The 144,179-nt window shown below is 40.0% G+C and overlaps 2 protein-coding genes, 2 long non-coding RNA genes and 1 other non-coding gene across 9 annotated transcripts; 4 read left to right on the top strand and 1 right to left on the bottom strand.

Moving 5' to 3' along the window:
* Positions 1-4,321: 4,321 nt before the first annotated feature.
* Positions 4,322-4,427, top strand: LOC122003211. The gene has a single exon (XR_006117867.1). It is a non-coding gene; the product is annotated as a small nucleolar RNA R71 (small nucleolar RNA).
* A 42,240-nt stretch (positions 4,428-46,667) lies between these two features.
* LOC122001391 lies at positions 46,668-60,297 on the top strand. 3 transcript variants are annotated; one of them, XR_006117347.1, is made up of 8 exons: positions 46,668-46,766; positions 46,957-47,036; positions 47,168-48,224; positions 57,428-57,561; positions 57,719-58,209; positions 59,099-59,238; positions 59,853-59,937; positions 60,010-60,297. It is a non-coding gene; the product is annotated as an uncharacterized LOC122001391 (long non-coding RNA). The 3 variants fall into 3 exon arrangements; XR_006117345.1 differs by having other exon boundaries at positions 59,099-59,937; XR_006117346.1 differs by lacking the exon at positions 57,428-57,561 and having other exon boundaries at positions 59,099-59,937.
* Positions 60,298-73,105: 12,808 nt separating this feature from the next.
* LOC122001390 lies at positions 73,106-117,915 on the top strand. Of its 2 annotated transcripts, none has more exons than XR_006117343.1 (3): positions 73,106-73,210; positions 73,289-73,384; positions 117,335-117,915. It is a non-coding gene; the product is annotated as an uncharacterized LOC122001390 (long non-coding RNA). The 2 variants fall into 2 exon arrangements; XR_006117344.1 differs by lacking the exon at positions 117,335-117,915 and adding an exon at positions 101,530-101,589.
* Positions 117,916-117,958: 43 nt separating this feature from the next.
* On the top strand, positions 117,959-121,258 carry LOC122001389. 2 transcript variants are annotated; one of them, XM_042556102.1, is made up of 2 exons: positions 117,959-119,582; positions 119,751-121,258. In XM_042556102.1, the coding sequence occupies exons 1-2, from the start codon at positions 118,724-118,726 to the stop codon at positions 120,002-120,004; spliced, it is 1,113 nt and encodes a 370-aa protein (XP_042412036.1). In that variant the 5' UTR covers positions 117,959-118,723; the 3' UTR covers positions 120,005-121,258. The 2 variants fall into 2 exon arrangements, with proteins under 2 accessions (XP_042412036.1, XP_042412037.1); XM_042556103.1 differs by having other exon boundaries at positions 117,959-119,602.
* A 19,112-nt stretch (positions 121,259-140,370) lies between these two features.
* LOC122000100 (WUSCHEL-related homeobox 3B-like) lies at positions 140,371-141,272 on the bottom strand. Its single transcript, XM_042554641.1, has 2 exons — positions 140,916-141,272; positions 140,371-140,798 (listed from the first exon to the last, which is right to left on the bottom strand). Exons 1-2 carry the CDS (start codon positions 141,210-141,212, stop codon positions 140,547-140,549), a joined length of 549 nt encoding a protein of 182 aa, XP_042410575.1. The 5' UTR covers positions 141,213-141,272; the 3' UTR covers positions 140,371-140,546.
* Between the last annotated feature and the right edge of the window lie 2,907 nt (positions 141,273-144,179).

Below are 144,179 nucleotides of genomic sequence, written 5' to 3'. Positions count from 1 at the left end.
TATCACAAAGTAAGTTATCTAGGCAAGCCTAAGATTGGTGAGGAAGGAGAGTGAGAGAGAGAGAGAAGAGGAAAGTGAGAAGAGAGAGAATCGATCTTGGAGGGAATGAGCTTCGGGAGATGGATTCTAGGATTTCGGTTTCATTGTAATACTAGGAGATACTGCATAGATTGCTTAGTTTCCATCCTCTATGTCAATGTTCTTGTAGGAAGTTAGATTGGCCAGTATCCCTAAGTATCACATAGAGACGTTCCTTGTGAAATCCTGTAACGGTTAACCCCCCTGTCACGAGGGCGCCTCGGTAGATCACTGGGATACATATCTAGTAAAGAACAGTAAGGATAAGGGTAGAGGTTCAGTATGGTTACCTACTTCCTTATGGAGGAATTGCCTCTCCTTTCAAGAGAATGTCCTAGACGTCCGTGAATGGATTATCCTTGTCACTAGGGCCCCTTGGGTATACGATCTAGAGCATTCTCTTTACGAGAGTAGCAGTTCCTAAGGGATTGTCTCTCCTTTTGAGGGAATGTTTTAGACATCCGAAAAGGGTTACCCCTGTCACTAGGATACCTTGGTCAATACGCTCTAAGGTATCCCCTTTGCGGGATCAACAATCCTCCACATCAATCAATCAAAGAATAGAAATATAAACATCTCACATAAGCATGAACAAGACACTGACAAGTCATCGAATAAAAACAAAGTGAATCTACATAGTTCTACATCTCCATCACATTACAAATACTCCATAATCCTAGAAGAGGACGTCTACTCCATTGTGGGGAAGAACAATCCCAGAACATAAAGAAAAGCATACTTACAACCCTAGAAGGAAAGGAAGAAGAGATGCTTGATGATTCCGATGTCTTGGGGATGCTTCCTTGCTCCGGAGATGGACGGATCGTGAAGAGACGGCAGTGGATGAAGCTTGACGACTTTCCCCGAGGGGAGGGACGAAGTCCTGAACCCAATATGTCCCAAAAATAGGTTTCTTGACCCTTTTATAAGATAGGGTATGGGCGTCACACGGCCCGTGGCACGGCCGGACATTCCTTTGTCTCGGCCTGGGGTGGCACGACCGTTCAATGATGCACAGCCGTGTGCTGCTTTGCCTCTGCCATGGCCGTACGACCGTGCAAGGGTGCACGACCATGCACTGCTCCGCCTCTGCCATGGACGCACGACCGTGCAAGGGTGCACGGCCGTGCACTGCTCCCTTTTGTCTGGTCACACGACCATGTGTTGCACAACCGTGTTCTTTGGCTTGTTTTTGAGTGTAGATAATCATCGTTTTTGCTCCGAAAATCATCCCTGTTAACACAAAATCAAACAAAGAGCAGATATCCAAACAAAATAATATATATAATGAATATAAGACGAAAGAGGCAATCATGCAATGAATATATATGAATAAAGTACGTGGATGTGCGCTAAAACATGCGTAAATGATCATAATATTTGCGCACATCACACTCCCAGACTTAAACCTTTGCTTGTCCTCAAGCAAAACCTGCAATCTAGATTCACGTGGTTAGATAGTGCATCATAATCTTTAGCAAGTCAATCTAATTCTGTCAAATGATTTCATTGGTGAGCAAGATACAAAAGTAGTTTAAGTATGACCTAAGTAGTAGTCCTCCGTGCTCGGTGCGAAGGTGACCTAAATTTATCAAGTTTCAATCCCTAAGTCTAGTTAAGTCGTCATAAAATTGTGTTCCTTATGCATCCGACGATAGACACTTACCTGCCACACGCAAGGTTCGTTCCCCTAAAAAATGCTATGCATCGTCTACACAAGGTCTCAAAGGAATACTCAGTATCAAGAGAAACATAGCATTCATTTCCCCAGTAACCTAACTCGGTCTCGAAGGGATGAATTGCTAGTTTCCACTCACGACAATAATTTTTTTATCCCTTATTTTTATATTTTTTTCTTTGAATGTTTGCAAAGTATTAAACTTGAACATACCTTCATTTTTTTTTCATTTTTTTTATGGGATTAATTTTTTTCCAAATGAGCTTACATGATCTGAGTTTATCCAGTAACCAAAATGTAGTTGAGAGGTCACCATAGAAACACAAGTACTAGTCCAATCCTATGAATCATGACTATTTTAGAGTTATCAACCATCAAAAATAGGCATAGTCTATAGAGATCCTAAAACAAGGTCAATACTTAAACTCTTATAGTAAAACATTGCTTACTTCATGCTATCATAGATAGAAAAAGATATATCACTAAATATAAGTAACACATGAACCACATAAAATCTAGAATAACTAGTACTTTGCATTAAGGAACAAACAATCATAATATGATGTAGGATGCAACTAGTAAAAATTTTATTTGAAATGTGCAAAAACTAAGAAGTATGACAAACATTAAACTAAACCCAAACATCCCCCCAGACTTAAACTTTTCATCATCCCGATGAAAACTAGAAATGTAATGTGAAGGAAATTTATGAAGTTTAGAGAAGTTACCAAGTGATGAGCTTCAAATGGTTGACATGCATGTGCTTAAAGATACTCTTCTATCCGATGCTCACATTCTTCCACAACTTTGAATTTTACAAAAATAAGATAGGCAAGAAAAATTAAGCAGAGGGTATGATTTATTATCAATGAAGTAAAAACAAACTAAAAAGAAAACAAGGAAAATGAACTTGGATTGCCTCCTAAGAAGCGCTTGTTTAAGGTCATTAGCTCGACCACCTCATTAGATTCATCAAAATCTCGCTCTTGGAGGGGTAAGATATTTTACAACCCTCTTACCAAGGGCTCTTATTATGGAAGGAGCTTTCATCAAAAATGAAGAATAACTCTCTCCATCTTCATCTTCTTGGAAATTCTTTCAGGAGGTCGAAGACGGTTCAGGTCGAGTTTCCAATTATAGGCCCCATGAAAATCTGCACATGCAAAGAAAATACAAATCTCCCGCAAACGTATTAGATAAGATAGAGTCATAACCATATTAAGATAAGCAGAATAAGAAATAAAAACTGAATCACATCCAACAAAGTCAATGGTAGGTACCTCTATAAAATTTTTCAAAAGATCACAAGAAATACTAACCTTACTTTGCTGAGCAGTACCTGAAATTTCTAAACATCTGGATGTGACTTCCTCTGAATCAAATGATGGTTCTGACTCTGGCTCTGGCTCTGGCTCTGGTGTTGGTACTTCCAAAGGTGGTGATTCTTGGGGCTTCGCTTCCATTGCAAAAGTCCCTACACATTTATCATCAACCAATTCCATTCGTACAAATTCCATATCATCAATTGGTCGTGTGATCGAAGGAGGTGATTCTTGAGATGCTGCTTCCAAAACACAGCTCCCTACACATTCTTCAATATTATCATCATCAACAAAAGCATCAAAAAATAAACCAACATCAATATCCTCAGTGGGAGAATCATCTATAGGAGGATCACTAACTTCATTTGCAGTTTCAAGTTGATCTACCACATCACATTCATCATCCGAAAACTCAATTTCATCATAACACCCTCTAAACCCAGAAGGTAGATCTGAAAACTTATTGTCTGCTACATTATTATCACAATCATCATTTGAAGAGTCCTCATCTTCATATACGTCCAGAAATCTACACTCAACTATATTGGTGTCACAGAATCTGCCAAAGTCTTCGTTTTCATCAACCCTCACCAACCTTTGTGGAAAAGGAACCTTTAGTGTAGGTCTTGGGAAAGGTACTTTTTTTTTCCCATACTCCCTTTAAGCTTGTGGAGGAGGTCCATCTTGCTTATCTAGTGTTGGTGTCATCAACCGTTGAGGAAAAGGTACTTGTGGCCTTTGGGAACTTCTTGGAGTAATGTAACTGAGTTCTTGAGGTCTTCTATTGTTCTTCTCCTCAATCTTAAACAAATCTTTCTTTAGAAGTTCTTCATGATTCTTGCCACTTTTCAACTTAATCTCATTATCAGTTACACTAGATCTTGTCTGTGTAGGAGGAAGGTCTTCCTTGAACCATTTTGAAACTATGCTATTAATCTTTTCCCCCAAATGTTTGAACTCCTCATTCTGTGACTTCTGAATTTCGACGTTCTTGGGTGGTTGAACTGCATTTTGTTTGACAGGCTCTCTTGTATATATGACTTGTACTTCTTGAATTTCTGAGGGAGATTCCATCCAACTTTTGCTCGATCATCCTTGGAGGTTCAATGCCACTTGATCAATTAATGTATAAGCTTCTTCTATACTCTTGTCCATAAAAGACCCTCCAGCTGATGAATCTAACAAACACTTATCTGAAAAAGAAATCCCCCTATAGAATATGTGTAGAATCAGCCATTTCTCTAAACCATGATGAGGGAACTATCTTTATAGACTCTTGAATCTGTCCCATGCTTCAAATATTGATTCTCCATGTGCCTGAGCAAAATTTATGATGCAACTCCTCATATAGATTGTTCTGCTTGGAGGAAAAAATTGTTTCAGAAATTGCTGCTCCAATTGTTCCCAACTTGTGATGCTTTGAGGATGGAGAGAATATAACCAAGTCCTTGCTTTATCCTTGATGCTAAAAGGAAATACCATCAACCGAACTGCATCTGCTGATACTCCTTCACAATTCACCATATCACAAAGCTCTAGAAATGTCTCAAGGTGCAGATAAGGACTTTCTGATGCTTCTCCTCCAAATTTGTGACCTTGTATCATGGAAATTAACTCTGGGTTTAGTTGGAAATTTTCTGCTTCAATATGAGGCTGCACAATAGGAGATAAAAATCTTACAGAAATGGTTGCAGAGAAACCTATTAAGGGCCTGCTTGATATGTTATTACTTATGGATATCTAAAAAAAATATATGAGAAAAATGAAAGACAAGAAATAAAATGTTATATTAGAAATAAACAAAAAATAACAAAAAATAAATGCAGAATTTAAAAACAAGAAAGGAGATGCAGATTTTTATTTTTATTTTTATTTTTATTATTATGAAAGTAGAAAAACCAAAGCTATTCACAAGTCTAGATTAACTAAATTACTAATCTACTAATGTTAATGCGAACAGTCCCCGGCAACGGTGCAAAAAACTTGTTACGCAATCGCAAGTGTACGATTTCGTCGTTAGTAATAAAAATATCGAATCCATAGGGATTGTTGATTAAGCACTAGAGATTGTTGGTGCGGGAAGCATCCGACGATCGAACTCGTGATTTGATAATGACAAAGGATTCAAAGTTAAGGTGTTTTGTGATCTAACAAGTCTGCTTGAGTATTTCAGGAAAGTCCTAGCTGCGGTTAGGCAAAGGGAAAACCCTAGGGGGTGGTAACCCTAGGTCATAGGGGGCGGTAACCCTATGTGGAAAGTCTTGGCAGGTCGATGGCTTCAGGCAAAAGTCCTAGGGGGTGGTAACCCTAGGTGGAAAGTCCTGGTGTCGCGAACCAGGTGAAAAACTGGACTAGCAGGGAAGCGGATGTCCAGTAGAAAGTCCGGAAGTGTCGAGTGCTGAGCAAAAGTCCAGTCGATCTGAAGGATGTCCAGATCGCACTGGAAACAGGTAAAACTCCTGAGTGGAGTAGGCGAGGACGCGTTCCCCGTAGAGGGAACAGTAGGCGTCAGGTCGACCTAGGGTTTCCGGTCGGAAATCCGAAGTCAGACCTGGACAGTCCGGAGACTGTATAATCATATTTATACTGCTGTTTTATGCTAACTTTGTGCTGCAGGGTGTTTTTGTCATTAACATATCTTGCAGGGACCAAAGTGCACAATTACCCTCGGATGAACAGTGTTCGAGGTGCCTCCATGGAGCTTGGAGGCGCCTCGGGTGCAAAACTTGAGCTGGCTGTGAAGCAAGCTTCAAGGCGCCTTGGATAGGCTGAAGGCGCCTTGAACAAGTTAATGAAGGCGCCTTGGAGAGGTTGAAGGCGCCCAGGTCGGTTCTGATCCACGCGGGTGATGCGGCCAGCCTGGAGGCGCCTTGGAGGGGTTTAAGGCGCCTTGAACACCCCTTATAAGAGGGGTTCGAGCAGCAGCAAAAAACAACGAGAGAAAAAGCTTCCTCGTGCTGTGTTCTGCTCAAGTATTGCTTCCGAAGTGCTGCGACAACCACCCGACGACCCGGAGCTCCGAATCTTCATTTCTTAATTGTCGTCGGTATAATTAATTCTTGTCAATTATTGTACTTCAGCTTGTAATTATTCCAAAGGAGAGATGGCGAGTTCGCTCCACGCTTGGATTCAAGACATCCTCAACTCTCTTCATGCGATCGGGCAGAAAGTCGAGAATCGGGACGTCATAAGGTACGCCCTAAACTCATTTCCGAGGAGTACATTGTGGGCATCAATGGTAGATGCCTACAAAGTCTCCAAGGACTTGTCTTGTTTAAAATTGGATGAATTATTTAAAATTGGGTTTAAACTCCACGAGCAGACTAATGCACAGCCAACTGAGAAGGGGGTTGCTTTGGTTGCAGGTACCAGTCGAACACGGGAACCAAGATTACGGCAAAAAACTGAACCGGAATCAGAAGACGAACCTGACTCAGAAGATGAACTGACCAGCAAACTCGTGAACCTCGTTAAGAAGCTCTACAAGAAGAAGAAGGGCTTCAACAAGAAAGACCTGAAGAAGGCGGTACAATCCAAGGAGGCCCAACCGAGTTCTAAGGTAAAATTTGAAGTTACCTGCTACGGGTGCAACCAGAAAGGGCACATTAAGGCCAACTGCCCTAACCAAAAGGAAGCAAAAAAGCATAGAAGGAAGAAGGTCTTGAAGGCGACGTGGGACGAATCTTCTTCGGAGGACGACGACGACGAACTTGATCAGACGAGTTTACTCGCGTTGATGGCTCGGGACCAGATCGTCGAATCCGAGAGCGAGAGCGAGTCAGAGGCCGAGTCCGAGCGAAGCCACGGATCCACATCCGTTTCCGAAGGGCCAGACTCCGCTGTAAGTATTCCTAGACTTAATAATTTAGTCAATTATTTATTGCGTAAGTTAGCTAAGTCAAACCTTAAGATAAAATCACTTCTAAAGGAAGTAGCTGTCCTTAAAGAAGTGACTAACTCTAAATCCTTACCTGATCAAGTTCAAACTGAAAATTCTACTCATGGTCAAAAACTTGAGGAAGAAAATTCAAGTTTGAAAAATCAGGTCAAGGATTTAAAAAATACCTTAGAACGGTTTTCTTTAGGCTCCAAGAATCTTGACCTAATTCTTGGGACACAAAGAGCCGTTTACAATAGAACTGGGCTATGATATAAAACTAAAAAGAAATATAAATCTTATTTATCCTTAATAAATAAAACAAATAGAAAGGTAATCCAAGCATGGGTCCCCAAGTCCAAATTAGTCAATCAAGTTGGACTTGGCCAATACTGGGTCCCGAAGGATCAAATACACTACCTCGATAGACCATATCGAGGCTATGATCCAGGGGGAGTAAACACGAAAATAATTCACATTTTAAATCAAAATTTGAAATTAAATCAAAATTCAAAAAATTCAAAATTCAAATTACAAAATTCAAAATTCAAAATTCAAATTACAAATTCAAAATTCGAAATTAAATTCAAATTCAAAAATTTAAAATTCAAATTACTCACTTCAAAATAACTCGAAGTCAAATAAAATATAGATGGAGGATCCAGAATAGCTGGCACCCCCAACTGAACTACCCGACTGGGTAACTGAACTTAATCTACCCGAAATGGGTAAAACAAGAGTAGACTACTCGGCAGGGTAATTAAGGTTAGATTAAAACGGGCTAGATTTAACTTGACCCACAGTACTGGTAAAGTTTTTGGATGATAGTACGCTAGGGAAGCTTGGACATCGCATGTCTAGGAAGATATGGCTTCGACCTGGTGCATTTGGCCAAGTGGAACTGACCGAAGCTACCCTTAAATGGATCCTAACTAATTAGACCAAGGTTTAGTATTAAGTTCAATGGGTAGAACTATTTGGGAAACCTCGAAGGCATAGTTACTTTAATGAGTTCCTTGTGACTCACCATAACTCAGAAGTTTATCCAAAGAAAGCTTACTTGTTGAACCCAAAGCTAAACTTGAATCTAACACAAAGTTAAACTAGACCCTAAAATTCAACCATAATTCATCTCACAACAATTATAGGGTTCCCTGATTGAAAATTTAGATCGGGTGAGATGACTAAGAAATTAAAACTAAAATTGACTTAAAACTTAAATCAAGTTAGTTCAACTAAATTATTTTCAAAATTAATTAACTTAAAATTATTTTCAAAATTAATTAAATTAAAATTAGTTTTAAAAAAAACTTAATTTTAAAATTATGTTTTTTTAAAAAAACTTAATTTCAAAATTATTTTTAAAACTTAATTTCAAAATGATTTTAAAACTTAATTTCAAAATCATTCTAAAACTTAATTTCAAAATTATTTTAAAACTCAATTTCAAAATTCTTTTAAATTTTTTTTCAAAATTATTTTAAAAATCTTTAAATTTAATTTCAAAATATTTTTAAAGCCTAATTTCAAAATTATTTTTAAAAACTTAATTTCAAAATGCTTTTAAAACTTAATTTCAAAATTATTCTTAAACTTAATTTCAAAATTATTCTAAAACTTAATTTCAAAATAATTTTAAAACTTAATTTCAAAATTATTCTAAAACTTAATTTCAAAATGATTTTAAAACTTAATTTCAAAATGATTTTAAAACCTAATTTCAAAATTATTTTTAAAAACTTAATTTCAAAATAATTTTAAAACTTAATTTCAAAATTATTCTAAAACTTAATTTCAAAATGACTTTAAAACTCAATTTCAAAATTCTTTTAAATTATTTTCAAAATTATTTTAAAACTCAATTTCAAAATTTTTTTATTTTTTTTTTCAAAATTATTTTAAAAATCTTTAAACTTAATTTCAAAATTATTTTAAAACTTAATTTCAAAATCGTTTTAAACCTAATTTCAAAGTCATTTTAAAACTTAATTTCAAAATCTTTTTAAAATTATTTTCAAAATTAATTAACTTAAATTTTTTTTTCAAAATTAATTAACTTAAAATTATTTTCAAAATTAATTAACTTAAAATTATCTTCAAAATTAATTAACTCAAAATTATTTTCAAAATCAATTAACTTTAAAATTATTTTCAAAATTAATTAAATTAAAATTATTTTCATTTAATTAACTTAAAATTATTTTATCTTCTAAATTAATTAAATAAATTCTCAAAATTAATTAACTTCAAGATTTCTTTGTTCTTATCAATTAAAAACTTAAAAAAAATTTTTATTATTTAAAAAAAAAATAGGACACATGGCGCCTCATGGAGGCGCCTCCCACACGAGAAGGCGCCCCCAAACGCGGCGGGAAAATTCCCGCCGCATCATCTTAAGGCGCCTCGGATTGATCCGAGGCGCCTTCAAAAAACTATTGAAGGCGCCTTAAGATGCTTAAGGCGCCTTCAATCCCCGACTTTAGAAAACGAACAGATTCTTTCTGTTCGTTTTCTGCCGACGCCGAGCACGACTTCCGCATGCGATTTCTAGCAACCAAGGCGCCTTCAACCCGTTGATCTTCCCTCAACACCTAGCAATGCCTCCTAGGTATAATCTCAACCCTTCCCGATCAAGTTTTACAAAAAATTTCTGCTTATTTTTGCCAATTTTGGTAAAATCGTTGAAAATAGGAAGCGTCGTCACGTTGATCCTACTCCAGCTAGTCTTCCATCAGCAGATATCAGATTCCCTACTATACATCTTAGGGATACCTTTGCTAATTACACTTTTGAACCTATCAAACCTAGATATGTAAATAGGACATTTTTTACCCAGTTTTGTCAGCCATCTATCCAGATGATAGAGCACTATCAGCTGGACCAACTGGTTTACTACACTAATACAGTAAACCAGGAATTATGTGCACAGTTCTATCACAACCTTGAGAGGGTTGATGATAGTAGGTACTCCACCAGAGTTGCTGGCGTTGACATTGAGCTTACTCCCACTTTGTTATGCACCACCCTAGGACTTAGGGCTTCAGAGTCTACTTTCCTATGCTACCCCAGTAGGAACTTGCCATTTGGCGATCCCTACTCCCATATCACGTTAGATACTATCTATACGTATTTCTTCGGGGAAGAGAGACCTCTTGGCCTGACTGAGTTCAGGTCAGTCTCTCTTCGGGTTCAGGACTATGTGATGTATAGGGTCCTGACAGCATGTATTTTGCCGATCTCATCTCGGGATGTCCTGAAGATGAGGTCTTCACACTCATTTTTCTTGTATGCCTTGTGTCATCGATTAGATATCGATATAGCCGTGCATATGTTCCAGAACATTATTTGTGCATCTGGGACAGTCACTTCCAGGATAGTACACATGCCCTATTGTCGTATTTTGACACGCTTCTTTTCGACCATAGAGGGCATAGATGTGACCAGAGGGACAATCATCCCTCTAACCATATATGACGAGCTAGGATCCCGCAGTTGTAGACTAGCCAGTGCTGATTTCACCACTGATGGAGTTCTAGCCTGGATAGGATGACCACAGCCAGCGGCTTCCCCTATCGCTCCAGCGACCGAGGATATACCAGGCGAGGGAGAGGAGTGGGCTGACTTCTTAGCTGAGGATCTTTTCGCGGATCCTTCCCTGTCTGCCGGGCCATCCACCTCAGCTGGACCTTCGACCTCTGCACCACTCTCCGTCGGGGACAGACTTGCTCGACTCGAGGTCGAGTCCCTCCAGACACAACGAATAGTTCTCTCCATTCGATTCGAGATGGCTACCAGATTTACCTCACTCCGGGACAAGATACGACATCTAGGTCACCAGCACCCCAGCAGCCCTATGCACCACCTCCCGCTGATGACCCGCCAGCTGATGCTCCTCGAGTAGATGATCCTGCTCTTTGATATGACGCTTTTATGCATTGTACTATGGACTGTTGACTATGGACACCTTCACTTCACTATCTATTTATTTTGTTAGACTTTCTTGAAATGATATCTACTTATTTGCATGCTTGTTAGTCAACAACTTACTCAATTTCAAATAATCTGGGTTTACTTATCATTTTAAAAGTTCTAGGAAAAATAGTTTTCAAATTTCCCTTTTTCTTAGAAGTTTCAAAAATTGAACTTAACTTAGGCTTTCCCCCTAGAAATCATGTTCCCCTAGACTTAAGCCAGAGCATCTCATAAACACCTAGGTATACCTTGATTGTGTTTTGAAAGACATAGAATGGCGTGAGATGCATAGGGTACAGCCTGGACTCAAGAATGCTTATATCTGTGCATCAATATGAGTCTGGGCGTTAAACACGTAATATGCATCAATCAAGTCAAGTTTTCCAGCTCTAGTCAAATCTATCTGGACCAAATTGACTAACCAAGTGAAAGCTGTTGCCCTCTAGGCAATCAGCAAGTAGCTAAAGGTTAGAAAGTTGGTAAAGGATACACAGTTTTCAGATTAAGCATGTGTGATCTTTAGGGCTCTGATACCTCTAAAAGTAAAACTGAATAATTTGAAATCTATTGAACTTGACCCATGCTTGGACTTAAGAACCAACTGATTTTGAATAAATAACCTAAACCAAATTTTTAGCTGCTCCACTTCCTCCTCATCCTAAAATTTAATAAGTATTGTTTAAAATTAAGCTAAGATTTTAACCTAAGCTATAGTTTTCAAAATCCAATACTTGAGCTTAGTTAAGTTCCAATCTTTATTTTCAAAATTTTAAAACTTAGCCCACTTTGAAATCTAACTTTGTAAATTCTTGCTTTCCTAAGTAAAGCACAATTTTGCAAAATTTAACTCATTCCTTTCAAAAATTTATTCTAAGTAAAAAGTGATTTCAAAAATGTTTTCTCAAAAATCATTTGGCTCCAAATATTTCACTAACAAAATTTTCAAAATCTAAACAAGTACTTCTCTACATATAGTTTTACTAGCTTTTTCAACTTAGTTAAAGACTGTCAAAAGGTTCCATCTTCTAGTGGTTTTCTAATTTTAACTAAGTTTCCAAAGAGCTAACATCATCCTTTCACTTAGCTAAAGGTAAGAAATGAAAATTATAAAATGTTAAGTGTTTTCAAAATCTTGTTATCCCTCTTTAAAAATCAAGTGACTATTTTTGCTTATTTTTTATATATGGCAAAGGGGGAGAGTAGCAAATTCAAATACTCAAATAATTGTAAAATTCAAAATAATGAATATTAAAGGGGGAGTAACAGTTGAGGGGGAGCCTAAACTTGGTGCTATACTTTAAATTCATAGAGTTTACTTTAGCAAAATTGCTAAGCTTGCTTTAAATGTTTTCATCTATTCGTTATTTGATATCTGGTTACTTAACTTTGAATTTGAGTTGTCATAATCAAAAAGGGAGAGATTGTTGGTGCAGGAAGCATCCGACGATTGAACTCGTGTTTTGATAATGACAAAGGGTTTAAAGTTAAGGTGTTTTGTGATCTAACAAGTCTGCTTGAGTATTTCAAGAAAGTCCTAGCTGCGGTTAGGCAAAGGGAAAACCCTAGGGGGTGGTAACCCTAGGTCATAGGGGGCGGTAACCCTATGCGGAAAGTCTTGGCAGGTCGATGACTTCAGGCAAAAGTCCTAGGGGGTGGTAACTCTAAGTGGAAAGTCCTGGTGTCGTGAACCAGGTGAAAAACTAGACTAGCCGGGAAGCGGATGTCCAGCAGAAAGTCTGGAAGCGTCGAGTGCTGAGCAAAAGTCTAGTCGATCTGAAGGATGTCCAGATCGCACTGGCAACAGGTAAAACTCCTGAGTGGAGTAGGTGAGGACGCGTTCCCCGTAGAGGGAACAGTAGGCGTTGGGTCGACCAAGGGTTTCCGGTCGAAAATCCGAAGTCAGACCCGGACAGTCTGGAGACTGTCATAATCATATTTATACTGCTGTTTTATGCTAACTTTGTGCAGCAGGGTATTTTTGTCATTAACATATCTTGCAGGGACCAAAGTGCACAATTACCCTCGGATGAACAGTGTCCGAGGCGCCTCCATGGAGCTTGGAGGCGCCTCGGGTGCAAAACCTGAGCTGGCTGCGAAGCAAGCTTCAAGGCGCCTTGGATAGGCTGAAGGCGCCTTGAACAAGTTAATGAAGGTGCCTTGGAGAGGTTGAAGGCGCCTTGAACAGGATAGAATTCGACCAGGTCGGTTCTGATCCACGCGGGTGATGTGGTCAGCCTGGAGGTGCCTTGGAGGGGTTTAAGGTGCCTTGGACACCCCTTATAAGAGGGGTTCGAGCAGCAGCAAAAAACAACGAAAGAAAAAGCTTCCTCGTGCTGTGTTCTGCTCAAGTATTGCTTCCGAAGTGCTGCAACAACCACCCGACGACCCGGAGCTCCGAATCTTCATTTCTTAATTGTCGTCGGTATAATTAATTCTTGTCAATTATTGTACTTCAGCTTGTAATTATTCCGAACTTATAGTTGTTGCCCACGGAAAGCGATCAAGGATCGCGGGCCTTCGAGTATGAGTCGATCAAGGCTTAGAACGAAGTAAAACGACCGTGTTCTTGTGTGTTTGTTTCCTTTATTCCTCTGCTTTAATTACTCGACGAACGTTTTACGATTCCGATAATCGAACGAATTAGCCGCGAGCGCTATTCACCCCCCCTCTATTGCATCTCGATCCAACAGAGATATCGCAAAGTAAGTTATCTAGGCAAGCCTAAGATTGGTGAGGAAGGAGAGTAAGAGAGAGAGAAGAGGAAAGTGAGAAGAGAGAGAAGATAGAGAATCGATTTTGGAGGGAATGAGCTTCGGGAGATGGATTCTAGGATTTCGGTTTCATTGTAATACTAGGAGATACTGCATAGATTGCTTAGTTTCCATACTCTATGTCAATGTTCTTGTAGGAAGTTAGATTGGCCAGTATCCCTAAGTATCACGTAGAGACGTTCCCTGTGAAATCCTGTAACGATTAACCCCCTGTCACGAGGGCGCCTCGGTAGATCACTGGGATACATATCTAGTAAAGAACAGTAAGGATAAGGGTAGAGGTTCGGTATGGTTACCTACTTCCTTATGGAGGAATTGCCTCTCCTTTCAAGAGAATGTCCTAGACGTCCGTGAATGGATTATCCTTGTCACTAGGGCCCCTTGGGTATACGATCTAGAGCATTCTCTTTACGAGAGTAGCAGTTCCTAAGGGATTGTCTCTCCTTTTGAGGGAATGTTTTAGACGTCCGAAAAGGGTTACCCCTGTCACTAGGATACCTTGGTCAATACGCTCTAAGGTATCCCCTTTGCGGGATCAACAATCCTCCACATCAATCAATCAAAGAATAGAAATATAAACATCTCACATAAGCATGAACAAGACACTGACAAGTCATCGAATAGAAACAAAGTGAATCTACATAATTCTACATCTCCATCGCATTACAAATACTCCCTAATCCTAGAAGAGGACGTCTACTCCATTGTGGGGGAAGAATAACCCCAGAACATAAAGAAAAGCATACTTACAACCCTAGAAGGAAAGGAAGAAGAGATGCTTGATGATTTCGATGTCTTGGGGATGCTTCCTTGCTCCGGAGATGGACGGATCGTGAAGAGACGACGGTGGATGAAGCTCGACGACTTTCCCCGAGGGGAGGGATGAAGTCCCGAACCCAAGATGTCCCAAAAATAGGTTTCTTGACCCTTTTATAAGCTAGGGTATGGGCGCCACACGACCAGTGGCACGACCATGCAAGGTTGGCACGACCACGCCCATCCTCTCCTCTAGCGAAGCTGCACAGCCGTGCCGATTGGCACGACCGTGTGGTCTCTAGCTTCTGCTCCCTGAGGCACGGCCGTGCAAGGATGCACGGCCGGGCATTCCTTTGTCTCGGCCTAGGGTGCCACGGTCGTGCAATGATGCACGGCCGTGTGCTGCTTTGCCTCTGCCATGGCCGCACGACCGTGCACTGCTTCGACTCTGCCTTGGCCGCATGGCTGTGCAAGGGTGCACGACCGTGCACTGCTCCCTTTTGTCTGGTCACACGACCGTGTGTTGCACGACCGTGTTCTTTGGCTTGTTTCGGTGTGTAGATAATCGCCGTTTTTGCTCCGAAAATTGTCCTTGTCAACACAAAATCAAACAAAGAGCAGATATCCGAACAAAAGAATATATATATAATGAATATAAGACGAAAGAGGCAACATGCAATGAATATATATGAATAAAGTACGTGTATGTGTGCTAAAACATGCGTAAATGATCATAATATTTACGCACATCACATAGCCTCTTGCCTAGTAGTTCGATTCTGGTGTCCGATGAATTCCTTGAGATTGTTCATCATGTCATAGGAAGTTGGCAAGTCCTGATGTTGATGTTGCAACACATTTGACATTGAAGCCATAATATTACACTGCACAATCTCATCTGCCTTTACTCATTTCTTATGATACTCAATTTCCTCTTCACTAGAATCACTATTTGGCACATTAGGGCTGACCTCTAAAAGTACAAACTTATAGCCTTTAGCAGTTAGGACAATGTCCGGGTTTCTTTTCCAATCTATGTAGTTGGGACCAGTAAGTTTGTTCTCTTTCAGAATAATGGCCAGTGGGTTGAAAGTCATCCTAAGAATCACAAAATAAACTTTTGGTCAAGACTTTAAATTTAGAATAATATGGATTCCTCAAACAATATTATTTAAATTTACCAACACCTCAAAACACCGTGAATTTTGCATGCCATATTAGTATGGACGTATACAAATTCAAACATTTGTTAGAGGAGGTTTTACCCATTAATTTTATTATCTTGTCATCCTAACTTTATGACAAATAAAATTAATAGTTGGTTTTCCTTTGGTCACACAAATAATAGCAGTGACTTCGTTGGAGAGGATACTATTAAATGTGCCTAAGTGTGTACCATTACTTGATACTTAGTCCATTAAATAAGATTGTGCCCCTTTAATTGGAGAAGATCATACGCTCCTAAATAATTTCCTATAATCATCCATTTAGAAAGTTTGATATAGTGATCTGCAAACAAACTCATCTATTGTGGAGGAAGGCACTCAGAGCCACCACGCAAGTTTGTTTGCATCACTTACAAACCAGTAATGGAGACCGTGAAATTTATTTAAAATCCCTCTCCCACTTAGTTATTTGAGGTGAGGAATTTTAACCATGCAAGCGCACATCACACACATTACAGTAAATAAAAGTAATAAATATGGAAATTAATTTTCCAACTATTATGGTTTTTTCCATCACCGTCCTCCGTGTGCTGCCAGCCCTAGGGTTCATGTCGTCGGGTCCATCGAGCTTCCTTTTCTGCTGTGCCTCTGGTCCTCTAATAGTATCATGCCTCGCAAGGATACGATCCACGACAAAAATAAAATTTTACATATATTGATTCTATATTCCACAAGTGAATGTACATGAAGTCTAGATAGAACAAAAATGTAAAAGCTTAGGGCTAGTACAACTCCTGCTGTATTTAATAAATACAATCATGCACACGCATAAAATGACCTTGACATGTCCAAGGGTCCAATCACACACAATCACATTAGGGTCATAATAGTTGGATCTAGGATACCTGCAACCACAGAGTTAATCTATTTGCACATCCTACTATTATCCTACCTAAAATATGTATGACATGTGTATAATTAAACTGAAAAACCAAACACACAGAGACAAATCCTAGCTCTGATACCAATTGTTGGTTGCTACTCGGAACATCATACTGGTTCCCCTGTACAAAAATTTTGTACAAGTCCCGAACCTTTCCTAACAACCTATTGTGCTCTTTAGAAATTAAATTTGGAATCGCAAATAGAACTTAACATTATTGATTCCAAATTCAACTTATCTGTTCTTAGAGGTTTAGACTTGGATCGCAAATGATGCTTAACATTATTAATCCAAATCCACCCATGTTACAAATTTGATTAAATATTTATTTCAGAGATCGGCTCCCAGGTTAAACATGGCGAGGCACTAGACTTTTTTGGGTATGGGATCATCCACCACTTCCTAGACAAAGTCTTTCAACGAAATTCAATATTTAATCTCCTTATAGTAACCCTAGGTTTAACCATTAAGAACAATCGAATCACAAGATTGAAAAATAAAAGAAACACAAAATCGAATCATAAATTCGAAACCTAGAATCGTTAGCCTCTTGTGTTTAGTATTTCAAAATCCATACAAAAGATGAACTAGTTATGATGCAGAAACAAAACTAGTTATACCTTTTGTAGCTTATAGACCTCGCAATCTTCTGTCGTATTCTTCTTCTTATCTCGGACTTCGTGTGGGCGATGATCTACCGAGATGAGAATCCACCGAAACCTTCTTCTTCCTTCCAAGTTTCGGCCACCAACAATCTCCTAGAGATGAAGAACTTCGGCCACCAACCAAGCTCCTAGGGATGCTAGGTAACAAAGCCTCCTTTCTCTCCTTTTTCTCTAAGCAAAATCCAGCCACCAAAAATCTCTCCAAGACTAGATGTCACCGACCATCAAAGAAGAAGAGAAGAGGAAGAGCAATGGAAGAGGGCCGACCATACCAAGGAAGAGAGGAGAGGAATAATAGATGTGTTGTTCTAAGGTGAGTCACCTCTACTCTCTCTTTTATATTCCTTGGTCTTCACAAATAAGGAAAATTTTAAACATAATTAAAACTTCCTTATTTTCCTTACCAATGACTAAAAAAGAAAATTTAATTAAAACTTCCTTTTAAACTTTTAATGTCCGACCACCTCATTGATCTCAAATAAGGAAAGTTTTAAACACAAAATTAAAACTTCCTTATTTGTTTCCTGAAATTTTTAAAATAAAAATTTCTTTTTTAAATTCCCTTCATGGTTGGTTATAAAATGAAACTTTTATAAATTAAAATATCTCTTTTAAAACATGTGGATGATTACAATTAAGGAAAGTTTTCTCCAAAAATTAAAATCTTCCTTTTAACTACAAATAAGAAAAGATATCAAACCTTTCTCTTAATCCTTTGTAGAAATTATAAAAGGAAATATTTAATTTTTAAAACTCTCTTTTAAAATCATGGCTTCCACATAAGGAAAGATTTTAAAATAAACTCCCTTTTATTTTATTATGGCCGACCACCTACTTGGGCTCCAAGCTAGGCCCAACCACCACTTGAACCCATCTAGCCTTGGTTTGGCCGACCCTAGCTTGGGCTCCAAGCTCGGCTTGGCCGACCACCTTAAAGTGGGTAAGAAGTTGGGTTTAGGTGGATATAAGACTTTATTAATGAGAGGCTACGACAGGGACCGAGAGGAGGAATTGGTTTTGGTCTCCCGATGAACTTGACCTTCCCGTGTTTGCCCTGAACACCCAACTCGAGTTTATCAATAATAATTCATACCACTAAAGAGTTATTATTGAACTACCGCATGAATCCCATATTACTATATGAGCTCCTTCTTATCATGAGTGTGTTAATCTCCTTGTGTTTAAGATATCGAATGCCCACTAATTAAATGAGTTTCTGACAACTCACTTAATTAATATCTAATTCCAAGAGTAGTACCACTCAACCTTATTGTCATGTCGGACTAAGTCCACTTGTAGGGTTTACATGACAATCCTTATGAGCTCCTCTTGGGGACATCATCAACCTAGATTGCTAGGACACAGTTTCCTTCTATAATCAACAACACACACTATAAATAATATTATTTCCCAACTTATCGGGCCTCTTGATTTATCGAAGTAAATCTCATCCACTGATAAATTAAAGAAATAAATACTAAATATATGCGCTTATTATTATATCAGGATTAAGAGTACACACTTCCATAATAACAAAGGTCTTTTTCTTTTATGCAGTCAGTATAAAAAGAATCTACCTTAAATGGTTCTGCTCAATACACTCAGAGTTTACTAGTGTAGTTTTATAGTTAAGATAAACTAATATCAAATTACATTACGACTTATTCCAATGGTTTATTTCTATCCATCTTAGTTGTGAGTTATTATTTATAATTTATAAGGAACTGATAACATGACCTTCTGTGTGTGACACCACACACCTTGTTATCTACAATATAAATTAATTGAACAACTACACTTAGCATATAAATGTAGATATTTGACCAATGTGATTATTTATTTCAAAATAAATATTTACAAAAAGCTAGGCTTTTAGTATACACTCTAATACTAGTTATCTAGGTTGATGATGTCTCCTTGAGGAGCTCATAAAGATTGTCATGTAAACCCTGCAGGTGGACTTAGTCCGACATGACAATAAAGTTGAGTGGTACTACTCTTGGAGCTAGATGTTAATTGAGTGTCAGTAACTCATTTAATTAATGGGCATTCGATATCTTAAACACAGGGAGATTAATGCACTCATAATAAGAAGGAGCCCATAATGTAATATGAGATTGGTGCGGTAGTTCAATAATAACTCTTTAGTGGTATGAGTTATTATTGATGAACTTGAGTTGGATGTTCGGGTCGAACACAGGAAGCTCAAGCTCATCGGGAGGCCAAAACCAATTTCTCCTCTCGGTCCCTGTTGTAGCTTCTATAAAGCCTTATATGCACCAAGTCTACTTCTTACCCAAGTAATGGGCCGGACACATCCTTGCTTAGAACAAGGGGGCCAGTCAAGCATTAGCTTGGAGCCCAAGCTAGGGGTCGACCACTAGAATTAAAAGGGGATTTTATTTTTATTAAAATCTTTCCTTTTATAGCCATCCACACGGTTTTAAAAGAGAGTTTTAAATTTTAAAATCTTTCCTTTTATAGGTATCTACAAAGGATTAAAAGAGAGATTTTTATTTTGTTAAAATCTTTCCTTATTTATAGTGCTTAAAAGAGAGATTTTAATTTTGATAAAACTTTCCTTTTTTGTAACCATGATTTAAAAGAAAAGTTTTAATTTTAATCTTTCCTTTTTTTGTAGTCATCTAAAATGTTTAAAAGAGAGAGATTAATTTTAAAATTTTCCTTTTATAACCATCACAATAGGAAATTTAAAAGAGAGAGATTTTAATTATTATTAAAATTTTCTTTTTTTGCCATGACCAAGGATTATAAAAGAGAGGTAGATGGTGGCTTATGGGGTAACACACAACCTATGTCTCCTCTTCTATTCCTTGGTGGCCGACCCTTTTCTCCCTTTCTTCCTTGAGGTCGGCGGCACCACTCTTCATCCTTAGTGGCCGGTTGTTTGGTGGAGAAGAAGAAGAAGAAGGAGGCCTCTTCACCTTGTTTTCTTCCTTAGGGCCGGTGGCACATTAAGTGGCATCTTCTTGTGACTGGTTACTTGGAGAGGAAGAAGAAGAGAAGGAAGTTTCCTATTTTGGTTTCCCTTGGTGGCCGAATTTCTTGGAGGAGAAGAAGTTGTTTGGGTGGATTTTATCTTGGTAGATCATCGCCCACACAACGTCCAAAAGGAGGAGAGGAATACAACAGAAGATCAAGAGGTCTTTGTTTACAAAGTAATGTATAACTAGTTCTTAATTCCACAATGAAACTAGTTTTTCTTTGTATGGATCTTGAAATACCAACATAAGAGGCTAGCGATTTCGTGTTTCATTTTTTGTGTTTTGATTTAGTGTTTAGATCTTGTGCTTCTATTGAGATCTTTGTAGTTAAACCTAGGGTTACTGTAAGAAATCTAAATATCCAATTTTTTGAAAGGCTTTGTCTAGGAAGTAGTGGATGATCTCATACCTAAGAAGACCGAGTGCCTCGCTATGTTTAACCTGGAAGTCAATCCTTAAAATAAATATTTAATCAACTTATGTAACATGGGATGAACTTAGATTAATAATGTTAAGTATCATTTGCAATCTAAGTTTTAACTACTAAAGAACACATGAGTTGAAGTTGAAGTAAAAATATTAAGTTCTTTTTCCAATTCAAGTTTAACTCATGAGGAACACATAGGTTGTTAAGAAAGTTCTGTGCTTGTACAAATTTTTTACAGGGGAAGCAGAACGGAATTCCGAGTAGCATCCAACACATATAACGGAAGTGATATATGTGTGCTCCTTGATTAGTAGGACACAATAATACATGGTCATGCTCAAATGAGTCAATATGTGATTTTGAGTTTATTTGATTGAGTGTGTCTACTTAGAGACCAAGAAACACAAAGATTGAAAAGAGGATGACATGTTCTATGCCTCATTAATCAATCTAGATATCAAGGATAGAAGGATTGAGCCATACAAGATAATCGACATGGAAAGGTTAGGTCGAATCTCGACATTCTCATCACTTGGGTAGCAATGATGCATTGTTAGATGCCACTCATTGCTTATGTATCTAAAATATTTTTAGATACATTACCAACATTATGAGAGACTATTGGGTCACACACAAAGAACATGTTGATTTGGAGATGGATTATGAGATTAAGTTTAATCCGAATTATACACATTGAGCTAGACTCGAATGAATTCGGATTAGACTTATTGAGTAATGGATTAGACTCATTGGTTTATTGAGTTAATGACTTATTGGGTTAATGGTTAATCTAATATTCTAAATCCAACCCTTAAGATTAATGAATATTAATAGAGATTAATATATTATCATTAATCAAAAGGAAGATCAAGAGACAAAAAGTATTCATTGGATGAATATAAAAGCCATTTGTAAAAGTATCTTTTAGGTGAAGTAAGCTTTTTTGGTAAAGTAACCGTATGGTGAAGTAACCTATTTGGTAAAGTAACTCATTTGTGAAGTCACCTTATATTGATGAAGTGACCTTTTGGGTGATGTGATCTTCTTGGTTTTTACTCTTCTTCCTTTTTCCACTCTTGGCCGAAACTTTTACAAGAGGTTGCTAGCCCAACTTTTGGTTGTTTCTTTCTCCATTTCGTGAGTTCGTGAGACAGACGGAGAACATGTTCATATGGATACCGTAGAGGTGTGGACATGTTGATCGCGTTGAGATCTACATCCTAAAGAAACGTTGCTGTCGGGATTGCGAAGGGCACTCTCTTTTAACAAAACTTAGTATATGATTTCCTTTGCATGGTTCTTCTGAATATGAACTTATTTTTCCGCTGTGCTATTCTGCATGTTTAGCACTATAGTTCCTTACAGAATCCACATGGCATATCAGAAGAAGATGTTAGCCTTCGAGCATTTCCATTCTCATTGGCGGATTCAGCAAAATTTAGTTTTATTGGCCGAATCTTACGCCTGTCTAGAAGGGGGTTGAATAGTTGTGCCCCCAATTCGATAGCTTTCTACGTATTTGTTAGTGCACAAGCGGAAATACAATAATACGAACACAAATATGAATGCTAATGGCAAGAAAAGAAATAAAACCAAGCTACACGATCATTTAACATGGTTCGGAGATTAGGGCTACTACTCCACGGCTATCCGTAAGGTGGACGATTCCTATCCGTCAGTGGATTCACCCCTTGCAAACTCCGACTATCTCAAGTCGCTCCTTGTGGGTGGAGACACCTGACCAAAAAACTCACCAAGACCTCTTGGATTACGCAAGTACTTGAGAACTAGTACACTGCTAATTAGGCTTTAATCATGTCTAATTTCGTCACCTTGGCCGGCCATCCCAAGCTCCTTCTTATATAGCTTGGAAGAAAATAGCCCTACTATTTTACTGTTACCAGTTGACTGGTCCTTACACTAGTCAACTGGTGCCAACCCAACGACTCTCTACCAGTCGACTAGTCCATGGAGCAGTTGACTGATCCCAGCCGTTTCAGGCACAGAACTTCTCTATGCTCACCACCAGTCGACTGATCCCAGTACCAGTCGACTGGTACAACCCTAAGCCTAGGGTTCCCCTTCCCGAGTACATTTCTCTCGCACTCTAACCCTCACAACTCACTTAACTCTTCTTTGCAGCTTTGACCTCTTGCCTTCAAGCCTACTTCCTTTGGATCTCGTCCCTTGGATGCATTCAAGCCCGCGGCTCGCCCCCAATGCCATCCTTCACGTATACCTCGAAGTCGCTTCCCTCGGGCCTTGTCCTTGTACCTTATCCATGGTTCCTCGGATGCTCCATCCTTCATCAGACCCAAAGTCATCAAGCTGAGTCATATGTGTATCCTGGAAACCTGCACACTCACATATACATATCAAATTACGAGGGTAATCCTAACTTAAATCCTTTGCCCAAATACCAAAACACATGGTCGCACGAACCATTGGGATTGTTCCAATAATGCCCCCCTTTTTGAAGTTTAGCAATACATTTAAGTTAGGGAAAACATATAGCAAATAAACATGCTAAAAAGAAACAATCGACTTACATTGCCAAGGCTACACACTTGAACTTACACCACCGAATGGATTTACATTGCCAAGGCTACACACTTGGACTTACACCGTCGAATGGACTTATGTTGCCAAGGCTACACACTTGAACTTACACTGCTGATACAAAATGCAAACATGTATTAGAACCTATCACAAGGCTCTCCCTACACCTAAGCTCCCCAATGAGCTAGGATTTTCCCACAGGAATTTTTTAAGAACCTATTACAAGGCTCCCCCTACGCAAATGCACTAAAGGTTTTCCCAACTAAACCTTACTTCTCCCCCTTTGCCTAACATCCAAAAAGCTTTCCAATAATATCCCAATTATCGAAAACTTGATCATCAAACTGACCCTAAACTCATGTATTTATCCCCCATGGATCTCATACATATAAATGAGATGACATGGTCAAAATCAGCGCTGAAAATAGTTTCAGGCTGGTATCAGTCAACTGTCCCTAAGTACCAGTCAACTGATCCCTTCGACACAAACTTATAAAAGCCTTTTGTAGTCAAAAAATATTGCTACCAGTCGACTGCCCTCATTAAAATGAGCTTACAGAGATATTTTGTGCTAAAAAACACTGTTACCAATCGATTGGTATTTGCACCAGTCGACTGGTACCCTATTTCTATAAAAATCAGCCTTTTCTGATCAACTTCAGAAATGCACCAGAAATTTCATAAAACTTCAAAAATTTCTAAATTTTCTGGAGAGGTATGCTTTACTCATGTCTACTTGGGGAAAATACATTACAAAATGTATCTATCACCAATCCCAAGATTGACATAAAATTCAAAACTAGCTAAATGTTTCAATTGAATCTTGACCTAAAGTCCTAGTTTTAGCTTCCTCTTGATGTATTTGCCCATACTTACCCACAATGCATCCCTAGCATTAGTTTATATGACATCTATACATCCAAAACCAATTATCATGATACATGACTCCAATGTTATATTTCTTGCATGAAACACAAACTAATTGTGCCAAATCCCTAGGTTTGAGACTCAAGTTCGTCTCCAAATCACTTGGCACATTCCATGGCTCCTCTAGACTCCCAAGTAAAACTCACTTGAGATTTATTTACCATGAGTCTCAAATTGACTCTTTGAGCCCCCCCTAGAGCTCTTAATTTTAGTCACCTCCCTAGGTGACTTATCCACAATTGCTAGGTCACATCGATGCATCTCTGGTGATACTTGGCCTACAAACCTAACCTTTTAACCTTGGACACCTTGTCCTCGATTAACTTATTCTTACCTTTAAATGACTTTCCCTTGCCATTTATTGACTTCTCGTTGCTATAGTCATATGCAACCCTAGCATAAGACTTTTCCTTAGCCTTTGAGACATTAGATCGGAATCCCAAACCCGATCTATCATTGTTGGGTCTTTGGCTACCCAACACCATACTTAACCCTCTAGATCCAACATTGAATCTTGCTAGGATTTTCTCTAATTGATCAAGCTTTGCCTTCAAAGCTCGATTCTCTCTTTCTACGTTCCTAACCCTAGAGTTAATTTGTCCACATTGGACATTCCTAGACCTACCATTTCTAGACATGTGTCTCTCTTTCTTGGGATTAATGCCTTGATTCTCCTTAGATCTACTATTTCTAGAGTTATCATGAATGAGTCTCTTAGGGTTATGATCTACATTGACCCTATCTCTATCATGATACCTAAAGCCAAAATTTTGCATGGGTAAATAATGAAAGTTATTTCTAGCATGCATGGGAGCATAAGCATTTAAATTTGAATTACACTTCAAATTAGGGTATACCTCCCTTACCCTTAAAGCTCCCCCTTGACATGAGCTTCTCTTCTTCTCCCATTTCTTTAAATCCGCTAACTTCTTGATCTCCCTCTTCTTAGGATATTTGGTGTGGTAGTGGCCCTTCTCTCCACACGCGAAGCATATGGTGCACGATCTCCTTCCTTGGGTTTCTTCATTCCTACAACCCATGTTAGTATTTAAAATAACTTGAATGGGTTTAGGAATTATCTTTTTCTTACCCATTGGACACCTACTCTTGTAGTGTCCCTTTTCATTACACCCGAAGCAAATGATGTGGTCCTTTGACTTAACTTCGGTGGAGATACTCACTAAGTTGGTTTTCAAGACTTCTTCTTCTTCTTCGCTTGTCTTGGAATCTTCTTCAATTCTTGAGGATGTAGATGATACTTCCTCATCCTCCTTCTCCTCCTCAGATGTTGAGTATGACTCAACTTTCGATTGCTCCATCTCCTCTCCTCGAGCAATTAAACTCATTTCCTTGGACTCTTCTTCTTCTTGTGTAGGCATAAGTTCATTGCCTAGAACTTTCTTTACTTTACTCCACAAATCATGGGCATTCTCGTATTCACCTATATCACTTATCATGTTAGGTGGAAAAATATCAATTAAAATCGATATTACCTTATCATTTGCCTTTGATCGTGAGGTTTGTTCCTCCGCCCAATGACGTGGTGGGAGCTTCTTCCCTTTCTTGTCCTTCGGGACTTCAAATGGCTCTTCCACCACCATCATTGTGTCCCAATCTGTCTCGAAGAAGTTCTTCATCTTCACTATCCAAAAGGTGATGTCCCATAAGCTTCCTCATTCATACTTCGGTGGATTTATTAAGCCGGTCATCTTTGCTTCCTCGGTGGTTAGTCCGACGGAGAGTGTCCTCGCTCTGATACCACTTATTGGGGATCTTGTGGCCGGCTAGAAGGGGGGTTGAATAGTCGTGCCCCCGATTTGATAGCTTCCTACATATTTGTTAGTGCGCAAGCGGAAATACAATTATACAAACACAAATACGAATGCTAATGAAAAGAAAAGAAAGCAAACCAAGCTACACGATCGTTTAACGTGGTTCAAAGATTAGAGCTCCTATTCCACGGTTGTTCGTAAGGCGGACGATCCTTATCCGTCGGTGGATTAGTGATGAGCAGAATCTTTCACACCCGCAAATCAAATTAATAATTTATATCATGAACCCCTTAGCTACACAATGATGTTGTAATAACGAGCCCAGGATCGAATCTCTCGAGGAACTAACGGTAGGATGGTAATTTAGGATCATATGTTATTCTTATTTTTGAGGGTTTTAATATGAAAATGGGGGTTGTTGCTTTGAATCCAAATTTGACAAATGAAAAGCACAGCAAATAAGAAACTAATTTAATGCATAAATGAAATGTACCTAGGTGCCCACAATCAATCAACAACGCATTGTCACCTTACGCTATGATTAACCATCAACACAGTTTAACTAAGAATGAAATAACAAGACACAATTAAATCTAATCTTAAGCATAGAATAAAATAACAAGACATAAGATAAATCTGATCTAAAGCATCAATTTAAACCCTAACTTAAAACTTAACAACCTAACAATTAACCAAGCTTAAACAAGTCTTAAACTAATTTATATCAATGAGATTCTAACTACTTAACATGAATTAAACTTCAACAAGATAAAGAAATGCTAGATTACTTGCTAAAAACATAACAAACATCAAAGAAATCTGTTCTAACTTCTAAAACAGTAATAAAATGAAATAAAATGATAACCATTCCAATCTCACAATAAATCTAAACAAGCTTCACACTCTTGCCATCACACAAGAGGCCGGAGATGAGAATGCCCAACTCTGGTCATCAGTGGAGAATCTTAGCTGCGTCTCAGTTCTAAGATTGCTCAACAACACTAGTGGAATGCCTCCGGCAAGCTGGAAACAACCCAAAACCTAAGATATGGCCGAAAATCTGGAATGCTAGAAATCTGGATCTCGGAATCTGGATGGGAGCTGTGGATTGCGGATGATCATTGGATGAAGCTCAGAAACACCAGAGGAACACCACCAAATGTCGCTGATGGAAGGAGAATCAAAGATATGAGGGAACACCCAACAAATCTATGAAAACAGAGTATCATCGAGAGCAGAATTTCGCCGGAGGGAACACCTGCCGATGGCTCCAGATGATCCGAACTCAACTGCCTTGAAGCTCTACACCGAAGTCGTCGCTTGAAGAGATGATCGGAGATGGAAAATGGGGTCGAAATCTCAGGAGAAGCTCGTGCGACGCGAAGCATAGTGTGGAGGAGATTGACGAAGGAAGCTATTGTAGCTTCTCATTTTAAATCAGATCTCATATCTGATCGGACGGTTGGGATGCTTCGGAGCTCAATCAATGGTGAAAGGTCGCCTAAAATCTGATCCGAATGTATTGATCTTGATCAAGGGTCTGGATCTACTCTCCCTTAGGTCGGATGGACCAGATCTTCAATGGATGGTTCAGATCTGTCCAATCTTTAATGAACGGTCCATAATGCTTCGCAGCTTGATCTTCTCGTTTAAAGTCCAATTCGAGCACAAATTCAGTTCGAATAGATCCAAATCCAAGATCCCTTGATGCATACAAAATAAGAATCAAATATTAACATCAAATAATACAAAAATAAGATAATTTACAATTAAGTCCAAGAATAAAGACAATGCATGAAATGTGATGCAAATATAGGTATTATCTATGAACATAACATCAAACCATACATGTATAAATCAAAATAATACAATAAAATCATGGTTATCAAATCCCCCACACTTAGTCTTGAACATCCCGTGCAAGTAAAGAAAATCTAAAAATCATCTCCACAAAAAATTCCCTAGCAATACATAGAAGATAGTAAAAGAAATTTAACTAAGACCATCTAAAGATCACAAACAATCATGAATACAATTCAAACAATAATCAGTAGGTATGGTAGTTTCAATCCAATTGAAAAATTAAGTAAGTTGCAAACTCACAAGGTATTTACCTATTTTAACTCTCACACTCAAACGTGTATAAGTGGAGCTCACTCAATGCCACTCACAACATTTCACTACCATAAGCTTGCTTATTTTCTAATTCTTCACCACTATAAAATATAGCATACATGAATCAAAAGAATTTTATCATCAAGAATTGAAATGGAATCAAAAAGAATAATTAAAGTGGATGAAATAGGCAAAAGAAAAGAATTCAATAAGGAAAGTGAGAAGATGAGAGCATTGGAGGAATATACTTGATGAGTTGACCACTTTGATGTGTAAAGAGATGAATACCATTTGTCATTATCAATTCAAAATATCAAGCTAACCTCTCCTTCAATTTGATGGCAATCCAAGATTCTTGATACTCTATCTCCACTCTTGAAACTCTTTCGATTTGCCATTTTTTTTCTTTCACTGTTTTTCCACTCAATTCCAGCATTTGGAAACAATCAACTTATGAAGAAGAATTCCCTCTCCCACACTTAAAACATTGGTCGTGTAACACCCAAAAATTTTCAAATTTATTTTTAGAAATATTCTATGATTTTTATGGAATTTTAGAATATTTTTATGGAATTTTTAGAATAGCTGAAGTAGCAAAAACAAATAAAAATGTGAAATGGCCTAAGCGGAAATTGAACCCGAGACCTAGCGAACCCTACGCCTTATAGATGACTCTAGTAACCAAGGGGCCCCAGCAGGGGTGTGCTGAAAGGAATGGAGAATAATTATACTTAAGGTTTAGTAGGGGGATTTTACCATTTAATATAAATAGGGAATTTAAGAGAGGAGTTATTATTTCCAATCGGCAATTCTCTTTTCCCTCAAACCCTCACCGCCGAACCTCCTTCTCCTCCTCATCCTCTCGGTGCCCAAATCCAAGAACACCTAGGGTTTCATCCCTAGGAGCGTAGAAGCACATTCCGGCGACGACTCCGACATAAGGACGCTTCCCTCGGCGAGAGGAAAGCATAGACGTAAGAGGATCGTCGAGAAGACCTTCTTCTCCGGAAAACTAGTGATCAGATTCGTAAGAAAATTAGCACAGGATGTAAGTAACCCCTCACCTGCAGTATAAGTGGTTATTCGCATGCTCTTATGGTTCTAGTTCACTTTTATGGTCTTAGTTTAGCTACCTGCAGGATTAGAGCACACCAAGTGCTCGATAAAATGTCTAGTATAGTTAAATGTTACGATAGACATTTTAATAGCTCAGTTAAATGCCCTAGATACATTTTAAATAGCGTACATAGCCTTGCTTCAGAAATATGGGACTACGGTCCAATGGGTGGGCTCCCACAATCGCCTCTAGGTTCAGATAACCTAGCTCTAGGTTCAGATAACCTAAAAAAAAAACAAGATATGATAAATCAGTTATAAAATCAGTATTTTATTTTATCAATGGCACTGTACTGGACTTCAGTTGTCCTTGGGTTGGGCTCCCATAGTCGTCCCTAGGTTTTGATAACCTAGTAGCCCTACTAGATTCGGGACTTGCTACCTCGGGCCTAGTTAGGGATGTGCGCACAACAAGTACAGTTGTCGGGCCCATCAACAGCATGATAGTATTTTGATCTATATATGAAAAATAGTTTTCCAAACTTCACAAACCAGATATGTGATTACAGCTTAACTTCAGTTCAGTTTTCTTATTGTTATAACAAATAGCTTAGCTTATGTATCGGTTTAGTTTGCTTGTTGATACAATGAATAGCTTTATGTTCAGTATTTGATTTGCACGATTTGTATGCCCATATGCCATGTTTTAGCATTCTCAGCATGTATATTAGCATAGCATCTTTTAAAAGCGAGCATGATTTCTTCGAATGCATGTTTTTGTGAGGTAGATGGTTTCTTACTAAGCTCCCAAGCTTATAGTTGCATTTTCCTTATACTGCAGATAAAGGTAAAGGAAAGATGGAATAGGGGAGGCGGGAGGCAATGCGATGAAGGTGTGTGTGTGGACAAGGAACTTGGAATGAAGATTTTGGGAGGAAACTAGCAAATTAAGAACTTAGTACTTCTTATAGTTTTACTTTGCTGCACTTTTAGGATGTTGAGTCTCATGATTTATGAACCTAAGGGTTTTGCCATGTTTAGATTGCTAATTGTCTTGTTAATAGATAGTAAAATGTGAGTGATGCTATGTTTTAGTGATTCCTGGAAGTTCTGTATGAAGTCGGGTCTGATTTCTGCAGAAATCTGAAACCCAATCGATCAGCCGATCGATTGAGCAGTCCTCAATCGATCAGTCGATCGATTGGATGAAGTCCCCACGTACAGAACACTATAGAATCGATCAGCTGATCGATTGAGTAGCCCTCGATCTATCAGCCGATCGATTGGGAAGCGATCTGCCGCATACAGAGAGCTGATGAGTCGATCAGCTGATCGATCGGCCATGGATCGATCAGCCGATCATTCGGGAATTTAATTCTTGCAAACATAGAGCCTTTGAATCGATCATCGGACCGATTGGCCAGGCTGGATCGATCAACCGATCGATCCAGACCTGACTCCGTGCACAGTAGCGAGTTGAGTCGATCAGTGGATCGATCAACCAGCTCCAATCAATCAGCCGATCGATTGAAGTGTCTGATTTTAGCCAAAAGTGCCTAACTTCAGTTTACAACCAAATAGAAAGTTAAGATCCCTTTTTTAGCATATGTATAACTTCAGCAATGTATTCCGAACACAAAGTTTGAATTTTATAGCACACAGCATAGAGTTTTAATTAGTTCAGTTTATTTCCGCACAAGAATAGTTAGCATAATGTAACCCCTGGCCTCGCAGCCTAGCCAGTAGGAGGTGGGGCGTTACAGAGTGGTATCAGAGCAAGTTCCATACTTCCTTCATACACACATCAGCATTGAACCTGTAGCTTCCAAGTAAGAATATTCCTCACTTTAGTTATGTTTCTTGCTTTCATGTTTGTAGATAACTACAACATGTTTAGTTTATATATGATAGCATCTAACCTGATAGTAGTAATTATATAAACATGGTTGTATTAGTTATGAATGTCCTCTATCTCTCTAGAAAATGGTACGAGGACGCCCAGCTAGAAAGACACCAGCTACTGAGCCCCGACAAGAGGCAGACGACTCAGTGCCTCCTCCAGACCTTACAGCAGTAGTGGCTCAGTTATAGAAGCAACTAGCTGAACAACAACAGGAGATAGCCACCCTAAGGGCTAACCAGCAGAACACTCCCACTATCACCCCAGAACCTAACTTAGCGACCCCAGTGGTGATAGAGGTTCCACCAGTCCAACCTGCAGCACCAGTAGCTTCAGCAGCAGGGGCAAGAAGAGAAGCCTATCTGATCCAGTGGCAGAAAATCAAGCCAGAGAATTTCTCAAGCACTAGTGAACCATGGGATGCTCAAGCCTGGTTCAAAACACTGGAGAGTACGATGGAGCTTTTGGACTAGCTAGAGTTTGAAAAGGTGAAATGCACCTCATTCTGCCTGATAGGAGATGCACGTATGTGGTGGGAGAGAATTAAAGCGAAGCGCCCAGTGAATTAGATGACATGGGCCGACTTCGAGAAAGATTTCTTTGAAGAGTTCTTTCACATGCGGGTCACAAACCGCCACTACGACGAGTTCACTGAATTTCGTCAGGGCAACCTTATAGTTGAGGAAGCCGTGAAGAAATTCAACAGACTGGCTCGTTTATGCCCTGAACTAGTCAGCACTGAAAGAGAATGAGTCCGGTTGATGCTCAAAATGCTAAGGCCGGAGATAACAATGAATGTGACCAGCGGTGTTCATAGGCTGCAAACTACAAAAGAATTAGTAAGCAGTGCTCTGACCACCGAATATTACCAGAACAGCATCAAGCAGCAGAAGCAAGCCTTTTCAGAGTCTAAGGGCCAAGGAGGCTCAAGTACTCAGAAACACCAGGGCCATAGCTCCAACTGGAAAGGGAACTCCAGTCACAAACGTAAACCAGGGAGTTACCCAAAAGGAGGACCAGCCAGTAAACAACCTAGCTATCCTAAGTGCTCCACTTGTGGGAAATTCCACCCCGGAGTTTGTCGCAAGGGCACACGAGGATGCTTCGAATGTGGCCAAGAAGGGCATATGGCTAAGCAATACCTGAACAAGACCAGCAATCCTCCACCACAGCTGATTCAGTATGGAGATAAACCAGCACAGTTACACTGGATGCAGGCTGCTATAAATGGTCCACACATGCCCCCAGGGCGTAGCGCAGACGGTGGGCGCATGGTATCTCTGGCGTAATGGCCAGGGGTCGATTCTCAGGAACTGACGATCTGGGGTTTACCCCGCCATGCGCCTATGGCCTGTGTACCTGCATGAATCTCCCTCCATATCCGTGGGGCCGGCACTAGGGGGGTCGCTAAGGTAGCGGATCTACCTTTATAGATGGTCCACACATCAGCCAGGGCAGACTAGAAGCCCCCTCAGCCACGACGAACGCGAGGATCTATTCACTCACCAGAGAGGATGTAGAGAATGCCTCAACAGTTGTTACAGGTCAGATTATTTTACAGCAAAGTGCAACTATCTTATTCGATACTGGGGCAACCCATTCTTATATATCCAGGACATTCGCCGAAAAGTTAGCAATATCCCCAGAAGTACTCAGTGGTCAGTTTTTGACGACACTACCCTCAGGAGAAATTATGGCATCCACGCACTGGCTCCAAGCAGTGCCAGTCATTATAGCAGACAGAGAGCTTTTTGGTGATCTTATAGTGCTGGATATGACTGACTATGATGTCATTTTGGGAATGGACTTTCTGATCAAATACGGTCCCTCCATAGAGTGTCGTAAACAGAAAGTTGTATTCCAACCTGAAACAGGAGTGTAGTTTGGTTACATCGGAGAACCAAAGAGAAAAGCCAAGAAGTTCCTCTCAGCTATGAAAGCACAGAAACTACTGGATTCAGGGTGTACGGGATTCCTAGCCCATGTAGTTAGTACTAGTCAGAACAAGGACCAAAAGCTGGAAGAGGTCCGAGTTGTATGTGACTACCCAGCAGTCTTCCCTGAGGAGTTACCAGGTCTAGCACCCGACAGGGAGATTGAATTTGAGATAGAGCTCATCCTCGGTACGAACCCCATCTCCAAAGCACCCTACCGCATGGCTCCAACAGAATTAAAGGAACTTCTGGAGCAACTATAGGAGCTTCTCGATAAGGGCTTCATACGCTCTAGTCACTCACCATGGGGAGCGCCTGTATTGTTCGTGAAGAAGAAGGATAGGAGCATGCGCTTGTGTATAGACTACCGGGCACTAAACCAAGTCACTATTAAGAACAGGTATCCTCTTCCCAGGATAGATGACATGTTCGATTAGTTAAAGGGAGCAGCAGTGTTCTCTAAGATAGACCTCAGATCGGGATATCACCAGGTTAGAGTTAAAGAAGGTGATATACCCAAGACGGCTTTCAGGACCAGATACGTACATTATGAGTTCGTAGTCATGCCCTTTGGCGTGAAAAATGCTCTAGCTACTTTCATGGACCTCATGAACAGGGTATTCAGAGAATACTTAGATAAGTTTGTTATCGTGTTCATCGATGATATTCTTATCTATTCCAGAACTCAGGAAGAACACGTAGAACATCTGAAGATAGTACTACAGACCCTTCAGCAGAACCAGCTGTACGCCAAGTTCACGAAATGTGAATTCTGGCTCGATCAGGTGCCCTTTCTGGGTCACATCATCTCTAAGGATGGTATCATGGTAGACCCCAGTAAGATAGAAGCAGTGAGCAACTGGAAAATACCTAAGAACGCTAGTGAAATCAAAAGCTTTTTGGGACTGTAGAGGATTTCTTCAGGATAGTCTCCCCACTGACAGCTCTCACCAGGAAGAACAGAAAATTTCAGTGGACAGAGGACTGTCAGAACAGCTTCATGGAGCTCAAAAGAAGATTGACCAGTGCACCCATTTTGACTCTGCCAGAAAACACAAACGGCTTTGATATATACAACGATGCCTCTAAGTTGGGACTAGGAGCAGTGCTGATGCAAGAAGGTAAGATGATCGCCTATGCCTCCAAACAACTCAAGGACTATGAGAGGAACTACCCTACTCATGACCTTGAGCTTGCAGCAGTTGTGTTCGCCCTCAAAATTTGGAGACATTACTTGTATGGAGCGCAGTGTAGAGTGTATACAGACCATCAGAGTCTGAAGTACTTTTTCACTCAGAAGGATCTAAATATGCGACAGCGCAGATGGTTAGAGCTGGTCAAAGATTATGACATAGACATCCTCTACCATCCAGGAAAAGCTAATAAGGTGGCAGACGCACTTAGCAGGAAGTCCAATGCTACCTTATTATCCCTATCAGCCATGTCACTGCCCCTATAAAAGGAGATTACAGATTTCGGTCTCGAACTCATAGTAGGACAGCTCTCTACTATGACCTTAGCATCTACCCTGCTTGGTGACATCCAGACAGCTCAGGATCGGGACCCTGGAATTCAGAAAATCAAGCAAGGGTTAGCAGAATCAGAAAGTGGAGAGTTCAGAGTATCTGATAGTGGGGTATTGTATTTTGATGACAGAATATGCGTTTCGGATCAGGAGGAACTACGGAGGAAGATCCTAGACGAGGCTCACAGGACTCCTTATGTGATGCATCCTGGTTCCACCAAGATGTACCAATACCTAAAGAGACATTTTTGGTGGCCTGGAATGAAGAGAGACATCGCTAGATATTTCAGTACCCGTCTGACCTATCAGAGGGTCAAGGCAGAACACCAGAGAGCAAGAAGAGTTCTGCAGCCTATTCAGATTCCAGAATGAAAGTGGGAAGATATTTCCATGGATTTCATAGTGGGACTACCCAGAATCACAAATGGCTTTGATGCCATTTGGGTAATAGTCGACAGATTGACTAAATCAGCCCACTTCTTAGCTATCAGAATATCCTACTCTATGGAGCAGTTAGCTCAGCTATATCTCAAGGAGATTGTTAGACTACATGGAGTCCCACGGACCATCATTTCAAACAGAGATAGTAGATTCACATCACACTTCTGGGAGTGTGTACAGTCAGCATTGGGCACCAAGTTAAAATTTAGCATAGCTTTCCATCTTCAGACAGATGGTCAGACGGAGCGAGTAAATCAGGTACTCGAAGATATGCTCCGAGCATGTGCCCTAGATTTCAAGGGAAGTTGGTGCAAATATCTGAGTTTAGCAGAATTTGCATACAACAATAGCTATCAGGCCACTATCGGCATGGCACCTTACGAGGCTCTCTATGGGCGGAGGTGTAGATCTCCAATCTGCTGGTATGAGAGTGGTGAACAGAAAGAACTAGAACTTCAGACAGATCTAGTAGCAGATACCACAGCAGCTATACAGCAGATCCGCCTGAGGATAGAGACAGCTCAGAGCCGCCAGAAAAGCTATGTTGATACACGACATCGACCCTTAGAGTTTTCAGTTGGGGATACAATATTTCTCCGAGTGGCTCCCATGAAGGGAGTAATGCGTTTTGGGAAGAAGGGCAAATTAAGTCCCAGATATGTGGGACCATACCTTATCACTAGAAGAGTTGGCAAGGTAGCATATGAGCTAGAGCTACCTCAGGAAATGTCAGCTATCCATAACGTATTTCATGTCTCTATGCTGAAGAAGCATATCCCAGATGCCACCCAGGTGATTGAGCCCCAGTCGGTACAAGTCCGCGAAGACCTCAGCTATGACAGTCGACCTATTCAGATAATAGACCGAGCAGTTAAGAAGTTACGGAATAAGGAAGTACCATTAGTAAAAATTATTTGGCAAAATCACACAACAGAAGAGGCAACTTGGGAGACAGAAGCTAGTATGAGGCAGAAGTACCCAGAGTTATTCTAAGTTTGAGGACGAACTTTTTATAAGGTATGGGGGATTGTAACGCCCGAAAATTTTCAAATTTATTTTTAGAAATATTCTATGATTTTTCTAGAATTTTAGAATATTTTTATAGAATTTTTAGAATAGCCGAATTAGCAAAAACAAATAAAAATGTGAAATGGCCTAAGCGGGAATTGAACCCGAGACCTAGCGAACCCTACGCCTTATAGATGACTCTAGTAACCAAGGGGCCCCAGCAGGAGTGTGCTGAAAGGAATGGAGAACAATTATACTTAAGGTTTAGTAGGGGGGTTTTACCACTTAATATAAATAGGGAATTTAAGAGAGGAGTTATTATTTCTAATCGGCAATTCTCTTTTCCCTCAAACCCTCACCGCCGAACCTCCTTCTCCTCCTCATCCTCTCGGCGCCCAAATCCAAGAACACCTAGGGTTTCATCCCTAGGAGCGTAGAAGCACATTCCGGCGACGACTCCGACACAAGGACGCTTCCCTCGGCGAGAGGAAAGCATAGACATAAGAGGATCGTCGAGAAGACCTTCTTCTCCGGAAAACTAGCGATCAGATTCGTAAGAAAATTAGCGCAGGATGTAAGTAACCCCTCACCTGCAGTATAAGTGGTTATTCGTATGCTCTTATGGTTCTAGTTCACTTTTATGGCCTTAGTTTAGCTACCTGCAGGATTAGAGCACACCAAATGCTTGATAAAATGCCTAGTATAGTTAAATGTTATGATAGGCATTTTAATAGCTCAGTTAAATGCCCTAGATACACTTTAAATAGCGTACATAGCCTTGCTTCAGAAATATGGGACTACGGTCCAATGGGTGGGCTCCCACAGTCGCCTCTAGGTTCAGATAACCTAGCTCTAAATTCAGATAACCTAAAAAAAAAAATAAGATATGATAAATCAGTTATAAAATCAGTATTTTATTTTATCAGTGGCACTGTACTGGACTTCAGTTGTCCTTGGGTTGGGCTCCCATAGTCGTCCCTAGGTTTAGATAACCTAGTAGCCCTACTATATTCGGGACTTGCTACCTCGGGCCTAGTTAGGGATGCGCGCACAGCAAGTACAGTTGTTGGGCCTATCAGTAGCATGATTAGTATTTTGATCTATATATGAAAATAGTTTTTCAAACTTCACAAACCAGATATGTGATTACAGCTTAGCTTTAGTTCAGTTTTCTTATTGTTATAACAAATAGCTTAGCTTATGTATCGGTTTAATTTGCTTGTTGATACAATGAATAGCTTTATGTTCAGTATTTGATTTGCACGAATTGTATGCCCATATGCCATGTTTTAGCATTCTCAGCATGTATATCAGCATAGCATCTTTTAAAAGCGAGCATGATTTCTTCGAATACGTGTTTTTGTGAGGTAGATGATTTCTTACTAAGCTCCCAAGCTTATAGTTGCATTTTCCTTATACTGCAGATAAAGGTAAAGGAAAAATGGAATAAGGGAGGCTGGAGGCAATGCGATGAAGGTGTGTGTGTGGACAAGGAACTTGGAATGAAGATCTTGGTAGGAAACTAGCAAATTAAGAACTTACTACTTCTTATAGTTTTACTTTGCTGCACTTTCAGGATGTTGAGTCTCATGATTTGTGAACCTAAGGGTTTTGTCATGTTTAGACTGCTAATTGTCTTGTTAATAGATAGTAAAATGTGAGTGATGCTATGTTTTAGTTATTCCTGGAAGTTCTGTATGAAGTCGGGTCTGATTTCTGCAGAAATCAGAAACCCAATCGATCAGCCGATCGATTGAGCAGTCCTCAATCGATCAGCCAATCAATTGGATGAAGTCCCCGCGTACAGAACACTATGGAATCGATCAGCTGATCGATTGAGTAGCCCTCGATAGATCAGCCGATCGATTGGGAAGCGATCTGCCGCATACAGAGAGCTGATGAGTCGATCAGCTGATCGATCGGCCATGGATCGATCAGCCGATTGATTGGGAATTTAATTCCTGCAAACAGAGAGCCTTTGAATCGATCATCGGATCGATTGGCCAGGCTGGATCGATCAGCCGATCGATCCAGACCTGACTCCGCGCACAGTAGCAAGTTGAGTCAATCAGTGGATCGATCAACCAGCTCCAATCGATCAGCCGATCGATTGAAGTGTCTAATTTCAGCCAAAAGTGCCTAACTTCAGTTTACAACCAAATAGAAAGTTAAGATCCCTTCTTTAGCATATGTATAACTTCAGCAATGTATCCCGAACACAAAGTTCAAATTTTATAACACACAGCATAGAGTTTTAATTAGTTCAGTTTATTTCCGCACCAGAATAGTTAGCATAATGTAACCCCTGACCTCGCAGCCTAGCCAGTAGGAGGTGGGGCGTTACAGGTCGTCTCGGGCAATGAAACACAACATGCTATCCACTTACTTGATACACTACTAGCCACTATTTTCGTTTTTGCAGATTTTTCTTGTTCTTTCTTTCTTTCTCTGCATATTCGAATACATCATAAACATAGGCAATTTGGTTGAGTAGTTACTTCATGAATCTAAGGCTTCAAGTAACTAATAATATAAAAAACATTCCTTGGAGGTTGATTAAAAGTTTATGTAAACTTCCTTCGTCCTTATCTGATTTCCCACAAAACACTTGCTGGAAAATTAGAGAAATCAGCTTCAAGTCCAAAGAATGTAGCATGGTAGCCACTAGATTCTTTTAAGCTAGAAAATCAGTCAAGTCAAGTATAGAGGAAGTACAACAAATAGAAAATAGAGCCCAATAGATTCTTTTAAGCTTGATTTCTGATTAAAAATATGCAAACAGCTTGATACGTTTCAGTTCTTTCAAGTTGCTTAGCTTTAATGCATTTTCCCTCATTTCAGTTCTGAATAATGAAGGATTCGAAGTATTGTCAACTATGCTTAATTCAAAAAGAGAAATTATGATCCCATCACAGATATTAGACTCCATAGGATATCAAACTAGCCCTTTCATTAACAGCAAAAGTAAGGAACTAATTCCAGCTTATAAGTTTAGCAACAAAATTCAGCAAATCAAACTTACAAATCCAGAATTATAGGCATTCGGATTTCCTGCAGAGATACAATATATTCCTTACACCATCTATACTTCAGACATCATATTAATTCTGATTTGTACATCTCAATTGGTCCAACATTCAATTTGCTCTTCAGAATTCAGACATCTTCACTGAATCAATCATTTGACTCCAAAACCTGAGTTCTTGTTCTTACAATTTCAGGATTCCTATTCTGAATTTGCATATTGTAAATTTGCAAAAGTGTGAGAAAGTACTGCTATGAGTTCAGCATTTCTTAGTTATCTTCTACCATGGTTTTTTTAAATAACTGAAAGCAACTTCTATTCCTTCAGTAATGCCATAGAAATTGGCATAGCTTCATTCCAAATTATCTGAATTTGCACAACTTCAATTTTTTTTAGAATTGCACAGTTCTGCATCTCACAGAATACTGAATTTCAGATTGGTACACTTGATATCCTCATCTGATGTTACTGCTTTCTCACTTCAAGCTTCAACAATTTATTCTCATAGAACTTTACAATCATTTAATCAAATCATAGCTTGATTTCCATCTTGTTTCAGCTTATAACATCAATTAGAAAGCTTAATGCAATTTCAGAATTCCAGCAATTTGATACTATCAAATTCTGTCCAGCAGGTATGTGAAGAACTGGAAAGGAAGTAAACAACATTTGCTACTGGAAATACAGGAGTTTCAATTAATTCCCAAGGATTTTAAGGGCTGATAATGAAAAAGTTACACACACTTGATACCACATGTAAACTGAATTCTGTTTCCAGCTTTTCACCTAGCTGTTTTGAGTGTCAATTGCTGCCCTTTTCTTCAACTTTTCAGAGTAAATGATGCAATGCTCAAGTGCTTCATTGATGAAATGTTACCCACCAATTGAATTCCAAATTATGGTCCATTTAAATCAAATTTCAGTAACTACAAAAACTCCCTGTTTCTGTATTTCTGTGTCTAGAAGAAGTTTCTGAATTTCATCCTTCCTTATTTTACAAATGCTATGGAAGGTAGAATACCATTTGTTTCAGCACAATATAGAGCTTAACTTGAGTTTCTCACTGGTTTAAACTTGCTACTAAATTTTGATACACCATCTGATACAAAACAATTTCCAGCTTCCTTATTTTTGCACCCACATATTTCTACATTTTCGATCCAATTCAGCAAGGATTCAATGGAGTTTAGCTGCTAAAAGATTTATAGTTTAAGACTTCAGATTCATTTTAGAGAATTCATGCTTTTCAGACTTCAGAAATTCTGAATTTTGCTTCTCTGATTTCACTTTCTTTTCACTACACTCTTCATTGACCCAATTGGCAAATAAGCTCATGTAGCATTAGTAGAAAACCAAAATGATTTTCATTGAACACCTACAGCAACCTTGATCACATAATTTAGCAACAATCAGTAGTACAGCTGGAAAATTCCAAGTTCTGCATCTTTCTCTGTTTCCTCATTCTCTGCACAAGCTTCTAACTCTGGATTCATAACTTTGCCTTTCAATTCTGATCTTACTTATCCCATTTTCATTTCCTCATCACTTGATATTCATTATTAAAGGATTACATTTTAAGTGTACTTGGCAACTCTCAGCTGCTTACAGAACTGCACAAGTTTCTGAATTTCCATATTGGTACACTTAATTGCTAATTCTGATGCCTACTGCTTCCTTACTTCAAGCTTTAACAGATTATTTCTATAGGGTTGTACGATCATTCCATCAAAAAATAACTTGATTTCCATCCTATTTCATCTTCATAACATCAAATAAAATGTTATGTGCAAATTCAGAATTCCATATTAGCAGAAATTCATGGTCTGAACCCATTCCTCAAGCCCTTTCTATATAAAGTTTCAAGATCTGTAAGTTAAGGTAATTTCAGTTTGTAACGTAGAGATTTCAGCTTCACAAAGAGTTGCATTTAGCTCTAACAAATCAAAATCTCCAAAGTGGCATAGCTTTGATTTTCAACATTTCAGCCTTGTATAATTAATCTGATTTTTCCTGCACTTGTCCTTTATTACAGCCATTCAAATTCTTTGTAATCTGACTATACAATTTATAGAGGTCAATAAGGAACAAGAATACCATTTGTTACTACAAATCCCAAAGCTTCACTTAAACTTCTCACTTGTTTAAATGTTGTACCTGATTTTTGATACACTTTTGTTCACTGATTTCCATTTTAAGCAATTTGACATCTTTAACACGCTATCCAATGCAGTTTATAAAGACATGGAAAGCAATGAAACATCATTTGTCATTGTAAATGAAAGAGCTTCTCTGTTTTTCCTTACTATTTTGAGAGTTGGTTATAAAAGGTTGATACAACTTGATACATCTCAAATGCTGAATTTTGTGATTTCCAGCTGCTGCCTTTACTGCATTATTGTAGCTAACTCCCAACTATAGCTTCTAAAATTTGTTTATTTGTTTGTATTTAGCTCCTGCTTCTTGGTTAGTGGAAGTTGACTTCACTTTGTAATTTGAAACCCATAGATCTGCAGTTTTTTTGCTTCAATTTCAGTAATTCATAGCTTCTGAATTTCCTTTTCACTTGTTCCTTATTTCAGTCATTCAAACTCTTTGCTATCAAAATATAAAGTTTGCAGAAACCATGGAAGAATTCGGATACCATTTGTTTCTACACCCAAAAGAGCTTCACTTTGCCCTTTCTCTGATTAAACTGCTAATCTTGAATCTTGATACAAACTTGATACACCATCCTGCATTTCACAACTGATTTCTTGTTTTTGCATTTTTGCATTGTACAACCTTCTCTAAATAATTCTTTCATTAGATTCTTCAAAAAAGATTGTATACCATATCTTTCAACCATCTTCTCAAATTCCAACTAAACTTCCTTCAATTTCAACTTGCATTCTATTTTAATAATAAAACTGATAAACATGTTATTCACAACCAACATCACCAATTGGTACAAACTAAACACCTCCCCCACACTTCAACCTTTGCCCACATCTTGGTAAAGCTAACTCATCAAGGATATTATCCACACTCTCAATGAAAGAATAACAAGAAAAGTGATCAAGAGTTAGAATACTAGATGAGAATGCTTAAAGAAAATTATGGGGAAAGAAATTAGAAATTATGAGAGAACAAAAATGACAATATCCTCATTTCCATGCATACATATGCTATTGACTTTGAAAAGAAGCAAAGCAAATTCTAGAGTTTTAATTGTCATGAGTACATGTCAAACAAAAGGAAACAATGAATTATAGGCTAAAGGTGGTCCTTTCTAGGTAATTTTTCATGTAATCAAGCTCAATTGATCAAAATGGAATCCACCACTACACTAACCAATATCATGCAAGCAGAGCATCCAATCATGTAAAATGAACTAAAATTAATGGTCAAATTTAAGAAACTTTTACCATCTTAAAAATATTACTAGATCAATTCCATGGAGAATTTATTCAAAATGGCATGCTATGTACTAAACAAAATGCAAAGTATGGAAGTAAAATGCAAATGTAAGAAAATGAAACTAAGGAAAGTCGCAACAAAGATTTTATTAACAAAGCATGAATTAAAATGCAAAAAGGAAACAAAATTGGAACCAACTCCTCTTTAATTCCCGGTGGTTGAAGAAGATTTAAAAGAAGAAGCCACCCCGGAAGTGGAGTAATCGTGGATACAGACAAATCCTTTTTATTCTTCATTTTTCCATTGCAAATTCTTTCTGGAGGACAGAGGCGATTCAAATCAAGTAACCATTTCAAAATCCTATGGCTACCTGCAAGATCAAAGAAAAACACCTCCCGTGCACTCACATGATTAGGAGAAAATGAAATGCAATTAGTATCTAAACCAAATGGATAAAAATGAATATCACATGCTATAAAGTCAAAAATAGGTACCTTAAAGAAGTTTCTTGGAAAATCACAAGAAATACTAACCTTATCATGTTGAAAGGTACCTAGAGTGATGTTTGTTACCTCTTTCTCATCAAGTAATGGCTCAAGTTCTGGTTCAGGAGAATGTACAACCAAAGGTAGTGATTCTTAGGTACTTAGCTCCATAGCACAAGTCCCTACACTCTCTTCATCATCATCATCAAATCCATGTGATCCTTGAGGTAATGCTTTCAATAAGCATTCCCCTACACTTAAATTGTCTTCAACATCAATACCTGCATCATTTCCAACATCTAAAGCAACAACATTAGTAGAATCAGAAATTTGAACAACTACATCATCATCACAAATTAAATTAGAAAAATCTTGCGAAGTAATGGAAGTAGGGTCAGGCCTGACAGAATCTTTGCTATCCATCTCTCCACTACAGTTTTGTGCTTGTAACTGGTTGATGGATGATGCAATTTTATCTAATTGAATCTGTATATTCTGTATCCTCGCAAATTGTTGCTCTTGATGCTCACTCATTTGTTGCATAATTTCATTGAATTTTCATGTTGACTCTGCAAATTGTACTTGTGTATCCTCATACCTGAAATGTGAAAAATCCACCCTATTAGAATTATAGGTATTAGGAAATGACTCATACCTATTCTGCTGCTCCACAGGTGGGTGGTACTGATATTTAGGCTAATAGAACTGAGTCTGAGGCTGATAGTAATAACTCTCCCTCTAATCTCCAAAATGCTGATAATATGGATCCATGGTCAAATAGATTTCCTTTTCTTACACTAAAAAATAGAAAATAAAATCAGAAGACTCAAGAACATATAAAATCAAACACATGGATATATGAGCATGAAAGCAATTAAAACAACAAAAAAAATTTTAAGTTTTCCAAAATAATAAACAATCCTAAGATTATCAAACACCGCTACAAGTTCCCTGACAATGGCGCCAAAATTTGATGAGCGGAATTTGTCACACTCGCAAATCAAATTAACAATTTATATCATGAACCCCTTAGCTACACAATGATGTTATAATAACGAGCCCAAGATTGAATCTCTCGAGGAACTAACAATAGGATGGTAATCTTAGAATCATATGTTATTATTATTTTTAGGGTTTTTAATATGAAAATGGGGGTTGTTGCTTTGAATCAAAATCTGACAAATGAAAAGCACAACAAATAAGAAACTAATCTAATGCATAAATGAAATGTACCTAGGTGCCCACAATCAATCAATAACGCATTACCACCTTACGTTATGATTAACCATCAACACACTTTAACTAGGAATGAAATAACAAGACACAATTAAATCTAATCTTAAGCATAGAATAAAATAATAAGACATAAGATAAATCTGATCTAAAGCACCAATTTAAACCCTAACTTAAAACTTAACAACCTAACAATTAACCAAGCTTAAACAAGTCTTAAACTAATTTGCATCAATGAGATTCTAACTACTTAACATGAATTAAACTTCAACAAGATAAAGAAATGCTAGATTACTTGCTAAAAACATAACAAACATTAAAGAAATCTGTTCTAACTTCTAAAACAGTAATAAAATGATAACAGTTCTTGTAAGGTTTCTCCAAGCGTTAATTAAGGAATTTAATTTAAGAAAAACATATTGAAATAAGTACTCACGAGTGATCACAAGGAAATTTTATTGATTTAAAAATTTACTACATATTTTAGGGATTTTTAGGGTTTTTAATGAATTGGTATGATATAATTTAAGGGGATAGAACTACTTAATTTGTGGGAATCATATAACATTCAAGTTTAGTTGGGAATTGATTATAATTACCCTGGGATATGGCTAATTGCCCCAAGCTGAACCGATTAAAAGCTAGGTATAAAGGCCTAGCGGTAATCAAATCCCGTGCTCCTCTTCATTGTGTATCGCCGAAATAACCACTTCATCTCCTTCTCATCTCCACGGGGTCTGATCGGGCTTATCGTGGAGCTCTGAATCTCGATCTGGTTTCACCCCATCTCAGAGGGTTCCTGGAGGTCTATGAGAGGGCGTGGAGTCCAGCGACCACCACACGGCGACACGACAATGACTGAGGCGAGGCTACGACAGTGGAATAAGAAGGAAGAAGGCAAGTTCATACCCTTTATAATTGTGCGAGATCTGTGAGGTAAGGAGGTAGGAACGAATCGCATGGTTTCTGGGATTTTTGTCACGGTGTTTGGGTATTGATGGAGTCTGACATCCGTGAATGGTCCTTCTCTTTTGTGTTCTCGTGGTTTTCATGTGAATTGTGAATGGGGTGGTCTTGATTATCTCTGGGTAGACGATTCGAGTTTTCTGTATGTTTTCTATTTGTGAAATGCTGAATCAGGATGGGATTGGTGGATGAAAACGTCGATTGAGTTCTTTCGCAACAACCTTGCTCGATAAAATGCTTAAATGGGTTGCTGGAGGGAGAACTGGTGCCGTTTTGATTCTGGATTGATCTAGATTTGAGACGTGGTGTGATTTTTCTGAGGCCGCCGAGAGGTCCTGGTTTGGATTGGGTTTTTCACAAAGTTTTCGCTATGATATGTAATCGAAATGGGTTTTGTTTGGTTCTTCTTGTTAAACTGATTTTGGGATCCTGTTTTTGGTAACCTTGGTTAGCGGTAAAGATGACGAATTTGTTTCTTTGTGTATCCGGGAACTTTGGGAAGGATTGTTGGGATTAATTGTGGGGTTTGTCAATGTTATCGTTGCTTTCTATTCTTTTACAATGGATGAAGTTGGGATGTGATATGGAATTGGTCTTTCAAGGTTTTTCCTGTTCCTTTGCTGTGGAATTTGATCTCTGTTTGAGTTGTTGCACCTTACAATTGAGTTTTATGATACTTGTAAGTTGTTGCTCTATTAAATTTAATGTAGGTACTTCACCTAACTGCTTAGGAGTTTTAGAATTTTTGGAACAATTAGATATGTAGTTTATATTCTATCACCCACGAACAGATTTCATTTCCATTAAGTATCCTATGCTATAAATGAATGTAGTTAGTGGAAGGTCCGGACAGTATGTGGTGGAGTTATATCTTGATATTCAATACCATATATTAGTTGTAGATTTCTAAAGTTTAGGTTGTGCCTACTTGTGTTTTTATTCTGCTATTACACCGTGCTCTTTGGGGTGGATTTTGATTCGTTGGGAGGTAATTTGCATGTGGGTTAGAACTTTGTATAGATGCTGTAGGTTTGTAATTTACTTTATCTCTTCACCATGATGCAAGTTATTCTCCTAGCATTGCTAATTGATTAAAAGATGAATTGCCATGGTTGAATATTTTTTTTAAGGAAGTATGATTTCGTTGTTCTTTCTTCAATATGGTAATGGTTACAGAATGAATGGAATAGAAAGACATGTTCAACTGATACAGAATAATGAAGACAGAAAGGCATGTTCAACTGATACAGAATAATGAAGACAGATTATGTTTTCCTTTCTTATGTAGCGAATAGGATGAGTATGAGCATATGTGGTAGCAGTACGGGATGAGTGACCTAGGATGAGCTCCGGGGAGGGCCCATTCAAACTTGACGGATAAATTATATGTTAGCTTCGGCTATATGATTGCATGTTTTCTAGGAGGTACCTCTAGGTTCATGGGACTGTTGACTGACTCTAAATGTGGTTACCGGATATGTGACATATTCACCTTATTAGCTATGTAGGATCACTGTTGCATGTTATATCTTTCTTATGTCGTACTTGGTTGTGCTATGTTTTCTTTAAAAGGCTTCTAGTGGTTATTTCTACTACTTTATGGATATCTTCATACTCATATTGGTTTGTACTTGCTGGGTCATAGACTCACCACATTTATATTACAGGTGAAGATGACTTTCAGGATATATCGAAAGGCCCACGAACGGAGTAGACGCATGGTACTGTCCGTTGTCTGGGAGTGCAGAGTATACTGGATTCACTGTGAGGGTTATTTTCATTTCTTGGTCATTCGGGTGGGAAATATTTGAGGAGTTTTGTTCATATCAATAAACATATTTTGATACGGTCATGCTCATTGGTTATGATAATTTCTTTGTTGATACTGCATTATGATTATTCACTTAGTAGTTGATGTGAGAGAAATATAAAAAAAAAATTGGGGATGTTTCAGTTGGTATCATAGCACACTCCTAAGGGACAGCATGCGCCAGCCATCTCATCAGGAACTCGACTACATCAGTCAACAAGTTTGTAAGATTTACGTTATTATAGTTCTTCATTTTTGGTGATAATTTAGTCATGCTATGATTGATATACTGCTATAATTGATATACTGATATGCATTTATGAGATATGAATGAGGTTAAATTGGAAATGTATAGGTTATGGCTGGTAGAAGGAACAACAATGAGTTAGGTGGTCAGAACAACCAGTTCTTAGAAGGATTTACTGCACTCCTACAGGAGCAGAACCATATTCATGGGGGGCAGATTCAACAACTATTGCAGGCTAGAGAACAGGAGAGCACACCTAGACGTCCTACACCTAGCGTGCACTCGGTCTACAAGCAATTTCGGGAGTTAGGACCGACGAAGTTCAAAGGCACCACAGATCCGATTATTGCAGAAGGATGGATTCGATCTCTGGAGATGATATACGACTTCATGTAGCTCACTGATGCAGATAAGGTCAGGTGCGCAATATTTATGCTGCGAGATGATGCACGGGTATGGTGGGAAGGTGCACGGTTGACGGTGGACTTGGCCACATTGACATGGGCGAATTTCAAGGAGGTATTCTACGAGAAATACTTCACCCCTGACAATAGGACACGGTTGGCAAGGGAATTCTTGGAACTTCGTCAGGGAGATCTGATGGTTGCAGAGTATGCCAGAAGGTTCGAAAGGGGACGTTACTTCGTACCCATGATCGCCAGCCAACTAGTTGAGGAGTTGAAGCACTTCACTGAAGGATTGAGAGCAACCATTCGCCATGACGTCAGACTGAGCCGGGTCACCACATTCAGGGAGGCAGTTGACCAGACACTGATGTCTGAAAGGGACAGAAATGACATGGTCAAGGAAGCCCAGAACAAGAGGTTGAGCTATCAGGGAAGGGAACAACAAGAGCCGGGCAAGAAGAAGTCAATTTCTAGCCAATATCCAGGCAAGCAACCACTTAGACAGGCACAACCACGTCCTCAGTTTCAAAAACCACAACCAGCTGAAGGTACTACTTCTAAGGTTGAGAACAAAGTCCGGTGCCCCAAGTGCGAGAAGATACAGGCTGGACAGTGTCTGACGGGTACCGATGTCTGCTATATGTGTAAGAAGGTAGGACATTTTGCTAGGGACTGCCCACAGCTTAAGGAGCCAACCAAAGGGAGAGTATTTGCTATGACACAGGAGTAGGTGGAACTAGACACAGCTATCATCACAGGTATGATTTATGTTGCTGATATTCCGACCCATGCATTAATAGATTATGGAGCTACTCATTCTTTCATATCTGTGGCTTAGCTTACAAAATTGGACATTATACCGGAACGAATGGTCACAGGATATAGTGTGTCATTACCGTCAGGAGAGGAATTACATAGTAACAGGATAGTAAAGAACTGCCAAATGATGATGCAAAATCATGTGGTAGGTGCAAGACTCATTGTGCTAGAAATGACAGAGTTTGATGTGATCCTTGGAATGGACTGGCTGGTTCGGCATGAGGCAGTCATTGATTGCAAACAGCGAACGGTTAAGTTGAAGCTACCGAATGAAGAATTCTTCATTTTTCATGTAGTTCCACAACTAGCCATTTCCCACATAATTTCCATGTGTAAAGCTCGACGGATGCTAAGTAAGGGATGTAAGGGTCTTCTAGTCAATATTACGGTTAAACCAGAGACTCGGCGACTAAGTTTGGAGGAGGTGGAGGTAGCTCGTGAATTTCTAGAAGTGTTTCCAGAGGATATTGCAGGGTTACCTCCGGATCGCGAGGTGGAGTTTGGAATAGAACTGTTACCGGGAACCACCCTAGTGTTAAAAGCACCATATCGCCTGGTGCCTACTGAAATGAAAGAATTGAAGGAGAAGTTGCATGAGCTAATGGACAAGGGTTTCATTCGACCAAGCGTATCGCCATGGGGAGCCCCGGTGTTATTTGTACGGAAGAAAGATGAGAGTATGCGCCTGTGTATTGATTACCCAGAGCTGAATTGGGTCACGATAAAAAACAAGTACCCATTGTCCAGGATCGATAATCTGTTCGACCAGTTACAAGGAGCAACGGTGTTTTCAAAAATTGACCTGAGATCAGGGTATCATCAGATGAAGGCGAAAGAAACTGATGTGCACAAAATGACATTCAGAACCCGTTACGGACACTACGAGTTCCTGGTCATGCCATTTGGACTTACTAATGCCCCGACAGTATTTATGGACTTGATGAATCGGGTCTTCCAATCTTACTTAAACCAATTCGTTATTGTCTTCATCGACGATATACTAATTTACTCACGGAATTGTCAGGAGCATCGCCTACATTTGGCAATAATGCTGCAGACATTGAAGGATCATCGTCTGTACGTAAAATTTAGTAAGTGTGACTTTTGGTTAAGTTAGATACCATTTCTGGGACATATAGTCTCAGAGAAGGGGATAGAAGTGGATCAGGCCAAGGTGGAAGCAATCCAGAATTGGAGTACACCAAAGAATGCTACTAAAATTTGGAGTTTCTTGGGGTTGGCAGGGTATTACCGGAGGTTCATATAAAATTTCTCACGAATTGCTCTGCCCTTGACTTCGTTGACTAAGAAGAGGGTAAGATATGAATGGACAGAGCGGTGCAAGAAATGTTTTGAGAAGTTGAAAGAAAGATTGACAACGTCGCCTGTGCTTGCGATACCGGATGGCTCTGGACGGTTTGTCGTCTACACTGACGCCTCCAAAATTGGATTAGGAGCTGTGTTAATGTAGAATGGGAGGGTTATTGCGTATGCCTCACGTCAGTTGAAGGTGCATGAGCAGAACTATCCCACCCATGATCTAGAGCTAGCGGCAGTCATATTCGCTCTAAAGATTTGGAGGCATTACCTTTTTGGGGAACGCTGTGAGATTTTTACAGACCACAAGAGTTTAAAATATTTCTTCATACAGAAGGAACTGAATATGAGACAGAGACTGTGGCTTGAGCTAGTAAAGGACGACGTTGTAATATCAGTTATCATCCGGGCAAGGCTAATGTTGTGGCAGACGCACTGAGTCGCAAATCTGCAATATTGTCGCAACTAACCCCCCAGCAGCAGTTGATATCAAAATTTCAATGGCTGAGTTTGGAGGTGGTAACGCCGAAGGAGCAGCTTAAACTGTCAGCATTGACCATAAAATCAAACGTACTGGATCAAATTCAAAAAGGGCAGATGATGGATCAACAATTAACTGAATGGAAGCAGAGGGATGAAGATAAGGGGCAGGTTATTTATAGGGCAATGGATGGAATTGTGCCTTACAAAGGCCGCATCTGGGTGCCTAAGATGGGGTTACTCCGAGAGGATCTCATGAATAAAGCACATATTACCCCCTACTCTGTTTACCCTGGAAGTACCAAAATGTACAAGGATATGCAACTACTATACTAGTGGCTAGGCATGAAGAAAGACATAATCAAGGTAGTACACGAATGCCTTACATGTCAGCAGGTAAAGATCGAACATCAAAGGCCAGCGGGACTACTGGAACCACTTCCGATACCTATTTGGAAGTGGGAAGAGGTCTCTATGGATTTTGTGGTAGGACTACCCACCTCACCTAGGGGATCAAACGTGGTGTGGGTTATCGTGGACCGATTAACAAAGTCGGCTCACTTTTTACCAGTAAAGACCACATTCACAATGACACAATATGCAGAACTGTATGTACGAGAGATAGTGTGGCTACATGGAATTCCAACCCAAATTGTGTCAGACAAAGATCCAAAATTTACCTCCGGGTTTTGAGAAAGTTTGCATCGTGGAATGGGTACCAGGCTCACTTTTAGTAGTGCATTTCATCCCCAGACGGATGGCCAGTCCAAACGGATGATTCAGATTTTGGAGGATCTGCTACGAGCATGTGTAATGGATTTCAAGAGAAATTAGGAGTCAAAGCTGCTTCTGATAGAGTTCACTTATAATAACAGTTATCAGGCCACAATAGGAATGGCTCCATATGAAGCATTTTATGGAAGGAAGTCCAGAACGCCGTTGCATTGGGATGAGGTCGGAGAGAGGGCAGTTCTGGGCCCAGACATAGTAACCCAAACAGTGGAATTGGTGGAGAAAATTTGAAACAGAATGCAGGCGGCACAAAGTCGACAAAAGAATTATGCTGATCAGCGACGAAGAGATTTGGAATTCACAGGAGGGAATCACGTGTTTCTTAAGGTGTCACCAATGAAAGGGGTACTGAGGTTCAGAAAGAAAGGGAAGCTCAGTCCAAGATGTATTGGGTCCTTTGAGATTCTGGACAGGGTTGGAACTCGAGCTTATCGGGTTGCCCTACCACCAAATTTGTCCGGGGTACACAATGTGTTTCATATATCTATGCTTAGGTGATACATTGCTAATCAATCTCATGTGATCGGTCATGAGTCTATGCAGTGGACGCCATATCTGACCTATGTTGAACAACCGAAGTAGATCCTGGATCGCCATGTCCGGAAACTGAGGAACAAGGAGATCAAGATGGTGAAGATCCTATGGGGAAATCAATAGAAGAGGCTACTTGGGAAACTGAACAAGATATGCGCAACCGTTACCCGGAATTATTTGGTAAGTCAAATTTCGAGGATGAAACTTTTATAAGGAGGGGGGGGGGGGGAGAGAGAGAGAGAGAGAGAGAGAGAGAATTGTAAGGTTTCCCCAAGCATTAATTAAGGAATTTAATTTAAGAAAAACATATTGAAATAAGTACTCACGAGTGATCACAAGGAAATTTTATTGATTTAAAAATTTACTACAGATTTTAGGGACTTTTAATGAATTGGTATGGCATAATTTAAGGGGATAGAACTACTTAATTTGTGGGAATCATATAATATTCAAGTTTAGTTGGGAATTGATTATAATTACCCTGGGATATGGTTAATTGCCCCAAGATGAACCGATTAAAACCTAGGTATAAAGGACTAGCGGTAATCAAATCCCGTGCTCCTCTTCATTGTGCATCACCGAAATCACCACTTCATCTCCTTCTCCTCATCTCCACGGGGTCCGATCGGGCTTATCGTGGAGCTCTGAATCTCGATCCGGTTTCACCCCAATTCAGAGGGTTCTGGGAGGTCTGTGAGAGGGCGTGGAGTCTAGCGACCACCACACGGCGTCACGACAATGACTGAGGCGAGGCTACGACGGTGGAACAAGAAGGAAGAAGGCAAATTCATACCCTTTATGATTGTGCGAGATCTGTGAGGTAAGGAGGTAGGAACGAATCGCATGGTTTCTGGGATTTTTGTCACGGCGTTTGGGTATTGATGGAGTTTGACATCCGTGAATGGTCCTTCTCTTTTATGTTCTCGTGGTTTTCATGTTAATTGTGAATGGGGTGGTCTCGATTATCTCTGGGGTAGATGATTCGAGTTTTTTTTTATGTTTTTCTGTTTGTGAAATGCTGAATCGGGATGGGATTGGTGGATGAAAACATCGATTGAGTTCTTTCGCAACAACCTTGCTCGATAAAATGCTTAAATGGGTTGCTGAAGGGAGAACTGGTGCCGTTTTGATTCTGGATTGATCTAGATTTGAGACGTGGTGTGATTTTTCAGAGGCTGCCGAGAGGTCCTGGTTTGGATTGGGTTTTTCACAAAGTTTTCGCTATGATCTGTAATCGAAATGGGTTTTGTTTGGTTCTTTTTGTTAAACTAATTTTGGGATCCTGTTTTTGGTAACCTTGGTTAGCGGTAAAGATGATGAATTTGTTTCTTTGTGTATCCGGGAACTTTGGGAAGGATTATTGGGATTAATTGTGGGGTTTGTCAATGTTATTGTTGCTTTCTATCCTTTTACAATGGATGAAGTTGGGATGTGATATGGAATAGGTCTTTCAAGGTTTTTCCTGTTCCTTTGTTGTGGAATTTGATCTCTGTTTGAGTTGTTGCACCTTACAATTGAGTTTTATGATACTTGTAAGTTGTTGCTATATTAAATTTAATGTAGGTACTTCACCTAACTACTTAGGAGTTTTAGAATTTTTGGAACAATTAGATATGTAGTTTATATTCTATCACACACAAACAGATTTCATTTCCATTAAGTATCCTATGCTATAAATGAATGTAGTTAGTGGAAGGTTCGGACATATGTGGTGGAGTTATATCTTGATATTCAATACCATATATTAGTTGTAGATTTCTAAAGTTTATGTTGTGCGTACTTGTGTTTTTATTCTTCTATAACACCGTGCTCTTTGGGGTGGATTTTGATTCGTTGGGAGGTAATTTGTGTTAGTTAGAGCCTTAGAGCCAATCATATGATGATTGTTGTATGGACTCGATGTATCATATTCCTATATACTTATAAAGTCATTTCTTTATGGTTATTATTCTTACTTGTATTGGTGTCAAATAACTAAGTATAATAGCATCCTTGAGTAGAAGGTTCTTATCTATATCAATCGATTGGTTGAATCGATAGTGAGATGATATAGAGAACACTACTCTTAATCATTCCTAGTCAAGTATTAACATTCAGGGACAATGTTAATGCGACGAGACTAGCATATAGGTCAACTCGATGACTTGATTTCACAAGTCTTGGATATAGAGATATCAAGTTGACACATGGGTATGCATTGAAGAATGTATACTGAATGACGACATGAGAAAGTATCATGAATCGTTCTATGAGTGTCATATACTTTCTCATGTGACTATTAGTATGACTATCAGTCCTTGGACCTGAAGTCATCATGGTTCCCTACATAAGGAGTTACATATTTTGACTTCGTCAAACGTCACCCGTAATTGGGTGGATTATAAAGGCGATTACTGGGTATGTAACAAATTATGCAGTGGGATGTGAGTGGTGTAGATGAGATCTATCCCTCCTATATGACGGGAGTGACATTATCATTCTTGATAGAGTGAGACCACTAAGTGCCTAGCCATGCCCAAATGAGTCAATATGAGATATTGAACTCATTTGATTAGAGTGAGTCTACTTGAAGTTCAAGATATAGATTGATTATAGGATGACACGGTTTATGCCTTATTTGATCAATCTAGATGTCAAGGATAGAAGGACATTATCATATATTGTGAGTGTCACAATTAGTAGTCACAAGGTGATGTTGGATCTCAACATTCTTGTAACTTGGGTAGTAATGATGTGTTGCTAGATACCGCTCATTACTTATGATTCTAAATGGGTTTAGGAGCATTGCCAACGTTACAAGAACCTATAGGGTCACACACAAAGAACAAGTGGATGGAGATTAGGTTCATATGATGAACCAATTGGATTAGGTTCATTTGATGAACCAAAATTGGATTAAAAGTAATCCAAATTAGACTTATTGAGTTAGACTCAATTGGATTTAATTGTTGAATGAGTTTAATTTAGAGTTGATTCATTGAGTTAATTTATATTAATGAATTGAGATTCATTAAATTGAAATTGACTTGAATCAAAGATTGGATTTAACTCAACAAGGAAGATGTGTGGTCAAGTTTGACTTGACCAAATGGGAAGTTGAAACATCAAGTTTGACTTGACTAAATGTCACTTCATGAAGGATGACTCATCCTACATGGCATGGGTAACAAATATATTCTTGCCACATCATCTCCACATCATCAAGAGAGGGAGAGCAAGAGAGGAGGGAAGGAAGAAGAAGATGGCTTAAATGCACATTAATGTTATTCCTTAATGTTGTCGGCCACACATGGAGGTTTTTAAACCTCCATGTAATACCAAGAGTCAAGACTCTTGGTTTCCCTCATGAGGTGGCATACCATGAAGTTGCCTTGATGATATGGCACATCATCATTGGCCGGCCCTATGCCAAGTCACAATGACATGACATTTGGTCAAGTCAATGTCAAGTCAAACTTGACTTTTCATCTTCCCTCTCAAGTCAAGTTAAACCTAACTTAAATTCTCCCATGGTTGATCAAATCTAACCATTGATTTAAGCCAATTTAATTTAATGAATGTCTATTCATTAAACTAAATTGATTTAATGAATCATAATCTAAATTAGACTCATTGGATACATGAATCTAATTGAGTCCAACTCAATTAGTTTAACTTGGATTACTCTTAATCCAATTAAGTTCATCACATGAACCTAATCCTCTTGGTTCATCATATGAACCTAATCTCCATCTAATTGCCCTTTGTGTGTGACCTTATAGGTTCTTGTAACGTTGGCAATGCTCCTAAACCCATTTAGAAACATAAGTAATGAGCAGTATCTAGCAACACATCATTACTACCCAAGTTACAAGAATGTTGAGATCCAACATCACCTTGTGACTACTAATTGTGACCCTCACAATATATGATAATGTCCTTCTATCCTTGACATCTAGATTGATCAAATAAGGTATAAACCGTGTCATCCTATAATCAATCTATATCTTGAACTTCAAGTAGACTCACTCTAATCAAATGAGCTCAATATCTCATATTGACTCATTTGGGCATGGCTATGCACTTAGTGGTCTCACTCTATCAAGAATGATAATGTCACTCCCGTCATATAGGAGGGATAGATCTCATCTACACCACTCACATCCCTCCACATAATTTGTTACATACCGGTATCGCTTTATAGTCCACCGATTCGGTGACGCTTAACAGTATATAACTCCTTATGTGAGAACATGGTGACTTCGGTCCAGGGATAGTCATACTAATAGTCACATGAGAAAGTATATGACACTTATATAACGATCTATGATACTTTCTCATGGCGGGTCATTCAGTATACATTCTCCAATGCATACTCATGTATCAACTTGATATCTCTATATCCATGACTTGTGAGATCAAGTCATCGAGTTGACCTACATGCTAGTCTCGTCGCATCACTACAAGAAAAGCCCTCATAGACATCGGTGGAACAACAGCGGTTTTAAATAAAAACCGATGTCTTTGAGTATTTTACATCGATTTTTTCAAAAATCGGTATTTATAAGCGCAGATTTTCGCTCATAGACATCGATTTTTAAGCCGATGTCTATGAGCGCCTTTTTTTCGTTAATAGACACCGATTTTAACAGCGATTTTTAAAACCCGGTATCTATGATAAAATAAAATAATATATTTTTCCCACCAATACTTAGCCGAAATTTGCAACACTTCACTCTTCCCTCTAAACCTAAACCTATATCGCGTCGTCCACTGTATATCGTCGCCTCATCTCCCTCTTCCCCTTCCTAGATTGACGCCCCTTCCTCTCCCGATCAGGATCAACACAGGACGTCCTTGCTTCTCCGTCCAACCACGCCGCATCTCCTCCAACTCCTCCCTTTGGGTGAGAAGAGGCTGCCTGTGTGGCTTGGATTCGTCGCCGGGTTGCTAGAAGTCGCCCTCCTCCACTCTTTCTCGATCCCATATCTGGTAACCTCGATTCCTCATCTCCTTCTTCTGATTTGATCCCTCCTTGTCGATCCTCGCGTGGCCAGGATTGATCCGAACTCCTTGCTCGATGATTTTGCTGCTCGCGGTAGGATTTGGCGCTGCCTCTAGGTGTGTTATCAACTAATCAGTCGACATGGTGAGGGGGAAGACGCAGATGAGCAGGATAGAGAACCTGGCCAGCCGGCAGGTGACCTTTTCCAAGCACCGGAGAGTCCTTCTGAAGAAGGCCTTTGAGCTCTCCGTGCTCTGCGATGCCGAGCACCAAATGTCAAGTATTCCCCAAGTACTCCTTATGGTTATCGATTTGTGAACCGAGTAACAAATGTCAAGTATTTTTGTATTTCATTTGAAATGAAAGTACCAATGCTTCCATACTTGACCAATTTGAGCTTGATCAGGAGTTAAATGCATATTTTGCATTTTTGTTCGAACTTATTGCTGAGAGGGGACCTTCTGTGGGTTTGAATGTTAACCTTAGCTGATATGATCTGTTTCATGACCATCTTCATTGCCGACTCTAGAAGACTTGACATTTTGTAAGTAGAAAATGATCTTCCAATTTCTCAGCAAAGTTACGACTTTCTTATTGTTTGAAATTATGTGATCTTCTGCAGTGCTCACTCTATTTTCATGCTCCTTTTGTCAGAGTGACAAGTGTTTTCAAGGAATAGTAGCAAACATAGAACGTGTCTTAGTGTTTGTGATGCCTATGCAAATTTAAGTAGAAAAAAAATTAAACAATTAAACTAAAATGATTTATCTCTTGGTAAATGATCACAGGCTACTGAAGTCCTTCCTCATCTTCGACAGTTTCATCTTCTTGATCTCTTGATTGCAAGTATTAATTGATTGATGCATGCAATGTGTTTGATGAATTTCCTCAAACTAGTCTACCCTGACTTGATTTTATCATTTTTGTTTGTATGATTCTCTTGAGTGGTAAATGCTAGTTACTGTCACTTGTGGTATCAATTCTAGTTTGCCCATAACACAATTTCATTTGTCAATAGTAGTTTTTGTGGTACAGAGGCCTATCCATTTACTGTCGAAAAGATCAGTAAATTGAGAGAGGAAGTGGAGAATGCTAAGAAGGATCAAACTCTTCGAAGTATCTTAGTTTCATCTTCCCATGACTACTTGATCACAAATGATAGATCTAAGGTGATTCAAATGTTCCAGTAGTTGTTTGAGATGTTTAAAGTTTCTGTTAATTGATACACTAAATGCCTCAACATATACTAAATGCTTAATCATTTGTGTCTATAATTATTGTGCATTAGTTAATTTTTTTTACTGATATATGCTGATTTTGATACAGGTTTTTGTTTCAAATCTCAAAGGAAAAATAGTGGCTTTGTACATCTCATGCAATAGGGATTGTTGCAGTGAGTTCTCTCCAATACTCGCACAAATCTACAAGAAGCTCAAGGAAATTGGAGAGAGCTTTGATTTTGTGCTAGTGTCCTTGGAAGACGACGAATCCTATTACGATGAAGCCATAGAAAACATGCCCTGGCTTGCATTTCCTTTCAATGACAAAAGTTGCGATAAGCTTTTTTGCTATTTTGGTCTCCAGGAATATAAATGCTCTACTGTCATCTTGATTGGATCGGATGGGAAAACTATGAATGTAGATTTAATGAACTTATTAAAGAGTATGAATTTGAGGCATGGGAAGCATTCTCGTTTTCTCAGGAGAAGTTGCATGAGTTGTCAGAAAAAGTAAAGGCCAGACTTGAGTCACAGACACTCGAGTCACTTCTTGTTTCGGATGATCTTGATTATGTTATTGGAAAAAATGGATTGAAGGTATTCAATTTTTTGCTTAACATTTAAACAGCTTCCGCATCTTCCATATTTTTTGTTGGAGTACATTTTTCCTTATATTTAATTAATTAGATAGTTGAAACTGGAAGGGTTTAAAGAAAGCTTATTGGTGTGTTATGGAAGAGTCTTGACAAAATGAAATTTCTCAAGTTAATGAGATATTTTACCAGCTCACTGTTGACTCAGTTAGTACCCTCAGTAACACCATGTCAACCTCATGCCAAAGAATTTTGTCCACGGTTCCAATTCCATGTAGAAAATTAAATCATGAGCCATCTCAAAAGGGAATGTGAAGACTATTATAACTAAGCAAATCATAAGAGAAGAACATATTTTCTGACTATAATAAAAAAAAAATACTAAAACTAATGCTTGTCATTGTACCATATGCGTGAAGTTTATTATCCTGCTGTTCTTTTATGAGTGTGTGATCATATTTTCAGTTTGGTATATGAAAAAACTACATGGTTGCATTGCCTATTTTCATATGATTGAATGCATGCCATAAGTTTTTACTTTAAAACTGGAATAATAACTTTTTGCTTACATATGTTTATGGTATTTCCTCTGCATTCATTGTTTATGGTTAAGTTATTTTCAGTTTTCTCTCCTCTATTTCCCAATTAGTCTATGAATTTTGGTTTTTGTCATTTCTCAGTTTTATGTATGAATTAAGCATATTTAATTGTGAAAAAAAAAATTCTCTTTTCTTTAGTGTGTTTCTGTTATTCAAGAGTCATGTATATATTGTCTTTATTAGTGATGTGAGGGTATGCAGACAAGAGGAACATGTATTCTTCAATTTTATTTTAGCATGCATTTGGTCGAAAAGTATTGTGACATTGTTAAATTATTACATAATTTATTGCAGAATATTCACCATGTTGGTCAACCAATGCTTGGTGAGGAGCAAGAAGATATAGTCATAACCAGTGCCCAGAATAACCTATTAAATATGAAGTGCCCTTGGACAGGAAAGCCTGTTACAGAATTACAAAATCCTGTCCGCTGGTAAAATAGTGCTTCACTCTTTACCAAAGTTTTGTAGTTATGTTTTTATCCAATATAAATTAAAATTTTCTAATTTTTTGTTTGTTAGTAATGAAAGATGAAAACATAACGGTCAAGTGAGATTGTTTCATATGTACAAAGCCATTTTTTTTCTTTGTGAATGAACAAATATTAAACGGTTCACAAGTTAACTAAAAACAACTATTTTAAGTGAACTTCTTTCTTAAAATATAGAGCTTGGTTTCTTTGGAAATCATGTTCCTTCTTGAACCATATTCAATTTGGCATGAGTCCTTATTTGATTAGTTGCGAACTATGAATTTGTGTGCATTGTAGAATACAATGTGAGATATGTTAATGTCGTAGACAACATTCCCTAGCTTTCTACTTATATTTCATTCTAACAACTCAAAAAATCCTTTTAACATATTCTGTTGATTCAATTGTTCATGTTCCTTGAACAATGCTTAATGTATATTTATTTATAAAGTGATGAAGAAGCTTATGACTAGTCTGTTTCACATTTTTTTTTGTTCCCAAGCAAAAGGTATGTTATTATTATTATTAAAGTCATAAACCGTGTTCTTTCTATCTGTTGTTCTTCATCAAGCAAGATGGACTACAAGCATATTTATGAGAAGGAACCAGTAATCCACTACATAAGCAGAAAGAAACCACATCCTCGATGCCCAGCTGTAGGTAAGTGCCCTATCTATTGTAGTTGAACTTTCGTTGTTGATCTTTTTGCTCATTACAGCTACATCCTATCAGGTTGCCCAAAAATTCTCCAAGTTGGACGAGTTGTATGCGACGCCTTGCTTATAATAGAAATTGATGAAATGCATTTGGCATCAGCTACAAACATAAATTCAACAATGGTAGAAGATTTTTACAGAAGTTGACTGAAAATGGAAACACTACTCCCTGCAACTGTAATCTTGATATAATTTTTCAAGGTGATTTAGCCTCTGTCGGTGATTTGTCATCAGCCAATGCAATTTAGGCATCATAGTTAATTATCTTTTGATGTTGTAAGAGGAATATTTGTGTAATTTGTGGATACGGACTTGATGTGTACAATATCTATTATCTTTTTATATTGTAAGAATAATATTATGTATTGGTAATATGGATATTTACTTGGTGTGTTTAGATACACCGATGTATAATAATATTAACTAAATTTTATACTATTAAAATGTTGTATAATATCGATTTTTCACTATTTCGGAAATCGAATCGGCGTCGTTAAACAATATTGATATTACATCGGTTTTCCACTGCTGCCAAAAACTGGTGTTATTAGCATATAATATTACATCGGTTTTACACCATTGATGAAACAATGTCGTTAAGTGATACTGCATCGGTTAATAACCGATTCGAACACCGGTGTTGTTAAGTGATATTACACCAGTTTTAACCCGATGTCTAAAATGGCAGACCTTTTACATCGCCTTCATAGGCGTCGGTCGAAAATGTAATAGACACCGGTGGAAAACCGATGTCTATGAGGATTTTTGTTGTAGTGTATTAAAATTGTCCCTGAATGTTAATACTTGACTAGGAATGATTAAGAGTAGTGTTTTCTATATTATCTCACTATCGATTCAACCAATCGATTGATATAGATAAGAACCTTCTATTCAAGGATACTATTATACTTAGTTATTTGGCATCAATACAAGTAAGTATAATAACCATAAAGAAATACCTTTATAAGTATATCGGAATATGATACATCGAGTCCATACAACAATCATCATATGATTGGCTCTAGGGCTTTAACTAACAATCTCCCACTAGCACTAGTGCCAATCGGTATAGGGTCTAATACCCAATGACCTAGTGTGACCATCATGCTTTCTCTGTGCCAAAGCCTTGGTCAAGGGATCAGCGACGTTAGCATCTGTGGGTACTCTGCAAATCTTCACATCTCCTCTATCGATGATCTCTCGAATAAGATGGAAGCGCCGTAGTACGTGTTTGGTCTGCTGGTGTGAGCGAGGTTCCTTAGCCTGCGCAATTGCTCTATTGTTGTCACAATAGAGCTCAATAGGATTTGCAATGCTAGGAACCACCCCAAGCTCAATAATGAACTTGCGGATCCAAATTACCTCCTTTGCTGCTTCTGATGTAGCAATATACTCGGCCTTTGTTGTAGAATCAGCAACTGTCCTGCTTCGAACTCTTCCAGCTCACAACATCACCATTTAAGCAAAACACGAACCCAGACTGCGATATATAGTCATCCTGGTCAGTTTGGAAGCTAACATCACTATAACCCTTTACAGCTAGCTCACCATCACCTCCATATATCAAGAAATATTTTTTAGTCATTCTCAAGTACTTAAGAATATTCTTGACCGTTATCTAGTGACACTCACTTGGATCTGACTGGTATCTGCTCGTCATGCTCAAAGCATACGAGACATCAAGACGAGTACATAGCATGACGTACATGATAGATCCTATGGCTGAAGCATAAGGGATCTTATCCATGCGGTCTCTCTCCTCTCTAGAAGAGGGACTTTGAGTTTTTGAAAGACTCACACCATGTGACATCGGTAGAAATCCTTTCTTGGAATTCTGCATGGTAAATCGTAGTAATACCTTGTCAATATATGTATTCTGACTTAAGTCAAGCAATCTCTTAAATCTATCTCTATAGATCTTTATGCCTAGAATGCAGGCTGCTTCACCTAAGTCTTTCATTGAGAAATAATTCCCCAGCCAAGTCTTGACACACTGCAACAAAGGAATGTCATTTCCAATGAGTAGTATGTCATCCACATACAATACAAGGAAGACAACTATGTTCTCAACAACCTTCTTGTAGACACAGGGTTCATATTCATTCTTGATGAAACCAAACTATTTGATCGCATCATCGAATCAAAGATTCCAACTCCGAGAAGCTTGCTTTAGTCCATAAATGGACTTATGCAGGTTGCATACTCTGCTAGTATGCTGTGGATCTACAAAACCCTCAGGTTGTGTCATGTACACATCCTTGAGCAAGTTTCCATTCAGAAATGCGGTTTTGACATCCATCTGCCAGATCTCATAATCGTGGTATGCTGCAATAGCAAGCATGATCCGAATAGACTTAAACATCGCTACTGGAGAAAAGATTTCATCATAGTCAATACCATGAATTTGCTTGAAACCTTTTGCTACCAAACGACCCATATAGATAAGTCCATCCATGTCAGCCTTTCTTTTAAAGACCCACTTACACCCAATGGGTTTGACGCCTTCAGGTGGATCAACCAAAGTCCATACTTGGTTGGTGTACATGGATTCCATCTCGGATCTCATGGCCTCTAGTCGTTTCTCAGAATCTGGTCTCATCACAGCTTCCTGATAGGAGGTAGGCTCATTCTCAACGAGCATAACGTCATCATGGTCATACAAGAGAAATGAGTATCTCTCAGGCTGACGACGTACCCTATCAGACCTGCGAAGAGGTAGGTCTACTTGAACTGGTTGTTATTCCTCAACTCCTTGTGGAACAATCTCATCATCCACGACTCTTTGTGGCTCCAGTTCAACTTCCATCAAGGCTTCAGTGCTATGGTCTATATCTTGAACTTCTTCAAGATTGAACGTACTCCTACTAGTTTTTCTAGAAACAAAGTCTCTTTCTAGAAATACCCCAGTCTTAGCCACAACTACTTTGTGTTGACTGGGAATGTAAAAGTAATATCCCTTCGTTTCCTTGGAATATCCTATGAAATAGCACTTATCGGATTTGGGTCCTAGTTTGTCCGAGACTTGACGTCGAACGTAAGCTTCACAACCCCAAATCCTCATAAAAGACACCTGGACATCTCTCCCAGTCCATATCTTATATGGTGTCTTTATCACAACCTTGGATGGAACACGGTTGAGTATGAAGGTTGTTGTGTCTAAAGCATAACCCCAAAGAGATATAGGAAGATCCGTGTGACTCATCATAGATCGCACCATATCTAATAGGATATGATTCCTCCTTTTAGATACACCATTCCAGTGTGGTGTTCCAGGTGGAGTGAGTTGGGATAGAATCTCACACTCAGCTAGATAGTCACGAAACTCATGGCTAAGGTATTCTCCACCTCGATCTGATCGAAGTATCTTAATACTCTTGCCAAGCTGGTTTTGTACTTCATTCTTGAATGTTTTGAACTTTTCAAAGAATTCAGACTTTTGTGTCATCAAATACACATAACCATAACAAAGGATCGCACCATATCTAATAGGGTATGATTCCTCCTTTCAATAACGAAGAGTCAAGTTTGACTTGACCTTGACTTGACCAAATGTCATGTCATTGTGACTTGGCATAGGGCCAGCCAATGATGATGTGCCACATCATCAAGGCAACTTCATGGTATGTCACCTCATGAGGGAAACCAAGAGTCTTGACTCTTGGTATTACATGGAGGTTTAAAAACCTCCATGTGTAGCCGACCATATTAAGGAATCACATTAGTGTGCATTCAAGCCATCTTCTTCTTCCTTCCCTCCTCTCTTGCTCTCCCTCTCTTCCTCCATTGCCGAGATTCCTTGGAGTGCTAGCACACTCTAAGGTTTCCTCTCCATCTCTTGTTCTTGTGGATACTTCTAGAGGTGTGTACACTTGAACACATTTGAGATTCGACGGACCTTGGACGAGCGGGATTTGCGAAGGGCTTCGCTTCAAAGGTATACTCACTTTCTTGTAGATCTAGTGTAGATCTAGGATAGGGAACATGTACATGTAAATTTTTATATATCTTCGTACGGATACATGGCAAGACTTCGGGGTTTCCGCAACGCAAAAAATGATTTTTATGGCCCGAAAGTCCCAACAATTTGCATGTGGGTTTGTAATTTACTTTATCTCTTCACCATGATGCAAGTTAATCTCCTAGTATTGCTAATTGATTAAAAGATAAATTGCCATGGTTGAATGTTTTTTTTAAGGATGTATGATTTCGTTGTTCTTTCTTCAATATGGAAATGGTTACAGAATGAATGGAATAGAAAGGCATGTTCAACTTATATAGAATAATGAAGACAGTAAGGCATGTTCAACTGATATAGAATAATGAAGACAAATTATGTTTTCCTTTCTTATGTAGCGAATAGGATGAGTATGAGCATATGTGGTAGCAGTACGAGATGGGTAACCCGGGATGAGCTCTGGGGAGGGCCCATCCAAACTTGACGGATAAATTATATGTTAACTTCAACTATATGATTGCATGTTCTCTAGGAGGTACCTCTAGGTTCATGGGACTGTTGACTGACTCTGAATGTGGTTACCGGATATGTGACATATTCACCTTATTAGCTACGTAGGATCACTGTTGCATGTTATATCTTTCTTATGTCGTACTTGGTTGTGCTATGTTTTCTTTAAAAGGCTTCTAGTTGCTATTTCTACTACTTTATGGATATCTTCATACTCATATTGGTCTATACATTCTGGGTCGTAGACTCACCACATTTATATTACATGTGAGAATGACTTTCAGGATATGCCGGAAGGTCCACGGACGGAGTAGATGAGGAGGCGGGATGGACGCATGGCACTGTCCGTTGTCTGGGAGTGCAGAGTATACTGGATTCACTGTGAGGATTATTTTCATTTCTTGGTCATTCGGGTGGGGAATATTTGAGGAGTTTTGTTCATATCAATAAACATATTTTGATACGGTCATGCTCATTGGTTATGATAATTTCTTTGTTGATACTGCATTACGATTATTCACTTAGTAGTTGATGTACGAGAAATAAAAAAAAATTGGGGATGTTTCAGTTCCAATCTTAGAATCAATCTAAACAAGCTTCACACTCTTACCGTCACACAAGAGGTCGGAGACGAGAACGCCCAACTCCGGTCATCAGTAGAGAATCTTAGCTGCGTCTCAGTTCTAGGATTGCTTAGCAACACCGGCGGAATGCCTTCGGCAAGCTGTAAACAACCCAAAACCTAAGATATGGTCGAAAATCTGGAATGCTGGAAATCTGGATCTCGGAATCTGAATGGGAGTTGTGGATTGCGGATGATCGTTGGATGAAGCTCAGAAACACCGGAGGAACGCTGCCAAATGTCACTGATGGAAGGAGAATCATAGAGCTGATCAGGAAACGCCCAATAAATCTATGAAAACAGAGTATTGGCGAGAGTAGAATTTCACGGAGGGAACGCCCGCCGATGGCTCCAGATGATCAGAACTCAGCTGCCTTGAAGCTCTGCACCGAAGTCGTCGCTTGAAGAGATGATCGGAGATGGAAAACGGGGTTGGAATCTCAGGAGAAGCTCGCGCGACGCGAAGCATAGTGTGGAGGAGATCGACGAAGGAAGCTACTCTAGCTTCTCGTTTTAAATCAGATCTCAGATATGATAGGACGACTGGGATGCTTCGGAGCTCAATCAATGGTGAAAGATTGCCTAAACTCCGATTCGAATGTATTGATCTTGATCAAGATTTTGGATCTACTCTCCCTTAGGTCAGATGGACCAAATCTTCAATGGATGGTTCAGATCTGTCTAATCTTTAATGAACGGTCCATAATGTTCCGCAGCTTGATCTTCTCGTTTAAACTCCAATTCGAGCACAAATTCGGTTCGAATAGATCCAAATCCAAGATCCCTTAATGCCTACAAAATAAGAATAAAATATTAACATCAAATAACACAAAAATAAGATAATTTACAATTAAGTCTAAGAATAAAGATAATGCATGAAATGTGATGCAAATATAAGTTTTATCTATGAACATAACATCAAACCATGCATGTATGAATCAAAATAATACAGTAAAATCATGATTATTAATTAGCCCCCGACAAACTCCGGCTATCTCAAGTCGTTCCTTGTGGGTGGAGAAACCTTACCACAAAACTCACCAAGACCTCTTGGATTACACAAACACTTGAGAACTAGTAGACTACTAATTAGACTTTAACGAAGTCCAATTTCGTCACCTTGGCCGGTCATCTCAAGCTCCTTCTTATAAAGCTTGGAAGAAAATATCCCTACTGTTTTACCGTTACCAGTCGAATGGTTCTTGTACCAATCGACTAGTGCCAACCCAACGATTCTCTACCAGTCGACTGGTCCATGGAGCAGTCGACTGATCCCAGCTGGTTCGGGCACAGAACCGCTTTGTGCTCACCACCACTCGACTGATCCTAGTACCAGTCGACTGATCCCAATACCAGTCGACTAATCCCAGCAGTCGATTGGTACAACCCTAAGCCTTAGGTTCCCCTTCCTGAGTACATTTCTCTCGCACTCGGACCCTCAAGACTCACTTGACTCTTCTTTGCAGCTTTGATCTCTTGCCTTCAAACCTACTTCCTTTGGTTCTCGTCCCTCAGATGCATTCAAGCCTGTTTCTCGTCCCCAATGCCATCCTTCGCGTATGCCTTGAAGTCACTTCCCTCACCCCTTGTCCTTGCTGCCTTGTCCACGGTCTCTCGGATGCTCCATCCTTCACCAGACCCAAAGCCATCAAGCTGAGTCATATGTGTATCCTACAAACCTGCACACTCACATACACATATCAAACAACTAGGGTAATCCTAACTTAAACCCTTTTCCCAAACACCAAAACATATGGTCGCACGGACTATTGGGATTGCTCTAACAAGTTGTAGTATCTCCCACCTAGCTCTATCACTAGCTGGTTCAAGATGAAGAAATTATTTCTGGCAAGATTCTTTCCTACTTCTAGGATCACAGATATTCGGAGGAGTATTTGTGGAGTCCAACAATTTGCAAGAGAACCGTTCCATGAATATTGGGAGAGATTTAAAGAACTTGTTGCTAATTGCGCTCAACGCCAGATATATGATCAGTCACTAATTATATACTTCTATGAGGGGTTATGTCCTATGGACATCTACTTAGGTCAAAGAACTTATTGAGATTATGGATGCAAATTATCAACAGTTTGAGACTAGACCGGTGATTGCTGAAGATGTTCATTCCTTTATGAGTGTATTCCCAACCAGGATCCAGTATCACCAGCCTGATCCTTAGTATTATCAGCTCCATCAACAAGATAGGTATAATTTATTTGTAGGATTTAGGTATGAGAACACACAACAAGGGACTTCTGAATGACCCCAGTATTACCAGCCTTACTTTTAGCACCATCGATTTGAGCAAGATTTTAGGGAGCCGTCGCAACAATTTTTGCAACAACAAGAAACTCAATTCCAGCCAAGAACACATTCATCGACATAGTTATAGTTATTATCAGATCAACCTACTACATCTATTCCCGAGGAGATGGATTATAGAGTTTGTGATATTCCTGACTTAGATTTTACTAATCTACATGACTCTTCTATTTTTTTATATCATGATGTTGTAGTTGATCATGATAATATTGTTGTTGTTGATGATATTGTTGTTCCAGATATTCTTGATATTGTAGATATTGTTGATAATGATGGAAGTATAGGGACTTGTACTGAAGAGATAAAGTCCCAAGAATCACTTCCTTTGATTACACTACCACTGGAGCCAGTTGAGTCTGTAGTTCTGCTTAGTGACGATGGAAGTGTAGGAATGACTCAAGAATCACTTCCGTTGATTATGCCTGATCCAGAGACAGATCCTTTACCTAATCAAGATGATGTCACATTCATTATTTTATGTAACACCCACTAAGCTTTTAAGAATAAATATGAGAATGATGAATTTGCCTTAGAAAAATAATAAGAAGTGAGTTGAAGTAAAAAGAAATAAAATGAAATAAAAAGAAGTGATGGTCAAGGATTGAACCTTGAACCTCTTATATTACAATTCATAGAATTAATTAGTAGAAACCAATTGGGATAGAGAGAAGATATTGATAGCAAAGGAGGGAAACTCATGATAAAGGTGAGAATAAAAGATAGCCAAAAGAAAACAAGAAAAGAGCAAGAGAAAGACAACTTGCCTTCCTCCCTTTCTCTCCCTCTTCCTCTTTGATGTTGCCGAAATCTTAAAGAGGAGTTAAGGGGATTCATTCCCCCTTATTTCACCATGAATGATGAGGATAAATAAACAAATAAAAATAAAAATAAAATAGAGAAAAAGGGCTAAGGGAGAAGGAAAGCAAAAACTAAGTTTGCTACCTCTTCCCCCTTAACATAAAAGGGAGCAAGAAAAGAGAAAATTATTTTTCTCTCATTTTCTCTCACTCATCCTCTCCCTCACCGAAACCACAGTCCCCTCTCCTCCACCTTCAGCCCCAAAGCCAAATTTTTCCCTAAGAAAAGCCTAAGATACAAGGAGGACTTAGCAAAGGAATCAAGGGAAAGGAACTAGAAGAAGATGCTACTTCTTCTTCACCATACCTTAGATCCACAAGCGAAAAAGGATGTAAGCTTCCCCTCACCTGTGGTACAAGGCTTTTATGTGTTTTTTTCGGATTTTATGAAGATCTTAAAACCTAGAAACAAGTTTGAGAAAATTCGGCTAGGGAAATTTATTGTTTTACCCAACTAGTACAAGGTTCTCCCTATGAAATATTAAGGATCATGTATTAGTTTTCTTGCTTAAAAGATATTTGAACTAAAAGAAAACCCACTCATATGTTTCGGCCAAGAAAGGGTTTAGGGTTAGGAAGACCCTTAAATTTAAATAAACATGCTCATGTGATAGAATACAAATATCTTAAAAGAGTTGTATGTTTGAATATTGCTAGAACTTCATGAACTCTTTCTTAGGGTTTTCGGCCATGATGAGATGGATAGCTTAGAAAAGCTTAAACAAAACTTTAATATGCTCAAGACTTCTGTGATGTTTAGATATGAAAGTTGTCTAATGCTCTCATGCTTAATTAGGGTGTAGAAAATTTTGTTATATGACATATGACATGTATGATCACAAGAGTCCAAGTTTGTTCATGAACCAAATTTATATATATGTTTCTTAGTAAATTTTACCATGAAATTTACTTAGGTTTTTCATGCTTTAGGCCACTTAAAAACCTAGCTAAAGAATGGTAGGTTTCGGCCATGAGAAAAAGAGAAAAAGAAACCTAGAAAGCCTAAGACACAATTCATATATATGCTCATTATGCTTGTCTTTACACATGCTATGAAACTTGTATGACTTCATATGTTTTTATGTTACTTGAAGCAAGTTTAAACACTGATGAGTTTCTGCCAAGTAGGATTTAAATGACCTAGAGGCCCTAGAATTTAAACCAAAGGTGTTAAAATGCTTCTTATGAAAATATGATAACCTATTGATTGTATCACATGCTTGTATGATTTTTCCATGACCTAAATGGACCATTGTAAGTCTCGGCCATGAAGGTTTAGATGCCCTAGAAACCTTAGGACTTAAATTAAATATGCTCATGTCACTCTACATGAAATATGATAAGTAGAAAGCCAAGGTTCAATTGCTATATGTTGTTTTATGACCTAAAATGATGCTAGGGTATGTTTCGGCCATAACTATTGGATGATGCCTTGTATGAATTTATACATAATGTTAGTCCAAGTTCACATGCTTGTATGCTTGTTTGTAGCCCTAATGAGAACTTGTTAAATTTCGGCCATGACATATGTTAAGGGCTTAAAGAACTTAGGAACTAATTCAAATGTGTTACCTTGTTCCTTGGTAAAAATGTTATAAATATGATTTAAAGTTGCCCATGCTTTTATGTCATATGGAACCTTGTTTCACACCTTAAGGTTTCGGCCATATGAAATTAGGGACTTGAGGAACTTAGAAACTAAGTTAATCATGTTTATAATACTTCCTATGAAAATGTTATAATGATAATTTAGGTGCCACATGCTTGGATGTTGTGTTTAACCTAAATTGGGCTCTAAAGGGTTTCGGCCACAAGAGTTTAGGAAGCTTAAAACCAAGATAAATATGATACCATGTTTCCTATGATAGGATAATCACAAGATACACCCTTATGCTTAATATGTATGCTTGTGATTTATGACTTATGATATGATATGCATGCTTTTATGATATGATATGCTTTGTGCTTAAATTATGCATGCTTATGTTATGATATGTGGTTAAATTATGCATGCTTGATGCTATGTTTAGTGCTTAAAATATGCATGCTTTCATGATATGATATGTGATTAAATCATGCATGCTTGATGATATACTTTATGCTTAAGATATGCATGTTTTTATGATCTATGTCTAAGTGATGCATATTGTTATGACATGATGTATGCCTAAGTGATGCATACCTTTATGATATGATGTATGCCTAAGTGATGCATACATTTATGACATGATGTATGCCTAAGTGATGCATACTTTTATGATATGATGTATGCCTAAGTGATGCATACTTTTATGACATGATGTATGCCTAAGTGATGCATACTTTTATGATATGATGTGTGCCTAAGTGATGCATGCTTTTATGATACATGATATGTATGACATGTACTTTACTTTATATGTGAGTGGCTTGTACCAAGGGTGGGCTCCATAAGTGCCCCGGGGACTAAGGACCTCGTTAGGGATGGGCTCCTAAGTGCCCCTAGGACTAAGGGCCTAGTATGTTTGCCTCGTAGGGTTCAAGACTTGCTACCTTGGACCTACAAGGTTGCGCGCAATATGTAAGTGGTACATAGCCGGGATCCCCCTTATGTTGAGATTATTTTCAAGTATATATGTAAAAGAAAATGGTTTTAAAGATCATGAGACATACACATGTTTTGCGGATACATGTTTTCCAAAAATCATATTGCATACACCTTATGATTATGCTATGTTTCATGTTATGCTCGTGATTATGATATGCCATGATAAGGTATGATTATGTTATGTTCATGCTATACCTTATAGACATGTTTCGGCTATGGATTTGTTGATGCTTGATATATAGATTTCGGCCATGGATATGATGATGCCTTGATGTACATGTTTCGGCCATAGTATGATGCTTTGATATACATGTTTCGGCCATGCTTTGATATACCATGATACTTGTTGTTATGCCATGTCTAGCTATGTTTTATGCAATGCACTATGCATATGTTTCGGCCATGGTGATTCTTGATATGCTATGACTAGTTGTGATTATATTATGATGCATGATATGCTTGAATAGAATGCTATGTTATGCCATGATTAGTTTAGATTATGACTTGTTGATGCATTCTTAATTATGTGCTGATTGTTGGTTTTAGTGAGTAGGAAAGGAACTTACTGAGCCATGAGTGCTCATAGCTTACTTTCCTTGTACCACAGATAAAGGAAAAAGCTGAATGAGTTAGAGGAGCAGCAGGAGGGGCAACGAAGATGTGTGTGGCAGTGGCTAGGCAACCAAATAAATAAGAACCTGCTTAAAGTTTCTTTAAAGAACTATGCATTGGTATTTTATGACTTGTGATACCTAAACATGTGTGGCTTGACATTATGGTTCCACTGGATTTGATGTTATGATTTTTGATGCCATGTGATAGTGTAGTTCAAAAGAAATTTAAAAGAAAAGTTTTATTAAAACTATGAAAATTATTTTAAGCCTTCCGCTGTTTTAAAAAGAAAATTTTATACGTAGAGTATCGTAGCCCCGTCCCTTAGGGTTAGCAGGGAGGGCGGGCGTTACATTTTAGAGCCTCTAGATACCTTTCAGAATGGTAAGGTCAATGTTTATTTGAAATCATTAGGAAATTCTATAGAGGTAACTCATTTTGATTGTATTGAATATGACACATCTTTTGATTCATGCTCTGTTACTTTTAATATTATTTCTAGTCCATCTTACTCAGGATGCGTGCAGGAATTGCATCTTTTTTGTAGTGCGCAGGATTTCTATAGGAATTTTATTTGTAGGCAATCTTGTAAGGATGCATTCTATCAATTGAATAAAGCTCTAACTCTATATGCAATAATAAAGCTTCTGGAGTCTAAGATGTAGGATCATAAAGTTGCTAGAGAAGGGGGGGGATGAATATCGATTTTCAAAAATCTCAAATGGCAATAAGTTACGCAGCGGAATAAAGAAAATAGAAAATAGCGCTAACACAAATGGTTTTCTTAGTTCGGAGCCTGTGATGACTCCTACTCCAAGACCGACAATCATTGATTGCTTTTGTTGGGAAATCACTATTAGTTCATAAAAGGATTACAATGATTGAGTACAAGAACTAAAAATTAAATTTGTTACCGACAAATAAAAAGGAAAATGAAGTTTCTTGTTCCTCGAACTTCGGAGCAGCCTTTCGGTGTCGTCGGTATAAAATATGACATCCAAATAATAATTAAATAATAAGATTATTTGACAGATAATTTTATTGGATTTTTCAGAAATTTTTAGAAATTTTCTGGGATTTAATTGGTGCTCGTATGATATAATTGAAATGGTAGAGTTATTGGGATTGGAGAAAGCATGTTTGAAATACACAAAGATGGGAAATTAACCTAGGGTTTAATTAGAAATACCTAAGTTATATTAATATGATTTCATCTTCTCTTCTTTACTGTGCTTTAAATCCCCTTCCGCCGAACCCTTTCCACTCGATCTCCTCCCTTTCGCACCGATCCTCTTCTCCTCCGCCCCTATCGCTGCGATAACCTCTTCATCTTATTTTCATCGCCGACCAGAGGAGCAGCTGTCCATTTCGGTCGTCGGCTCGTCGCGCCATTGATTCACCGCCGGCCATGGGAGATATGGTGTCGCCGAGGTCGTGCACTGGCTTAAATCCCTTTCTCCTCTATTCTTCTTACTATCATCGTTCGATACGTTCACCACCAGTGCTTCTCGTCGCCTGCCCTAGTCAGATTTCCTCCTACCTTCTTGAGGTGAGTTACATCTGGCTTCCGACCTTGAGCCCTAGCTGGCTCCTCAACACCGGATCTTTGACTAAGGAGATCCTTTGCCCTAGCTTGGGTTAACACAGCGTTGCTCTATATTTCCGGCGTCACCCTACCTTCTACCTTTGCTCATGATCACAGCAGTAGCACTCATCCGAGAGGAGTTTATGGAACTGGATTGATTCTTGAAGGTAATTGGTTAACCCTAGCATTTGATTTGGGCATTTTATCTTGATATAGTGTTGATTTGGGATTATTTTATTTGCTAGGCAGTGGTTTCACTTGGCTTCGGCCTTCACATTTCCGATCGCTTGTAGCCATCTTCGCCGGATCCATTGTCACCTCGGGCTATTGAAGATGAAGAGGTAATAAGAGCAATGTGCTAACTAGAATTGAGTTGTTATTAGATTGGTTTGATGGTTTCTATATGATTAATGAGATGTTATGGATGATTGTGGAATTAGTTAGTAATTAATCATGAAGTAAACGTGTATGATGGATCCAATTAGGTTTAGCTAATTGTGTTGGATTTATTAGATGGATCCAATTTGGAATTTCTTAATTGGATGAGGATTTAGTTTAGCTAATTGATGCATGATGGAATTGGCTAAACTAGACGTTTTGATATATTAATTATAGATCTTTAGTTTTGTCTCGTATCTTGTATTTGTAGTATTTGAGTTGGATGTGATCTTTTGAACTTGTTGAAGATGGTTGACACGGTCGACAGATAAAGGCGGGTACTTCTTGTTTTATCACTTTAGTATTTTGACCCTAGTGCATGAGCTTTATATTTGGATGGTTACTGCGTTTATCTTGACTCCACTCGTATTTTTTCTGCGCTTGATACTTCCACTCAATATTTGAACTACTCATTTCTGTATCTATACAGTCTCTTGTTGCTATCTATGATATTTAGCAGATACCAGATACCAGACACCAGACACTAGATATTAGATATTGGATATATGGACACCTGATACCATGCTTACTTGCTTGAATGTTGTTTATTTACACACCTTACTGAGCATGCTGGCTTCATGTAGCATACCTGTTTCTATTTATATATATATGATGACTATTACATTTCACGCAAGAGTCGTTAATCAGGGTCGCACGCTTGGCTACTCATGGGTAGTGGTAGCTGGAGTGTGCCGCTTGTCCTGTTGTGCCCCCACTCGCACACTCATGGGTAGTAATAGCTAGAGTCACGGACAGCAGGGACCCCGTCGCAGACGTAGCTATTCAGCTACTATGCAACTGTCCCCTTGAGAGTAGTGGTAGCTGGAGTGGTGTACAGTCTGTCATTGTCCCGGCCTCTCGACCATACTACGTCATGGTACAGAGGTGTCACGCCCCGGAGGCGTCCCTGTCTGAAGAAATTTCGATAGCATCTCCCCTATACGGCGGACAATCTGAAACTTTCTACATATCCATATACCTCAGCCACATGCGGCTGGAATAATAACAGTAATAAAACACATCACACAGGCATTCCACGTAGTTTAATAAGAAATAAACAAATCAGTATACCATGACTCGAAAGCAACCCTACTCAACTACACTCGTAAAGCTCAAATCTGACAAACTCACCTCTTCTGCCATCCAGGCAGGCATGTAGTAAAACACATCGAATAAAAATTCATCGACAAGTACAATCCATACAATATCCAGGTATCAAATAAAACCAAGTGTAACCATGGTCAAATAAGAAGCAAAACAAAACCAAAAGATCCATAAGTAAAACAATACAAGACTAAAAACAAAGTTTGATAGCGAAACTAAGATAAAATAACACTCAAGACCAGCAGAGGACTAGCACTACGTGCAGATGGGGACTAGCGACTGGAACTGCTCCGGACAGCCTCAACACTCAGCAGGTACAACCGATATGCAAAGTAAGAAAATAATATCTAGCACTAATCATGCATACAGTCTCCTGATATAATAAAGGTGAATACAAACTGAAGTAAACAAGAGAATACTGTACTAACCAGGATCTAGGTATAAGGACAAACAGTCCGAGTGATATAGAAATCCTGTATGCATGTCAAACATAGGTATCCAAACAATATGCAGCATATAAATGCAGCAAACACAAACACAAGCAATAAATGCATCATGCATATGATGCCAATGTCATGGTCACCCCGACGACCACCCATAACAACAGTGGACCGAGTGGGTATGACGACGCCGTATCACTACTCACGATGGTGGCCGAGTGGACGGGATCTTTGAGTACACATACTCTACCCCAAATCATAAATGGGGAGCTGATGCTCTCATCTCCCGGTACACTATGACGGGGAGGGATCTCTAACGCTACGCGTCACACACCACACTACCCACGAGGTGGACCAACGAGCAAAGAAGCAACCGACGTTTACCACCGTGTCACGCTATCCATAAGCGCGCACAACGAGCACCGAATGCGATGGCGGCGCTCGGCGAATAATGGAGCAATCTATCACACAGCATGCAATCATGCGAATGGTGCATGTCACTAAGCATGGTAATATACTAAACCAATCTATGGACATATAACGATGTGCACCATAGTGAACAAATCATATCAAAGTACACTGATCAAATAAGGTATCAAACATAGGTCCTGAACATGGTGAAACATGGTTATATCACTACCCCTATGAGCATGTGTAATCAGGTACATAACAACACGAAATACAAAACAAACAATCAATCAAGCAGGTAACAGGTAATCGGGTAGTGATTAACCGAAAAAAATGAGGAACATAATTAATGCAACTTGTTAATTTCATTACTATGCATATCAAAGATAATAAGTCAAAAGTACCCGCCTCCAAATCAAAAAGTCCAAACTGGTCCAAATACGACGTCGAGATGCTCGTCTCGCGTCAAAATCTTGTGTCACAAATATAAACATATTTTATTTAACTAAATGCTTAATAATAGATAAATAAAATATTTAACCCTAAATTAGGGAAAAACCCTAATCAACATACACATGATCTACAACTAAGCAAAAATGCTAATTCATAGACCACATCAGCTCATTACTTAAAAATTTCCCACCCTAATCGGATCAAGAAAAGATCAACCAGATAACCTAATCTAAGTAGCTCACTGCTAAAAATACCCAAGATTCATCACTGTACCCCCTATTTTAGAGACTAGGGTTAACACTTACCTCAACTCACAACCAAAGCTGATTGCTGCCGGAAGAAGTAGCTGCTGGAAACCCTCCACTGAGGTGATCAGAAACCTAACAAAATGTATAGAATCAGATCCCAAATTCACGCTAGCAGCTTACCCTTGACCGGAGATGGAAGAAACCCACTGTATAGGGGTGAACCAGGGTATCGACAACGACGTTGGGTCGAATCTGATGACCAACGACAGTGCTAGGGCACACGGCGACGACACTGAGGCTCGGGTGCCGGCACAAAGAGTCGGCCGGTGATGGCTCTCACAGCGTCGGCATCGACAGTGGAGAGGAGGAAGGTGTCGGCATCCGTGATTAGGGCACAATGTGGAGATGGTCGGCTCTGTCCTGTGCGACGGCGACACTCTGCAAAGGAAGAGGGCATCGGCGGTGTGGCTCAGATCCACGACACAGCGGTCGGCGCTCGTTCTAGGGCACGGCTGGGCGGAGGAGAAGTGGTGCGACCGACGGAAGAAGGGCTCGGTGAGGAAGAAAATGAGAAGAGGGGAGAAGATCGGCCTCGGAGAAGAGGAGGAGGCGGCTGGTATCGGCGCAGAGGAGGTTAGGGCAAATCGGCGCGAGAAGTGGCGTCGGGTGAGGCTCGGGTCGGCGACAGAAAAAAAAAACGGAGAGGAAAAGGAAAAAAAAATAAAGAAAAAGAAAAAGGAAATATAATATAAACATTTCCTCGCTTAAATGTGTCGCCTAAACAGGTTTTTCCGGGCCCCGTTTTTATCCCGATAACTCGTCCGTACGAGCTCCGAAAAATTCTCGAAAAATTCTCAAAAATTCTGAAAAATTCCCTTATTAATATTCGCCTATTTTCGGTATTTTACATTCTCCCCCACTTATAAAAATTTGATCCCCAAATTTCAATATCTACCATCAGTAAGAACTAACAACAGATATAGAGTATAAATGCTGAACGGTATATTAAATCACATACCTCAAGTGAAAAGATGGGGATATCGAGCTCGGATAGTATCCTCGAGCTCCCAAGTAACTTCCTCGTCCAAATAATACTGTCATCCGACTTAACCAGCTAAATAGTCTTGTTCCGCAACTGACGCTCTTTCCGGTCTAAAATCCATATCGGAACCTTCTCATAGGTGACGTCAGGCTGAAGGGAACTGAGATTATCTATCAACACATGTATCGGATCGGGTACGTATCTCCTCAGCGTGAATCGTGGAATCTGCGTGAGCCGCGGACGGCGATAGTGTCAACCATGGCTCTTGCTCAATCCTTTCGAGATCCGGAAGGTCCATGTATCACGGGTTGCTTACCTCAGGTCAAATCTCTTCACCCTTTCATGGGTGAAACTCGCAAAAATGGTCGCAAATGGAGAACTCTAAAAGTCTCCGACTTGTCGATAACTCTTCTAGCGATCCCCTCGACACTCTCCGTGAATGCGGATCAACTCTACCTCATGCTTGAGTTCTACAGGTCCCAGAACCTCATCCTGGAGGGTGGAGTCACCAGACTACCATCAACGCTCAAACTGTCATCCGGATAGTGAATGCAAACCGTTGTCAGAGGCGAACTCTACCAATGACAAGTGGTCCTCTCATCGCCAAAATCCAATACACAAAACCTTAGGCGAACCAGAGGCCTCATCCGAAATAATACTCAATCGGACACCATTGATCTCGATGATCTCTCATACGGATCTACCAATCCATCCGGGAATCGGTCTTCGGATCGCTAAGAAGTGCGTGGACTTGGTTAATCGATCAAACGCGTCATGACCTCGTTGTGTCCTCGGCAACCCCACCACAAAGTCCATGGTAATGTGATCCCACTTCCACTCGGAATCCGCTGAAGTAATCCTGCGGGTCTCTGGTGCTCGGCTTTCACTGCTGGCAGACAAGACATCTAGCTACGAAATCCGCGATGTCTTTCTTCATGCCGCTCCACCATTAGGAACGCCTCAAGTCTCGATACATACGGGTCCCTAGATGAATCGTAAATCGAGAACGATGAGCCTCAACCACGTAAGACCGGATGAGGCGAGGTACGATAACTGTCCCTCGGAAGAATATAATACCCTCCTCGTCTCGTGTGAACTCGGTCTCACGCCTTAAGCTATTGGCTACAAATAAACTGCAAATACTCATCAGCAGCCTAGGGCTCTCGTATCCTCGTCCTGATCAACGACTGAGCAACCATAGTAACCAGAGTACCCTGCTCTGTCTGTCCTTACCCCTCAAGACCCAAATCGGAGGAACCTTAAATCAAGTCTGTGACAACAACTCGGTGGCAAGCTAAAATCCCTCCGGACTTCCTACTAAGTCCATCGACAACCACATTAGCTCTCCCCGGGTGATAGCTAATGGTACAATCATAATCCTTTAGGAACTCCATCCATCTCCTCTGTCGGAGATTAAGTTCCTCTAAGTAAACAGATATTTGAGACTCTTATGGTCAGTGAGAATCTCAAATGTACGCCATATAAATAATGTCACCAAATCTTCATGGCAAAATAATGGTGACTTGCTCCAGATCATGTACAGGGTAGTTCTTCTCATGATCCTTCAACCAACGAGAAGCATAGGAGACTACCATATCGTGCTGCATTAGAACAGCGCTCAAACCCTGAATGGATGCGTCGGTGTAGAGGACATATCCGTCCTCTCCAGAAGATAAAACCAAAATCGAAGCCGACACTAATCTCCGCTTCAGCTCCTAGAAGCTGGTCTTGTCATCCTCAGTCCAAGTGAACTTCACGCCTTTCTTGTCAGGCGTGTAAGTAGCATAGCAATCCGTGAGAAATCCTCAACGTATCTCCGGAAATATCGAGCCAAACAAAGGAAGTTGCGAGCCTCTTCTATAAACTCCGTCTACTCCCAACGGTAACAACCTCGATTTCCTGTGGAACCACGGTATACTCCTACTAGTGACCGTGTGTCTCAAACATCTCACAGAAGACAACCAAAATACGTACTACTGATCTTCACATCTAGATGTTTCCATCTAAACATCTCTAGAACTATGCAAAGATGATGTGCGTGACTCACCGTGGATCCGAAATAAATCACAATATCGTCAACAAAAACAATGGAAACTGATCCAAACATCCTGGGAATACCAAATTCATCCAGTCTCTGAAAACATCTAAGGCTTCCTAAACCCTAATGGTAAAATCATGACCCATAATGTCCGTATCACAGACATTTCTAACCATAAGATCCCTGACAATAAGTTTGAAATATAGTCACCAATAATACAAATCACCAAAGAATATATCCACCAGTGTGAGAGCAACGCTCCATCACAAGAAATACCACATACGTGGGAGCAACGCTCTACCACAAACAATCCGAAATATGTAAGGGCAATACTCTATCACAAACCAACAATAATATGTAGGAGCTCCGGTCCACCACAAACGATCCTTAAGTGTCCAAGGCACCTAACTATCCAACTAGAGGCTACACGAGATCACTCAACCACATATCACTGTGGGCAGCCAAAGGTATAACAATCCAGCAATCAAATCAAACTCATCATCAAATCTATCAACATCGTAGTGAGTCACCCACTGATAAAAGTATGGGTTGACAGGGTAATCCAACAAATGACATAATGCAGACACTCTACATCCTGCATTCAACATAAGTAGAATCATGCTGCTACCAACAATACACCTGGCACACTCGCTCACACAACATATGTATGATCAACATAATCCTCATAACACAGGTATAAATCAGTGTGATACCTCCAACAATACCTACCGAACCTGTGTGCATATATCAACATAGGTATAATCGACAATACACCTCAAACAACCTCACATGGCATATATACACCTATGCCAAAAGTATAATCAACGTAATACTTCCAACAAAGCATACAAAACCCAGGTGCACTCAAAATCAAACATAATAAAAAAAAATACCTCAGATACCACAACAAACCCATATGTACATATCACAACACCGATGTAATCGACAAAATACTTCCAATTAAGACACTCAAACACATGCGCACATACTACGACACAAATTAAATCGACAAGATACATCAAGAAAAATATCTAAACTCATGTGCACATCCCACAACATAAATTAGATCGACAAGATACTTTCAATAATACAATCAAATACATACACCGAACTACATAGCTATGATCCACAAGGAACCTACAACCCATAACAGAACATGTATACCTATACTACTTGCAAATAGACAGTCTACCACAGGACTCCTACAACACATAACAATCATAATATACATGCAACATAGACATGCATAATCAACATACTAACTCAATCAAAGACACCAACCTTATTCTACCAACACTCATAGGTTACGGGTATACCTAAACAAAATCATGCATAGGTATCAAGCAGGAATACATCAATCATAGACACCCCAAAATAAAGCAGCCTAATCATCCAGTAACAACCCTGCTCTAGTTCAAAGGAAATCACCAAATTGTCAAATAACTAAATTAGTTCATGGGTCAATTCAACACTAAATACATCAACTCAAACTAGAAAATGCCAACTCACATAATATCATATGTATTAATGTGTACGACCCAAAAGAAAAAGTCAGAATTCAAGAACATCAGACACTCTCATTTTTATCCTCAAAAATATCAGCCCACATACTATCAGATGAATAAATCTCTACTTCCCAGGAGAGCTAGTTAGCATTCAAAACATCAAATCATTATTTATCCACATAGTTCAATATCAGAGGAAGCAAATATCAATTTTTATCATCCTGTTAACTAACCACAACTAGCCAAATTTTATTAAAATCTTATAGGCACACCCAACCGTAAAACTCTCTAGCACCCGATTATAATCTGATCACCGACTATAATTATCCAACCTGTGAATATCATACATAACACTCACTATGTCACCATCAACGACAACCCAAATAATAGATCATCAAAATAGTTATCCACTAATAGATCATCAAAACAAATATCTAGTAATAGATCATCAGACAACCACATAACATTTACTCTCATAAATCATTAGAAATCAACATATCACAATATCTGATCTCACAATATCCCGCAACCTCAAACCATTCTCAACCATGATCAAACATGATAACTCCCCAATGATCAATTTCATTGTATCGGGTACCCTAATATCCAAAAGATATGAGTATAAAAACTCTACTAGCTAAGTCAACAGGAATATGTAGGTATCATCCACTACCCAGCTAACAATAGCAGAGGCTGGTATGTGCCTCCATCTCCTACTAGTAGTAACAGAAGCTAAAACTACTGATGGTATAATATGAAAAAAAATCACCCGAGACCTATAATCCTTGATCTCTATTAAGGTCGACCAAGATCAGTGGCTAACCCATCACATGTAATATGGGCTACAACAACCAGACAGGTACTAAAGATAAAATGCTAATACATGTCATAAATATCATAAAATAAACATCATACCTATATGTCGTCTGGAGATGTTCCGTCGATGTCCAGTCCCCAAATTAACCTCAAAATTTCAAATGAGAAAATCACCGAAAATCCATATAAATCCAAACTAAGAAACATAACGAAATTGTGACAAACCAAATAGATATCTTAATATCCGAACACAGCGGTGTATCATAAGATGCAAATAAATTGTATCGGATAAATTTCAAAATCCAACACGAACTAGTATCGCGAACCTCGGCCTGATACCATATAAATTGGTATCGGGTTATCCCAAATATCCAAAATACGAAAACAACGATCGTAAAACTTGCTCACGATACCACTAAATTGTCCGAGGAGTCCTCGTCCAAGAAATTTGGCGTCTCCCTATACTGGATCAAACTTTCTACATATCCACATACCTCAGCCACATGTAGCTGGAATAATAACAGTAATAAAACACATCACACAGGCATTCCACGTAGTTTAATAAGAAATAAACAAATCAGTATATCATGACTCGAAAGCAACCCTACTCAACTACACTCGTAAAGCTCAAATCCGACAAACTCACCTCTTCTGCCATCCAGGTAGGCATGTAGTAAAACACATCGAATAAAAATTCATCGACAAGTACAATCCATACAATATCCAGGTATCAAATAAAACCAAGTGTAACCATGGTCAAATAAGAAGCAAAACAAAACCAAAAGATCCATAAGTAAAACAATACAAGACTAAAAACAAAGTCTGATAGCGAAACTAAGATAAAATAACACTCAAGCCCAGCAGAGGACTAGCACTACGTGCAAATGGGGACTAGCGACTGGAACTGCTCCGGACAGCCTCAACCTGAAAATATCAACAATGGAGGCGAGGTGAGTCCAACAAAATAAGGAAATAACACCTAGCACTATGCGTCCTCGATGTAATAAAGGTGAATACAAGTAAGCAGGAGAATACACTTAACCAGGATGGTATAAGGACAAAAAGTCCGGTGATATAGAAATCCGTATGTACATAACATAGGTATCGAACAATACGGCGTATAAATCGTGACACAAACCTGAACAATAAATGCATCATGCGTATGATGCGATGTCGTCACCCCGCCACCAACTCACAACAACAATGATCGGGTGGGTAGGACTGCGTCTCGTCACTACTCACGATGGTGGCCAGGGTGGATGGGATCTTGTCAGTATACATACCCTACCCCAAATCATAAATGGGGGCGCATTCTCTCATCTCCCAGACACTGTGAGGAGTGATCTCTAACGTACCTACGTCGAGTCACACTACCCATGAACCAACGGAGCACAGGAAGAGCAACCGTCTACCACGCTGCGTCACGCTATCCATAAGCGTCACAACGGAGCACCGAATGTTGATGAACGGCGTGTGCTCGACGATAATGGAGCATCTATCACACGATGCATGTGCGAATGGTGCATGTCACTAAGCATGGTAATATACTAAACCAATCTATGGACATATAACGATGTGCACCATAGTGAACAAATCATATCAAAGTACACTGATCAAATAAGGTATCAAACCTAGGTCCTGAACATGGTGAAACATGGTTATATCACTACCCCTATGAGCATGTGTAATCAGGTACATAACAACATGAAATACAAAACAAACAATCAATCAAGCAGGTAACAGGTAATCGGGTAGTGATTAACCGAAACAAATGAGGAACATAATTAATGCAACTTGTTAATTTCATTACTATGCATATCAAAGATAATAAGTCAAAAGTACTCGCCTCCAAATCGAAAAGTCCAAACTGGTCCAAATACGACGTCGAGATGCTCGTCTCGCGTCAAAATCCTGTGTCACAAATATAAACATATTTTATTTAACTAAATGCTTAATAATAGCTAAATAAAATATTTAACCCTAAATTAGGGAAAAACCCTAATCAACATATACATGATCTACAACTAAGCAAAAATGCTAATTCATAGACCACATCAGCTCATTACTTAAAATTTTCCCACCCTAATCAGATCAAGAAAAGATCAACCAGATAACCTAATCTAAGTAGCTCACTGCTAAAAATACCCAAGATTCATCACTGTACCCCCTATTTTAGAGACTAGGGTTAACACTTACCTCAACTCACAACCAAAGCTGATTGCTGCCGGAAGAAGTAGCTGCTGGAAACCCTCCACTGAGGTGATCAAAAACCTAACAAAATGTATAGAATCAGATCCCAAATTCACGCTAGCAGCTTACCCTTGACCAGAGATGGAAGAAACCCACTGTATAGGGGTGAACCAGGGTATCGACAACGACGTTGGGTCGAATCTGATGACCAATAACAGTGCTAGGGCAGAGGCGACAGCGCTGCTCCTGTCCGGTGAGGGTAGCAGCTTCGGCAGGACTCAATGGCGGCCAACGGATCGTGCGCGGCGGCGAAGAGTGGCTGTGAGGCGACCAAGGCTCGGTGGTGGGCCAACACTAGGGCACAGAGCGGTCGGCGCTCGTTCTAGGGCACGGCTGGGCGGAGGAGAAGTGGTGCGACCGAGGGAAGAAGGGCTCGGTGAGGAAGAAAACGAGAAGAGGGGAGAAGATCGGCCTCGGAGAGGCGGCTGGAGGCGGCTGGTATCGACGCAGAGGAGGTTAAGGCATCGAAGGGCGTAGGGCGCGGCTCGCGCGGGGAGAGGAAAAGAAATGGAGAGGAAAAGGAAAAAAATAAAGAAAAAGAAAAAGGAAATATAATATAAACATTTCCTCGCTTAAATGGGTTGCTTAAACAGGTTTTTCCGGGCCCCGTTTTTATCCCCGTTAACTCGTCCGTACAAGCTCCGAAAAATTATCAAAAATTTCGAAAAATTTCCTTATTAATATTCGCCTATTTTCGGTATTTTACAAGAGGGGTGGGCAGGTGTGACCATCCATGCATACGCTGTTATTATTATACTTTCTGTTGTTGTTGTTTATTTATGCTGCTGCTTATTAGCTTATGCTGTTGTTGCTTATGTATGCTGATATGCTTACTTAGATTGAGATATATACCTAAGGTATGTGTTTAGACACTGGCTTACTTACTGTTGACATGTATATGTTGGTGCGGGAAGCATGCGACGATCGAACCTGAGTTTTGATAATGGCAAAGGATTCAAAGTTAAGGTGTGTGGTGATCTAACAGTCTGAATGAGATTGCAGGAAAATCCTAAGTGTACTTAGGCAAAAACCCTGACTGTGGTTAGGCAAGGTGAAAACCCTAGGGGGTGGAAACCCTAGGTCATAGGGGGTGGTAACCCTATGCGGAAAGTCTTGGCGGGTCGAGAGCTTGAGCAAAAGTCACGGGGGTAAACCTAGGTAGAAAGTCCTGGTATCGCGAACTGGTGGACGGTAGGCGAAGTCAGAAAGTCCGGAAGCTTGAGCAAAAGTCCGGTCGAGGATCATCACGGCAGGTAAATCTCAGTGGAGTAGGTGAGGACGCATTCCCTGTAGAGGGAACAGTAGGCGTCGGTCGACCTAGGGTTTCCGTTGAAATCAGTCGGACCGGATAGTCATTATCATATTATTATCATATATTGTTGTTTTGTCTAACTTGGTTTCGGTATGTATTTGACTAACACTTTTGCGGGACCAAGGAGCCTGGCACCTCGGATGAGCGATGTAGGCGCCTCCATCAGGCTTGGGCGCCTCGGATGCTGGTGGTGAGCAAGCTTGGAGGTGCCTTGAAGGAAGCTCAAGGCGCTTTGGATGGAGGCGCCTTGGAAGAGCCTGAAGGCGCCTTGAAGGGATAAGTCACGACCAGTTCAGGCTTGATCCACGCGGGCCATCTTGGAGGCACCTTGGATGGATTCAGGCGCCTTGAGCCTTTATAAAAGCGTCGACGTGACTCGTCGAACTTCCTCTGTTTCTTTAACGTCTTTTCAGCAGAGGCGACCGAGTGTTGCGAATACTTCCTAACGACCCGGGAGCTTCATCGATATTTCTAAGTGTCGTTGGTATTTTTAATTACTGTTTTAAATTGTATTTAGCTTGTAATAATTTCGTGCTTATAGTTGTTGCCCACGGAAAGCGATCAAGGATCGCGGGCCTTCGAGTAGGAGTCGTTACAGGCTCCGAACGAAGTAAATCCCTTGTGTTTGTGTGTTTGTTTTTATTCTGCTGCGTTTATTTACTCGACTGCTTTTACGATTTCAAAACGAACGAAATAGCCGCGAGCGCTATTCTCCCCCCCTCTAGCGCTTCTCGATCCAACAATTGGTATCAGAGCGGGGTCGTTTTGAATCAGTGCAACCACTATTCAAAACATTTTTTTGTGGTATTTTCAAATTTTTCAGAGTCAAATTAGAATTAGCTTAATAGCTACATTCTAATTGTTTTATCGAATTGATTTTGCTCGAGGTTGGTACAATATCACTTGAGCTCGTTTTTTCTTCTTTCTCCCGCACTACTAATCCAAGACCCTGTCTTGGAACCGGTTTTGTTGTTTTTGTCGTTCAAAATTTTAAATGGCCCAATAAGAAGGTTTCAGCACCGTTCGCCCCCCACTTTTCTCCGGAGAAGACTTCGGATATTGGAAGGGGCGAATGAAAACCTTCCTCAAGACACAGTTCGACACCTAGATGATAATCAAGATCGGACTACAACTGCCATCCAACGAAGACGGCAAGCCAACACCCTGCAAAAAATAGGAACCGACCCTAATCAAGAAGATGGAAGCTGATGCCAGAGCAACCTGCACCCTCCAATGCAGACTGACCAAGGAGGAACTCAACAGAGTTGGACCATTCTCCAGCGTAAAAGAGCTTTGGGAGAAGCTAATCGAACTCCACGAGGGAACCTCCGACACAAAAGTAAGTAAACGTGACTTGTTGCTTAATAAATTGTATAACCTAAAAATGCAGGAAGATGAGACGGCCTATCAACTCCACGCACGTATACAAGACATCCTCAACTCCCTCCATGCAATCGGTCAAAAGGTCGAGAATAGGGACATCATAAGGTATGCACTCAACCCTTTTCCTAGGAGTACATTGTGGGCATCAATGATAGATGCCTACAAAGTCTCCAAAGATTTATCTTCAATTAGATTAGACGAGCTATTTTCAGAATTTGAACTTCATGAGCAGACTAATACACAGCCTTCCGAGAAAGGAATTGCTTTGCTTGCAGGTACCGGTGGAGCTTGTGAATCAAGATCACGACGAAGAACCGAACAGGAGCCGGAAGCAGAAACCTACTCAGATGAAGAAGACAATGAACTAACCATTGAACTCATGAACCTTGTGAAAAGACTCTACAAGAAGAAGAAAGGCTTCAATAAGAGGGACCTAAAGAAGGTAGTCCAATCCAAGGAGGCCCAACCAAATTCTAAGGTAAAATTTGAGGTGATCTACTACGGATGCAACTAGAAGGGGCACATCAAGGCCAACTGCCCTAACCAAAAGGAAGCAAAGAAGTAGAGAAGGAAGAAGGCCCTGAAGGCGACATGGGATGAATCTTCCTTAGAAGACGACGATGACGAATTCGATCAGACAAGTTTACTGGCGCTGATGGCCTGGGATCAAATCAACCTGTCCAAGAGTGAAAGCGAGTCGAAGGCCGAGTCCAAGCAAAGCCACGGATCCGTATCCATTTCCGAAGGGCCTGATCCCTTTGTAAGTATCTCTCGACTCAATAATTTAGTTAATTATTTGTTACGAAAATTAGCTAAATCAAACCTTAGAGTCAAGTCACTTTTAAAGGAAGTAGAAGTCCTTAAAGAAGTGACTAACTCCGAATCTTTGACTGAACCAGTTCTGATTGGAAATTCAACTCAAGTCCAAAAACTTGTAGAAGAGAATTCCATCCTGAAAATTCAAGTCAAGGATCTGGAGAAAACACTAGAACGGTTTTCTTTAGGTTCCAAGAATCTTGACCTAATTCTTGGGACACAAAGAGTCGTTTACAATAGAACTGGTCTAGGATTTAAACCAAACAAAAAATATAAATCTTATTTATTTCTTGTACAAAGAGCAAATAGAAAAACAGTCCAAGCATGGGTCTCCAAATCCAAATTGATTAATCAAGTTGGACTTGGTCAATATTGGATCCCGAAAGATCAAATACACTACCTCGATAGACCATATCGAGGCTATGATCCAGGAGGAGCAAAAAGAAAGACAATATTAATAAAACGAACATAATTCAAAATTCAAAATTAAAAATTCGAAATTACATTAAAAATTAAAAATTCAAAATTCAATTAAAAATTCAAAATTAAATTCAAAATTCAAAATTCAATTAAAAATTCGAAATTAAATTAAATTAAAAATTAAAAATTCAATTAAAATTTTGAAATTAAATTAAAAATTAAAAATTCAATTAAAATTTTGAAATTAAATTAAAAATTAAAAATTCAATTTAAAAACTCAAAATTAAATTAAAAATTCAAAATTAAATTCAAAATTTAAAATTCAATTAAAAATTCGAAATTAAATTAAAAACTCAAAATTCGAAATTCAATTTGAAATTAATTCAAAATTAAAAGTAAAATTCAACTTAAATCAAATAAAGATAGAAGGAGGATCCAGAATAGCTGGCACCCCTAACTAAACTACCCGACTGGGTAACCGAACTTAATATACCCGACAGGGTAACCGAACTTTACCTACCCGGCAGGGCAAATAGGGTTAGATTAAAATGGGCTAGGTTTAACTTGACCCACGGTACTGGTGAAGTATTGGATGATAGTACGTTGGGAAAACTTAGTCATCGCATGTCTAGGAAGATATGATTTCGACCTGGTGCATTTGGCTAAGTGGAACTGACCGAAGCTACCCTTTATGGATCCTAACCAGTTAGACCAATGTTTTGTACTAAGTTTAATGGGTAAGACTATTTGGAAAACCTCGAAGGCATGGTTAAGGCTTGGGAGATTGGTTAAGGTTGACGAAATAGAGGTGGTTAACCACTATTAGTAGTCTACTAGTGCCCTAGCATCTCAAGTGTTCTTGTGAGAGTCATGGTGAGGTTTCTCCACCCACAAGGAGCTATGTGAGCTAGTCAGAGTTTATCGGGAAATCATTCACGGATGGATCGGGTTCCAACAGACGAAACCGGCTGTAAGTTTTTCTCCGGCGAATTTCTTCTGCTTCCATCACTGAGCAGTGTTGTGGCTTCCTGCGGACGGTGTTCCGAAGGCAGGAACTCCAGCAACTTCAGTCTACAATTCCGGCAGAAGCAAGTGGCATCTCAGTGTGTCAATTTACATTAAATCACTGTTCTGTCTTAATTTTGTGTGGCTGCTGAGAGCTATAGATCAGAGGGTCGGTTGTTTGTTTTGTTGTCCACTAGCTTTGGCGTTCTAGATCCGGGTCTCCGTGTGATGGCGGGGGTAGTCGATTGTGTTAGGGTTGCAAACATAGTCCCACATTGAAAACACATGAAAAATATCATGTGTTTATAAGAAAAAGATATCTCCATTAGTATGAGACCTTTTGGGTAGTACCCAAGAGTAAAACCATGAGAGTTTTGGTCTAATGTGGATAATATTATACCATTATAGAGATATAAAATCTTTTAGTCATTATAATTGCTATCAGAGCAAGGTCGCTCTTTACCGGACTAACCACCGAAGAAGCATGAGGTAGACTCATGATCTAAGATCGAACCATGTGGGTGAAATCTTGAACTAAGTAGGGAGGTCGTGAGCAGGTTAGTGACATGATACTTGAGGGGAGGCCTTGAGCAAGTCAAGAGTGACCCGATGCTCGAGGGGAGGTCTGAGCAAGTCAAGAGTGATCCGATACTTGAGGGGGGCCCTGTGGTCCTTTGTTTGAAGGGGGAATTATTGGGGTTGCAAACATAGTCCCACATTGGAAACATATGAGAAAGATTATGAGTTTATAAGAAAAAGATATCTCTATTGGTATGAGACCTTTTGGGTTGAGCCCAAAAGTAAAATCATGAGGACTTAGGCAAAGTGGATAATATCATACTATTATGGAAATATCTAAAATCTTTTGATCCTTACAGATTGATGTTAGATTGCGGAAGAGTGGTTTAGATAGTTTAGTTTACTTTTGTGTTTGATTGTTTATGTTCAGTCTTTAGTTTACTTTTGTGCTTGATCTTATGTTTACGTTATGAGGCATATTTAATTGTTTAGTGTTGCATTTTGTTAGTTTCATTTATACATAGTTAGATTTTGTTAATTGTGTTTCATGGTTGTTTATTTTCATTACAGTTGTTTAGTTATATGCCTTGCAATTTCATTTATTTTTATATTATGCCTATTGATGATAATTCTGGTGTCATAGTGTGACAATCCGGTATAGGGATAATGTTCGATGGTTAATTAGGATTTTAGTTTCATTTCTCACATGTTATTTCTATTTATGGTGATATCTTTATAGAGTAGAGTGACACTGCGCTGTGAGTTCATCTTTGCTGGTTAGTTAGGATTTTATTTATTGCAGCAGATTTAGAAAACTCCAAAACAAACCCCATTGTTCGATTTCATTTGAAAACAAATGTCTTGCCATTAGTTCCACGTGAGAGACGATTAGATCCTCTATTATACTATCTTAGTGTAGGTTATGGGGTTCTATTGAGTAGAAATTAATTAATTTGATGTGAGCGATTGACAATCACACACTTATCAATTATCCTGCAGGCTGACAAGAAGGGGAGTTTGAGAAAAAGGCAAGAAGAGATAACCATTGTCCTCTATATTTTTCAAAAAAAAAAAAAGAAATTTTATTTAGTATTAGAGGATTATTCCTCATACAACTAAACACATGTTTATAAACTCCAACCCCACAATGACCTTCCATTGGATCTAATGCTCGACTTCTTCAAATCAGAATCTACCAGCTCTGATACCATCTGACACTAGACAAGATAGAGATTATCTTGTAGGATGACGAGAAGGGGTTGAGGAGAAGGCAAAAAAGAGATAATTATTGTCCCCTAGATTTTTTTTAAAACAGAAAATTTTATTTAATATTTGACGATTATTGCTCAAATAGCTAAACACATATTTATATAGACTCCAACCCTTAAGACCCAAAGAAAAGAAATAAATCTTAACATATAGACCACATTTCTATCTTGTAAAAAAATGAAAAAAAATTCTAAACGAATGAAAAAATTGTTAACAATCTTAAAATTCCTAAACTCAAAATATAAAAATATGAAAAAATATAGAAATGACCAAAAATACCAAACATACCTTAAATACCAAAAAAATTAAAATTATCAAAATTAATAATAAAAATTTAGGATCCTCCTACATCAATTTCTTTCCTTTATTTGGTTTTAGAATTGAAGTCTAGATAAACATGTGTTTAGATATTTGAGTGATAATCCTCAGTTATTAATTTTTTTTTTTTTTTTTTGGAAAAACCTTGAGGGGTGAGGTTTTAATTTTCTTCTTATCTATTCCTTAATTCTCTCTTCTCATCCGCCCATAGAATAATCAATATCCTATCCAATATCATATTCGTTACCGATACAAGCAATGGGTGAATGAGATAAAGCATGAAGCTATAATTGCCAAGAAGCAAAGGCACGGTTGTAGTGCCTCTGTAGGGAAGAAGTGGGATTTGATTATTGCCACTCATGTCCCTTGTATGCCCCTTGTATTGGATGATATTGATGTTAGGGGTGTAAACAAATCAAATCTCGAATTCAAGCTTATTTATTAAAAATTCTTGTGAGCTTAAGTTTTTTATCGAGCTCGACTAACTATGTTGTTGTCAACATAATTTAGAAAAAAAATATTGATCTAATATATGAAACTTATGTTATTTTATTTTTTGATATTACTATATTAAAATATGTTTTAATAAAAAATGAGAAAAATATTCATAAATAAGATTTAATGAATGAGTTTATTCATTAATTGTTTGAGCTTTGTTAGTAAACATTAATGAATCAAGTTCACTAAGCTCGTTCGCACGGCGGAGGGGAGTAATAAAACTTTAACTCGAAATATTATAGTAAAGACTACTAAACTTTCAAAATTATGATTTGGTCCCTATTTTAGAAAAGCACGGGGCATCCTTATTCAATATGGTTCTTCTATGAATAACCAAGAAGTTATAAGAACATCCTTTGATGAGTTGATAACAAGCATCAGATTCTGGCTAGCGTCACATATATCAGATCATTACAAACAGCTACAGTGGAATAACTAACTAAGAACAAGTGTGGGTTACACAAATGCCCTGATGTTGAAGACACTGGCCATCTTTTAGTTTTATATGGTGTATAACCATGTCTCCAAGTTCCCAAGCATTTAAATGAGCTGCATTTGGCAAACAAATACACGCGAAGATACACAAGGAAATAACTGCTAGGGAAGGGAATTAATCTGTTACGGATTGTGTAAATTAACTAATTTAAACTTTGACAATATCATCATAAAGAATATCAGATATCATACCAGTATGAATGTTAACCTTACTTTTCATGACAAAACAAGATTAAATTTACGTAGAAGATGTAAGATAGATTCACTCACAATTTGAAACTGTTGTTAAGGACATTTCAGTACTTTTCCACCAACGATGAATACTAAAGAAGCAGCCAATGCTTTAAGAGGGAGGAGCCTCGATCACTCTCCTACCACGCTATCACATTCTTTGGTGCGTTCTTCGTTGCTCGCTAAAGTTTTGCCTTCCTTCCTGACTTCTCTTTTTCAATTCTTCCTCCTCGATCCTCAAGAAGATGGAGGGAAAAAGAGAAGACCAGAATACAACAGGCATGGCTGAGTCAAGCTCAATTTTTCACCCCTACAAGCTTTCAATTCCCAACTTGATTTCACCCCCTAAAGCTCAAAAGCCACACCGAGAGTCTTCTCAAGTATCCTCTACGAGCCCATCTTCTTCGGAGTCTTCGTAGCTCTCCTCCCCATGTTCCCCTCTCAGGCGCCTGAATTCATCGGGGAATCCATCTTCACCAATTCTCAACCTTCTCTTTGTCAGGATTGCAGTGTCCTATGGCATTTTCAGCCAGCGGAACGCAGAACCAGACACGGAGAAGGAGGTCTTGCAGAAAGACGAGAGCCCCTGTAGCTTTATCTCACAGATGCTTCAAAGTTCACCGGTCTTGGATGAAGAAGATGATGGAATTGTTGGGTTTTAATTCAAACTATTCCTTTTGTGTTTTGGTAATGCATATGTGTATGTATTTAGTCCCACATTGCTAAGCTTAGAAGGTTTGAAGACCTTATATATTGAGTCCTTCAATGCTTGCTTATCAAATTTAAGGGGACCTATATGCATGCGTGGGCCGAGCCCAAATCATGTGGTTTTCGGGGATTTGAGCTAGAAATCCATAAACCGGGCGCGACGCACGCGATCATCACGCGCAGGGGGGTGCAAATCCCCAGCTCGTGGCGACCTGGTTTGTTTTTGCCAGTCTTTCGTTCGCTGGCAAGGCTTGAGGAAGCGGAAGCGCCGCACTTCGAACCGACGCACGTTTTGGTTCCTGGTGTGCGTGCACTGCTTCAGAGTATATAAATACACTGTCTCTGTTCCTGGTTAAACACATTCTCAAGCATTCTGCTTTCTCCTTCTTCCCTCTCTAGTGCGTGCACTACCTTCTTCTTCTTTTCCGAGTTTTCCCTTATTCTGAGGCTTGGTTCCGCGATCTGAGGTTGAGTCCGAGTGCATCGTTCGTCTTGGAGTGCACCTACGGACGACGCGAGTGGTTGTCGGATCTTGGGAGGATTTTGCCGGAGAGCCTCTGCACCGTGGACGGCAATAAATTCTCTAAAGACAGTCGGCACGCCGACGCTTCAATCGGAAGATACCAATTTTTGAATCTTACTCTTTTATTTATCTGTTTATTACATGTTTACTATTTTGATGTAATTTACTACTGTTTAGTACTCTCCTATCAACAACAGGAATTGGTAGTACGAATGAGAGCAAGGTGCCAACTAAGAATTCTCAACCAAGTCTGGTTGCCAGTAAACTTCTGTTGTTGCCCATCCGAAGCATAAAATAACAAAACCAGGAAATCGATGGACAATTTATCTCAGCTAATTGTGGAGTCAAAAGCCACTTTTTTTTTATTCTAAGAACGAGACCGCTATACTTCCCTCTCCAATCCCATGGATATCACGCTCGGGATCGATGGGGAATAAGGTCGAACAGGTGGCAGGCATACAAGATAGTAATAGTAGCCGCAGCAGCAGCACGATTCTCTCAATTTCCGCATCCATCACTTCACCTTCCCGAAGGCGGCTTTCTCCTTCTCCGTTGTTCACGGGTCGTGTATAAAAATAAGGCCACTCCGCCGGCGCCGCTTCCGCCACCGCCGCCGCCACCCGAGTACCTCAAACATGGGCATGGATATCATCTCACGACCAGAAGGTTCAAAGAAGAATTGAAGGGGTTGGGCAAGCGAGAGTGTTGGGACACTCCCAGCGACACAGTAAGGACAAGCAATGAGCAGGCCGAGCATTGTGGCGAGGAAGTTGCAATTGCAGTTGCTGGGGTGTCTGGTGGTGGTAAAGAAGATGCGTCAAACAGTGAAGTAGGGGCAGGCGCAGGAGGGGAAGAGAATGAGATAGATAAGAAGGCAGATGAGTTCATTGCCAGATTTAGAGAACAGATTAGGTTTCAGAGGATCTAGTCGATCAAGAGAACCACCATCGAGAAGCCAAGTAACGAGAAGCAATAAGTCGGGCGCAGAAAGTGACTGACTACAATATTTACAAGGAGCTCAGAAATGCTTTGGAAATGTTGTCATAATTCTGCTTTCCCGAATCCAAAATGACCAGAAAAATTACAATTTTCAATCAATCCATTTTGTGTTTATCTTATGAGGAGTTGAGAAGTACTGAGCCCAATAGAGTCAGGAGGATTCAATTAAAAAGTTATAGAAGAATTGTCCAGTCTTCTAGGGAAATGGTGGCATCTAATAGGAAGATCATCTTTGAGTTAGTAGAGTGGAGTACTAAGGGAACACGACCCTTGGGAATGGGGATGTCCGATTGGTAGGTGACTTCAAATGGTCTAATGGAATGGTTGCTTAGGTTGACCTTTCTTGATTTTGACTTCCATATCAGGGAGAACTTTGACCATCCACTTCTACATGGGCATTCCAATTCCCTCAGCATCACATGCCTCCCTTTCGAGTGTAGTTAAAGGAGACATGAGTCCGACTAACTAAATGTAAGTGTGGTTAAATTTACCCATTGGCGTAATTCCTTTAGGGTTATCATCATCCTAATAATTTTATTGTTGTACGGTCAACACCTCAAAACTGTGCGAGTAATGCCTCTTTAATGTTGGTGATACGCGAGATGACGTATCTGTATGATGATTGACCATATCAAATACACTATAAATGCGGATTAACAAGTGATCACCATGTGACACCACCATGTCGAGGTTGTCCTTTCGAGGCTACTATTAAAATTTGATTGATTTGACTGTTTTGATTGGACAATTATAATAATTAACCCACCTTTTTGTCTCCTGATCAAATGGCCAGGATTCAAGGATTATAGGGTTTATAAGGTGAATGTTGGGACAGAACAAATGCATTTTTCTTGTCTTCCAGTGTTTAGCGACAACATGATTCTTCTCCAAGCTCTTTTTCTTGTATGTTCCTCAATCATTTTCCGTTCTCCTTACAGGATCCTTGTTTTCTCCTTTTGCCCCCCACATTTCTCCTTTGAGTCATGGTTTATGATGTCCCCACCTTATGGTGTACCTCAACTTAGTCGAATCTGAATGGCGAAGATCAGATTAGGTTAACTTTTGATATTCCTATCAACCATCACATTATAATTCCCAGTGTTCTTGAAAGACCACACCTCTCTCCATCTAAATTCATCACCTTTTTAAGGACCAAATGCTAGATCTTCGATTCCCAATCCCTATCTTCTTTTCAAATATCTCTTAGCAGTATAATTCTTCTCCAAGCTTCTTTTCTTGTATGTTCCTCAATCATTTTCCGTTCTCCTTACAGGATCCTTGTTTTCTCTTTTTGCCCCCACATTTCTCCTTTGAGTCATGGTTTATGATGTCCCCACCTTGGTGTGTACCTCAACTTAGTCGAGTTTGAATGGCGGAGATCAGATTAGGTTGACTTTTGATATTCCTGTCAACCATCACATTATAATTCCCAATGTTCTTGATAGACCACACCTCTCCCCATCTAAATTCATCACCTTTTTAAGGACCAAATGCTAGATCTTCGATTCCCAATCCCTATCTTCTTTTCAAAGATCTCTTAGTATTTTCCCATTCCGTACCAAATTTCATTTGACTACTTTGCGGAGTAGTCATCCTTTTCAACTTGTATCAAATCCCTCTTACCCCCCCCCCCCCTTTTCCCCCCTCGGCGAGTTTTCCATTACTCTTACTATCCAAAGAAAATCAATGTGGGGGTTTTCTTTTTCCAAGCTCGGCCAAAGTGCATCCATTTTAATGAGATGTCATCGTCCAATAAGGGATAAAATTTCATTATGACTATATATGACTTGTTCCTTTGGTTTCATTGTCGATTGGCTAGCAAATGGAACTTCCCAAGGTTCCCACTCTACACAACTATCATTCAGAGCCAACATTTGTGTCAGCATCCAAGACTTTGGTTGGTCTAAACTTCGACATCAATAAGCTTCTTGAGGAGGGTCGTCTTTACATATTTGGGCTGAGTCTAATCAATATCATACTACAATTTTCTTTCGGTAAGAGATTCTGCTTTGCATTTATCTGATAGCTAACTAAGGTTCTATCTCTCTTCTATGCTGCTTGGATAATGTTGAATGCTACTATGAACAAGACCCTAAAGATAGACAAAGATGAGTTGAACAGACATGATCAAGCCAAGTTGGAAAAATGTAGCAGGTAATCTCCAAGTTGAATAGACATGATCAAGCCAAAGGGAGTTGCCCTAGCTCTCCCTTTTTCCTTCATCTCACAGCATTGGCGACGCTCGAGCCACCGCCTACCGAGCCTCCTTCCCTCTCTTCGCGGACACCAGGAGCTCGTCGAAAATCGAGCATCCGAGCCCATCTTTGTTTCGTGCCCTAGTTCTCCACCGCCGCCGCACCCTCTCTATCACCTCTCGACCCGAGCAGTGCCATTTCTGCTCGTGCCCTAGCTTTCCCTCCAACGACCATCGCAGAGTTTTGGAGGGATTGGGAGGGTATCACCGGTCAGCCACCACCTGTTTTTCTTCTCCGGCGAGTCTTCTACCCTAAGATCTAGTGCCGGATCTCTTCCCCTTTTTCGGCCAGAATCTTCCTGCCCACCTTGTACCGGCCAAACGAGATTGTTCCAGCTAGAAGAAAAGGGTCGATTGGAGGTAAGTAGTTGGTTTAGTGGTTATGCATTAGTAATTGGATCTAATTCTTAACTATGGATGTATTGATGTTCTTTAGGGTAAATTGTTTTGGAAATCCACAGCTCCAACCTCGCTCCAGTCAGGTCTACTGGTAGCAAGTTGTCTCCAGCTGTGGATCACCGGTAGATCATTCGGATTTGGGTGAGTCTTGATGTTATTGCATTTCTATAAAGGATGATAATAGTGTGATGTAGATTAGGGTTCTTCGCTTTATAGGAATTTGATTTAGCTACTAGATACATATCAGAATTAGCTAAAATTATATGTTTGATATTACAGGACTTTGATTCGAGATGGTGTCTCGACGAGGGATCTATTTCGGATACGATCCTTTTATTAGAGGAGGGTACTTTTTACTTATCTTCTAAGATATTGTCATTTGATATGCATATTAATATTTAATGAGTAGTAATATTTATATTCATTTCTGCATTGGTATACCATTATCTATTACCTGAGCATGTTGTATTTATTACATGCTTTGCATTCATGTTCCTTTGATTATTTATGTCCTTAAGGTAATGACATATCATGCCTGATTATGTTCAGGACATTGATTTATTTTACCTGACCTGTGTACCTAGGATATTCTATTTGATCCATATACCTTTTTGGTACACATTATGTAGTGGTGGATAGGATCAGGATATTCCCATGCTTAGTGTCATGCATCATCTCGCATGATTGCATGCTGTGCGATTGTTGACTCCATTATTGTTGAGCACATCGTCAGTTACATGGATCTGCACACACAACCACTGATGGGTTAGTGGTTTTTATTCAGGCAGGGTGTGTTACAGCAGGTTGCTCTGTCAAGGGCTCCGCTGGTCCACTCATGGGTAGTGTGATGCAGCATGGTAGCAGGGCAGGGATCTCTCCTCTGGATTGTCTCAGGGAGATGAGAGCATTGTGCTCCCCCACTTATGATTTGGGATAAGGAGGATAGGTGTACTCCGACAGCATCCCGTCCACTCAGTCACTTAGGAGCAGTGATGGCAGAGTGCACGGTTGTCACAGCCCTACCCACTCGGTCTCACCATCATGTGTGAGACGGCTGACTAGCGTTAAGGGTAACCAGGATATGTTGCATCATATGCACTGACTGAATTTATTGCATGTGTTTGCTGCACTTTATATACTGCATATTTGGTGGATGCATATGTTTGACATGCATATAGGATTTATGATACTCTTGTTAGACTTTTGGGCCGCAAAAACCGCTTTTTGCGTTGCAGAAATCTCGAAGCTATCCACTGTAACACCCACAAAATTATAAGAAAAGTATATGGGTGTTATTTGCTTTAGAGCATAAAAGTAAGAAGAATCAAAAGAAAAAGAAATAAGAGAAATAAAAAGAAGAGGTGAAGGTTTGAACCTTGAACCTCTCACAAAGGATAGAAATAAAATTATGTATGATAACCACTAGGATAATGAATAACATATGAATGGAAAATGATGGGAATTGTAGTTAAAAGTGGGGATATAATTAAGTGAGGGAACAAGAGAAAAATCAAGTAGCTTTCTTCCTCTTGTTTACCTCTTGGTTAAGAAAAAGGAGTAAGCAAAAGACAAGTTGTCTTTTCTTTTTTTTCTCTATTTTCGTGGGGATTAAGAGAGTAAGGATGAGAAGAATTAAGGGAGATGAATGAGGACATATTCTCAAAAAAAAAAGTATATACATGAATTAAGGAGAAAGGGAAGCAAAGTTCATCTTTGTTTCTTCCACCCACTTAGCATAAAAAGGAAAGAAAGAAAAGGATTTCATTTTCTTCCTTCTTCCTCACCATTGCCAAAACTAGAGCTCTCCTCCCTCATCTCCACAAGCCAAGTTTAGGTTTTTCTCCCTAAGAGAAAACTAAATTACAAGAAGAAGCCTTCAAGGTGTACCCTTCCAAGCAAGAGAAATCAAAAGGAGTGCTAAAAGAAGAAGCTCTCTTCTTCCTCTTCACCAAGGGTACCATCTCCTTAAGGATTAACAAGTAAACACTAGGTAAGCTTCCCCTCACCTGTGGTACAATAGCTCATATGGTTTTCCATGAAGATAGATTGCTTAAAAACCTAGGGTTGCTTTATGGAAATTTCGGCCAAGACAAAAGGAAGAGTCTAAGAAATTTTAAACTAGATATGCTTATTATTTTTATTGTGACATGTATCTTATGTAGGAGGTTAATCTAATGTTTCCATGCTAGAATGATTAATTAGAACTTAGATCCATGAACCTTAGACTCTCGTCCAAGCATGAACAAGAGGACTAGGTAAGCTAAAGACTCAAACTAAACATGCTCCCTTGTTCTTGTGTTATGTACCCTATGATAATGGTGTTGTTAACTTTTTCTCTTACTTGTATGTTGATTGAAACTCCATTTTCATGCTCATGAATATTCGGCCATGGAAGAACTAAAGGCCTAGGAGAGCTTTAAACCTAAAACTAAGCATGATATGATTTTTCCTAAGACAAGATATGAAGCTAAAATGTTATGCCATGATTGTATGTTGGTTTTGAATTCTATTTCATGCTTATGAAGATTCAGCCATGTTGAGATTTGAGGACTAGGAAAGTTTAAACCAAGTCTAAGATGCTCATGACCTTCTTGATGAAATGATATGAAACTAGTTTGATGTTCTTATGGTTGCTTGTTACATAGAAATTTGGTTACATGTAACTTTCGGCCACACTAAGTTTTAATGCTAGGATGCTTAGATTTTAAACTAAGTTTACTCATGTTGTTTCTTGTAATGATGCCATGAAAATTGTGTAGGGTTTCCATGCTTTTAGGCCAAATGAAAAACAAATCTATGCTTAACATGTTTCGGCCACTATTGGTCTAAAGGCCTAGGGAAACTTAGAACCCAACTTAGATATGCTCATGATGTTTCTTGTGATGAGTGCTATGAAATGTGGTTGTGGTTTCCATGCTCTTAGGCCACTAGAAACCTAGTTTCCATGCTTAACATGTTTCGACCACTATTGGTCTAAAGGCTAGGGAAACTTAGAACCCAACTTAAATAGGCTCATGATGTTTCTTGTGATAAATACTATGAAATGTGGTTGTGGTTTCCATGCTCTAATGCCACTAGAAACCTAGTTTCCATGCTTAACATGTTTCGGCCACCTTGGTTTAATGGGCTTAGGAAGTTTGGAACTTGAACCAAATGTGCTTATGATGTTCCTCATGAAATGTGTAGGATATTGGCTTAAGGATCAACACTTTCATGCTACATGTAACCTAGAATAAGGCTTGCTAGGGTTCGGCCATGATAAGGTTAGAAGCTTAGGGAACTTAGAACCCAAACTAAACATGGTCAAGTTGTTCCTTATGAAATATGATATGATATGAGTTTAGGGTTTACATGTTTGCATGTTGCTTAGAACTTGATTGCTCTTCATGAAGGTTTCGGCCATGAAAGAATTAGAAACCTAGGAGGGCTTAAAAATTTAGGTTAACATGCTATGATCTTTCTTATGATAGGATGTGAAGTTATCATGAGATTCTTATGTTTGTATGTTGTCTAGAGTTCATGTCCCTACTCTTGACTTTCGGCCATAATAGATTTAGTGACCTAGATGTGCCTCATATACTATGTTATGAATTAAGAGATGTTATTTAATGATTTCATGAATGATTATGTCTTTCTATGATAGGTGATATGCTCATTTATGTATACTTATGATCCATGCATGATAATGTCCTTTGTGATGTGCTATGTGCCCAATTATGCATGCTTTATGATAAGATAAATGACATGTTCATTATGTATGCTTATGATCCATGCATGTGCTATGTGCCCAATTATGCATGCTTTATGATATGATAAATGACATGTTCATTATGTATGCTTATGATCTATGCATGTGCTGTGTGCCCAAATATGCATGCCTTATGATGTGATAAATGACATGTTCATTATGTATGCTTATGATTCATGCATGTGCTGTGTGCCCAAATATGCATGTTTTATGATATGTTAAGAAACATGATATGCATGAAAGGATAAGAACTATGATATGTATGACATGCTACTTTACTTTATGTATGGCTTGTACCAAGGGTGGGCTCCATAAGTGCCCCGGGGTCGTTAGGGATGGACTAAGAAACGGGCCTCGTTAGGGATGAGCTCCTAAGTGCCCCTAGGTCGATGGACTAAGAAACGGGCCTAGTATGTATGCCTTGTAGGGTTCAAGACTTGCTACCTTGGACCTACATAGGACGCGCGCATTTATGTATGTGGTACAAGCCGGGGCCCTAATCATGTTGAGATTATGTTTAAGTATGTATATTATAAGTTTTCAAAAGACATGTTGCATATGTTTCATGATACATGTTTAGGAATTCACCCCTGCATATACTTTATGATTATGTCATGATATTTATGATGATGTTATGCTATGTCAGGATACATTTGATGTTCATGTTAGAATATGCCATGATACTTTATGATGATTATATTACGATATGCCATGATATGCTGCTTGATATGATAAATTTGTTTCCATGCAATTTGACTTGTGATTTTGATATGCTATATGATTTTTGTGAGTAGGAAAGGAACTTACTGAGCCATGAGTGCTCACAGCTTACTTTCTTGTACTACAGATAAAGGCAAGGAAAGGATGTACTAGGGGAGCAGCAGGAGGGGCTAGAAGGATGTGTGTGGTAGTGGCTTGGCTAAAGGGAAAGACCTACTTTTGTTTAATAAGGAACATGTCATGTTTATGTTATTACTTTATGACTCCATGACATTAAGTATGTGTTGGGTATTATGACTCAAAAATCATGTTAGGTATGTTATGTGGTTCTTTTATGTCTATGGTGATTTTAAAGTAAGAAAAGTTGTTTTTAAATTCTCTAAGTAAGACTTCCGCTGCAGTAAGTAAGTATGTGTATGTCCAAGTAACCCCCGTCGCCTTAGCAGGAGGGGCGGGGCGTTACATCCACGGATCCGTGCGAAGATAAATAAAAATATTCATGTACATGTTTGTCTACACTAGATCTATCTTAGATCTACGTGAAAAAGAAGTATTACCCTTGTAGCGATGCCCTTCGCTTATCTCGCTCGTCCAAATGGTTGCCAGATCTCGTAGAGTGTCAAGTGTACACTCCTCTACACGTATCCACACAGACAAAAGGTAGAGAAAACCACTTAGAGTGTGCTAGCACTCTTGAGAGGTCTCGGCAATGGAGGAGAAGGGAAGAAAAAGAAGAGAGGAAGAAGAAGATGCCTTGAATGAGCACACACCCACTTCATATGTGTGGCCGGCCACTTAATAGAGGATTTAATACCTCCATGTAATACCAAGAGTCATGGCTCTTGGTCTTCCTCATGAGGTGGCATACAATGATGTAGCCTTGATGATGTGGAACATCAACATTGGTCGGCCCATGCCAAGTCACAATGAATTGACATTTGGTCAAGTCAAACTTGACCCTTCATCTTCCCTCTCAAGTCAAGTCAAACTTGACCTCTTATCTTCCATGGTTGATCAAATCTACCCTTTGATTCAAATCAATTTAATTTAATGAATCTCTATTCATTGGTTTAAATTGACTCAATGAATCATAGTTTAAATTAGACTCATTCTACACATGAATCAAATTGAGTCCAACTCAATTAGTCTAATTTGGATTACTCTTAATCCAATTTGGTTCATTAGATGAACCTAATCCTTTTGATCCATCATATGAACCTAATCTCAATCTAACTTCCCTTTGTGTGTGACCCTATAGGTTCTTGTAATGTTGGCAATACTCCTAAACTCATTTAGGAGCATAAGCAATGAGCGGTATCTAGCAACACATCATTACTACCCAAGTTACAAGAATGTTGAGATCCAACATCACCATTGTGACTACTAATTGTGACTCTCACAATATGTGACAACGTCCTTCTATCCTTGACATCTAAATTGATCAATTGAGGCATAGACCGTGTCATCCTCTAATCAATCTATGTCTTGAACTCTAAGTAGACTCACTCTAATCAAATGAGCTTAATATCTCATATTGACTTATTTGGGCATGACCATGCACTTAGCGGTCTCACTCTATCAAGAATCATGATGTCACTCCCGTCATATAGGAGGGATAGATCCCATCTACATCACTCACATCCCTTCGCATAATTTGTTACATACCCAGTAATCACCTTTATAGTCCACCCAGTTACGGGTGACGTTTGACGAAGCTAAAGTATGCAACTCCTTATGTAGGGAACCATGGTGACTTCAGGTCCAAGGACTAATAGTCATACTAATAGCTACATGAGAAAGTATATGACACTCATATAACGATCCATGATACTTTCTCATGGTGAGTCATTCAGTATACATTCTCCAATGCATACCCATGTGTCAACTTGATATCTCCATATCCATGACTTGTGAGATCAAGTCATCGAGTTGACCTACATACTAGTCTCGTCGCATTAACATTGTCTCTGAATGTTAATACTTGACTAGGAATGATTAAGAGTAGTATTCTCTATATCATCTCATTATTAATTCTGTTGGTGCGGGAAGCATCCGACGATCGAACCGTTGTTTTGATAATGGCAAAGGAATTCAAAGTTAAGGTTATGTTGTTATCTAACAAGGTTAATGGAACTTGTAGGAAAGTCCTAAGTGATACTTAGGCAAAGGTCCTAGATGCGGTTAGGCAGGTGGAAACCCCTAGGGGTGGTAACCCTAGGTCATAGGGGGCGGTAACCCTATGCGGAAAGTCTTGGCGGGTCCTTTCGAGGGCTTCAGGCAAAAGTCCTAAGGGGTGGTAACCCTAGGTGGAAAGTCCTGGTGTCGCGAACTAGGTGGAAGACTGGACGAGTCGGGAAGCGAGAGTCCAGCAGAAAGTCCAGAAGCATCGAGCGTCGTGCAAAAGTCGAGTCGATCTGGAGGATCGTACTGGCAACAGGTAAAACTCCTGAGTGGAGTAGGTGAGGACGCGTTCCCCGCAGAGGGAACAGTAGGCGTCGGGTCGACCTAGGAGTTGTGAGAGAAACTGATAGAACTGCACGAGGGCACCTCAAACACCAAAGTAAGTAAACGTGATTTATTGTTTAATAAACTATATAATCTAAAGATGCAGGAAGGTGAGACGGCAAGTTCACTCCACGCACGTATACAAGACATCCTCAACTCCCTCCACAAAATCGGGCAAAAAGTCGAAAATAGGGATATCATCAGGTATGCTCTTAATGCTTTTCCAAGGAGTGCATCGTGGGCATCAATGGTAGATGCCTACAAAGTCTCCAAAGATTTATCTTGTATAAAATTAGATGAATTATTTTTTGAGTTTGAACTACATGAGCAGACTAATGCACAACCAATCGAGAAAGGTGTAGCCTTGCTTGCAGGTACCAGTAGAACACGCGAACCAAGATCACGACGAAGAACTGAACCCGAGTCGGAAGAAGAACCTGACTTAGACGATGAAGACGATGAACTGACAACCAAGCTCGTAAACCTCGTGAAGAAGCTCTACAAGAAGAAGAAGGGCTTCAACAAAAGAGACCTAAAGAAGGCAGTATAATCCAAGGAGATTCAACCCAATTCAAAAGTTAAGTTCGAGGTGATCTGCTACGGGTGCAACCAGAAGGGGCACATCAAGGCCAACTGACCTAATCAGAAGGATGCAAAGAAGCGAAGGAAGAAGACCCTCAAGGAGACATGGGACGAATAATCCTCAAAAGATACCGACGATGAACTCGATCAGACGAGTCTCCTCGCACTGATGGCCCGGGACCAGATCGATGTGTCCGAGAGCGAAAGTGAGTCGGAAGCAGAATCGGAAAGAAGCCACAGATCCGTATCCGTTTCTGAAGGGCCAGATCCCGCTGTAAGGTCGCGCCGAGCGGACAGAGGTTGTGCCGAGCGGAATGGCAGGCCGACCGAGCATCCGGCCGATCGAACATCCGGCCAGGGGTCTCCCAAGCCGGATGAAAGACAGCCCGAACAGGGGTCGGGTTTCCGATGCTCAAGGTAAAAGAGTCTATGGGCCGAGCGGATAGGTCGCTCGGCCGAGCCACGGGACAATAAGGCGCAATTCCATCCGAGCACGTGAGCAGGGCTTCCCCGCCCAGGCCAATGTATGCGCATTCCCTTAAGCCATGAGCATCGAGCGGTTAGTCCGCTTGGCCCGGGAACAGGCAAGAGTGCAAAGGGACAAAAAGCACAGCTAGTAACATCATCCTCGAGTCGCCTGCCGCCGACAAACAGCATGGTTGGCGGCCGGAGTGGACAGAGTATCGTACGGTAGAAGTTTCCACCGTCACATCAGGGATATGCTCAGACGATTGTGGAATGACATCAGACATGCTTTTCTGACACTACCCTACTTAGGTATGTTTGGGGAAGTGCGCACGCATCGAGAAGCGTGCCCGCACCTCCCTGGGGTCCTATATAAGGACCTGCAGACTTCGACGGAGGTATGCGATTCTCATCACTGTAGCCACAGTAGCGTTAATTCGTTTCCCTTCTTCTTCACTACCTGACTTGAGCGTTGGAGGGTCGTCGTCGGGAAACCCCTCCCGGCTCGGCTTCTTTGCAGCTTCATCGGAGATCTACACCATCATCAGAGGACAGCGGAGAGCGCCACGTCCCCAGCGTCCATCGACTCAGCACTCGGACAGGATCAAATTGGCGCTGTCTGTGGGAACGCACCTGAATCCGAGCAAAGAAGATGGAAGAAGCTGGACGCCAACTCATGGTGACACTCTCCCCCGAAGAGCTCGACACACTCATCCAAGCGCGAGCAGCCAAGATAGTCGAGCAACAATAAAAGGCACAAGCCGATCGGATAGCGCAACAGGCAACGTCGGCATCAGGCGGTCGGGCGGCACCAGACGACTAGCCGGAGCGGCTCTCAATATGGGACCAAAACAAAAGGCCGACCGACACTCAAGTGGAAGCCCCGCCCGCCCCGATACCATTCCATCGGGCTTTATTCCAAACGCCCTCGGAATTCGCACAAGCCAACCTCGACCGGGGCTCTTCATCCGATGAGGCGCCCCTCCGCGACGCAAGGAAGGGCAAGGCGCCACAGACAGACTCGTCCCCCGAGCGGATCAATAGACAATTCTCCGAGGCCATCCTGCGCGACCCACTACCAAGGCATTACGTGCCCCCGACGATTGGGGAATACAACGGGACCACTGACCCGAACGACCATCTGGGTAAGTTCGACAACACAGCCACTTTGCATCAATATACAGATGGTGTGAAGTGTCGAGTGTTCCGAAGGTTGCCGGACGGCACAACGATGGTTCCGGAGGTTGCCGGACGGATCGATCACGAGCTTCAAAGAATTCCGCACAGCCTTCCTCCATCACTTCGCGAGCAGCAGACGCTACCAGATGACCAGCGTCAATCTGTTCACCATCAAACAAGGCTCGAAGGAGTCGCTCCAAGCCTACATCCAGCGTTTTAACCAGGTGGCCATGGATATCCCGACTATCACTTCAGAAACTATGATAAACGCGTTCACACAGGGGCTTGTGGATGGTGATTTCTTCTGTTCGCTCATCAGAAAGCCGCCTCGCAGCTACGACCACATGTTGAACAAGGCCAACGAGTACATCAATGTGGAGGAAGCTCAAATGGCGAGGAAAAAGGAAGCACCATCCGAGCCACCAGTTCATGTCGAGCGGAAGCCGCCTTCCAATTATCAACCACCGAGAGGACCCCGCGCAGAGGTAGCCCGTCCTCATCAGCAAGCAAGGCCCCATGTCGTTCAACAAGTAGCGGCTGATCGGCCTAAGCCCAGGGGAAGGTATGGACTCCCATGTTTTGTTCACTCCATCAGTCAGCCACCCACAACACGCGTGATTGTCGGATCCTCCCCCCAATCGCTCATCCTACGCTAAGGAACTATCGCCGCCGATCGCCTTCGCCGGACCGGCGACATCAACACCAGAGTCCTGGTCGGCGTGTAGAAAGAAAATCCCCTGAGCGACAACATCATCAGCAGCCCAGGACTCAACCTCGGGCATCGCGCGAATGTCCCAGGCCATCCGCTCAGGAGGAAGAGAATAGAAGAAATGTGTCCCGAGGAGAAATCAACATCATCGCCGGAGGGCCGACCGGAGGCGACTCCAACAGGGCACGGAAGGCGCATGCAAGGCAGCTCATGATCCATGTAGTTGGCTGTAGTCAGGAGCGGGCGAACGGGCCCGAGATCAGCTTTGGGCCTAGGGACCTTCAGGGAGTCGAAGTCATGCATGATGACACCCTCATCATCCGAGCGGTAATAGCTAAATACACTATTCACCGCATCTTTATTGATAAAGGCAGCTCGGTGAACATAATTTTCCAGAAGGCCTTCGACCAATTGCAAATTAACAGAGTTGAGTTGCTGCCAATGACAACCCCCCTCTACGGGTTCACCGGTAATGAAGTTGTGCCGGTCGGACAGGTTCGGCTGGCTATTTCGCTTGGAGAGGAGCCGCTCAAAAGAACGCAGACTGCTAACTTCATCATAGTCAACGCTCTATCCGCGTACAACGTGATCTTGGGGCGACCGGCTCTCAACGAGTTCCGAGCAGTCGTCTCCACCTTTTGTCAGAAAATCAAGTTCCCAGTAGAAGACCAAGTTGGAGAAGTCTGAGGGGATCAACTGGCAGCCTAGCGATGCTACGTAGAGATGGTCCGAGCCGAGGCTAAATCCGCTCGGAAAGTGCCACGAGTCGAGGTAAATGCTATAACCGAAAAGCCACCTTCTCTAGTTTATGAAGAAAAGGAGGTACAGATCCACCCTACCCGACCGGAGGCCACGACTTTCATAGCATCCGACCTGGAGGTAGGCCAGAAGGAGGAGCTGATCGGATGTCTCCAACTAAACTGCGATGTCTTCGCTTGGTCAACTCATGAACTGCCGGGGGTCTCGCCGAGCATAGCGCAGCACGAACTCCACGTCCGACCGGACGCTCGGCCAGTGAAGCAAAGAAAGAGGGACTTCAGCGCTTAACAGAATGTCATCATCCGAGTTGAAGTTCAGAAACTGCTGGAGGTCAGCCACATACGGGAGGTGCAATTCCCAAGTTGGCTCGCCAATGTGGTGCTGGTCTCCAAGCCAGGCAACAAATGGAGAGTCTGCATCGACTTCCGGGATCTAAACAAGGCATGCCCAAAGGATTTTTACCCTCTGCCCCGGATCGATCAGCTGGTAGACTCTACTTCGGGGTGCGAGCTGATATGCATGCTGGATGCATACCAGGGCTATCACCAAGTGCCGCTCGCTCGGGAGGATCAGGACAAAGTGAGCTTCGTTACTGTGGACGGCACCTACTGCTACAACGTGATGCCATTCGGACTCAAGAACGCTGGGGCTACCTACCAATGACTAATGAACAAAGTATTCCGGGAGCAGATCGGGCACAACCTGGAAGTCTACATGGATGATATACTAATCAAGTCACTCCGAGTGGCCGATCTTTGTACATACATAGAAGAAACCTTCCGAACACTGAGGAGGTATGGAGTCAAGCTGAACCCCCAAAAATGTCTGTTCGGAGCAAAAGGCGGGCACTTCTTGGGATATATCGTGACCGAGCGAGGCATAGAGGCGAACCCTAGCAAGGTGAAAGCGCTGCAAGACATGCCGCCTCCCCGGAATCTGAGGGAAGTGCAACGCCTTACCGGCTGGATAACAACATTGTCGAGATTCATCTCTAAGATAGTCGCCCGGAGCTTGCCATTTTTCAAGATCCTGCGCCGAGCCACCAAGTTCCAGTGGGATCAGGAGTGCGACCGGAAGTTCGAAGAGCTAAAAGTCTATCTCAACTCACTACCTGTACTGGCTAAACCAAACGTGGGTGAGTCGCTCCTTATATACCTATCATCAATCGAGCATGTTGTCGGCTCGGCACTTGTAAAGGGAGGCGGAGAGGAGCAGCCAGTGTATTTCTTGAGCCACATCTTAAAAGATGCTGAGTCCCGCTATACTGGTTCGAGAAGCTCGCATTAGCACTAGTCCTAGCTGCACGGAGGCTCCGTCCTTATTTCTTGGCGCATACTATCATCGTTATGACAAACAGCCCGCTAGGAAGAGTACTCCTAAACCTTGAGGCGTCCGGGCGGCTCATTAAGTGGACGACAGAGCTCAATGAATTCGACATCCAGTATCAACCCCGCTCGGCGATCAAGGCGCAGTCCTTGGCAGATTTTGTAACTGAGGTACAGAATCCCGAGGCCGAAGCTTTGTGGAAAGTATTTGTGGACGGATCGTCCACTTGGCTCGGGAGCGGAATAGGTATTTTACTACTTTCCCTTCAAGAAGAGCGGATGCACTTATCCGTCCGTCTGGATTATCGGGAAACAAATAACGAGGCGGAATATGAGGCCCTCATAGCCGGCCTACAGGCCGCGCGGCATGTGGGAGCCCACCAGGTGATACTGTACTCTGATTCCTAGTTAGCCGCTCAGCAACTCTCGGGGTCCTTCGAGATAAACAGCGCCAGGCTCCGACTCTACATGGAGGCCTTTGAAAAGCTCAGAACTAACTTCACCGAGGTTGTCATACAGAAGATCCCCCGAGCCGAGAACCAGTCAGCGGATGAATTAGCCAAGCTCACTAGCTCAATATCATCGATTGTCATCCAACAGCCAATTGAGCGGGTGTCCTTGGTGGCGCACATCGACTGGATGGAAGGCCTCGCATTCCCAAGCGATTGGAGAACAGCTATAATAGAATTTTTACGTTCGGAGGTCACGGCGTCCGATCGGGAGAAAGCCCAGCTTCTGAGGAGGAAAGTCGGCCGATTTACGCTCATTGGAGACCAGCTTTACAAAAGGCGTTCTCCTGCCCGCTGTTGAAGTGTGTCAGCCCGGAGGACGCAGAATATATTCTCCAGGAAGTACATCAAGGATCTTGCGGAGGTCATCCGGGTGGCCGATCGTTGGCTAGGAAGATCCTGCTGGCCGGATACTTCTGGCCAACTCTAAAGGAGGACGCCGTTCGGACTGTCGCTACCTGCCTTTCCTGTCAGAAGTTTCACAGCTTCTCCCATAGGCCAACGGAAAAGATGAAAGCGTCTACTGTGTCTTGCCCGTTCGACCAGTGGGGTATGGATATAGTGGGGCCTTTCCCTATGGCGACCGGGCAACGGAAGTTTTTATTAGTGGCGGTCGACTATTTCTCCAAGTGGGTCGAAGCCGAACCACAGGCCAAAATAACCGAGCAAATGGTCAAAAAGTTCATCTGGCAGCATATAATTTGTCGGTTCGGCATTCCTCGTCGACTCATTTCGGATAACGGGCGGCAATTCGTTGGTCAGGAGCTCGAAGAATGATGCAAAGGATACGGCATCGAACAACACTTCACTTCCGTGGCGTATCCTCAGAGCAATGGTCAAGCTGAAGTAGCCAATCGGGAGATCCTGCGAATACTTCGGGTTAGGCTCGATCACATGGGTGGAAGCTGGGTGGACGAGCTGCCCGGCGTGCTATGGGCCATTTGCACAACCCCAAAAGAGGGAACGGGGGTAACACCGTTCCACTTGTTATATGGGGGCGAAGCGGTCGTCCCAGTCGAGATCACAGTCGAATCCGATCGGATCTAGAACTACGATGGGGACAACGCCGAGCAGAGACAGCAGGAGTTGGACCTAGTCGACGAAGCACGAGCTAAAGTAGCAGTTCGACTGATGGCGTACCGGCAAAGAATGAAGCAGAATTACAACAGACGTGTAATTCCCAAAACATTCCAAGTCGGCGACCTAGTATGGAAGAAGGTGAAGTCGGTCGGTGATGTGAGTAAGATGGCAGCTCCCTGGCGGGGCCCTTCAGAGTTGTTGAGAAGCTCCGATCGGGTGCATACTACCTGGAAGATGAGGATGGACGGCGACTAGAAAGACCATGGAGCGCAAACCACCTCCAGTTGTACCGAGCTGGGTAAAAGGTGCGCCGGTGTAATTTATCTCGTGTATGCCTTATTCGTCTATATCCTTTGGCTACAGGAGTAAAAATTAAAAAAGACAAAGGATATGAGCATTTGTTGCCGAACGGCAAAACTCAATGAAGACCGTCGAGCGGCGATGTTAAACTCTAGAGTCGAACCAACGACTATAAACACCCCGGCTCGAAGACCGTCGAGCGGCGATGTTAAACTCTAGAGTCGAACCGGCAACTATAAACCCCCCGGCTCGAAGACTGTCGAGCGGCGACGTTAAACTCTAGAGTCAAACCGGTGACTATAAACCCCCCGGTCGGAAGACCGTCGAGCGGCGACGTTAAACTCTAGAGTCAAACAGGCGACTATAAAGCCCCCAGTCGAAAGACTGTCGAGCGGCGACGTTAAACTCTAGAGTTAAACCGGCGACTATAAACCCCCCGGCTTGAAGACCGTCAAGCGGCGACGTTAAACTCTAGAGTCGAACCGGCGACTATAAACCCCCCGGCTCGAAGACCGTCAAGCGGAGAAGTTAAACTCTAGAGTCGAACCGGCGACTATAAACCCCCCGGCTCAAAGACCGTAGAGCGACGACGTTAAACTCTAGAGTCGAACCGGCAACTATAAACCTCCCGGCTCAAAGACCTTCGAGCGGCGACGTTAAACTCTAGAGTCGAACCGGCGACTATAAACCCCCCGGTCGGGAGACAGTCGAGCGACGACGTTAAACTCTAGAGTCGAACCGGCAACTATAAACCCCCCCGGCTCGAAGATCGTCAAGCGGCGACGTTAAACTCTAGAGTCAAACCGGCGACTATAAACCCCCCGGTCGGGAGCACTACCTAGAGGATGAGGAACGGCGTGACTAGAGCGTCCGTGGAATGCGAATCAACTCTAGTCGTACCGAGCTGGATGAAAGGTGCACTGATGCAATTAATGTCATGTAATCTCCGTTTTTATGCGCCCTTCGATTGCAGGATTAAAATCAAAGGCATGAGTTTACAAAGTTAATGTCGAGCAGCCATGCCCCGCATTGAAGACCGTCGAGCGACGACGTTAAACCCAAGAGTCAAGCGGCAACTATAAAACCCCTCATCGAATACCGTCGAGCGACGACGTTAAACCCAAGAGTCGAGCGACGACTATAAAACCCCTCAAGGAAGACCGTCGAGTGGCAACGTTAAACTCAAGAGTTGAGCGCCGACTATAAAACCCCGCATTGAAGATCGTCAAGCGGCGACGTTAAACTCAAGAGTTGAGCGGCGACTATAAAACCCTGCATTGAAGACCGTCGAGCGGCAACGTTAAACCCGAGAGTCGAGCGGCACTATAAATCCAAGAGTCAAGCGGCGACCTTAAATATCCGTCCTGAAGACCGTTGAACGGCAACGTTAAACCCAAGAGTCGAGCGGCGACTTTAACTCTAGAGTCGAACCGACTATAAACCCCGGTCGAAAGACCGTCGAGTGACGTTAAATTCTAAAGTCGAACCGGTATAAACTTGTTGCTACTCGGAAAGCTAGAGGTTCCACTGCAAAATTTTATACTGAAGGTCGAACCTTTTCACAGCTACCATGTGTTCTTTAAATTAAATTTTGGATCGCTTGGAACTTAACATGTTTGATCCAAACTTAATCTATTTGTTCTTTTAGGTTTTGACTTGGATCTCCTGCGGAACTTAACACTTACCGAAATCACCTTAAGTTATTAATTCCATTAAATATTAATTTCCATAATTGGTTCCCAGTACTGACGTGGCGAGGCACATGACCTTCTTGGATATGGGAGCAACGACCACCGACTAGACAAAACCTTTTATAGAAACCTAATATTTAATTTCCTAAAATAACTTTAGGTTAACCGAAAAGAACAATCAAATCACAAGGAAAAATAAAACAAAAGAACACAACTTCGAAAAACATATTCGAAATACTAGAATCGTAAGCCTCTTGTATTTGGTATTATTTCCATAAATAACTAACATGATGTGGAAAGGAAAAATTACTAGTTATACCTTCTAGAAAGACCTCTTGATCTTCTACCGTATTCCTCTTCTAACCTCGGACGTTGTGTGGGCAACGATCTTCCGAGATGAGAAACCACCAAGCACCTTCTTCTCCTCCTAGCTAGGTTCGGCCAATACAAAGAAGCTTCACCAAGGACGAAGAATAAAACACCAACCAAGCTCCAAGGGATACAAGCTTTCTCTCCTTCTTCTTCTTCTTCTCCAAGTAGTATCCGGCCACCACAAGAACTCCAAGCAAGAGATAAGTTTCGGCCACCACAAAAGAGGAAGAAAGGAAGAGGATGGCCGGCCACAATAACTTTCTTCAAGGATGAAGAATTTCGGCCACCACCAATGCTCCAAGGGATGCTAGAGACGAGACTTGCTTTCTCTCCTTCTTCTCCTTCCTTGATCCGGCCACAAACAAAAGCTCCACCAAGAAGATAGGTTTCGGCCAACAAGAGGAGAGGAGAGAAAAGAAAGGGCCGACCACCACACCAAGGAAAAGAGGGAGAAAAATAATAGAGGTTGCACCACATGAAGGCACCCCAACCCCCTCTTTTATATTCCTAAGCCTTGGTAAATTAGGAAATTTAATTACAATAAAATTTCCTTAATTTTCTTTGACATGAATTAATTTGAAGCATTAAATAAAACTTCCTTTTAATCCATGTATTGGCCGGCCACAATCAATAGGGAAAAAATTAAGAGAATTTCAATCAACAAATTAAAATTTCCTAATTTATCTCCGGAAATTTTAAAATTAAAATTTCTCTTCAAAAATCCCTTCATGGTTAATAAAAAGAAATTTCTATAATTTTATTTTTCAACATGTGAATAATTTTACAAAGAGAAAATAAAATATCTTTCCAATCTACAAATAAGGAAAGAGATCTAATCTCTTTCTTTAATCTTTTGTAGATCCCTTTAAGAGAGATATTTTAATTTTAATTTTCTCCAATAAATTATATCTTTCACATAAGAAAAAATTAAAATTAAAATTCTTTTTTATTTTATTACTTTTAACTTAACTGGGTTGATTGTTAGATCAACTAATAACCATCCGGCCCTAGCTTGATCCAAGCTAGCTTGGCCGGCCCCCTTTAGGTGGGTATAGAAGATGGGTATAGGTGGGTATAGTACTCTATAATTAAGAGGCTACGATAGGGACCAAGAGGAGGAATTGGTTTTGGTCTCCCGATAAAATTAAGCATCCCGTGTTGACAACTTAATTTTATCAATAATAATTATTCCACTAAAGAACTATTATTGAACTACACCAATCCCAAATTACATTTTGGGCTCCTTCTTATTATGAGTGTGTTAGTCTCCTTTTTTAAGATATCGAATGTCCACTAATTAAGTGAGTTATTGACAACTCATTTAATTAATATCTTAGTCAAGAGTAGTACCACTCAACCTTATCGTCGTATCGGATTAAGTCCACTGCGAGGGTTTAACATGACAATCCCATGAGCTCCTCTTGAGGACATTATCAACCTAGTATCTCTAGACGCTTCCTTTATAATCAACAACACACACTATAAGTGATATCATTTCTCAACTTATCGGGCTTATTGATTCATCGAACTAAATCTCACCCATTGATGAATTAAAGAAATAAATATTAAATATATGTGCTTGTTATTATATTAGGATTAAGAGCACACACTTCCATAATAACTGAGATCTTTGTTCCTTTATAAAGTCAGTATAAAAGAAACGACCTCAAATGGTCCTACTCAATACAGTCTAAGTGTACTAGTGTAATTATATAGTTAAGATAAACTAATACCTAATTACACTACGATCTTCCAATGGTTTGTTCCTTTCCATCTTGGTCGTGAGCTACTGTTTATAATTTATAAGGAACCGATAACATGATCTTCTGTGTGTGACACCACACACCATATTATCTACAATATAAATTAATTGAACAACTACATTTATCATAAATGTAGACATTTGACCAATGTGATTCTTATTTCTAAATAAATGTTTATACCAAAAGCTAGGCTTTTAGTATACATCCCAACAAACCCCCCCCCCGGGCTCAAAGACCGTTGAGCGGCGACGTTAAACTCTAGAGTCGAAATGGCGACTATAAACCCCCCGGCTCGAAAACGGTCGAGCGGCGACGTTAAACTCTAGAGTCGAACTGGCGACTATAAACCCCCCGGCTCGAAGACCGTTGAGCGGCGACGTTAAACTCTAGAGTCGAACCGGCGACTATAAACCCCACGGCTCGAAGACCGTCGAGCAGCGACGTTAAACTCTAGAGTCGAACCGGCGACTATAAACCCAGGCTCAAGAAGGCCGTCGGCTGACGTTAAACTCTGAAGTCGAACCGTGACTATAAACCCCACGGTGGGAGGCGGTCGGCGACGACGTTAAACTCTAGAGTCGAGACTATAAACCCCGTCAAGGCCGAGTCGCATGACGTTAAACTCTAGAGTCGAACCGGCGATTATAAACCCTCGGCTTGAAGACCGTCGAGCGGCGACGTTAAACTCTAGAGTCGAACCGGCGACTATTAACCCCCCAGTCAAAAGACCATCGAGCGGCGACGTTAAACTCTAGAGTCGAACCGGCGACTATAAACCTCCCGGCTCGAAGACCGTCGAGCGGCGACGTTAAACTCTAGAGTCGAACAGGCGACTATAAACCCCCCGGTCGGTCGAGTGGCAACGTTAAACTCTAGAGTCGAACCGGCGACTATAAACCTCCCGGCTCGAAGACTGTCGAGCAGCGACGTTAAACTCTAGAGTCGAACCGACGACTATAAACCCCCTAGTCGGAAGACCGTCGAGCGGCGACGTTAAACACTAGAGTCGAACCGGCGACTATAAACCCCCCGGTCGGAAGACCGTCGAGCGACGACGTTAAACTCTAGAGTCGAACCGACGACTATAAACTCCTCAGCTCGAAGACCGTCGAACGACGACGTTAAACTCTAGAGTCGAACCGGCGACTATAAACCCCCCGGTCGGAAGACCGTCGAGCGGCGATGTTAAATTCTAGAGTCGAACCGGCAACTATAAACCCCCCGGCTCGAAGACCGTTGAGCGGCGACGCTAAACTCTAGAGTCAGACCGGCGACTATAAACCTCCCGGACGGGACAGCGTCGCACAGATAGACTGAGGCCCAGCATCTAGGGCCGATGATCAGCCAGCCTTGATCCTAAGGACAGGGAGAAAACAATGGCGTGTGCTTACCAGCGTCGACCAACGAAAAGCTAATGGAATGGAAGGTCGTTTGACCGAGCGACACAGTTAAGAAAAACACTTCTAACGAAAAACTAACAGAAGTTCCGTGCGGAATAAGGTCGAGCGGTGCAGTTACAAGAAACACTTCACGGAAGAGCAAAAATTGGCATTACAAAGTTACTTTTATAAGTTCGCTGATCGGAAGGATTACAGAAAACACATCATTCTAGATAATTGAAAACATGCTTCGAGATGGTGGTGAGAAGCGCTGCATGCTCCGTAGCAGGGATGACCACGGATTTGGGGAGCTGACCCTTAGACTTCAGATAGTCCGCCATGGCAGTGATGGCCAACTCGAAGGCAATAACCATCCGGTCGCAGACCTTCTTGACAAATTCCGCCGAGCGGATGTACGTCTGTCTCAAGGTGGCGACACGGCCTGGCTCCGCCTCCTGGTACTCCTTGAAGGCGGCGCGGGAAGCGTCGAGAGCTTCCTGCAGGGCCTTCAAATCGTCCCTGAGAGCCGCCGCCTCGATCGAACGGCCCTTCTTCTCGCGGTCCAGCAGATCCGCAAGCTCCTTCACCAGCTGCTCCAAATCCCTCGCTTCAACATTCTTTTTGTCCAGGTTGGTGATGGCTTGGTTCTTCCGATCGGTGGCCAAGCTCATCTTCCGGTCAAAGGTCTTGACCTGCTTCTCGAATTGGGCTAGCATGTAGGCCTGGTCGGTCATCTTCTTCCGCTCGGCCTCCAGCAGGTCCTTGGTTTTTGCGAGCTCCTTCTGCAGCTCGGCATAAGAAGGGCCTTGAGAAGAAGATGGGCCGCTCGGACTCTTCAGTCTCTTCAGCTTCTCCTCCACCATGGCCAAACAGTTGGCGACAACAATGTTTTCCACCCATCTCTGATATACACAGGAATGTTAAAAGGCCGACCGGGAAGGCTACATAAAAGAGCAGAAATGAAGCTTACCCCTGTGAACTGCTGCATGTGACTGTCAGTCAGTTTGTCGAGCGGTATCATGGCAACACGGGCCCGGGCCTCCGCCCACATCTCAGCAAGGGGCCCCTTGATAGTGATCATGTGTTCGGGAGCCGTCAGCTGATCGGACTCGGCCATAAATGCCTCAGTGGGGAGGTGTGATAATCATCATTTTGTATTGATATTTTGATTCATATAAGCATGTCATTTGATCTTCTCATGTGTTAATTCCACATTTTATCATATTTCATGAATTGCATTCATTTGTGGATTTAATTGCAAATTATATCATATTTGTGATATTTGATGCTAATATTTGGTTATATTCTTTGTAGGCATCAAAGGGCAAGGACTCTAGTTTGATCAACTCAGATTGAGTTCAAATCTGAGCTTAAATAAGGAGATCAAGCTCTGGAACAATCTCAGTCGTTCATCCAATATCGGAGTAGATCTAAGACATCCATGAAGAATCTGGTCCGTCCAAGCCAAGGGGGAGTAGATCACAACCAGGGATCAGGATCTGAAAATTTAGATCGGATTTGGAGTAATTTCCACCGTTGGATCAATCTGAAGAAATCTCAACCGTTGACTCAGATTTCAGATCTGATTTAAATGGGAATGAGAAGCTACAGTGGGTTCATCAATTGGCTACACTCCTCGCGTCAAAAACAGAGGAAGTGCGGACCTTCTCCGGCGATTCTGATCCACTCCACCGCCGACGAGCAAGCGAGGTCAAGGGCACTTCCCTTCCTTCGATGATCTTTCACAAGCAACTGGCGATGCCACTTCGATCATCTGATCTCAAACCACTGCCGCGACTTCGTGCAAGAAAGAAGAAGCAGAGAAGGTGAAAAATCTGGTGGTTTCAACCGATTCTTTTGTCTTCCGGCCGCGATCTTTCTTCCCTGAAGCTCCACATCCATCTCTGATTGAAGCTCTGCTGATCCATTTCCAGCCGAGTCTGTCTTCTCTTTTACTTTCATAACTGAGTTCTTTCTCTGAACACATCAGGTCCAAGCTAGGGTTTCCTAGTTTGATTAGTGAGAATCTTTTGGATGCTAATTTTCTTATCTCTATTTGAATTGCTATTCTGTTGTATTTTATCATGACATAGTTGATTCAAATTCCTTTTCTATTATTTTGGAACCTTTGATTAATACCACTGTTCTTGATTCTTGATGTCTACACAATTTAGATTTGCTTAGTTGTTGCATTAGGTTATTCTTGTTACCATTACTTTCAATGTAGTAGTTTAGATTAGTTAGCTTCTTTGTTTGTTAATTTCCGTGAATTGAATTTGCAAATGTAGCATAGCTTTAGGTCTCTATTTCTTCTCTTTGTCCAAAAGTCAATTCTTAAATCCCAATTTTCCTAGAAAACCCCAAGCCAACAATAATTGATCCTAAGACTATCATTTTACCGTTTACATTCGTTGGGAGACGACCCGAGTCATCTCTATACTACATTAGTGTAGAATGAATTCAGTCACTTAATTCTTTTGATACCCATTTTGCGACAAAATTAGGGTTTATCAAATTGGCGACGTTGCCAGGGAATGTAGCGGTGTTTGATACCTTAAGATTGTTCTTTTTCTTTTTACATAAAAAAATTTTGTTTCAATTGCTTTCATGTTCATAAATCCATGTGTTTGATATTATATGCTCCTGTGTCTTCTGATTTTATTTGCTAGTGTTTCAATGTAAGAGCAGGAAACTTCTTTGACCATGGATCCATATTATCAGTACTATCAGCCTCAGACTTGGTTCTATCAGCCTGAACATCAGTACTACCCACCTGTGGATCAATCAAACTTTAGGTCCGAGGTTGCACATAGTCAGTTTACTGACTCATATCCAGCATATCAAAGCCTACAAGAAGTTCAGAATGATTATATAGATATGCGTAAAAAGATTCGTGGTATTCAACAATTCGAGGAGGAGACATTGCATGAATATTGGAAGAGATTCAAGGAACTTTGCTCCAGTTGTCCTCAACATCAAATCAGTGATCAAATGCTTATCTTACATTTTTATGATGGGTTGTCGCCAATTGATTTGTACATGGTGGATAAAGCTAGTGGAGGGCCCTTGATTGACAAAACTCCTGATGAAGTTATGAAACTTTTGGAAATCATGGCAGCCAATCCTCAGCAATTTAGAAATGGACAACCGATTAACTTAAGAGTTGATGAGACCTTTCCTACAAATATTGAGGTGCTTGAGCAGAGGGATTGTAGTGTCTTTGACAGACCTGATCTTGATTTTATTACTTCACAGGACTCCTCTAGCATTTCTTGTTATGATTCTGTAATTGTAAGAATTTCTGACTTTACTGATACTGTTGTTGTAGATGTAACTAATAATGCAGGTACTGATGTGGATGATGAGGAAAGTGTAGGGGATTGCATAGTGGAAGCAATACTCCAAGAATCACCTGAACCAGATGTTGATGATGAGAGTGTAGGGACTTGTGCTATGGAAGCAGAGCCCCAAGAATCACTTCCCTTAGATACACCACCTGAGCCAAAGTCTGAGTCATTACTTGATGATGAGGAGGTCACAGTCACCATTTTAGAACCTCCAGGTACCTTTCAACATGACAAGGTTAGTATTTCTTGTGATTCATTAGAAGATTTTATAAAGGTACCATTAATTGATTTTATTGGATGTGATATATTTTTTGAACCATGTAATGTAAAAACTAATATTTTCCCATGCTTGTAAGAGGTGTTGTCTTCCTTTGGTTTTTTAGGTCGTCGTAGGCTTCCGAAATGGTTGCTCCATCTAAACCGCCTCCGACCTCCAGGAAGAATTTTCAAAGGAAAAATGTTGGATGAGGTGGACTTGATTGCAACTACAATTATTCCACTTCCAATTTGGATTTTGCTCCTTAGCCGACTTCAACCACCGGGAATAAAGGAGAGTTCATTCCTTGCTTTTCTCCTTGTTTTTTCTTTTTGCTTTACACTTTCTTTTACTTTCATACTTTACATTTGCATTTTGTAGTCTACATAGCATTTCCTTTTTGAATAAAATTCTCCATGAAATTATTCTAGTAATACTTTTAAGATGGTAAAAGTTTCTTAAATTTGATCAATTTTAGGTCATCTTACATGATTGAAGTCTCTACTTGCATGATATTGGTTAGTGTGGTGGTGGATTCTCTTTTGATTAATTGAGTTTGATTGCAGAAATTACCTAGAGAGGATTACTTGAAGCCTATACTCTATTATTTTTTTTGTGTGAAATGCACTCATGACAATTGAACTCTAGAACTTACTTTGCTTCTTTTTGAAGTCACAATAGCATATGTATGCATGAAAATGAAGGATATTTTTCATTCTTGTTTCCTCATAACTCTTTACCTATTCTTTGATCTATATCCCTTCCAAAATTCTAGTTGAAAAACTCACTCAACATTGTTACTTTCCACCATATTTGCTTTGCCTTCATTCTTTTGAGAGTTTGGTTGAATTCTTGATGAGTTAGCTTGACCAAGATGAGGATAAAGGTTTAGTGTGGGGGAGGAATGGAATATGTATGAGGATGTTGGAGGTTTTGGGAGTTTATATCTGTAGGAATTATATGGAAATTGAATTACGGATTTTGAATTTTTCATTGGATTGAATTCTGAATAAGGAATTTGAGCTGGAATTTTTTGTGGATTCAAAGTTTTGAAGTTGAGATGTAGCATATTAGTGGTTTTTCTCTACCATGACTTTGTGATTGAAAACATATCATGCCTAAGAACCTAATTTCTGAAATCAGAATCCTGAAATATTGAAGTATCAAGTTCTGGAGATCAACATCAGTTTTGGAATTTCATCAACTGTTAAGGAGTTGGTTTCTCAGAAATTCATTTCTATGATCACTTAAGCTCTTCACTATGCTAATGGTTGCTGCTGTTCAAGTAAAGGAATTGATACAAATGCTAAGTTGAATCTGTATGCTGAATGCAGAAATTGATGAAATCTGTTGTGCTGTAACCTGAATTTCTGATTTATGAAATACCCAATTCATGTGCCACATATAGCTGTAGAGAATTATAGATTGCTGAAGCTAACTTTACAAACATAGAGAAACAAATCTGGATTTACTGAACAAGAGCCGGAATGATTGAAATTGCAAGGAATACTGCTGAAGTAAAATTCTGGCAAACCAAAATTCAGATCTGTAAGAAGAGAAATAGAGAAAGAATACAAAGTAGCAAGAGGTTGAAGCTGACTATTATTTCTTGGATTTTGAAATAACAGAGAAGCAGTAACCCAAGAAATGGGTACTCTGCAAAGTAATTTGGCATTTCTGTGCCAATTTGAGGAAGAGGATAGAGATTGAATGCAAGAGCTGCAGCTGATGAAACTGTGGATTGGTGAGTGAATTAGAGAAGGAAAAAAAATCTACAGAAACTGCAATTCATTCACAGCAAAGATCATTTCTGAAAACTTGGTCTATTGCGTGCCAATTTCTATGACACTACTAAGGAATAGCAAGTTGCTTTCAGTAAAAAAAAAACAAGGCAGAGGATAAATGATGATGCTGGTTTTAGATTTTGTTGCTGGAAATGAGTTATATTGAATCTGGAAATCAGTGTTACTGTATCTAAACAACTTGTTGCGGGTTCTGATCATTGAAGAATTAAGTGAAGCTCTAAACATCTCGAGAAGAAAGAGGGAGCAAACAAATGGTGTTTGCAATTGTCCAATTTCACTGCACTGTTTAGTGCCAATTTTGTGTGCTGATTCTTATCAGCACCAATCTAAATTTGAACTTCTAACATTCCAAAGCCAAATGATACTCTCATCCTAGCTGGATTCTATTTGATTTAAGCTGAAGCCACCTAAGAATCAGAATACTGAAACTTAGGCCTTAATTCTGAAAAAAAAAAACTTAGGCCTTAAGATTTCAAGAACACTTCTGGAATTCAAAACTAGTTGTTGGAATTTTAGTTCAAATTTTAGCAGGAATATGAAAAGATGCAGCTCCCAAAATACCAAGATTTTATTCTTCATATTAAGGCTCCATATCAAAGAGCTTCTGCATTTCCATATTCCATAGATCAGTTCCAGAAATCTTAAGTGTTGAGTTTCTGAAATTTCTGATTTCTAAAAACTTGTTGCTTCTGAAAACTTGAATTTCTGATTTCTTGAATTCCTAATCCAAGTGCCAAGTGAAATCTGCAATGATCTGAGCTCATAATGGAATTGAGGTTTTGAATCAAATAGCTCGGTTATTTGAGTTTCAAAAGAATAATACCAGTCTAGTAAACCTGAAACATGCAGAAATGGAATTTGCGAGGACTGGAGTTTATATGGAATGAGAAAGATTTAGAATTGAAGAAGAATGTAGCTAACAACACAACAGGAGTCATTCCAGAGATCAATTTAGTACCTTTTGAGTCAGCAGATCAGAATCTGATTCTCTGGGTTTGACAGCTTTAATTCTTTTAGTTAAAGACTGAATGTGATGTTGCAGATTGGATTTGAGCTGTTGGATTCCTAGTGTAATTTGTACAAATTTCAACATTAAGAGGATCCTAATCTTGTCAAGATTTGAAACCTGAAATGCTTTGATTGGGAATTCTAGAAATGTATTAACAGAGATGAGAGTAAACTTAATTTTCTGGAATCTGATTTGTGAAATCTGATAAATTCTGGAATTGTATAGCTTAAGTTTCTGATTTCCAGGAGCTCTCGATAGCTGAATTACTCTTATTGATTTTCCATTCGCATGCTGGAGCAAAACCAAATTTGCTGAAAGAAATCAAAGGAAGAGTTGTTGCACGTGTGAAACCTATGAAGATCAATGAGCAACTCAATTTATGTCTTCCACAATAACAAATGTTGTTTCTCTATTTCCAAGTGCACATAATCAAAAGCTTTGGAATCTTATTGAATTCTGAATTATGAAGAGTGGAACATAATTCTGAACTGGAATGCAGCATTCTGGTGAGGAGCCGCAGAGGAAAAAAAAGTGAAAGAACTTGCATAGAAATTCTTAGGACCTGGTTTATCCATTTGAGTTATTTTGTGGCATTTTTCATCGAATTCCCTGATCAGTGACAATCTCAAGTGAAGTCTTTATCATTTCCTTATCAATTGGTATTACAATATCTCCAATCTTCTCAAGATTAAAGACCTTAAAAAATCATGGATGTTGAGTTTGGGAACTCAAATATGAAACCAGAATTTCAAAAAGCAACCTTAATTCTGTAATTTCTGTTTGGTATGACTCCTGGAGTTTGAATTCAGAAATCGTAAAAGAAAATAACCCCATCTCAAAGACTTCCTAGCTGACTCATGGTAGCTTTTTAACCTAGTGTGCTTCCTTTACGTGAGAAGGTACCAGGTCCCATTTCCTCCCCAATTGATGTGCATTTGATTCTTGATACTGCCTTTGTAACAGTATTGGCCTCTGATTCTTTCTGATTTGGAAGTGCAGATGTACTCTCTTTACCAAAAAACTGGAAATTTGCTTGAGAGAGACTTAAGGTGAGTTCTTGCTGAGCTATGCTGGTTCTAAATGCTGAAATGCAGCAAATTCTGTTTATCAAGGACTTAACTTGATTTTTGCAACTCCATGAAATTTCAATTTATGAAACTGATTTTTATACAGCTGATGCTTAAAAATTTACATGGCTGGAATCTGATCTCAGAAGCTACAATTGAATTAAATGGTTGTTTTTCATTATAATGTGGGAGCAAAAATTAGTAGAGATGAGTTCAATTGAATGCCAACAAAGTGTGGAATTGACAGAACTTTGCAGAATTTGCAAGAACATTCTTGGATTCAGCTGGTAGTTGTTGTAGTTGATGATAAGGAAGTTTGAGTGCTTTACATCAGTGCAATCTTTGTCCGAGACGGACAATATTTTAAGTGTGGGGGAGAGAACTCTTCTCCATGAAGTGATTTGGGATTATTTTAGCTTCCAAATTCTAAAATTGAAGTGTGAAAAAAGAAAAGTAGCAATGAAGAGTATCAAATAGAGAGGATAGTGTGCCAAGATTCTATGGTAGTTATCAAATTGAAAGAGAGATTGGCTTAATCTCTTGTTTTGACATCGACAAATGGTGTTCTTTATTCCCCATAATAAATTCTTTGATACATCTCAAATTAGTCAACTCATCAAGTTATTCTTTCAATGCTCTCAATTCTTCATTGATTCCTTTTCCTTTGCCTATTACATTCATTTCATTTAGTTTTTCTTAATTCCATTGCAATTTTCAATAAATCCTTTTGATTCATGTATGCCATGTTTATAGTGGTGGAGAATTAGAAAATAAGCACGCTTATGGTAGTGAAGTGTTGTGAGTGACATTGAGTTGATCTCCATTTATACACATGTTTGAGTGTGAGAGTTAGAATAGGTAAATATCTTGTGAGATTGCATCTTGCTTAGTTTTTCAATTGGATTAAAACTACCATGCTAACTGATTATTGTTTGGATTGAATTCATGATTATTTGTGGTTATTAGATGGTCTTATTTAAATTCCATTTACCATCTTCTAGGTATTGCTAGGAAAATGTTAGGGAGATGAATTCTAGTTGTTTCTTTGTTTTGTTTGCTTGCTCGGGACGTGCAAGAATAAGTGTGGGGGAATTTGATAATCATCATTTTGTATTGATATTTTGATTCATATAAGCATGTCATTTGATCTTCTCATGTGTTAATTCCACATTTATATCATATTTCATGAATTACATTCATTTGTGGACTTAATTACAAATTATATCATATTTGTGATATTTGATGCTAATATTTGGTTATATTCTTTATAGGCATCAAAGGGCAAGGACTCTAGTTTGATCAACTCAAATTGAGTTCAAATCTGAGTTTAAATAAGGAGATCATGCTCTAGAACAATCTCAGCCGTTCATCCAATATCGGAGTAGATCTAAGACATCCATGAAGAATCTGGTCCGTCCAAGCCAAGGGGGAGTAGATCACAACCAGGGATCAAGATCTGAAGATTTGGATCGGATTTGGAGCAATTTCCACCGTTGGATCAATCTGAAGAAATCTCAACCGTTGACTCAGATTTCAGATCTGATTTAAATGGGAATGAGAAGCTACAGTGGGTTCGTCAATTGGCTACACTCCTCGCGTCAAAAACAGAGGAAGCGCGGTCCTTCTTCGGCGATTCCGATCCACTCCACCGCCAGCGAGCAAGCGAGGTCAAGGGCACTTCCCTTCCTTCGGTGATCTTTCACAAGCAACCGGCGATGCCACTTCGATCATCTGATCTCAAACCACTGCCGCGACTTCGTGCAAGAAAGAAGAAGCAGAGAAGGTGAAAAATCTGGTGGTTTCAGCCGATTCTTTTGTCTTCCGGCCGCGATCTTTCTTCCCTGAAGCTCCGCATCCATCTGAATGATCAGAAGTGTTTTCTTCTGCCTTTCTTCTGATCCTGTTCCATTCTAGCTGATTCTGTCTTCTCTTTTACTTTCATAATTGAATTCTTTCTCTGAACACATCAGATCCAAGCTAGGGTTTCCTAGTTTGATTAGTGAGAATCTTTTGGATGTTAGTTTTCTTATCTCTATTTGAATTGCTGTTCTGTTGTAGTTTATCATGACATAGTTGATTCAAATTCCTTTTCTATTATTTTGGAACCTTTGATTAATACCACTGTTCTTGATTCTTGATGTCTACACAATTTAGATTTGCTTAGTTGTTGCATTAGGTTATTCTTGTTACCATTACTTTCAATGTAGTAGTTTAGATTAGTTAGCTTCTTTGTTTGTTAATTTCCTTGAATTGAATTTGCAAATGTAGCATAGCTTTAGGTCTCTATTTCTTCTCTTTGTCCAAAAGGCAATTCTTAAATTCCAATTTTCCTAGAAAACCCCAAGCCAACAATAATTGATCCTAAGACTATCATTTTACCGTTTACATTCATTGGGAGACGACCCGAGTCATCTCTATGCTACATTAGTGTAGAATGAATTCGGTCACTTAATTCTTTTGATACCCATTTTGTGACAAAATTAGGGTTTATCAAGGTGCAGGGTGGCCTTAATAGTGCGACGCCGACCCGGAGTCGTGTGAGCGGACGCCGAGGGATTAGAAGCCCGGGCTGGACATCGAGGACAGAATGCCCGAGCGGCGGACTTGGCGGGGTACAGGAGGAAGAGAGCTGACCAGCACTGCTTCGATGGGATCTATAGGCAGATTCAGTTGGGAGGGGGTCCGGTCAGAGGAGAGCGCGTCGACCGATGGCGCTTTGCCGCGGAGAGATGTGGTGCCCGTCCGCTCGGACGCTTGCACTACGGAGGTCGTCGAACGGAGCGACATCTCAACTCTCCGTCTCTTCTGGTTTGAGGGGGAGTTCGTCGTCCGACTCAAAGTCATCCTCCCGAACAGAAGGGCCCTTGCTAGAAGTTGCACCACCAGTCGCTTCCTCAGGTGAAGCTCGAGCGGCCGACTTCCCTGCATTCGCCTCGCTCTCACCCTCGTGAGAGCCGACCGGAGCAATGGCCAACTACTCCATTTCCTTGGCCGCTGCCGCCTCGAGCGCGGCCGCTTTTCTCTTCAAGATCCCGAGCAGTACAGACTCCATTACGATATTCGCTGCAAGGAAAAGAGAAGAAAATCAGTTAGAACTCAAGGCAAATGCACAGGTAAATTTCTTACCGAAGCTGTTCGGGAGGAGGGTCCTGTTAGGACCAAAAGTAGCTAGAGGGGGGGGGGGTGAATAGCTTGTCGCGCTCGGTGGGTGCTCGGCGTTGCTTGTTCCTTCAAAGATGTGCAGTGGAAAATACAGAAACAAACACACAACGCTAACACGGTTGGTTTTACTTGGTATCCACCTCACAAGAGGTGACTAATCCAAGGATCCACACCAACACACACACCCTCCACTAAATAAAACTCTCCTTTGTGGTAACTACCAAGGGCGGAGAAGCCCTACAATACTCTCAGTACAAGAAGAAAAGAAAGGGAAACAAAATACAAGCGCAAAGCTTACAATGAGTACAGAAAACCCTAACCCTAGCTTCTCTTCTTGCCTTTGATCCGCCTCTTGACTTGGAAAGCTTCCAAGATCCTTCAAGAACTGGCGATCTGATCTTTGAGAGCGCTGTGGAGGAGTTGGCGAGAGCTCTGGAGTGAATCAGAGAAACGATGCTGCAGCCATCGAACGCCTGCAGCTATAAACGACGCTAACGGTCGGATCCCGATCGATTCGAATGTTCCCAATCGATCGGGGAGGCTTTGGATCGATCCATGGATCGATCCAGAGCTTTCGCAAACGCCTGGATCGATCCACGGATCTATCCAGCGCTTATCGCGCGACGCCGCGTCCCCAATCGATCCATCGATCGATTGACCTCTGATCGATCCACGGATCGATCCGGAGGCTCTCTGTTCGCTGCATCGATCGGTCGATTCGCGCTGAATCGATCCATCGATCGATCCAAAGACTTGATTTTTGTCCAAAACCAAGTCCCAAACCTCCCAAACCAACATCCGGTCAACCTTGACCTGTTGGTATGTCATGCCTAGCATCTAGTCACTCCCTTGACCTGCTAGGACTCCCTTACCAAGTGTCCGGTCAATCCCTTTGACCCACTTGGACTTTTCTCTGTGCCAAGTATCCGGTCAATCCCTCTGACCTACTTGGACTTTTCTTTCATGCCAAGTATCCAGTCAATCCTTTGACCTACTTGGACTTCCCAGCACCAGATGTCCGATCATCATTGATCCATCTGGATTTTCCCTTGCCTGGCTTCACTCACCAGGACTTTCACCTAGCTTCACTCACTAGGGTTTTCCATCTGCCTAGCTTCACTCACTAGGACTTTCACCTGGCTTCACTCACCAGGATTTCCATCTGCCTAGCTTCACTCACTAGGACTTTCATCTTCTGCCTAGCTTCACTCACTAGGACTTCCTTTTGCCTAACATCCCAGTTAGGACTTCCCAGTCAAGTATCCGGTCAACCTTGACCTACTTGACTCTTCTTCAATCAATATCCTATTGTCAAACATCTAAACCCAAACCAAGACTCAGCTTGGTTACCCAGGTCAACCTTGACCTGAGGGATATTGCACCAACAGGTCCCACTCTGACTCAAACTGAATATATACATCACTCCTTCAGGTAGGAGCTTGTTGATGTCGAGCTTCAGACCGGCTAGCATATTCGCTGCTTGAAGGTAGTCCGGTCGGGTTTTATACTTCTTCAGCTCGGGGGAGGTGGGCGGTCCGACCTGCCATTTAGTGCGGAAAGGGAGCCGCCCGGGAATATGAAGAAAGAAGAAGTTCTTTTTCCAATGTTTGTTGGAAGAGGGCAGTTTATCAAAAAAGACCAAACCAGGCCGAGCCAGAAACAAATAAGTGTTCGGCTCGAACTACTTGGGATAGTAGAAATAATAGAAGACTTCTGGGTGGAGGGGAATGTTGTGTATCTTAAATAATACCACAACTCCGCACAAAAGGCAAAAAGTGTTGGGAATCAACTAGGCGAGCGGGATGCCAAAGAAGTCGCAAACTTCAACGATGAAGGGGTGGAGAGGAAACTGCAGACCGGCTGTGAATTGGTCGCGGAAAAGACAAAAATCGCCGCGCGGAGGTTTGTGCGGCCGAGCGAAAGGCAAAGGTAAAATCAATTCGAAGTCAGAAGGGATGTCAAAAGCGTTAATAAGGCTCTCGGCATCACGCTGATCGAACCGCGACTCCATGGTAGTATACCATGGGCCGAGAGCAAGGTCCGCGGGCTGGGAAGAGCTAGTCATCGCCGGAACAGTGGAGGAGGCAGAAATCGGGAGAAAACAGAAGGGCTCGAGGGAGATGAACGGAACAGTAGCCAAAAGGCGAGAACGCGGCAAAGAACGCAAAGAAAACACAGAACCGAAGAGAGAAAGGCAAAGAACCTTGTTGGTGCGGGAAGCATCCGACGATCAAACCCAAGTTTTGATAATGGCAAAGGGTTCAAAGTTAAGTCTTGTTGTTATCTAACATGTTGAATGAGTGTTTCAGGAAAGTCCTAACTGCGGTTAGGCAGGTGAAAACCCTAGGGGGTGGTAACCCTAGGTCCTAGAGGGTGGTAACCCAAGGTGGAGAAAAGTCCTAGCTGCAGTTAGGCAAAGGGAAACCCCTAGGTGGTGGTAACCCTAGGTCATAGGGGGTGGTAACCCTATGCGGAAAGTCTTGGCAGGTCGATGGCTTCAGGCAAAAGTCCTAGGGGGTGGTAACCCTAGGTGGAAAGTCCTGGTGTCGCGAACCAGGTGAAAGACTGGACTAGCCGGGAAGCGGATGTCCAGCAGAAAGTCCGGAAGAGTCGAGTGCTGAGCAAAAGTCTAGTCGATCTGGATGATTGCACTTGCAATAGGTAAATCTCCTGAGTGGAGTAGGTGAGGACGCGTTCCCCGTAAAGAGAACAGTAGGCGTCGGGTCGACCTAGGGTTTCCGGACGGAAATCCGAAGTCAGACCCGGACAGTCCGGAGACTATCATAACATTCTTTATCATATTCATACTGTTGTTTTATGTTAACTTTGTGTTGCAGGATATTGTTTGGGACTAACATGTCTTGTAGGTACAAAATAATGAAGTTTTTTCTCGGATGAACAGTGTCCGAGGCGCCTCCATGGAGCTTGGAGGCGCCTCGGGTGCAAAAGCTGACCTAGCTGCGAAGCATCCATGGAGGCGCCTTGAAGGGAGTATAAGGCGCCTTGGAAGGCGCCTTGGGTAGGGTATAAGGCGCCTTAAACAGATGAACTTCGACCAGTTCAAGCTTGATCCACGCGGAGGACTCGGCAGCATGGAGGCGCCTTGAACAGCCTTCAAGGCGCCTTGAACACCCTTTATAAGGGGGTCTCGACCAGCACTTTAGAATATCAACTTCCAAGCGATTGCTTTGCATCTAGCTGCTAACGACACGATTCAGAAGTGCTGCAACAACCTCCCGACGACCCGGAGCTCTGTTTTCTTCTTCCTTAGTTGTCGGTATAAAGTTGTTATAATATTTTCATTGTAATTTGTAATTCTTATCAAGCTTATAGTTGTTGCCCACCGGAAGCGATCAAGGATCGCGTGCCTTCGAGTAGGAGTCGCCTTAGGCTCCGAACGAAGTAAATCCCTTTGTGTCTCTGTGTTTATTTATTTTATTCCGCTGCATTTTAATTACTCCGATAGTTTTCCGATAATCGAACGAAATAGCCACGAGCGCTATTCCCCCCCCCCCCCCCCCCATCTAGCGCTTCTCGATCCAACAATTGGTATCAGAGCGGAGTCGCTTTGAACTGGTGCAACCACCATTCAAACATCTTTTTGTGGCTTTGTCGTTTGTATAGGTTAAAAATAAAACCTTACGCCTTTCGTTTTTCCCTCCAAAATTATTTTCGAAAAACTCATTCTCATCTTTTCACCACAAGTCAGCATTAGCGAAATATCGCAATTTCATAAATTTGAAATAATATTTTTTAAAAATATTTTATTATTTTTTTAAATTCGTGAACTTCTATTTCTATCCTTCCATACCGCACTGCTAATCCAGGATCAAGTCCTGGTACATTTTTTGCTATTTTTTGTGTGCAAGGTTCTTTTAAAATGGCATTCCAAGAAGGATTCTGCACCGTCCGACCGCCGCTCTTTTCTGGCGAGGACTTTGGATACTAGAAGAACCAGATGGAATACCACCTCAAGATGCAAGTCGAGATGTAGATCATCATCCAGACCGGACTCGAACTTCCACGTGACGACACCGGAGAACTTATCTCATGCATCAATTGGGATTCTAGCACAATGAAAAAAGTTGAAGTCGATGCCAAAGCAACCTGCATGCTACAATGTGGCCTAACCAATGAAGAACTGATCGCATCGGCCCCTTCGCAAGTGCAAAAGAGTTGTGGCAAAAGTTGATGGAACTACACGAGGGCACTTCCGACGCTCAAGTAAGTAAGCATAATTTAATAAATGATTTATTTGAATTAGATGAGCAGAATAATACTACTTCGGCCGAGGAAGGTATTACGATGGTTGCAGGTACAAGTAAGACAGAGGAAAAGATATGGTCCGAATCTTCAGATGAATCCGGGTCCGACGAAGAAGAACCGACGAGCTTCCTCGCTCTACCAGTACTAGCAACCGTGGCGGAAACTGAGTCCGAGTATGAGTCAGAAACCGAGAGCGAATCTGAGACTGAGTCTGATCGAAGCCACGAATCCGCATTCGTTTCTGAATGACCAAAACCCACTGTAAGTTCACTACTCATAGAATTTCAATTAGATAACTTGCATGAATTATTACCTTACTTAGTAAAAAAGTTGGCTAAATCCAACGTCCGGGTTAAGTCGCTCCAAAAGGAGGTAACAACCCTTAAGGAAGCGACTGACTCGAGCTCTTTAAATTGGAAGTTCAACTCAAGGCCAACAACTTGAGGAAGAAAATTCCAATTTGAAAGCTCAAATTAAAGAACTCAAGGACACATTGGAACGGTTCACCTTGGGCTCCAAGAATCTGGATCTGATTCTTGGAAAACAGCGAGCCGTTTACAACAAAACTGGACTTGGATTTAAAACTAAAATAAAATACAAATCATATTTATCGCTAGTTAATAGAAATAATAGAAAAATTATCCAAGCATGGGTGTCAAAATCCAACTTGGTTAATCAAGTTGGAACTGGTCACTATTAGGTCCCCAAGGATCAAGTCTATTACCTTGATAGACCATATCGAGGCTATGATCCAGGGGGAGCTAATAGAAAAATAATATTAAGAACATAATTCAAATTAATATTCAAATTAAATTTAAAATTAAATTAAAAATTAAAAATTAAAAATTAAAAATTCAATTAAAAATTCGAAATTAAATTCAAAATTCAAAATTCAAAATTCAAAATTCAATTAAAAATTCAAAATTAAATTAAATATTAAAAATTCAAAATTCATTTAAAAATTCAAAATTCAATTAAAAATTTGAAATTAAATTCAAAATTCAAAATTCAATTAAAAATTCAAAATTAAATTCAACATTCAAAATTCAATTAAAAATTCGAAATTAAATTAAAAATTCAAAATCAAAAATTTAATTTAAATCAAATAAAAATATAAAAGGAGGATCCAGAATAGCTGGCACCCCTAACTAAACTACCCGACTAGGTAACCGAACTTAATCTACCCGAAATGAGTAAACAAGAGTAGACTACCTGGCAGGGTAATTAAGGTCAGATAAAATGGGCTAGGTTTAACTTGACCCACGGTACTGGTAAAGTTTTAGGATGATAGTACGTTAGGGAAGCTTGGGCATCACATGTCTAGGAAGATATGACTTCGACCTGGTGCATTTGGCCAAGTGGAACTGACCGAAGCTACCCTTAAATGGATCCTAACTAATTAGACCAAGTTTTAGTATTAAGTTCAATGGGTAGGACTATTTGAAAAACCTTGAAGGCATGGTTACTTTAATGAGTTCCTTGTGACTCACCATATCCCAGAAGTTTATCCAAAGAATGTTTACTTGTTGAACCCAAAGCTAAACCTGAATCTAACACAAGATTAAACCAAACCCTTAAATTGAACCTCAATTCATCTCACAACAATCATAGGATTACCTGATTGAAAATTTAGATCGGGTGAGATGACTAAGGAATTTAAAATTCAAATTCAGAATTAAACTCGTAACTATAATTAATTCAAAATTAGATTTATAATAAATATTATTTTTTCAAATAAAACTTAATTTCATTATTTGAAAAATCTTTTCAAAATTATTTTTAAAATCATTTAAAAATAATTTCAAAAATCTTTTAAAAATTCTTTAAAAAGCATATGAAAAATCTTTCAAAATCATTTTAAAAATCTTTCAAAACTTAATTTCAAAATTATTTGAAAAATCTTGCAAAACTTAATTATTTGAAAAATCTTTCAAAATCAGTTTAAAAATCTTTCAAAACTTAATTATTTGAAAAATCTTCCAAAATCATTTTAAAAATCTTTCAAAACTTAATTTCAAAATTATTTGAAAAATCTTTCAAAATCATTTTAAAAATCTTTCAAAACTTAATTTCAAATTATTTGAAAAATCTTTCAAAATCATTTTAAAAATCTTTTTAAACATCATTTCAAAATTATTTGAAAAATCTTTTAAAAATCAGTTTAAAAATCTTTCAAAACTTCATTTCAAATTATTTGAAAAATCTTTCAAATAATTTTAAAAATCTTTTAAAACTTCATTTCAAAATTATTTGAAAAATCTTTCAAAAATTATTTTAAAAATGTTTTTAAACTTCATTTCAAAATTATTTGAAAAATATTTCAAAATTATTTTAAAAATCTTTTTAAAACTTAATTTTAAAATTATTTGAAAAATCTTTTAAAAATCTTTTAAAACTTCATTTCAAAATTATTTGAAAAATCTTTAAAAATCATTTTAAAAATCTTTTTAAACTTCATTTGAAAATTATTTGAAAAATCTTTTCAAAATAATTTTAAAAATATTTTTAAAACTTAATTTCAAAATTATTTGAAAAATCTTCCAAAATCATTTTAAAAATATTTTTAAACTTCATTTCAAAATTATTTGAAAAATATTTTCAAAATCATTTTTAAAATCTTTTTAAACTTCATTTCAAAATTATTTGAAAAATCTTTCAAAATTATTTTAAAAATCTTTTTAAAACTTAATTTCAAAATTATTTTAAAAATCTTTTTAAAACTTAATTTCAAAATTATTTGAAAAATATTTTTAAAATCATTTTAAAAATATTTTAAACTTCATTTCAAAATTATTTGAAAAATCTTTCAAAACCATTTTAAAAATCTTTTTAAACTTCATTTCAAAAACATTTGAAAAATCTTTTAAAAATCAGTTTAAAAATCTTTCAAAACTTTATTTCAAAATTATTTGAAATATCTTTTAAAAATCATTTTAAAAATCTTTTAAAACTTCATTTCAAAATTATTTTAAAAATTTTCAAAATCATTTTTAAAATCTTTTTAAACTTCATTTCCAAATTATTTGAAAAATCTTTCAAAATCATTTTAAAAATATTTTTAAAACTTCATTTCAAAATTATTTGAAAAATCTTTCAAAATCATTTTAAATCTTTCAAAACTTAATTTCAATATTATTTGAAAAATCTTTCAAAATCATTTTAAAAATATTTTTAAACTTTATTTCAAAATTATTTGAAAAATCTTTCAAAATCATTTTAAAAATCTTTTAAAACTTCTTTTCAAAATTATTTGAAAAATCTTTCAAAATCATTTTAAAAATCTTTCAAAACTTAATTTCAAAATTATTTGAAAAATCTTTCAAAATCATTTTAAAAATCTTTCAAAACTTAATTTCAAAATTATTTGAAAAATCTTTCATAATCATTTTAAAAATCTTTTTAAACTTCATTTCAAAATTATTTTAAAAATCTTGTAAAAATCATTTTAAAAATCTTTTAAACCTTAATTTCAAAATTATTTGAAAAATCTTTTAAAAATCAGTTTAAAAATCTTTCAAAACTTAATTTCAAAATTATTTGAAAAATCTTGTAAAAATCATTTTAAAAATCTTTTAAACCTTAATTTCAAAATTATTTGAAAAATCTTTTAAAAAACAGTTTTAAAATCTTTCAAAACTTAATTTCAAAATTATTTAAAAAATCTTTCAAAATCATTTTAAAAATCTTTAAACTTTAGGGCTCTGATACCTGATCAACACCAATTAGATAATTTGATTGCTATTTAACTTGACTTATGCTTGGACTTAAGGACCAATTGAATAAATAACCTAAATTAAAATTTTAGCTACTCTCTCTCTTCAACCTAAAAATTAACAAGTTCTTTTTCAAAAATAAGTATTATTTTATTCAAAATTAAGCTAAGTCCCTTTTTCACTTAAGCTATATTTTCAAAATTTAATGTTTGCAAAAGGCTTAGCTAAGTGATTCATATAGCAACTTTCAAACTTAGCCATCTTTATGAATTTTTGCTGAGTTACCTATTAGATTCATTCTATACTTAGCTAAAAGTATTAAAAGCATATTCCTTGCAAAATTTAACTCATGGCTTTTAAAAAAATTTTTTTGCCAAGTAAAAAGAGCCTTCAAAATAATTTGCCTCCAAAATTCTTTAAAATCTAGCTAAGTTTTTCTAAACATAGTTACATATTTTTTTTCTCTTTTCCTCTAAAACCAACTAAGTTTACAAAGAGGCTAAAGCCATCCTTCAAGTCATCCATAAATTAGCCTTTTTAACTTAGGAGAAAAAAAAACTAACAAATTTTTTTACTAGCTAAGTGTTTCACAAGCATTTTTCCAAAGACTAAAACTATTTTTTTTCTAAAAACTTAAAACATGCTTTCCAACTGGCTTATTTTTTGATATATGGCAAAGGGGGAGAGTAGGAAATTCAAAATCATTCAAAATCAAAAGTAAAAAGTGTTTTATTAAGGGGGAGAGTAGGTAATTCAAAAGTAAAAACTTTATTTAATTCCAAAAAGGAAACCCTGTATTAAGGGGGAGCTTCACAAAAGTTTAAGTGTTAGCTTAAGTTAGGCGTTCATTTGAATTTATATACTTAAGCTTGCTCACTTAAAACTTTTTAATATTCTTATTCATTTGTTTTACTTAACTTTGAATTTGGGTTGCCATAATCAAAAAGGGGGAGATTGTTGGTGCGGGAAGCATCCGACGATCGAACCCAAGTTTTGATAATGGCAAAGGGTTCAAAATTAAGTCTTGTTGTTATCTAACACGTTGAATGAGTGTTTCAAGAAAGTCCTAACTGCAGTTAGGTAGGTGAAAACCCTAGGGGGTGGTAACCCTAGGTCCTAGGGGCGGTAACCCTAGGTGGAGAAAAGTCCTAGCTGCGGTTAGGTAAAGGGAAAACCCTAGGTGGTGGTAACCCTAGGTCATAGGGGGTGGCAACCCTATGCGGAAAGTCTTGGCAGGTTGATGGCTTCAGGCAAAAGTCCTAGGGGGTGGTAACCCTAGGTGGAAAGTCCTGGTGTCGCGAACCAGGTAAAAGACTGGACTAGCCGGGAAGCGGATGCCCAGCAGAAAGTCCGGAAGAGTCGAGTGCTGAGCAAAAGCCCAGTCGATCTGGAGGATCGCACTGGTGAGGACGCGTTCCCCGTAGAGGGAACAGTGGCGTCGGGTCGACCTAGGGTTTCCGGACGGAAATCCGAAGTCAGACCCGGACAGTCCGGAGACTGTCATAACATTCTTTATCATATTCATACTGTTGTTTTATGCTAACTTTGTGTTGCAGGATATTGTTTGGGACTAACATGTCTTGCAGGTACAAAATAATGAAGTTTTCCCTCGGATGAACAGTGTCCGAGGTGCCTCCATGGAGCTTGGAGGCGCCTCGGGTGCAAAGCTGGACTGGCTGCGAAGCATCCATGGAAGGCGCCTTGGGTAGGGTATAAGGCGCCTTAAATAGATGAACTTCGACCAGCTCAAGCTTGATCCATGCGGAGGACTCGACGGCATGGAGGCGCCTTGAACAGCCTTCAAGGCGCCTTGAACACCCTTTATAAGGGGGTCTCGACCAGCACTTCAGAATATCAACTTCCAAGCGATTGCTTTGCATCTAGCTGCTAACGACACGATTCAGAAGTGCTGCAACAACCTCCCGACGACCCGGAGCTCTGTTTTCTTCTTCCTTAGTTGTCGGTATAAAGTTGTTATAATATTTTCATTGTAATTTGTAATTCTTATCGAGCTTATAGTTGTTGCCCACCGGAAGCGATCAAGGATCGCGGGTCTTCGAGTAGGAGTCGCCTTAGGCTCCGAACGAAGTAAATCCCTTTGTGTCTCTGTGTTTATTTATTTTATTCCGCTGCGTTTTAATTACTCCGATAGTTTTTCGATAATCGAACGAAATAGCCACGAGCGCTATTCACCCCCCCCCTCTAGCACTTCTCGTTCCAACAATTACAGAAAAGATGAGGATCGAAAGAAGAGGGCAAGGGATCGCCGGAGTGCCGAGGAACAAGGTCAACGGAGCAAAGAGCAGCGGAAGAGGCTGCTGAGCATGCGAAGGCGAAAGTGCGGCGGAAGAAGGCGACGAGAGCTTTATAAGGATGGGCTCGACCCGCCCGAGCCGTCGGATGCAGGTCACATAACCCGAGGCCCGTATCCAACCGTCCATTTCAAACCGATGAACGTCGCATCGGGCGTAAGGCGGCGACCGTACGATGACGTCGACAGCGCCACGTGGCACTCGGTCAGAGGAGGGCATTTAATGAGCCCCATCACGAGACAGAACCCGCGTGCTCAACCATAATGGCGGAGATTTGCATGCATTCCGAGAAGATCCCAAGGACATCATCATAGGCCAGTTGGACAACCCTCGGCAATTAGCCGACCGGCGCTATTCGACCCCATAGTGGCCGAGCGGAGGTACACTTTCGGGAGTGGCAGGATGGCTGTCGCTCGGCCAAACTCATAGTCCAGTCAGTCGGACTTAGCGCCTCCTTCAACTAGACTTGAGGGGGAGGCATGTGATCCGGTGGTAAGGACGGGGGACCCTCGTTGGCGGGAGATCAACGACACATGGAGCTCAATGGTCAAGAGGGTCAACCCCAAGGTCGTGCCGAGCGGACAGAGGTTGTGCCGAGCGGAATGGCAGGCCGACTGAGCATCCGGTCGACCGAACATCCGGCCAGGGGTCTCCCAGGCCGGACGAAAGACAGCCCGAACAGGGGTCGGGTTTCTAATGCTCAAGGTAAAAGAGTCTATGGGCCGAGCGGACAGGCCGCTCGGCCGAGCCACAGGACAATAAGGCGCAATTCCATCCGAGCACATGAGCAGGGCTTCCCCGCCCGAGCCAAGATATGCGCATTCCCTGAAGCCATGAGCGTCGAGCGGCTGGTCCGCTCGGCCCGGGAACAGGCAAGAGCGCAAAGGGACAAAAAGGACAGCTGGTAACATCATCCTCGAGTCGCCTGCCGCCGACAAACAGCGTGGTCGGCGGCCGGAGCGAACAAAGTATCGTACGATGGAAGTTTCCACCGTCACATCAGGGATATGCTTGGACGATTGTGGAATGACGTCAGACATGCTTTTCTGACACAACCCTACTGAGGTATGTTTGGGGAAGCGCGCATGCATCGAGAAGCGTGCCTACGCCTCCCCGGGGTCCTATATAAGGATCCCTAGACTTCGACGGAGGTATGTGATTCTCATCACTGTAGCCACAGTAGCGTTACTTCGTTTCTCTTCTTCTTCACTATCTGACTTGAGCGTCGGAGGCCCGTCGCCGGGAAACCCCTCCCGGCTCGGCTTCTTTGTAGGTTCATCGGAGGTCTACACCATCATCAGAGGATAGCGGAGAGCGCCACGTCCCCAGCGTCTATCGACTCAGCGCTCGGACAGGATCACTTAGTAAACAGACCAAATAGTAAATCAGTCCAAGCATGGGTACCCAAGTCCAACCTGATCAATCAAGCTGGACTTGGTCAATATTGGATCCCCAAGGATCAAATACATTACCTCGATAGACCATATCGAGGCTATGATTCAGGGGGAGCTAGTAGAAAAATTATATTAGTAAAAAGAATTTAATTAAATTTAAAATTCAAATTAAAATTCAATTTAAAATTTAAATTAAATCAAAAATCAAATTAAAATTAAAATTAAAATTCAGATTAAATCAAATTAAAAATTCAAATTAATTCAAAATTTAAATCAAATTTATGAATTAAATTCTTACAAAAACTTAAAAATCTAAGGGAAGGCTCCAGAATAGCTGACACCTTCAAAACTTAATCTGTCCGACAAGGGTAACCAAGAGTAGACTACCCGGTAGGGTAATTAAGGTTAGAATAAAAAGGGCTAGGTTTAACTTGACTCACAGTACTTGTGAAGTATTGGATGATAGTATGTTGGGGAAGCTTAGTCATCGTATATCTAGGAAGATATGACTTCGACTTGGTGCATTTGGCTAAGTGGAACTGACCGAAGCTACCCTTTATGGATCCTAGTTAGACCAAGGTTTTGTACTAAGTTCAATGGGTAGGATTACTTGGAAAACCTCGAAGGCATGGTTACTTTAATGATGTCCAGGTGACTCACCATAACCTAGAAGTTTATCCACTGAATGCCTATTTGTTGAACTCAAAGCTAAACCTGAATCTAACAGAACGTTAAACTAAATCCTAAAATTGAACCTAATTCATCTCACAATATTATAGGATTCTCTGATTAAAATTTTAGATCGGGTGAGATGACTAAGGATTAAATTAAAATTAAAATTAAAATTAAAATTAAAATTAAATTATAAATTAAAATTAAATTATAAATCAAAATTAAATTATAAATAAAAATTAAAATTAAATTATAAATAAAAAAATAAATTATAAATTAAAATTAAAATTAAATTAAAATTAAAATTAAAATTAATTAAATCAAAATTAAATTAAATTAAAATTAAAATTAAATTAAACTATGTCGGCCATGGTCACGACCCTGCTTTGCCAGCCACAACTAGGCAATGGCGGCCACAACACTGCTTTGTCAACCGCAATCCTACTTTGTCGACCGTGTCTGACACTACTCGGCCAGAGCAAGTCGCGACCACCACTGCTCAGCCAACGGGATGCTTGAGGAGGAAAAGAGTACTTGAATGCCGAAGGAGAAGCCAATCGTCGGAGTAGGGAAGAAATTGTCAAAGGAGGGAGGACAGTTCATGTAGAGAAGAGATTGGACACACAAGCCCTAATGTCCCAAATATAGCGACGGAATATAATTTGTTGCTAAACCTGATGTAAATCGCGACGGATAATTAATTAATATATCGCTATGAACGACAGATCATTAAATTATCTGTCACTAATATTGACGGATTAATTAACTATCCATCGTTATTAGTGACAGATAATTAAATAATTTATCGCTATTAGAGACAGATTAATTAATATCTATCGCTAAAAGTCACGTGTAAATATGTTCGTCAAAAAATTATAAATGTCCAGGCTAAATAGAGAGTTTAGTGACGGATAAACAACGACAGATTATTTAATTATCCGTCTCTGAAATTATCCTTCAACGACAGAAAATTAAATTATCAATGTATACTCCATCACTATGAACGATGGGTTCTAAAATAATTTGTCGCTAATAGCGACAGTCATCCATCCGTCACTAAACCGACGCCAAAAATTAGGGTTTAGCATCCGACGACTAAATATATATGAAGTAGCGACAGAATATTTTAGTCCGTTTCTAATTGCCATAGCCATTAATATTTCTATCGCTGCCTAAAGACGGAATTTTAATAGTTGTCGTCAACTCCATCGATATTATTAGCTGTTTTGTTTTATTTATTTATTTTTTAAGTGGAAGGAGGCTAAAATAGTAGTCAAAAGTTCCTAGCCCAATTCGTATGGTCAAGCTAAGGAGAAACAAATTACGTAAAAAAGTTGCACATAATGACAATGTAAACCCTTCCACTGATCGACAGAGGCAAGCAGTCTTACTAATACAATTAATAGAAGGTGCAGAGGTTGAGTGGAGTAGTACAAAGCGAAACAAGTACAAGAAGAGACGATTAACTGAAGAAGAATAGTTAAAGTAAACAAAGTAATATAATATATATATAATAGCACTTCTTAGTTGGTGGAGGTGGAGCAGGATGAGGACTTGGAGGAGCTGCACTCATCCTTCATGCCCGTGCTCTTGGTAGGGAACAGATCCAGCGTTTTCAGAGGCGGCTTGCAGCATGACATTCCGGCCGACGAACAGCTGCCGGCCGACATATAATTATATGCCAGCTCTTCTCCTTCCTCTGCTAGGTATCCCTGTGCTGCCTCCAACTTGCCCACCAGATTCATCCCTTGTGGCGTCGACTCTTGGAAACATCCCTGCACGTAGCAATTAAATTTGGATAGAGTGATGTGATACCAGCTCGCAGAGAAATAAGTATAAGTGAAGTCTTGTTTGAGACGATCGAAATGGAGCACGGAGTGGAAATCAAGAACCTGGGCATTAGTTGGATTCTGAATTTGAAGCGCTGGGGTAGTAGAGCCTTCGGACTGTGGGAGCATCTGTGGTTGCCGGCCGAGTCGGCGGCGGAGCTTCTGTCGTTCCCGGGCCTTATGATTCTGGAACCAGTAGAACACATTCTTGCCCTCAATCTTGCCGTAGAGGGAGAGGTGCGCAGTTATCTGTTGTATTTGGGAGGCATTTGGGGTTCTCACCCCACTCCTGTACATCTCCTCCAGAATCATCAGCTGCTCCGGTGTCGGGCACCACCTTGTTGAAGGCGTCTGAGGCATCTCAAGATCCAGTACTGCTCTTTGTTTTTTTTCCCCCCTTCTTTCCTTTTGACTTCCAGAGCTTTGTCCAGGTTCAGGTTTATATAGAGCTAGCTAGCTAGGTAGCTTAGCTATCTAGGGCAACACAGAGGAAGCAGGGAGGAAGGGAAGGGACAAAAGGGATTTGGGGAGGAGACTTTGGAGATTGATGCAATAGTGATGTGGAAGGAAAAAGAAAGGGAATTCTGTCACACTGCAGGCAGGCATTCATTGAAAGAGTTGAATGCTTCCTATTAGTTATTTTTTTTCTCTGTCTCTTTCTCTTTCTCTTTCTCTTTCTCTCATCTCGCTCACTTTAACTTCTTGTAGGTCCTCGTTCTGTGCATTATATTCAAGGAGAGAGGGTGCGCAGTGACATTAATGGTAGGGAATGACACGGAGCAACCAGTAACATACATGTCTAACATTCTCATTGGACGTTAATTAGAATGTGATGATGATGATGATGTGGTTCATTGTGTTTGGCTCTATTATGGAAACTCGCACAAACAAATCCAAATCTGCGCATATACAAATATGGATAGAAATAGCTAGGTGATTTTATTTGTCGCAATCCAGCTTGCCTTGCCACAATCATTATAGTAAACAAGCAAATTAAAGAAAATCCATCCAATCGAACAAGTCAACGTGTCCAACCAAACATACATAAGATTGCTATGATATGTGCATGTGATCTGATCCTGCACAAAGGGGGTCTTTTTTCAGTCACTAAAAAGGCTTCTGAATGGAACAAATGGCTATTATTTGACTGGAAGTTCTCTGCCCCCACTCACCACTACTTTTTGCCAATTTATAATGCTCTTGGAACATCATTGGCCTCAAGTGGAATTAGGTTCGAGTCTTCTATAGACAATATTGGGTACTAGGATAGATGTCTTTACCCTATGTTTTCTCAAGTTGTATATAGAACTAGAAACGCTACTGAGCAGCAGCTAGCTGCCACTCTAGCACGTACTTGCTACTTTTTCTCAAACATAACTAGTTCAATTCACTAGGATCGAGAAGGTGTAGGGTACAAAAGAGAGGTTGCACCATGCAATCCTTTCTGTAGAATGTGTATAACATATTTTATATACACTTAAAATCTATGTGAAGGAGGAATTGCAACCACCCAGCCACTGAATATTGCTGAAACAGAGTATTCAATACTATGTCTCTCTTTCTCTCTGTGTGTCTCTGTGTGTGTGGGAGGGGGGCTGTTCTATCTGTATTGAGAATTATTATTTCTTAATTAGAAGTAAGAACGAATGGCAAAATTTCAACATGATTCCAAGGCTGCATGACTGTACAAGAGCAACTGCCATGTGGGGGGATTGAAAAGAATTACTCGAGCTCTTTTGACCACCAAACCAACTGTACAAGATTCAACGCTGCACAGAATTAAGCTCGTTCAGTTTCTGATACAAATTGAAGCGTTGCTACTTTATCTTGAATGCATCATTCATATATAGATTCCGTAACATCAATGCACAAATCACGATGACTTCATCGGGTAGAGCTTAGTAAGAAGAATATGATGTGGAGGTGGAGGTAATTGAAACTGGTAAAATTTGCTCCATGCATATACGCTAACTTGCAGGACGACTCATGCAATTAATTTATTTGGAGATATTGGTCCTGTAGTAAGCCAAGGTACACATATTTATCGATCCATGCATGCATGCATGCATGCACGTTTATCCACGGAGGGTTGGAAAATTTGACCAAGCTTTCAAGGAATGATCAGACACGGTTTATTGCGAAGTGGTAAATGAATGAGAGCCTGGCTTTCCAGAGTTCAGTCAAGCTATGAGAAGTCTACATCGAATCTGAAGGATTCAAAGAAATGACCTAAAACAAGAGACAAATTTTCAGCACTGTTAAAATTTTCTGTTAAGAGTATCGCGCATGCATTGCATGCCTGCATGCGATGTGCGCGTTCGTATACAAATGGACAGTCAATTCTGCATCAATCAAAACTCCTAACTTATCACTTAATTTGTACCAAGACATGATATTTGTCCTGTATGCAAATCAAATATAAAAAGATCACCAGAAAATATCAAAATTTAAAGTACTAAACTTTAGCTTCCAATTGTTTTTTTTTTCCTTCTTTAATTTATGATAGTCACTGACCATTAAACATTATATATGGGCACCAGTCACCACCGAACAGAATATGATATTCTTCGAGTACTAGTTATTAATTACTCTCGACGGTGAACATATTGCATGTTGGATTTTATTTACATATAATATAATGTCCAAAAAAAATAAAGGTGAAATATTATAATACTCACCTGCACTATAAACAAAAAAAATCAATCATTATGGGACGGATTGTAAGACAAATTTAAAAAAAAAATGTCACAAAAAGTTGAATATTTTTTGTTACAAATTAGTTGTTGCCAAATTCTGGGATGAAAGAAAGTAAATACAATGCCAATTTTAGCGACGAATTTAAGATTCATCGCTAAATTCCTCCTAATTTTGAGGATGAATTTAATTTTCTTTCTATATTTGACAACAAAAATAGTCTCACACTCAATTTACAAGTTCGTCAAATCTACAATCAATCTCCATTCGTCCCAAATTATGGGACGAATCCACATATTCATCCTAGATTTTGAGACAAATAGAAATTCTTCGCTAATCTACAAGTTTACTAAATTTGTGATGAATCTTCATTCGTCCTATATTTCTAGATGAATCATTGAATTCGTCCCAAAATCTGGGACGAATTCCATTTGTCGCAAGATCACGATCATCAATAATTTGACGATGAATTAATAATTATTTTCATAACCAAATTCAAATTCATCCTAAAATATTTTTTATTTACCAGAATCATGTCATTTCTCTGATTTATCAATTAGTTAATACATTCCAATCAAATACAAGCATATCTATAACACATCCTATTCAACATATAAATCACAAGATACCCAT

Source organism: Zingiber officinale, chromosome 7A, assembly GCF_018446385.1.
Source record: "Zingiber officinale cultivar Zhangliang chromosome 7A, Zo_v1.1, whole genome shotgun sequence".
Taxonomy (NCBI): Eukaryota; Viridiplantae; Streptophyta; class Magnoliopsida; order Zingiberales; family Zingiberaceae; genus Zingiber; species Zingiber officinale.
The sequence above is the reverse complement of the archived record's forward strand: the minus strand, read 5'-3'. Positions and strand labels throughout refer to the sequence as shown.

Bases quoted from the DNA above. Each gene is read 5' to 3' on its own strand.
- LOC122000100 (XM_042554641.1), bottom strand. From the start codon at position 141,212: ATGCCTCAGACGCCTTCAACAAGGTGGTGCCCGACACCGGAGCAGCTG. The intron at 140,799-140,915 runs GTTCTTGATTTC...TGCTACGTGCAG, and splicing joins AGAATCCAACTAATGCCCAG to GGATGTTTCCAAGAGTCGAC.
- LOC122001389 (XM_042556102.1), top strand. From the start codon at position 118,724: ATGGATCCATATTATCAGTACTATCAGCCTCAGACTTGGTTCTATCAG. The intron at 119,583-119,750 runs GTACCTTTCAAC...TTGGTTTTTTAG, and splicing joins CACCATTTTAGAACCTCCAG to GTCGTCGTAGGCTTCCGAAA.